We start from the raw sequence: 144,179 nt of genomic DNA on the forward strand, positions 1-144,179 counted from the left end.
TAGAAATAAAACTGCTAAACCTGGTGTTTTCATGAATAACAGTGATGTTTAGAGGTGAATAAGCTGTCCCAGGATCCTGGGTCTGACATGTGTGATTCTCCCACAGCTCCTGAGCATCCACCAGCTGAGATGTCCTGCCAGCAGAGCCAGCAGCAGTGCCAGCCCCCTCCCAAGTGTGCCCCCAAGTGCCCTCCCAAGTGTCAGACACCAAAGTGCCCTCCAAAATGCCCCCCAAAGTGTCCTCCTAAGTGTCCTCCTGTCTCTTCCTGCTGTGGTTCCAGCTCTGGGGGCTGCTGTGGTTCCAGTTCCGGGGGCTGCTGTGGTTCAAGCTCCGGGGGCTGCTGCAGCTCTGGCGGTGGTGGCTGCTGCCTGAGCCACCACAGGCCCCGCAGATCTCTCCGTCGTCATCGTCACAGCTCTGGATGCGGTAGCAGTGGTGGCAGCAGTGGCTGCTGTGGCAGCAGCGGTGGCAGCAGTGGCTGCTGTGGCAGCAGTGGTGGCAGCAGTGGCTGCTGTGGCAGCAGCGGTGGCAGCAGTGGCTGCTGTGGCAGCAGCGGTGGCAGCAGTGGCTGCTGTGGCAGCAGTGGTGGCAGTAGCCAGCAGTCTGGAGGCTGCTGCTGACCTGAGTCTTTAATACTTTAGTCAAGCCGTGCAGAAAGAAGCCGTGTTCAGAGATCTGCCCTGACATTTTGTTCTTCTTGCCTCTTGCTCCCCTCCGTGTCCTGAGCTCTGAGAAGCTGCAATCTTGTCAGAAGTTCTGAATGTCCTCCTCTGTTAAAGGGCCTGTCTTCTCTGTTACAAAATAATAAAGGTTTCTCTAACAATCTTCTCTTGTTTCCTGATCATTTGACCACAAGCATCTTTCAGATTAGCTTTGCCAATCAAGGTTCGGTGTTGCAGCATGGGTGTGGGTTCATGTGGGTCCGTGGAAAAATGATTCAGTGGTACCTTAGAATGAGTTTAGCTTTCCTCAGCTGCAGGGCGGATGCTTATTCTATAAGGAATAAACCAATTCCCCTTTGCCCAAGGCTTCTTTTATTGTTCTCCAATTTACATATTAGCAATTAATTTCCATATTTCAAAACATCCCAGATGTTCCTAAGGGACAACACCAAGTGCAAATTCTCAGTTAAGGAGGTACTGTGATTTTCTGGGGTTTTCCCACAACCAACTTTTTCAAAGGCTTTGTATCCTTGGGAAACTATCAGGCAAGATTCACATATAGGGCAACAAAGAGAAATAATGGGTAACCAAGAATCAAAAGATGGATGAGGGCTAGGAGCTAGCTCTGGAGCCAGCCCGGGTGTAGCCAGGAATGTTCGCAGCTCAGTTGTTCCGAGGACGGCTTCAGCCGGGAGAGTAGCAGGTTAGCTCACAGGGTGTACACAGTGACTCTTCAGCCATGCTTATTGCGTACTGTGATGATCACTTTATCCGCATGTTGTCCTTTGGTGTCATTGTACTTTTGCGGGTACACATCTGTTTTTCCTGGCTTTTTATTTTTTATTCTGTTGTTTTAACAATCACTGTGCAGCATTTCTAACAGCTGGTCTGGTGTGAGAACTCAGCAATGTGTAGAACATTCCACTGTGTGAAAACTACTAACATGCCATGTGTCCATTAAATGGGAGACACTTGGCTACTTATTTAGTCAATAAGCTTTGATTCCAACCTCTCCTCCTGGTGAGAATTACCTAGATAACTCACAGGACATGTAGTTTAAAAGAACAACCGTAAACCTCAGTAAAGAATTCACGGAGTTTAAAGAAGTCACAAAGATAAAGGTCAATGAAGTTCAAGAAAATAAATGCCAGCGTGATGCCCAAAGAAACAGAAACAACACTGATGCAAACTACAAAGACAATCTGAGATTTGAAAACTAATTCAAAACCGAAATTGAAACATTGACGAGAACTCAGGCTGAAATGAAGGCGGAATGGAGAAACCCTTTAGCCCCACTGGGAAACTCAAAGGAAAGTATGGCAAACAAAATGAATCAAACAGTAGGCAGAATCTCAGGATTCAAACACAAAGTAGACAGTCTAGATCAGTGATTACTGATATGTGTGTCACAACTCCATGGGCAAACCTCTAGCTCTACAAATTTTACATTATGGTTCATAACAGTAGAAAAATTACATTTATGAAGTAGCAACAAAAATAATTTTATGGTTGGGGTCACCACAACTGTATTAAAGAGCTGCAATCCTAGGAAGGTTAAGAATCACTGATTTAGATGAAATAAACAAAGAATAGTGTAAAATAATGCAAATTGTGTTGTATTTATAGACTTAGAAATATATATGTATATATATAACTACATTACAGTGATTAAAACAGATGCCATGGACTTGAGAGGGATCAAGATGGAGGTGTAAGGGAAGGGTTTGAGAGAGAAAAAGAAAGAAGTGATAGAATCATATTTTCATTTCAGAAAGTAAAGAATGGGTTATGAGGCACTTTTGAAATTAATGAACAGAATCAGCATGAAACAGGCATTTCTCTTTGACATTCGTTTGTTTCTATTTCTTACATGAAAATTTTCACTTGGGAATGGATAATACTAATCATATTTTTCATAATCTCATTGTTTTGACAGCCACTAGAGAAAAAATATTAAAATACACTTTATATCCTGAGTATTATTTAAAATGTTGACTATGAAAACAAGACTCAGTGAGTAAAAAATACTAATTTATCATGTTCTTGGTGATTATTTGTAGGAGAAGGGCCCATTTGTCCTGGCCACCCAACTAGTTTACACCTGAAAAAAAAAACACATAGAAACTGTGTTAATTAAATCACTGTTTGGCCCATTAGCCCTAGCATCTTATTGTCTAACTCTTACATCTTAATCTAACCCATTTCTATTAATCAGTGTATTGCCATGTGGCAGTGGCTTACTGGGTAAAATTCCCAGCATCTGTCTCTGGCTTCATGGTGTCCCTCTGCCTCTGCCCTTCTTTCTCCCGGCATTTAGTTCCATCTTGCCCACCTACCTAAGTTCTGTCCTATCAACAGGCCAAGGCAGTTTCTTTATTCATTAATGGTAATCAAAGCATACAGAGGGGACTCTCACATCAACGGTTCTGTGAAAAAAAGTCCCGAAGGCTAATGTTCAGGATGATTATTAACAATTGCACATTCTACTATGACCCCTAAGCCTTGGGTGCAAAATCTAGGCATCACATGGTCACCTATTATCTGCGTTTTAATCAGTTGTGATTCTCTCTATAACAGTCTGTCTGTTGAAGAATCAACCTTAAGTTTCATTTTTATAAACTTATATAACTCTCAGATCTCCTATGGCTTAGTCAAAGGAATTGTTGTGCCGGTTTGGCATGGAACAGTGATTTTATATTCCAGACCACATTCTTTTGCCGCTCTAGTTCTTGTTGGTTAAATTTTAGCGAGTAGAGCCTTCCTGATATCTAGTATTGCTCCTCCCCAAATTCCCTATCCTTTGGGTTTAATATGCAAACCCTTATACAACAATTGCTTAAAAGGCTTATAAAAATGAAGGTATTGATACATTAAGTACTATTCTGGCATAAAAGAGATACACATACTTAAACAGATTCCTCTTATATTTGATGAGGAAGAGATATGTCTCCAAAAGAAAGAACCATGACATAGGGAGCCCCAGAAAACCAAAGGCTGGCTAAGTATGATGACTACATCCACCAGACCCAGCTGAGCTCACAGTCGAAAATGAACTTCCAGTCTTGCCAAAGCAACTAGGATGCTCACACATCACCTATGCAGGTCATCTGAAGAAATGGGTGTTGTCTTGCACACAGGCTGAGGTGTAGACCACATGGCATCTTAGTCTTCTCATCCTTGAAGTTGGAAGTTGAGTTGAGTAGACCTGCCATTGGATCCAGGAATCAATTCCTGGCCTCTCCCTGCTACTAAGACTTTTGGAGCAAGCTAACCAGGAGAACAGATGTCACACACAGTTGGTGTGACAGTGGCAGATCTCCAGGTGATGTCACCACAATGCTTCTGGCAGTCTCAGAGTGTGGGTTCTTATTGGGTGACTTGAGTTATTAAGAGTAGCTATTAATATGATGAAATATCACTGATAATTTAGTTAGAGGATTTAAAAGTCTTAAAATAGCAAATGTATGCATCATCCCATGTTTTATTAACGAACATAAATACAAAACACATGAAAGGTTGTCAAATAACTTATTGTAGTCTTATATAAATAACATGGTACATGAAAAGAAAAATTCAGAGGGACAGTGATGAACAGACATGGCGGGAAAAGTGCTCAGTTTGTGTTGCCTGGGAAAACTTTTAGTACCAAGTATAGAAAACATGTAATTCCGCTAAAAGATTCCTTAGGGAACATGGAAACTGCTTAACATGCAGTCCAAGTAAAAGACTGCATCCGATAGGACTTTGGGCTTTCCCCTTAAACTGTAGGGAGTCCCAAACAAGACTCAAACAATTAATTAACATAAATAATATAGGGAAAGAGGAAAGTAATTTCTTGCATCTAATATTAGAAAAGAATCCAAGAAAATCACATAATCTAGTGCCCACATTTTTACATAGAGAGTTAGCACCTGTAAATGTTAAAGGCTCTGGGAAAAAATTAGATAGAAAATAAGTAGGCAACTAACTAGTTAGATGATAGTGAAAAAGTAAATAAATGGCAGACACATGCACATTAGATAGATGATCAGTGACTGACAAGTGATAGACAAATAAAAAGTAATAGATTATAGATGGATGATAGATTAGATAGATGGATAGATTACAGAGAGATGGCAGATATATGCATAGTAGATGAATAGATAGGTTATAGATAAAAGATAGTGGATAAATAGATGGTGTCAAGAAAAATTGCAGCCAAGTATCTATCTAAATATATAAATAGTGAGATACCATCTCTCTCACATTTCCTTGGGCTCACCGTACCCACATGACTTGAGCATTATTTCCAAAGTCTTAACTCCTCCTCATCTAACTCATTCAGATTTTATTTGCCATCTCTCTGAGTGTGATCAGTTTCTAGAGAACCTCATAGTGTGATTTTTCTCTTCAACTGTTCTAAATTAAACATCAACTATTTCCACTGAAGTCCCCCAAATGGGAACATTCAATGTCCCCATCATTATGCAAACTATAGAATAATAGACATTTGTGAAAACCAGGTTTATGAAAAGAACAAACACATGGGCCTATAAAAACACAGCTCAAACACATACTGTGAATTAGTAAGGATTAATTGAAATTCCCTGCCCCATCTCGTACCCATTGTCCCTCACATGGAAGAATATGCATACAGTATTCCTCAGACTTTTCTCTTTTTCACCTATGTAGACCTATGTTGACATCATTCCCTCTCTTCTATGTTACCCTCAGAAAAGCCAACCAATCAATCAATGAACAATGAAATCAATTTTCTCTAGAAGATATTAGAATTTTTAAATTATTGCTACAATCATTAACCTTATAAAATAAGGGGTTTCCATAAGAAAATTTCATGTATGCATATGACATATTTTGAACATATCAACCCACATGCAGCTGCTTTCTTAAAAGAGCTTACTCATCCCCTTTACTCAGCAGGTTAAACATGTTGTTCACTAAGAATTTTCCACCATCTACTGTCTTTAGAATGTTGATTTATTCCCTCCTACCTTTTCGAAGTACAGTGACTTTCACCACACACACAAGTAATTCTTTTCTATGTTTAAAAGTTACACTTAAAAGGGAAAATTTTTACAGGCCAAATAGGTTTCAAAACCTCCCATTGTCCCTTTGCTGACTCAAATCCCCCAGCCAGGATCTTGCCTGTGGAGATGTCTAACTGTGTGATGCAGCCACACAGGCTGAGAGAGGGTAGATACAGATGGAAGTATCCATGCTTGAACAGTGTAGTTTTACACGTTCTACTCAGATTGAACTTGATTTAAAGACTATCTGAAGGTTATGCTAGGAACAGGGAGCAAGTGAGAGAGGCTGAGAAGTGGACAGTTCCTGAGGCACATGCCCTTCAGGTATGTGAAGTTAAGGCTGCGAGGCATCCACTTCCTCCTCACCTCATGCCTAAACCATAGTCCATGCTTGAGTATCCTTGAGTCCCAAGAAGGAAGACTGGTGAGGAACACAGCTAGTCATCATGGGTCACAGGATCACATGGGTGTTAGAAGGCAGAGCCATCCATGCCAAGTCACTGTCTCACAGGCTAGGGCCGAGCCCAGGATCAGAATAAAAGGGCTGAGGGCCAGACAGCTCCATCTACTCCTTCTGAGGTGCCCATAGATCCTGAGATACCTTGGTAAGTGTGTGTTGGGAGACAGCACAGGGACTGTGTCAGAGGGAAGCTGAGAGGAGAACTGGAGGGAAGGTGGCTCAGAACCGCAGAGCCTGGGGGCCATTCTTACAGGATGTGCCAGAATGGTGGGTAGAGAAAAGGGCATGCTGACCCCCATAGGAGGCACAAGCAGTCAGGGTCCAGTTGACTTTGTGCTCTGCAGAGAACAAGCATCATTTTAGTTGAATAGGTCTCTGAGAAGCACAGAAGATAGTAAAACTTCAATTTTAGAGAATTGATGGACTCTGGAAACACAGCTCTGGCCCAGCATTCAAAGGAAGAGATGACTACAGAATTGAGTATCAGGTTCTCTTTGTAATGAAGTCCATTTTCCCTGAATTGATGCTTTAAAATGGCAATTTCAGAGACTTTGATTCAGACCCCTCTCATATGCTTAGCTTGTCATTCACGACTTGACACCAGATGTCAGTTTTTACCTGACTTGTGTGGGTTTCTGAAGCTTCGAAGAAACAGTGGTGAGCATGTAACCTCTCAAGTGAACATACTACAATAGAAACTACTAGAAATAGTGTTTCTATGGGTATCATGGATGCTAAGGGTGCAGGGTAGCCCCAGGGTCTTGGGTCTGACGTGTGTAATTCTCCCACAGCTCCTGAGCATCCACCAGCTGAGATGTCCTGCCAGCAGAGCCAGCAACAGTGCCAGCCTCCTCCCAAGTGTGCCCCCAAGTGTCCTCCCAAGTGCCAGACACCAAAGTGTCCCCCAAAATGCCCCCCAAAGTGCCCTCCTAAGTGCCCTCCTGTCTCTTCCTGCTGCAGTCTGGGTTCTGGGGGCTGCTGTGGCTCCAGTTCTGGGGGCTGCTGTGGTTCAAGCTCCGGGGGCTGCTGCAGCTCTGGGGGTGGTGGCTGCTGCCTGAGCCACCACAGGCCCCGCAGATCTCTCCGTCGTCATCGTCACAGCTCTGGATGCGGTAGCAGCGGTGGCAGCAGTGGCTGCTGTGGCAGCAGCGGTGGCAGCGGTGGCTGCTGTGGCAGCAGCAGTGGCAGCAGCGGCTGCTGTGGCAGCAGCGGTAGCAGCGGTGGCAGCGGTGGCTGCTGTGGTGGCAGTAGCCAGCAGTCCGGCGGCTGTTGCTGACCTGAACTGTAGGATGTCAGACAAGTTGTGGAGAAGGAGGACAAGCACAGCAGAAGCGTCCTTGCCTGCCACTCTTGCTCTCCGTTGTGCTCTATAGTCTGGGGTCTCAGACATCTGTGCCAAGTCCTGCCTTACCCCTAAAGGGACGAACGCAATAATAAAGTCTCTCCTTTCAAATCTGGATAAACTTGTGTTTATTTTTGGCAACATCATCCTTCCAAGTCGGTGCTAGCCATTCAGTACAATTACAACCTATGTCAGTAATACAGGTCTGCCAATTCCCAGGCAGCAGGAGAACAATGAGAAACATCAAAGAGCTCAGGCCGAGGTGTTTGTCTTTGTTTGCACCTGAAAGCCTGCAGCTAGAGCTGTGTAGACTGAGTCTAAGAAGAAAGGGAGAGGCAGGCACAGCTAAAGAGATGATGTGCCAGATAACGGGACGAATTTTTTTAAGAACACTTTCCAATTGGCAGGTTTGAAGCAGTGTGGGTAGCCACCCTCTGGGGAGACTCCAGCCGCAATTTTAGCCAGGGCAGGTTTGTATGTTCCAGTGTAGGGGTGTGCAGATTAGGAAAGTTAGGTAGGAGTAATAGAGATAAGAAAGAAACACAGAAACATAGGGTAGTACCAGAAAGGCAACTCAGTGTCTCTTGCACTGTGCACTTTTATACCCCAATTAAAAAGAGGGGAAGAAGGAAAAAAAAACTGTGTTAACATAATACAAAGAATAACCAGAACAGTCATTTGCACCAATACTTGAGACATCAAGCCATTAATTCTTGTGAAAAGTATTGATGCTTGGGGCAGTGAAAACACCCTAGACCAAGTATCCTGCAGGCAGCCACTCCCTAGGTCAAACCTTCTATTTCAAAAGAAGAAGCAGAAATATACTTGAATTCTCTGAGCTTTGGTCAGGGTGGAGAGGATTCTCTTCTATTGGCCATCTTAATATTCAAAACACCATGTAACCACACCCTAGGTCAAGGTAAGTCGTCACACTTGTATCAACAACTTTGAGGGAGCAAAATAAACTCATAACTCTCTGACCTTTAGACCCATAGACAAGGTGGAATAAGCTTGCATTTTTGGGTCTCCACAAAGTAGCCTTTTTGTACACCTAGAGCTGCTCCTCAGGGTCCTCCATGGTCTCTGAAGGTCGTATTTGCCTTTTGCTGTTTAGTACAGGGCCTGCCAGGCTCCAGAAGATCCTGTGGGCTAAGAAATCTGTGGGAAGACGAGCCTACTTTGACCTGAGCAGCTAGGCTCTTGATTACGGTGATTCTGTCCACTGTCTGGAGATCTTCAGTTTAGATGAAAGGCAGTTTTGTCCAGAGGTCGGCACTTGGCAGTTGAAGCAAATTACGGATGGACATTGTTTTGTGTCCATTTGTCTTCTGTCTTCTTTGGATGAAGTAGAGTTCTGCTGCTAGGAGTCAACCTTTCTCCTTTTGTTATGAAAAGTTTTTTTAATAATTAAAAATACAATATTCCCCAGATCTCTGAGCAGTTGAGGGTTATTTACTGGATATAGGTAAGTTACAGAATCTGCCTGGAGAGCTGGGTCCAAGCTTGACTGTACTGGTTCTCAACTTAACTGGTAAAGGTAAAACAGGGTTGGATTAAATATAAAGTATTTTTGTAAGAGACTTAAAAGTACATACCAGTTTAAAACATGAGACTTATTGCTTTGTAGTCTGGAATGAGTTACAATGAATAGACAATTATAACATCTAACAGTAAACATAGGTACGTTTAAGTTACATGTATGTACACATACACACAGTGAACAGGAATTGGGCAAAATGGATGCTCTTGGTGGGTCCTATCAAAGGCATGCCACTGCACAAAACACATAGGTAACAGTGTCAACACCAGGGAATCAGGCAAGGAATACCTCAGGAAAGATGGTCGGACTTGGTCACCTGACCTGGCTCTCATTTAAGATGGTGGCGGAGTCACCTGACCTCAGTTAAGATGGTGGTAAGGCCACCTGACCTCAGTCAAAGTGGCAGTGGTCACATGTTGCATGGAAGAGAGACCTAGAGGCGCGATCTGCCCTGTTACCAAGTCACCATGCCACAAACCAGTGTGGGGAGCAAAAGGCGGAATTGAAAACAGCTGCCTCATGAATCCGACCAATCTTGTTGGCAGCAGTAGCGGTGGCAGGGACAGTTTGAGGATAAGTGGAGCCGGCGGGACACTGGCAGAGTGAGGGTTTAGACCACAGCTGAAAACGTGAAAACCCGCGAACACCATAGGGTCTATAGAAGAACGTCCCCTTTCTGCAGGCGTCTGGGTGACTTGGAAGCCAGAGAGGCTGGAGGCCACTCTGAGTGGTCTCTCATGGTGGGGACCACTGATGAGCGATCTAAAAGAAAAGAAAAAGAAAGGAGAAAGAAAACTTTGAGGGAACCTGGGCCCCCGGGCCACCAGTCAAATGCACCACACAGCATGTGCAGTACTGTAATGGGAGGACCAACCCTGGATCATCCAGTCGTGTTTTTACCTATGGAAAGCAGCGAAGGGCTCAACTGTAGCTGTGAACACTGTGGTTGGGGGCTGAAAGGAAAAAACTCACCACCGACTCTGATGGTGTGCAGAGAGGTCAGTGTTTAGGCAAATGGAACAACTCGTGGTTGTTGTGGAAAAAATTCCCGGTTCTGGATCCTGACCCCGGGAGAGGGGTGGGAGAGTCTCCTGAATCCCAGGCACCAATATTATGGTTTAAGTAAAATACTGCAGGTTCCCCAAGGGGTGCAGCAGCAGATATGTTGCAGGTCCCCAAGTGGCAACAGTGGGCAGCAGGCCAGAGACCACAGTGGGCCATGAAGGCAGCTGGGTCCCAGTCAGGGAGCTATGTGGTGAGTGGGGACTAACACAAGTAGGCACACCATGCAAAGTGAGGTTGGATATTTATTTAATGGGTTATGAAAGGGAGAGGGAGAGTGAGGGAGAAGGGGGATGAAGAAAGAAACACACACACACACACAGAGAGAGAGAGAGAGAGAGAGAGAGAGAGAGAGAGAGATTGATGGAGAAGAGGGGGGAAGAGGAGAGGAGACACAGCAGCAGCTACCCACTTTGGAGAGAGAGGGACAGGGAAAATCTCAGGCTGCAAGCAGGAAGGAAGATCTGCCTTCCTCAGTGGACAGTGGAGGGAGTGGGAGGGGCTTGTCTTTTAAAGGGACAAGACAGACCATTACAAGTAGTATTTTAGAATGACACTGATCGTGTTTCCAGCACACAGCCCTAACACATGTTACTCCATCATATTCGTGGGCCTCTGATACTGCACATAAAATGAGTTTCATCTGCTTTTCTTGCAGGAAGGCTGTATTGTGATTACTTAGTCCCCAGAGAAGGATCACAAGCACATTTGGGGCTGACAATCATGGAGGCCTGTGACTCTCACCCTTCTTGGTGTCCCTCAGGTAGACAGGAGTGATGCCTGGGCATCTCCACCAAAACCACTAACGATGAGTTATGATAGAAAGGGAAATCAGTGGTGCTGGGGAAAGAGACAGAAAAGACTGGTGATTTCAGAAAAAAACAGCACCAGGCCTGGGATCACTAGGCCAGAGCAACCAGGGTCATTTCTCTCTGGTGACCAATCAGCTTAGAGCCTAACATTGTGCAATGACTATAATCAGGGATAAACAGTTTGTGTGAAATCCATTTGCATTCCTTACCCTCATGTGTATATGTGTGTCATGTCATGTCTCATGCATACATTCATATGAAAAAGTGCCTCCCCGAAGAAGCCTGCTTTTAAAGTGTGTATTGACTCCTAGACAGGGCACTTACTCTCATTGGCTTCCCCTGTTGGAAAAGATCATCTGTTTTATAGAGGCACAGTGAGGAGTCAATGAGATAATGTGAAATGCTTGACAAACTATTTCAGGGAAGATTTCCTCTATGGCTTATCCCGAGAAGCTTGTGACATGTGCAGAAATGACTGTATAAAGGGAGGTGGGGGAGTGGGAGAAGGGGAATGAGGGGGAACTGTGGCTGGTATGTAAAATGAATAAGAATAAATAAAAGAAAGAGAAAATAAAAAATCAAAAAATAAATAAAGACAGCACAGAAAAGAAAAAAGTCAAGAAATAAATAAACGAAGAGAGCAGAACGGGACTGAGTCGTGGCTTGTACCGTGTCTAGCAAGATCGCCCACCAAGATGTACTTACTGCAGAGCCTGCAGCTTCTGGCCTCTACCTTGGGAACACCACCTTATTCAATCTACTCTTTACTGTGTCTGGGTCTCAGTCACCCTAATCTCTCCCCACAAGGAGAGTCAGCCCTGGGGGCAGATTGCAGGTGACCGCAGCTCTGTCTGAGCCACTGCAGGCTAAGAGCAGACTCTGGGTGCTGAGCCAGGCCTAGCTGCCTCCAGCTGCTGTGACTGGAGAGCCAGAAGTCTGGAGGCTTTTGTCAAATGACTTTACTGCCTTATCCATCTGCGTTTGCCATATGGAGTGTCTGACTCATACTTAAGAGCCTAATGTCTGGGTGGGGCATCACACATTTTGGGGATTAAGAAAATAAATGTCTTTCAAAACCATCAACAACCACGTTCCCATTGCCACAGTTCTCCCTGGGAGTCCTGAAATACAGCTGTGCTAACTGTCCTGCTTTACTGCACTCACTGAAGTGATGTGGGACCAGCTGCCCACGTACCTACTGGGCAGCTCAGTTTTCCTGCTTATGTTGCCATTGTCTAGTCTCTGCAGCTCATGCTGTTGGCTACCGAAGCTTCAGTGGACAGAAGTTCAAGTCAAATACTGGGAGTGCAAATTTGGGTCTCAGTGTGTGTCTGTCTTTCCCCACTAATTCCGTGGGGAAATTTATTTTCTTTAAATCAAGGCACTGCCTCTACGAGTCTGAAGTCAGCCTGATCTACAGAGTGAGTTTGAGGATATCCAGGGCTACAAAGAGAAATTCTATCTCAAGCAAAAGCAATAAATAAAAGAAATCAAGGCACTGCTGTAGTAAAATGTGCAGCAGGCCACTTCCCGCCACCCAGCTCCTGGATAACTTTACCTGAAATAATTACACGGAAACTGTATTCTTTTAAACACTGCCTGGCCCATTATCTCCAGCCCCTTATTGGCTAATTCTCACATATTGATTCAATCCATTTCTAATAATCTGTATTGTCACTTGACTGTGGCTTACCGGCATGACTCTAACCAGTGTCTGTCTCAGAAAGGAGAGCCATAGTGTCTGCCTGACTCTGCTTTCTTTCTCCCAGCATTCTGTTTGGTCTACTCTGCCTATCTAAGCTGCTATCCTATCAAAAGTTCAAGGCAGTCTCTTTATTTAACCAATGAAAGTAACATATAGAAATAAGACCCTCCTACACCACATTGCAGTAACACTGAGACATTTTTATTTAATTCGTGATTCTCTTCACATCTGTCACTTGATCCTCAGACAATGGGCAGGAAATAGACTCCACCATCCTTTCCCCACCCTCTCATACCGTTAGACCTTACACTCTGTTCCTTACCTAGTAAATCTCTTACTAATCAATGTTCTTACTGAGTTTATAAATACACACACATATTAAAACATAAACAAAAAATTTCCACAAAAAGACAAAATTACTAACTTTAATATAACAATCTTTTATTTGTGCTTGTTTGTGGTTCTATGTGTGTATGTGGTATATGTATGTGGTGTTTGTGTGTGTACTTACTGATGAGCATACATGTTGTATGCACAAGTGTGGAGGCCTGAGGTCAAGATAATTAAAGATACCACTAAAATTTATTTTTAAAAATGTGCTAATTTATTCATTCAAATCATTGCTGAATTTGATGAATTTCATACTGATTTTGTAAGAATTTATTCTAATATCAGACAAATGATATAAAAATACAATAATGAAGAGAAGTTTAGGATTATTCACTATAGAAAAGACATCCACAAAGCGATAGACTAGAATCCATCAAATAAAAGCAACAATATCCGAAAAGGTGAAAATTCCAGGTACTTTTGCCCATTACTTATAAAACATCAGTGTGTGTGTGTGTGTGTGTGTGTGTGTGTGCGTGTGTGTGTGTGTGTATATGTGTGTGTGTGTGTGTGTGTGTGTGTGTGTGTGTGTGTCCTCGTAACAACAAAAACGAAAAAGGGTGACTGTGAATTTGAAAGAGAGCCAGGAAGGGTATTTTGGAAGCTTGGGAAGGTGGAAATGATATAATTATAGTATGAACTCAAAAACAGAAAAGAAATAAAAAATCCCTTTTAAACAATGCCAAGAGAACTGAAAGAAATACAAAGCAAAACACATGTACAATACATCCAGGGGCCATACAACATCAGAGAATGTTTAATAACTAAGGAAGAAACCATGCCAAACCAACAAAGCAGAGAATATCAACTGTCAATTGGTTTGTAGTTTCAGTAAAACAAAAACATAGCTTTAGGAGCAATCAAATAATATAATTTTAAACAATGTTATGTTAGTAGAAACTGAACCTTCTATCAGACTGAGAGATCATTGCATCATTGTTTGTGGCTATTCAAAGGGGTTGGAATGAGAATAGAAATGAGAAAAACAAATGGAAATGATTAATTTACTTGGTACTGACTCTGGAGCACAGAAATAAAATGCCCATTATTTTGTGAATTGCTTCTGCTTAGAACTCAGTTGTGTTCTTGCATTCCATAAGAAGGAGAAAATTAGTCATTATAATAGAGAGACAACATACTAATAGAAATCCCCAGAAAGTCAGCCTTTGACTAGTCAAGATGGTTACCCTGCTTGACACTGACCTGCAGAACTCACAGTCAGAGATTGAATTTCAGTCTTCCCAATCAAGGTTGCATGGGTTAGCTGATGACATGGGTGTGCTCCTGCAGAGGCAGAGACATGGAGCAGATGGCATCTAATCTCATGATTCTGGAAGTCAGAAGTCGAGTTGAGCAGAGCTGTCATTGTGGACACCCAGGAATCACTTCCTGACCTCTCCCAGTTACTAAGACCTTTGGAGCAGACTAAGGAAGATCACAACATTCTTGCCAGGTGAGACAGTGGCAGATCTCTCAAGTCATGTGACCTCACATACCTACTTGTGCATATTTCAGAGGGCAACTCCCTGGAGGGTGATCTGTAGCATAAGGAATGGCTGTTTATAAATGGAAATATCATTAATAGCATTGGTGAAAAGATTGAAGATCATACAGTATCCAATGTGCTAGACAAATACAGGTAAAGAAATACAAAACCCCAGCCAAGTTTACAAGGAAATTATTATAGCTTCATGACAGCAACATGAGACATTTAAAAAGTTAATGTGATGATCCATGTACAAAAGGCATGTAGGACATTAAGCAGAAAAGATCAGGTAAGAGATTCACCACCTCATGTTAGAAGTAAAACACTAACTACACAAATCAAAGAAAGTATATAGAAAAACACTGTCTAACCAGGGAGCTAAGAGCATTTAGTATATACAGTTCCCTCTTGCTCCCCCTCAATCTCTCTCCCTCTAAATATCTATCTATCTATCTATATCTACATTCATATGTAGATATAAATATTATTGGTATATATGTATATACACACATATATACCAATAATATATATATATATACCAATAAATTTAGTATGTCATATAAATAGACTCGAGGGGAAAAATCACATGATTACCTTAATAGGCACAGAAAATGGTTTTGAGAATCCAACATTAATTCACTATAGAAGGCCTGATGAGCCGAGGAATAGAGGAAATTCATCTCAACACGATAAAGGGCATATACAACAAACCTGTATCCAACATTATACTAAATGGAGAAAACTGCAAAACATTTAAACTAAACACAACACACAGCAACATCCCTTAGTCTTCTCTTACTCAATATAGCACTTGAACTCTTACTATGACAGCAAGATAAGAGAAAGAAAGAAAGAAAGAGGATACTATTAAAAAATATATCAATGTCTTTAATTGCAGATGGCAAGACTCTATACATAAGAGACCCTAAAATCCACCAAAAACCTTTTAGAATTGATAAATACTTTATAAAATGTAGTCAGTTACAAAGTTAACATTAACAAACCAGCTGCTTTCATATATAGCAATAACAAAAATAAATATTGAGAAGGAAACCAAATCCCATTTATAGTTCCTTAAAACATATCTTGGAATACATGTAATCAAGGAAGAGAAATAGCTCCATATTGAAAACTCTTAAAAGATTGAGTAAAGAAACTAAAGAATACACTGGAAGATGAAACAGCTCTTCATTTCATGGACTGAAGAACTAATATTATAAAAACTATTTACTGAAAGCAATCAGTAGATTCAATAGAATCTCCATCAAAATTTCAATGCCATTCTTCACAGAAACTGATAAAAGCATCTTAAATTAATCTTCAAATACGGAAGACCACAGGTTGTCCAAAATAATTATGTTACAAAGAATAATAATAAAATTACTAAGTATGGTGATATTTCAAGTGACACTACAGGGTCATAGTATAAACTATGACCATCATGCTATTGACACAAATGAAGACATGTAGATTAGTGGGATAGAACAGGGGCAGACACAACAGATAGAACAGGGTTAGACAGATAGAGCAGCAGACATGCATACTGGAGTTAAACCTTTCTCTTCTGAGAAAATTGTATCATCACACAAAAATTTAACTAGACACCTATCTCTCATGCTGCATAAAAATCAACCACAGGTAGATTAAAGTCCTTAAAATAAGACCTGAAAAGGTAGGGGAAATACTTCAAAATAAAGGCATAGCCAAGGACTATCTGAATAAGATTCAGTTGCTCAAGAAATAAAGCTAACATTGGACAAATTAGACCTTAAGAAATGAAAAAAGATTCTACGTGAAAAAGGAAACAGCTGAATGAAAAGACAGTCTACAAAATGGCTCAAAATCTTTTCCAGCTATATATCTAACAAAGGATTAATGTTTATGATGTACAAAGAGATCAAAAAGCTAAACTAAAACTACTCAAACAATAAATGAGATAATGAAATTCATAGACATTTCTCGGAAAATTAAATACAAATGACTACTGTGAAAAAATTCAAGTATGATAGCCATAGGAAAAATGCAAATCCAAATAGAAACTACACTGAGATTCCATCTTACCCCAGTGATAATGCAAATAGTTATGAAAAGCTATATACTTTTTGACCATTATGACCAGCTATATACTTCTGAACATTTATTTACTCAGAAGATCTCCAAGTCAATACAGCACTTATGCTGTTCATCAATGTCATGGGGTCTTCTCCACAGATAAATCACAGAACCAATAGCTAACAATAGAGGGGTGGGTTAACAAAATGCGGTATACATTGGAATTTCTTCCACAATGAAGAAGAAAGTCGTGTTATTTTCAAAGAAATAACTTAAGATGATTCTAGGTGAATTAAGCCAGTGGTGGAAAGACAAATATGTATATTCTCTCACTGTTTCCTTCATAAATTTTATAAAAACACATAAAGTTGTATATGTGCAGATTACATGAAATTCAAAGTGAGACTCTATAGTCACAAATGGGACTAACGGCAGTGGTAAGGGTGAGACAAATATAGGACAGACTATGCTCAATATAAAATATATCTACTGGGTAGGTATGAGGAAGATCGATACTGAATTACAGAGTCCTGTAGCATAACTCCAGAACGTGGAGTGCCAATCATTTCAGAAAGAGTACCAAAGTGATCAGCTGAGCAATGAGATAGTCTTATGGATCCTTCAGGTATGTAAGGCTAAGGCTGGCAGGAATCCATTTCCTCATCTCATTTCTAAATCGTAGTTCAAGCTGGATGCAGCATCCATGAGTACCACTGCAGAAAGCTGAAGAGAAGCATCTATGTTGTCATCGCCGGTCACAGGATCACATGGTGTCGGGGGCAGGGCCATTCATGACCAGCTACTGTCTCACAGGGTAGGGTAGAGCCTAGGATCAGAATAAAAGGACTGAGGAACAGAGCACCTCCATCCACTCACCTTCTGAGGTGCCCACACATCTTGTGCTGCCTGCCATCTTGGTAAGTGTCCGCTGGGGGACCCAGAGCATGCCTGATGCTGGGAAGCCAAGAGGAGAGCTGGGGAGTATGGGTGGGCTGGGAAGGGCATATCGCCGGAGTCATGCTGGCAGAGCAGAGAATATAGGAGAAAAATGAAGGTTGGGTAGAAGTGGTGGAGTAAAGGGGCTCTAAAACTCATGGGAGGTATTAGAAGTAACTGGGTACCTCTGACTTCTGAATCTGGAGAGGATAATATGCCCTCCTATGGAGTGGGCCATCAGGATGAGAACCTGGAATACAGAGAGCTGTAGACTTTGATAAGTTTCGGGCTGGGGAAGTGTCCCTCTGCTAACAGGACCCTGAGATGGCCTGCAAAGGAAGACTAATAGTGAGGACAGGGCAGCAGGGGATCTTTGGGCTTGGGAAACATCCACAGCCTTGGATCTGGAAATTGATCACAGGCTGCCCAGAATTTTTAAGATACAACAGCACAGAACTTGTTATGCCAAGTCAGCAAGCGGTGTTGAGATGAGTTCAGACTTACTACCAGACCTGATTCTTATCTGCGGAAATAAATAAGTTAGGTCTTTTATTAAAAGGAGAAAGATCACAAATTAATAATCACCATTTTCCTCTATGACATCATTAACATCATCAGTTTGGGAAGCTTAGGGAATCAATGGAAATCCTGTAAGAATCTCCATATGAACACAATAGCAGTAGATCAAGCCCAAAGGTATTGTAAAAAATGTCCATGAATGAAATGCTAAGTAGAGGAGGAAATTATTCTGAAAATGCTTGCAAACTGGAAAAATGAGTCATTATAGGAAAATGAGTTTTACTAAGAATAAGCACCTCTTTTCTCCTATTGAAACTTATCAGATAATTTTTCTGTGCAGGCCAGTGCTGCAAGGGCCTTGGGGTTTGTTAGAAATAAAACTGTTAAACCTGGTGTTTCCATGAATAACAGTGATGTTTAGAGGTGAATAAGCTGTCCCAGGTTCCTGGGTCTGATATGTTTGATTCTCCCACAGCTCCTGAGCATCCACCAGCTGAGATGTCCTGCCAGCAGAGCCAGCAACAGTGCCAGCCCCCTCCCAAGTGTGCCCCCAAGTGCCCTCCCAAGTGCCAGACACCAAAATGCCCCCCAAAGTGTCCTCCTAAGTGTCCCCCTGTCTCTTCCTGCTGTGGTTCCAGTTCCGGGGGCTGCTGTGGTTCAAGCTCCGGGGGCTGCTGCAGCTCTGGCGGTGGTGGCTGCTGTCTGAGTCACCACAAGCCCCGCAGATCTTTCCGTCGCCATCGTCACAGCTCTGGATGCGGTAGCAGCGGTGGCAGCAGTGGCTGCTGTAGCAGCGGTGGCAGCAGTGGTTGCTGTGGCAGCAGTGGTGGCTGTGGCAGCAGTGGTGGCAGCAGTGGTTGCTGTGGCAGCAGCGGGGGCAGCGGTGGCTGCTGTGGCAGCAGCGGGGGCAGCAGCTGTGGTGGAAGCCAGCAGTCTGGGGGCTGCTGTTGACCTTTGACACAAGGACCTCAGACAAGCAATGGAGAAGGAATCCTTGTGTTGAAGATGATCTGCTCCCTTCTCCTGTCCTGAGCCCAGAGATTCTACGATCACATGGAAAGTTCTGAATGTCCTTCCCCTCCAGCAGGGTCATTCCTCTTCTGTATTACAAAATAATAAAATCTTCCCTGGCAATCTTCTTCAGACTCATAATCATTTTGACAATCATCATCCTTACCTGTCATACCCTGGCAGTCAGAAGTCTGGACCGGGAATGTGAGTTAGGCAGCCAGTAATCCAGTAGGGGTGTGCAGTGACGCCTCATTCACACTTTCTCACACACAACGAGGACTCGGCTACTCCACATGTTGCCGGCTGGTATTATTATTCTCATCTGTGTACAAATGTGTGTTCTCTGCCACTGTATGTTTGGCTCTACTGTGTTCATAATTGCTGTGGTGAAATTTCTAACTACTGACATAGTATGTGTTTTTGGCATTGGCTGTAATGCTTCACTAAATGACAATTCACACTCTCCAGTAGACTGTGATTCTCAGGATTTTATATAAAAAGATCAGAAAAGGTATAGCTTTGCTCATTGTTTTGCTATATTAAATTAAATTTGGATCTTTTGCATTGTTGAACCAAGACAAGAGCAATGTTTATCTGATTCCAATGTGCAGACAGTTTAAAATCCAGATTTACAATTCAAGGTGATGGAAAGACCTCTGTTGGACACCATGTCTAGCAACAACCTCGACCATGTGAGTACAGTCTGTGAGCTCAGCTGCTGAGTGGACTCACTCCACTGAAGGAGGACACCAGTATGCTCTCTGTTCCCTTGTTTTGCTTCTGTAACAGCCTAAGGAGAAAAAGAGGGACAGCTGGACAGCACTGGGACAGATCCCTAAGGGGTAATGTGTACAGTTACACATTTCTGCCAGCTGGGGCATTATGCTAGTAGCCTGAGCAAGTTAGAAAAGAAATTGTAAGTCCACAGTGCTGTTGGAGAGTAGACCATACACATCAGCCAAGTCTGCATGCTCCTACAGACTGATGGAGTGTAAAGGTTACAGTGGTGATACCTTCCAGTAAGGATATGTACATGAAACAGTTGTTAGCTAATTAAACTGTCTTATTTAATACTCTTTGAAAATTCATGAAAGAAGATCAATCAAATCCATATTTTGTATTTAAAGAACCCAAGTGAGAAAAGTTAAGGAATAGGTGCCATCTTAGATATGTGCTACTAAAACAAGAATGGTGTTTGAGGATGTTTGGCTTGAGAGCTACAAACCTAACATCTAGGCAAATTTTCTCAAGCTATCTTAAAAGTAAGGCTTTGGAAATGCATGCTCCCCATGATTTATATCTAATGAATATGCCACCATTGAAATACACACACACACACACACACACACACACACACACACACACACACAAGATAACTCCCTCTGAGAACAAGAGGGAACACACATAAAACCCCAACAGACATGTGTGTTACTTTGTTCAAACCTAGATGCCTGCTGCTAATGAAGCAACGTTGCAGGGGGGAGATGAGATACTATGGAAACCAAGCTCAAGAAACAGAGTAAGGGGCAGGCACCACTGAGGAGATGATGTAATAGCTGATGGAAACAGCAGAAAGAGAGTAAAGGAAAAAGGCCAAGTAATGTATAAAGACAGACATATGAGAATTATACCCAATTTCTCAATGGAAACCATGAAAGCTGGAAGGTCCTGGATATATGAGCTGCAGACACTAAGAGACCACGAATGAAAGCCCAGATTACTATACTCAGCAAATCTTTCAATCACCATTGATGAGGAAAACAACATACTCCATGACAAAAACAGATTTAAACAATACCTATCCACAAAACTAGCCCTACAGAAAGTACTAGAAGAAAAATCCAACCCTCCAAAAACCTAACTGCATCCACAAAACCATAGGCAACAGATAACCCCACAGCAGCAAACTACAAAGAAGGGAAACATACAAACATTACCACTGAAAAATAACAGGAATTAACAATCATTGGTCATTAATATCTCTTAATATCAATGGATTCATTTCACCTATAAAAAGACACAGGCTAAGAGAATGGATAAGGAAGCAGGATCTATCTTCCTGTTGTATACAAGAAACACACCTCAACCACAAAGATAGACGTTACCTCAGAGAAAATGGTTGTGAAAAGATTTTCCAATCAAAAGGACTTAAGAAACAAGATAATAGCTATCCAATTAGGTAACAAAATAGACTTCAAACTAAAATAAATCAGAAGAGATGGAGAAGGACATTTTATATTCATCACAGGAACAACCCATCATAATGAAATCTCAATCATCAACATCTATGCCCCAAATAGAAGATCATCCACATATGTAAAAAAAATTACTTAAACTTAAATCTCACATCAAACCCCACACACTCAAAGTAGGAGACTTCAACAACCCACCCTCCACAATGGACAGGTCAACCAGACAGAAACTTAACAGAGAAATAAGAGAACTAAAAGGTGTCATAACTTAAATGGACAAAACAGACATCTACAGAACATTTCACTCAAACATAAAAAAATTTACCTTTCCTCAGCACCTCATGGAGCCTTCTCTAAAATTGGCCATATACTCAGTAACAAAGCAAACATCAACAGATACAAAAATAGGAATAACACCTTGTATCTTATTGAATTATCACTATTTAAAGTTAACAAAAACATTAATTGCAGAAAGCCTACAGACTCATGGAAATAGAACAATGTTCAATTCAACCACCACTGGGTCAAGGAAGAAATGAAGAAAGAAATTAAAGATTTCCTAGAAGTCAACATAAATAAAGGCACAATGTACCCAAACCTATGGGACACTATGAAAGCAGTGCTAAGAGGAAAGTTCATAATACTAAGTAAAGTATTACTTACTTATTTACTTTAAGCACACATAAAGAAAGTAGAGAAATCTTACAATAGCAACCTATCAATACACTTGAAAGCTCTTGAACAAAAAGAGGCAGACTCACCCAGGAGGAATAGATGACAGGAAATAATCAAATTGAGAGCTGAAATCAATAAAATAGAAGCAAAAAATAATACAAAAGTCAATGAAACAAAGAGCTGGTTCTTTGGTAAAATCAACAATATAGAAAAAACATTTATCCAAATAATCAAAAAGCAGAGAGAGAACGTCCAAATTAACAAAATCAGAAATGAAAAGGGATAGAACAACAGACACTGAGGAAATCCAGAGAATCATCAGATCATACTACAAAAACCTGTACTCCACAAAATTGGAAAATGTAAAAGAAATGGACAATTTTATGGATAGGTACCATATATCAAAATTAAATCAAGGCCAGGTAAACAATTTAAACAGATCTATAACTTGTAAGGAAATAGAAGAAGTCATCAAAGAAAAGTCAATAAAAGCCTGCCAACAAAAAATAAATAAATAAAATAAAGCCCAGGGCTGGATGGTTTCAGTGCAGGATTTTACCAGAACTTCAAATAAGAGTTAATACCTATAGTCCTCATAGTGTTCCACATAATAGACAGAAGGAACATTGCCAAACTCTTTATGAGGCTGCAGTTACCCTGATACTGATACCAAATAAAGACTCAAGCAAGAAAGAGAATTATATACCATTCTTCCTCATGAACATTGATGCAAAAATACTCAATAAAGCACTGGCAAACTGAATCCAATCACATGTCAAAAATATCATCCACCATGATCGAGTCAGATTCATCCCAGAGATGCAGGAGTATTTCAACATACAAAAATCTGTCAATGTAATCCATCATATAAATAAACTGAGAGATAAAAAAACATATGATCATCTCAATAAATTCTGAAAAAGCATTTGGCAAAATCCAACACACCTTCATGATAAAGGTCTTGGAGGGATCAGGGATACAAGAAACATATCTAAACATAATAAAAGCAATATACAGCAAGCCGACAGCCAATATTAAAATAAAAGGAGAGAAACTCAAAGCTATTCCATGAAAATCAGGAATAAGACAAGGCTGTCTGCTCTCTCCATATCTGTTCAACATAGTTCTTGAAGTTCTGGTTAGAGCAATGAGACAATAAAAGGAGATGAAGGGGATTCAAATTGGGAAGGAAGAAGTCAAACTTTCACTATTTGCAGGTGATATGATAGTATACATGTGACTCCAAAACTCTACCAGGGAACTCCTATATCTGATAAATACCTTCAATATTGTGACAGGATACAACATCAACTAAAAAAAAAACAATCAGTAGCCCTCCTATATACAAATGATAAAGAAGCTGAGAAAGAAATCAGAGAAATATCCTTCACAATAGCCACAAATAACATAAAATACCTTCGGGTAATGCTAACCAAAGAAGTGAAAGACATGTTCAACAAGAACTTTAAGTCTTTGAAGAAAGAAATTGAAGAAGATACCAGAAAATGGAAAGATCTCCCTTGCTCTTGGATAGGTAGGAACAACAGAGTAAAAATGGCAATTCTACCAAAAGCAATCTATAGATTCAGTGCAATTCCCATCAAAATCCCAACACAATTCTTCACAGACCTTGACAGAACAATACTCAACTTCATATGGAAAAACAAAAAACCCAGAATAGCCAAAACAATCCTGTATAATAAAGGAACTTCCAGGGGCATCACCATTCCTGACATCAAGCTCTATTATAGAGTTATAGTAATGAAAACAGCTTGGTATTGACATTTAAACTGACAGGTGGACCAATGTAATTGATTTGAAGACCTGAATTTTAATCCACACACTTATGAATACCTGATCTTTGACAAAGAAGCTAAAATTATACAATGGTAAAAAGAAAGCATTGTCAACAAATGGTGCTGGCATAATTTCATGTCAACCTGTAGAAGAGTGTAAATAAATCCATATCCATCCCCAAACACAAAACTCAAGTCCAGATAGATTAAAGACCTCACTATAAATCCAACCACACTGAACCTGATAGAAGAGAAAGTGAGAAGTATTCTTCAATGCATGGGCACAGGAGACCACTTCCTAAAAATAGCACTAGCAGCACAGACACTGAGAACAATAAATAAATGGGACCTCCTGAAACTGAGAAGCTTCTGTAAAGTAAAGAACACAGTCAGTAATACAAAAAGGCAGCCTACTGAATGGGAAAAGATCTTCACCAACCCCACATCAGACAGAGGACTGATCTCTCTTTTTTTTTAACCTGCTTAGGCGTTTATTAGAGGGTGTGCATACAAGCCTGGGGATCGGTGTGGGGAGAGAGATGACAGTGGGAGAGAGGGAGAGAAAGAGAGACGGAGAGAGGAAGGGAGGGAAAGAAGGAGGGGGAAGAGGAAGGGAGGGAGGGAGGGAGAGAGAGAGAGAGAGAGAGAGAGAGAGAGAGAGAGAGAGAGAGCAAGGACTGATCTCCAAAATATACAAAAAACTCAAGAAATTAGACATCAAATTCCAAATAATCCAATTAAAAAATGGGGTACAGATCTAAATGGAGAATTCTTAACAGAAGAATCTCAAATGGCTGAAAGACACTTAAGGAAATGTTCAACATCCTTAGCTGTCAGTGGAATGCAAATCAAGAGGACTCTTAGATACCATCTTACACCTGTCAGAATGGCTAAGATAAAAAATACCAATGATAGCTTATGTTGAAGAGGATGCAGAGTAAGGGGAACACTCCTCCATTGCAGGTGGGAGTGCAAACTTGTACAACCACTCTGGAAATCAGTATAGCAGTACCTCAGAAAATTGGGAATCAACCTACCTCAGGACACAGCAATACCACTCTTGGGCATATACCCAAAGGATGCTCAATCATACTACATGAACATTTGTGCCGCTATGTTCATAGCAGCATTATTTGTAATAGCCAGAACCTGGAATCAACCTAGATGCCACATAACCGTATAATGGATAAAGAAAATGTGGTGCATTTACACAATGGAATACTACCTAGGGGTAAAAAAACAATAATATCTTGAAATTTGTATGCAAATGGGTGGAACTAGAAAAAAAAAACATCCTGAGTGAGGCAACCCAGACCCAGAAAGATAAACATGGTATGTACTCACTCATAATTGGATACTAGCTGAAAAGTCAAGGAGATTGAACCTGAAGGCCATGACCCCAGAGAAGCTAAGTAAAAAGGTGAATCCAAAGAGAAAGATATATAGATCCCCACCGGGAATGGGGAAATAGACAAGATTTTCTGACAAAATTGGGAGCATGGGTGATGTGGGATTCCCCTCTGTATACTACAATTGGCTAATAAAGAAACTGTCTTGAGCCCTGATAGGGTATAGTAGAGCTAGGTGGGGAAAACTAAACTGAATGCAGGAAGGAAGAAGGTGGAGTCAGAGAGAAACCATGGAGCCACCACTGGAGAAAGACACACTGGAACCAGGAGCTTTGTGGTAAAATATAAAATAATGGAAATGGGTTAAATTAAGACGTAAAAGCTAGTCAATAAGAAGTTAGAGCTAATAGGCCAAGCAGTGATTTGATTAATAAAATTTCTGTGTGGTTATTTTTGGAGTCTGGGTGGCTGGGAAATGAACAAGTGGCCTCCTACTACACGTGGGGGTGGAGGAAGAAGGGAGGGCAGAAGGGGAGGAGGTAGGATGAAGGGGGAGAAGAACTTGAGGGAACGGGATTGTCAAAATAGGGGGATGACAGAGATGGAGAACAAGGAAAGAGATATCTTGACTGAGGGAGCCGTTATGGGGCTAGCAAGAAAGCTGGCATTAAAGAAATTCCCAGGAATCCACAAGGATGACCCTAACTAAGACCCTAAGCAGTAGGGGAGAGAGTGCCTGAACTAGTCTTTCCCTATAGTCAGATTGATGACTATCTTAAATGCGCCATAGAACCTTCATTCAGAAATTGCTGGAAGCAGAGGCAGAGACCCACAGCAGAGCTCTGGGCTGCGCTCCCAAAGTCCAGTAGAAGAATGGGAGGACTAGGAATGTGAGCAAAGAGATCAAGACCATGATGGGGACACCCACTGAAACAGTCTACCTGAGATAATTGGAGCTCACCAACTCTGGCCTGACAGGAAAGGCACCAGCATAGGTTCAAACTAGACCCTCTGAATGGGGATGGCAGTTGTATGGTTGGGGCAGATTGTGGGGCTACTGGCAGTAACACCAGGATTTATCCCTACTGTGTTCGTACTGACTTTTTGGAACCCATTCTATTTTGAGTGATACCTTGCTCAGCCTAGATATAGTAGAGAGGGACTTAGTCCTTCCTCCAAGCAATGTGTCTTACCCTCTCTGAGGAGTGGATGAAGGTCAGGTCGGACAGGGGGGCGGGGGGGAAGGTAGAAGGAATGGGAGAAGGAGAGGGTGTGGGGTGTGGGAACTGGGGTTGGTATGCAAAATGAAAAATAATAGTTTGTTTTCTTTTTTTAAAAAAAAAGAAAAGGAAAAAAGGAAGGAAGGGGCAGGCCCCACTGAGGGGATGATGTAATAGACGACAGAAGAAATCTACCATCCTGCTTCACGGTCCACGTTTGGAGCACCTGCTTTGTCCCCTCCACCACCCCCACACCCTTTACCATGCAGTGAGGCAGGAATTGCAGGTATCATGTGTCCCAGAAGCCACACTGAATAAGAAGCAGATTTTCTAAGGCCCAGCCCTGTCTCACTTGCTAAGGGTAAAGCCCAAGGGCAAGATAAAGAGTGTTAGTCTAAACAGATTCCATCTATTCAGCTAAGGAGCCCAGAAACCCTTCTGGGCCTGTGGTCCTCGTCACAAGAACTGCTAAGGAGAAGCCCTGTATCAGCTCCTTTTACAGCTTTAACCAAACACTTGAGAGAAAACAACTTAAGGGAAGATGTCTCTAAGACATCTCTAAGAACCCTCTAAATCAGGGTTCTCTAGGGGAACAGAACTGATAGAATAGAATTAATGCATATTACAAAAGAGGATTTATCTGATTTTCTTACAGGATAGATATCAGGTAGTCTAATAATGTTTATCTGCAGCCTACAGAGTCTCAGAACTTGGTAACCACTCTGACTGTGTGTCTGGATACCTTAGTAGTCTTAGTAGAACACTGAAGGCCTAAGGGATACTTGAGAGTCTCTGGTTTTCAGTCTGCATTAGAAGGCTGAACAAGCTGGGTTCTGATGGTAGCAAACAAAGGCAACAGCAACAGCAACAAGAATGGGCAGATGTGGTCATCACCAGGAAGCAGGCAAGAAGTTGGAGAGATGGCTTAGTGAAGAACACGTGTTACTCTTACAAAGGGCTTGAGATCTGTCTTCAGAACCTATGTTGAGCAGGTTACAACTGTTTGTAATGCTAGCTCCCCATGATCTGATGCCTCTGGCTTTCTGAAGTGTCTGCAGTCCTTAACTCACAACTTACTTGTGTGAACACACATGCACACACACATGCACACGCACACATACACACATTTAAAAACATTTTTAACTTTTAGAAAGGAATTGGAGCAAGTAGCAATGCTGTTCCTTTGGGCCTCTTTTGTATCTGCACCATCACTGGAAGGGCCTGCTCAGATCCCTTGGTTACTAGTTCCTGGAAATACCCTACCAGTCCATCCAGTGGCATGCCTCTCAGTTGATTGCAGACCTAGCCCAGGTGGTCATGCATGGAAATCATCATGAAGGGTTTGCTTGCGCTTACACTCTGAAGTGCAACTTATCATGAAGAGAAGGAAAAGAGCAGGGAGTAGGCAGGTCACATTGTGGACTGGTCATACTGCGTTCACAGTTTTTCCTGGTACAGAACCCTAGCCCACAGGATGACACTGCCCATATTCAGGCATCATCCCTCCTCAGATAAACCTTTAGAGAAACACCCTCATACACACACCCAGAGGTGTGTCTCATCTCGTAATACAGAAACAAAGACATAGAATAATGTGGAGAAGAGATTTCTAGCGAGGAAGAAGAGGCTGGCAGAAGTAAGAGAATAAGAGAGACTGGAAAGTAATCTGAATTCAAGTGTGCGTGTGTGTGTGTGTGTGTGCTTGAGAGAGGGAGAGAAAATGTGGGTGTGGGCATGGGCATGTGTATGTGAGTGTGTGCAAGGTTGTGTGTGTGTGTGTGTGTGTGTTTAGTGTGTGTGTGTGTTTAGTGTGTGTGTGTTTATGTGATGACTCTCAGGTTTCTTCGCTGAGTAGAAACAGTTAATACAAAGGGTTAAACTCAGTTTACTTAAATACTTACCTCTTATCATTACTGAGTCAAAATTTCTTGCCATCACTTGATGGTTCTTTTATCAAGTAAGTTTTTCTAGGGCATTGCTGATGTCATTGAGAACAATGTGTATGTTACATGTTGATCCTTTTAAAAACACTCATTTATGTTGGATGTACATATGTGAAGGAGAGTACATGCCACTACATGCATGTGGAGGTCTGAGAACTTTTAGGAGTTTGTTCTTTCCTTCTAGCCTGGGTCGCAGGGAGCAACATAAGTTTTCAGGCTTACATGACAAGTGCTTTAACTCACTGAGCCGTCTTCTAGGCCCTATATGTTTATATTCATTTTATGATCTAGCTGAACTCCCATTTTGTCCAAGAATATTCTATAAAAATATTCTTATAGATTTAATCTCTATATCAAAACTTTGTCTTATTTAAATGCCTAGAAGCTTATCACATGAAAGGAAATGTACATGTTTTGTATGTGCTTACTACACATCACTTATCACAAATTGCGTTCTAGAACAATTACATCATTTTTATTGCCACCCCCAAATACCAGTATCTATACTTCTATAACTCTCACACATCCGAAGTGAGCAGGGTATTATTATAAATCATTGTGATTTTGAAATAACATAAAGGAATCTGACAATAGGCTTCCAAATACAGGATACTTTGCTGCTTTCCTTGTGTTTATTTGACTATTAGTGAAGCTGAACATCTGCATTTTGGGGAGCATGCATGCTGCTGAACATGTGTGTGAGAGGGAGCAGTGTGTGTCTTTTTCAAACCACGTGATACTTTTTCCTACTGGGGAAAAATTATTTAACTTTTGGTATGTCTTTATATATTAAGACTGTTAATTCTTTAAGTTTAGTTTCAGAATACTGACTATAGATTAGACTTCTAAGAAAGACTTGGAATTGGGGGTCTAAATTCATGTCTTTCTTAGGTAGTGGCTCAGAAAGAAGGTAATTGAGAGGTTTATGTGAAACAGTTCTGAGTGGGTTTGCTCCTTACAGTTTGAGAATAAGAAAGAATAACAATGCTGAAGACAGACAGTTAGGATGAGTACATGGCCTAGGACAGCCTTGACAACACAATATATTTGTGAAATGCTCTCAGCTCCATTAATAGCTAATGCTCAGAATATGGAGTAAGGCATTTTTCTGACCCATCCCATCACGTGGGCCAGGTATTTCCCTTTCTCAAGAGCAAGGCCTGAGCCAGATGACTTCTCCTCACATCATTCCCGGAACCAGGAACTGGTCCCTTCTGAGTCAAGACAATGATATTCAGGCTACTTCCCTACAACTAAACCCCATTGTAAAAACCCAACCAAAGGTTATCCTCACAGGAGTTTGAGGCCAACATATGTCCACATGCTCATCTCAGAGTGTGTGTTCTGTGAGGATGAGCTAAGAAATTTGAATTAACCATTTGCAACATGTAATGTCATGGTAATGTTACAAATAGTATGACTATATACTGGTTGCTTGTGGAAATAGGAGACAAAAGGTTCAATTGTGTTGTGAGATGTTTGATTAAAATCTCATTTATAAAATATATCACTGTGTTTAATACAGAGACTCACAGCTGTCAAAGTGCACAGACTGTCAGTGGCAAACACAGTCACAAATGGGACATATATATCATACCCCTTCCCATGGCTCGGGCTTTGTGCTAGGATCCTATAATACTGAGAACCCCATTGTCACTCTTGTGATATAGTAAGTTATGAAGGATAGGATATTCCATTCCTCCACATCCCATTCCAGTTACAGGACTTAGCTAACCATGAGTGGGAAACAGTTCCAATCCAAGGATTTGATTGTGCGGCTGTGTCCACCTGTCCTCTGAGCTACCTATTCACAGATACTGGTTCTGACCTTAGTCCACACAGTAGCTGGTCTCCTGAAGCACGTCCTTCGCCGTCAGTGCTGTCTGACGTCTCCTTACTATGTCTCCTTACTATGAGTACAACATGGTACCTTACTTACACACTTCATAGCTCCACTAAAGAGTTCTTTCCCTGTCTACTGTGCAGCCCAGCTTTTGTGCTAATCTGGGTTTTATCTAATATTCCTTAGATACTCAGTGTATTGCTTCTGTATCATTGTGCCCAAAACTCCGGACACCCAATTTAAAGAAGAAAATATTTATTTGGGCTTATAATTTCATAGTTTTACTCCACTGTAGCTGGAAATGCCTAGTGGAGAATCTGGTTAGAGGTGGTGGGGACATGAAGCAGGAACTGTTGACATGGTAGCGGCCTGGGGAGCAGAGAGCACAGCAAGGGGTAAGAAAACATTCAAAGTCCAGCCCCTAGTGAGTGTTACCGCTCCATTTGGAGGCCTTAACCTGGAGGAGTAGAGTCTAAACACTAGGTGGGCTAAAGTCTCACGTAACAGCCAACTTTATTCAGGGCACCGAACAATTTATATTCGGAGGGTTAGCAAGGTCATGTGAGGGTAGTTCACTTGGTTCATATTATATATAGTCACAAGGGCAAGGCCATATGAGTTTAGGCTTATACAATCACAAGGGTAAGGCCACATTAGTTCAAGCCAGATAAAGTCACAAGGACAGCCTGGGCTTGGAAACATCACCTAATTAATAATAGCAGATGATGGGTAATCTAAAGCAAAACCCACACCTATTTGCTACTGTGGGAGGGACATGAAATCACATTCCAAGAACAAATCTGTGTTATGAAGAAAGAGTTTACTCGGAGTTTTCTTACAAGCTCTCAGAAGTCTCCTCGCACACCTTCATTCATGGACCATCAAACTTTATCCAGCAACCACTCCCCACCTCACAATGGCTCCATAAACTGAAAACATTGCCTGCAGCTGAGAGGGACAAGTCACCAGTGTGGATCTGTGGGCAGTTCTGTGAGTCTGAATCTCAATCAATGAAAACCATAATAATACGTACCTTTCCCTGTTATTACCATGCGCCAGAATGAACCACAAGATATGAAACAAAACCCACTGTAAGAGTTTTTATTAACAGAGAGAAAGGAAAGAGGGAGTGCACAGGCCTGTCTGAAAGAAACGTGAAAAGAGAATGTGGGACATGCATTTCCGTTTTTTAAAGGTAGTTCAATGCATGTGTAAAGGGGCTTACGTAGCTACGCCACACATACGTATAGATTATGCTGTGCATGGGCATAGATGATGTAGGGCCTAAGGCCCTAGGGTGACTAGGCAGTTTGCCTGAATACTGATGGCACATGTGTGGCCGTGGGACCCCAGACATGCTAACATGCTAGCACCTAAGGTAACTAAGCATTTGCCTGAATGCTGACGGCCGTAAGACGCTGGATGTGATAGAAATGACAACATTCTCTATTTTGCATCTTCATTCTTTCTTTATAAAGAAAATACTCTCTAGAGATTTTTTTGGTTTTGTTTCCATTTTTCTAGACAGGGTTTCTCTGTGGAGCTTTGGTGCCTATCCTGGGACTTGCTCTTGTAGACCAGGCTGGCCTCGAACTGACAGAGATCACCTGCCTCTGCCTCCCGAGTTCTGGGATTAAAGGCATGGGCCACCATCGCCCCAGTCCCCTAGAGATTTTTAATTTAAAATTATAAGGCCTTGGTAATTTTACATTTCTGCATAATATTATTAAAAATGAAAGTTTCTAGGGGCGAATTACACCTTCCACTGAGCAAGACCAACTAACTGATCAGGTCAGTGACTATGGAGAGGTTGGAATGTTGCAAGTCCTGGGCTTGATTACAGTTTACGCTAGGCCACCTTTAATTTTCTTACCAGCCATTCCTTTCCCACTTCTGTGCCAGGCCTGCTGTCCTGGAATGCATCAACAGACCACTAGCTTCAGCCAACCGACGTTTCCCGACAACATCTGGGGCCACAGCACAGTTCTTCCTGCTTTGCTCTTACCTACCGACCTGATATTTCCACGTGCCTTCATTAATGCTGCTCCTTGTTCTGTTACTATACAAACTTCCTGAAACTGTTTCCTCATGGGGACATGGATTTGAGGTGACCTGAATCTGCATTCCCAGGCCATGGCCACTATTATTTGACTCCAGAATAAATTGCATCTTACCCTCTTTGGAGTGAGGATTGTGTCTTTGAATTGAAAGGTTCATAGCTTTCTAGATTTTTCTACAATCATTGTGACTATACATGTGCTCTTATTATTTGTCAGTGTCGGTGTGTGCCTCATGTTCTAAGGACTAGGGCAGGGTCTGTTCAATTTGTGTGTACATTGTTCATTCCCATACCATAAATACATGGTATGTGTAAGATACACCTAGGTACTACATGATTACAAACATCACTTGCTTGAAGCACTATTCTCTCTCTTTCCTCCCTCTTCTTTGGCCTCTCCCCTCCTCCCTTGCTTCCCTTCCTCTCAGCTTCTTACCACTTGATAGTGAACACCAGCTGGTGTGCTCCCTCCGAAGGAAGACTACCTACTGCCACTCTTCGCACTCCTTGGCTGTCTGTAATTCTTTGTGTAGGACTAAGGCCTCCATCCATGTTATCATGTCCATTGTTGTTGTCCTTGTTCAATTTGTAAAAAAAGTTTTATGTGTGTGAATGTTTTGTCTATGTACACATGTATACCAAGTGCATGGCTGGTACCTGTCAAAACCAGAATATGGCATTGCATCTGCTGGAACTGTAGTTACAGGTGGCTGTGAGCCACCACGTGGGTGCTGGGAAATGTGCTCCTCTGCAAAAGCAGGAAGAGGCCACATTAGGTCCTCTTGACAAAATTAAAAATCATAGGAGACTGACAAGAATAAGGAGTAAAGCTGTTGCCTGCTGGTCAGGCATGTCCAGTCACATCATACCTATGGCCTTGAAGAATAAGGACAAAGTAATGAAAGCTTATTTAATTTAGGAGACTTAAAATTAAAAAGTGGAATCCATACCTGATAAGACAGACCTTCTAATGACTTGAGTTGAAGACCATATCCAGAGGAACATCCCTCTTGGCACCATGGCATCAGAGTCAAAGCTGCATGTTCCTGGTGTTAATAACAAACAGATGCTGGGACCTGACTAGAATCTTGAATTAATTACTGTGTCTCGGATGTTTAAATGCTTCAAGAAAGCATTCATCACATGACGTGTGAAGGGAAAATGAGAATAAAGTATATTGACCATTCAAATGAAGATATTATGATGAAACATATTATCTTTAATATTAAAAATATGTTTTAAATCACAAAACATTGGTGATTATGGATAGATAATACACCTTACACATATAGAAATGAATGGATATATGAAGAAAAAGAAGTATCTTCATTTATAGTTAAGCAATTTAAAGGCATTTAGCAGTTCTAACAATGACCTTATAATTTTGTTTACTTTGGCTTCTCTAAAAATTTTTATGAGGTGTTTATCATATACATGTATTTTAAAAAATTTCAAAAGCTAATAATTACTAAATGTTTTCTAGATCAACTCATTAATTTGGTAAAATAAATGAAAATGTAAATTTTGTCGAAATGGTGAAAGAAGTCTGCAAACGGTGATGTTAAGGCAGGTAAGAAATCTGGCTTCCTGTCAGCACAGCTCCTTAGCATAAATGAAACTGATCCAATTCTCTAATCAATGTCTGAAATGACTTTCACCTATAAACAGGGCAAGTTAATGCCAGACTTCTAGGCTTGTAAAAGGAGAGGACCACAGTCCATCTTCAGGGAGGTGCTGTAGGCTACAGGAAGTACTTTGTGGCCTAGCGCAGTGAGCCACAGCCCCTTCAAACACTAAGTACATACTCGGTACCATTCAGAAAGGAAACATCAGGAATGGCCCAGTCCCTCTCCCAAGGTACACTATGGAGTAACTAGCCAATGGGATGGCAGAGTATCAACAGGAAAAGAGGAAAGCTTCTTACATTTTCCTTATTATTGGTAATGTTCTCATACAAGCTCCTCTCAAAGGCGGTCTTCATCATAATATTAAAGTGGTAATTCTCCCTCCAAACACAAGTTCTCAACTTGATTGATAGATGAAGGAGCTATACTAGGCTGTAACATTTACACCCTATGAGGACACTGGCGTACAGTTTCTTCAATGCAGAAGACACTGCGTAGTTATGGAAGGATTACACCATCATATCTGCATATCGGAGCTTGTTAGGGTTGAGGTGATGTCAGCAAGGAGTGTATGAGTGGCATCTGGAAGAAGAGGCTCACCCATGTCTTCAAAGGATTTGCCAAGAATAAGGAGGTTGCAAAAATCAACAAAGCTGTGATTGAGACAGAAACCAAGTTTGTGCTGGGTGTGAATGGAGATGGCATGGAAGAGTGTTGAAAGCTGGACTGGTGAGGGGTTGCTGCAACCAGACCAGGAGCATGTCGCTGAGGAAGGCAAAAGAAGAAAGGCTGTGGGAGAAGAAGAGTAACTCCAAAGAAATATACAAACTGACAGTTTGAAGGTCTAAACAAGTTCCTTAAGACATCTGAAAATGTTCACGCAAAAGCAAAAAGGTTTTCATCAGTAGAGAGAAATACTCTTGGGGGTATTTTATGCTGACAAAAGAATCGATGATGAAAACAGAAATAAACCGTTCTGAAAAGGTTATTTCAGGATGAACCTCAGCAGGTTCTCAGGGGGATCCAGAAGAGGGTGCTGTAGTCATAGGGTTGACAGTACCACACATGCTGATGTCTCTAAAGACTCCCTCCCAGTGGGACGGGGTGGTGGCAGATCACAATGGCATTGGTGATCTTGGGTCTGTGTGTTTGTGTCTTGGTTTTTTTTGTAGCTTTTTGTTTGTTTGCATGTATGGTTGATTTTCTGAGAGAGTTATATAGCATAGCCCAGGGTAGACTGAAACTCATTATGTAATGCAGGTTGCCCCCAAACTCCCAATCTTCCCACCAAGTACTGGGGTTAGCATGTCCAACCATGCTGGACTTATGTCATAATTTATTGTGGCTTTATTCACACAGGTTTTCTCTGTGTAGCCTTGTGTCATAATTTTTAACAAAAGAATTACAAAACCAAAATAATTTTTAACTACATGGAAAAATGCTGACAGAGTAAGAGTATGAAGAAAGAAAACAGCCTAACTATATTTGCTCCATTTTCAGCTAAATGTCACTATGAACCAAAAAGTTAAGCAATTTAAATGTTTATAATTTAATGAAGTTATAATAAGCTAAAGTTAATTTATTTCTAAAGGGAGTTTTTGCTTTGTTTTTCAGATGAGAACGGTCTAAGTGACTGTTACTTAAGTCTGCAGTGCCGTCAGAGCAGCCCGTCTTCACATTCACTCCTGATTCACGGCCTCACCAGAGCTCCTTCCAGTCCTGCGTGCTTCACTCATTCTTGATATGCTTATATTTAGGCACATAAATATTCAACATGTTACAAGTGTCTGCGGTATTCAAAGCAGTAATGTGTCACACTGGCTCACAGTCTAGACGCGAAAGGTTACACCATTTATGCTATGTGTGAAGCGTGTAAAACTGCTCTCTGATATTGGCACAGTGACCGACACAACCTGGTGACAGGACCAGAACGTATTCCTGCCACTGATCAATGCATGGCTACTAACAATCTAAAATTATATTTTTTGACTGTTCTATGATTTGTACTCTAGATAAGACAGCCTCATAAATATATAAAAACATCATTCAAAATTGTCTTTCATTCATATTGAACCATAGAATATTTTTCTGTTACAATGTGATGTGGTGATCTAGGCTGTAGAGATGGACATCGTCAAAACCGTGTGTAATGGAAATGATGAGTGTCCCTAAAACGCCACAGCATGGGCACACGCATCACTTCTCATTTGGCTAATGATTCCCTTTCTAGATCTCATTCACGTTAGTGCCCAGTTTTGGATGATAAGACACCCAGAAAGTCAATATTTAAGGGGATAAAAATTGCACTCTGAATTGAAGTCATTGACATTATACAAACAAAGCAAGCATTTGAGATTCCAAACATGCTGATAATTTATTATCTATATTCAGTCAGTCTAATGGATCAACTTATCTTGGGCATCACGTCAATAACGTGTACACATACATACTCCTGATGGTGAAGTGACAGGACATATGTGAAAAACCCTGAAGGCCTCTGTAATTCTTTCTTCAGACCTAGAGCCCTTGAACTAATGAACCAGCACTTCAGAGTGAGGATGGGGAGGGATGGAGCCAAGCTCCAAGGAAAAGACCCAGAAGCAGGCACAACTAAGGAGTTATTATGAATGATAGGAGGATTAACCTCTGCCATGAGGATGTGATTTCAGAAATATGGGCAGATATATTCATGTCTTTCCACAATGTTAGAACTTGCTGAAAAACAATAAATTCACAGTTTATCTTGTTTATTTGGCTGAAGCTTACTAAGTAAAGGCTAATTTCATTTGATGGCTAGCCATGGGAATTACAGTTCTTTTATTCTAGTCTTCATCACTACTGCTAACTGATATTACCTCTCATATCAGACACTACCCTTCACACCTTGTGTGTGCGTGAGTGTGCGCACACATGTGCATATGGATATATCCATTACAGAGTAGTTAAGAACTGATTAAAGAGGCCTCAGAGTGGGGAGGGACAATCCTGAAGTCTGAGGTAGAGAGCTGACACCAGCAGCATGGAGAAAAGCCTACAGAGGATCAGATGAGAAGATTGAGGACAAGCACCACATGTTTCTCCTATTTGAGGAATCTAGCCCCAAATCTTCAGATGTGAGCACATAGCCTGTAATAACTAAAGAAACCAGGAAAGTTAAACAGAACCATTTCCAAGACAGAGGGACTGGGAAGAAACAGAGAGGGCAGAGAAAGGAACAGCAGGATACAAATGCTCTGATGGGAAAAATGGGGAAAGGGGAAAGGGAAGGGGAGGTAAAGACAGGAGGGAGGTGTGTAAAAGAGCAATAAGGATGTCTGAAAAAGTCACAGGAGCCATAACACTAGCTGTTTACTCAAAATCACTCTGTAGAAATAGACATACATAGTTTTAATGAACTTTGTTAATCTGGGCTTACAGTACTCCTTCTAAGAACCAAAGGTCACCTAACACAAACCCCAATACCAGAGAGAAGTACTCTTTTCAGTTGTCAGGGATTGTGCAAGAGACTCCCAAATCATCCAGCCTATTGCTGTTGACCTTGGTTATACCCCAGAGGTATAATGTAAGTCCCTATTGCTGAAAACCCCATGCACTTTTGAACACAGGGCCCAAACACCCCAGAGCTAGGGTTAACCTGAATACTTTCTTCCCCAAAGACTAGCTTTCATGATCCCAGAAAGCATCTTGTAAGCTTCCAAGGGAGAGAGGCAACCAAAAGTCCCAACTGGGTATGATACCGATGACCACATCAACGACCAGCATGGTAAAATAACGCTGAGTTCAGTAGTGCATGCATGCTTTGGTGCTGACCAACAGTTTTCTAATTGCACGTGAGATCTGTTCAACAAGAGGGAGACCATATCTGGTCCTGGAAACCTAGCTAACTGCTCAGGGCTAGTGACGTCATGGTTATTAGAGGAGAACCTACAATCACTAATTTACTAAACCGGCATAATCCCTAATATCAATCTATAAATATTTGTCCTCTGCCCACAGGTAAGAGTAGTCGAGTAGTCTTCACCCTTCATCAAGAAAACTTGTCTTTGCAACAGAGATGGCTATAGAAAACCACCAATCAAAATGCAAAATTGTGGAACCCAGTACCAATAGATACATCCACAAAACACCTAGGACTCAGGGGACGTTGTGTAAAGGGGAAAAATTGCAAGAGCCAAAGGATGAGGAAGTTTGCCATGAAATTGTGTCTCCTAAGAATACCAGAGGCTACACTCATAAGTGCTCACCAACACGATTGCCCAAACATGTGCTGAACAAGGATGACACCAGTGAGCATGCCAGAACAAACAGAGAAAACCCATGAGACCTCAGTCTCACACAAAGAACTATAGAAAATGGAGCAAAGCTAGGATCAGAAGGGGTTTCTAGGGGAGAGCATTCCAACTGGGTGTCCGGTGCCAAATGGTCAGTCCAGAAAACATATATGCGAGTAGCATTGGAACACACACACGTACACAGTTTAGTGGGGAAAGGTCATGAATTTGAAACTGGGAGGCCTACAGGGGAGGGCATTAAGGAGGAAAGAAAAGGGAGAAATGTTATAATTAAACTAAATAATTATATTTACTATTAATTAATAAATAAATTAATTAAATTAATTAAATATATTATTATATTTATATATTATAATTATAATTATAATTATTATATTAATAATAAATATATAAATATTTTTATTTATTAAAAATATAAATAATAATTATAAATGTTATAATTAAAATCAAAAAAGGGGAGGAAGTCTTTAAAAACTGCGGGTACTGAGCTACACAGGCAGAGATGTTGAAGGTATGACCCAGAGACAAGTCATTTTCAGGGTCCATTTAAAGTGAGCTGGATGTCATGGGCAGAAGCCATATGGTGAATGCCCACAGGTGACTTATTAGTGTGCCTGCCATACTTTGGGGTGCTGCCTTCTTTTGCAGTCCTGGATGAAGGGGTTACATCTGGTGTGACTGACATGTCCATTTTTTCATATTTCTGACAGAATTTTGCATGTTTCACAAGTAAATTATCAGTCAGCTCATGCCTCCCATATTCCAGCAGATAGTGATTTTCTTTTACTCATGTAAAAACGCAGTTGTTCATTTTTAACACTTGACTCAAGATGGAGTAACCCAGGTCAAGAATGCTGGTTTATAAGTAGACAGAATCCAAGCTAGGCACCTGAGAGCTGCCATTGCATGTATCAGAGAATTGCCAGGGCCTTACCAGCCTGCTCCCTTCGCCCATCATCCATTTTCATATTCTGTATTTGGAGATGCTGCCTGAACTTTATGGCATAAGGAAGTTGAGAAGCACCCAGTCATCACCTGTCCCAGGTGATGATATGACAGCAGGACATTGTCTCACGTGCTGACAGCAGAGCCCACACCAGAGTAAAGGGGCCTTGGTCTGGGACAGTGCAGGCATGTTCAGCCTTTTGACATTTCAATAACCTTTTACTGTGGAGGGTACCCAAGATCAATGGCAACTTCATGTCATTTGTGGGGAAGGGCTGGTCTGTGGGCTACACTGACCAACAACTTAAAAAGAGATAACACATTTCTGGCACTGGATTTTTTGATTTGACAGCTTGTGGTGTCTGGAGGAGGCAATGCTCCCTGTTATAGGTTATTTATTTAAACTCCTTTTATCTATCTATATGAGTATAGTTCAGGAAGGCTTTTCTATTAGTTTATGTCTATAGTTTTTTCCAATGACTTTAACGTTAGTTTTAATCACCCCATCTCTCATGTTTCCTTCTCTACCTTGTCCTCTCACCCCACCCCATTTAACCCTTTAATGATCCATTATTCTCCCTTTATATCACCTACTTTCTACCCTCTTTCCCTTGACATCACTTCCTACTTCAATTACTAGTTTCCTACCTTCTACAGATTTTTCAGTCTAGGCACACATATATAAATATTCAAAGTTAGCACCTACACATAAGTAGAAACATGCCTGTTTTTTTTTTCCATTCTGAGAGGTATAAGATGAAATCTCAGAGTTTTTATTGGCATTTCCCTGAACATTTCTTTAAGTGTCTTTTGGTCATTAGAGATTTTTCTGTTGAGATTTCTCTGTTTAGGTCTGCACCCTATTTTTAAATTGGATTATTTGGGTTTTTTTTTTGATGTCTAGTTTCTTGAGCTCTTTGTGTATTTTTGAGATCAGCCCCGTGTCAGATGTGAAATTGGTGGAGATCTTTTCCCAGTGTTTGGCTGTTATTTTGTCCTATTGACACTGTCCTTTGCCTCACAGAAGCTTTTCAGTTTCATGGGGTCCTGTTTATTAACTGTCAATCTTAGTGTCTGTGCTACTGGAGTTCTATTCAGGAAGTTGTTTGTTGTGCCGATGTTTCCAAGGTTATTCCCCACTTTCTTTTCCATCAGGTTCTGTGTAACTGGATTTGGTCTTTGATTCACTTGGACTTGAGTTTTGTGCATGGGGATAGATATGGATCTATTTCCATTCTTTTACATGTGGATACGCAGTTATGCCAGCACCATTTGTTGAAGATGCTTTTTTCCTCCTCCTGTATAATTTTGGCTTTTTTGTCAAAAATCAAGGGTTCTTATGTATGTGGTTTTATGCCTGGGTCTTGGATTTGATTCCATTAAACAGTGTGTCTTCTTATGCCAATGCTATGCTGTTTTTATTACTATAGCTCAGTAGTAGAGCTCGAGCTCAAAGATGGTGACACCTCCAGAAGTTCTTTTATTTACAAGATTATTTTAGATTTCTTGGGGTTTTTGTTTTTTTCTATATGAAGTTCGATGTTGTTCTTTCAAGGTCTGTGAGAATTGTGTTAGAATTTTGATGAGGATTGTGTTGAATATGTTGATTGCTTTTGGTAAGATGGTCATCTTTACTATATTGTTTATGAGGCATAGCGTAATGTGGGGGGTCTCACTCATCTCTGAGGAGGTCTGTCTCTGTAGCAGAGTAACCTCAGGTTGTAAACATCTGGGAGAAGTTACAGTAGCTGGTGCCTGCACACACATCGATCAGTCCTCCAGGAACGCTCATACTTGGTCTTTGCCACTCCTCTGAAACCTGGTTCATATGGATAATGGCTTTGCCCATTTACCAATGGCCAGTTGACCTTGGGTTCCTAGTAGACCATGCTCATGTCAAACTACCCATTCACTCAGGACTTCACTCACGTAGGGCTACCTTGGCCCCTAGACACCACATGCTCATTGTCCATTCACTCATCAGTTGACGGGCATCTAAGGTGTTTCTAGTTCCTGGTTATTGTTAATAGAGCAGCGATGAATATGGATTAGCAAGTGTCTCTGTAATCAGATGTAAGTCTCCTTTAGATATATGCTCAAGAGTGATGTAGCTAGATTGTATGCTTTTATTTCTATATCTAGCTTTGTGAGGCCCCTCCATATTGATTCTCATAGAGACTGTTTCAGTTTGTACTCTTACCAGCAGTGGGTGACTGTTTAGCTTTATTCAATTCCTGCATTTGTTTCCTTCTTAATATATGTATATATTAAATAATACATTTATTTATATTTAATTTAAAATGTGAAAATTATTTTAAGTTAATTAAGAAAATTTATTTAATTAGTATATTTAATCTATTTTTAAAATTGTATATATATATATATATACACACACATATATGTATCTTAACCATTCTGACTGGATAAGATAAAATCTCAAGGTAGTTTTATTTTTCATTTCCTTGATTACTAAAGATGTTGACGTTAAAAAAAGAATTCTCAGTCATTTGTATTTCTTCTTTTGACAGCTATTTAGTTCCACACCCCAGTTTTAAGTAGGTTTTGTTTGTTTCCACGGTGTGCTGGTTAGAGTCATCTGGGAAGAGGATATCTCAATTGAGAAAACGTCTCCCACAGATTGGCCTGCATGCAAGTATGTAGGACATTTTCTCGAGTGATGATGGATGTGAAAGGACCCAACCTACTGTGGGCAGTGTCACCCCTGGGCAGGCAGTCTCGAATAGTGTAAGATAGCTAACCATGAACCTGGAGAGCAAGCCGGTAATCAATAATCCTCATTGACATCTGCCCCAGTTCCTGCATACAAGTTTCCATTTAGATTCCTGCTTTGGTTTCCCCCAAGAATGGACTTTAACTTGTAAAGCAAAATAAACCTTTTCCACTCCAAGTTGATTTTGGTCAGTGTTTTATCATACCAATAGAAAGCAAACTCAGACACTTGGAGTATAGTTTTTTTTAAGTTATTTGTATGTTCTAGATATTCATTAATGGTGATCACAGCACACAGAGGGGACTCCCACATCAACGGTTCTGTGAAAAAAATCCCGAAGGCTAATGTTCAGGATGATTATTAACAATTAAACATTCTACTATGACCCCTAAGCCTTGGGTGCAAAAGCTAGGCATCACATGGTCACCTGTTATCTGCGTTTTAATAGGTTGCAATTCTCTCTATAACAGTCTGTCTGTTGAAGAATCAACCTTAAGTCTCATTTTTATAAACTTAGATAACTCACTCAGACCTCCTATGGCTTAAAGAAACTGGCATGCCGATTTGGCATGGAACAGTGATTTTTATATTCCAGACCACATTCCTTTGCGATTTTAGTTTGCATTGGTTAAATTTTAGAGAGTAGAGCCTTCCTAATATCTAGTATTGCTCCTCCCCCAATCCCCTACCCTTTGGGTTTAAGATGCAAACAGACCCTCCCACTTGTCATGCCTTGAACCTCTCTTATGCCTCCCACAATCTTAGGTTGATAACCTCTTTTTCTTTGGTTATAAGTTATATTCATAAATATTTGTGCATACAAATACAAATAAATAAAGCCTGCTGAGTACATTTGCTGTTTATGTGTACGTGGTTTCATGGTTGACCACTCCCTAGGAGAGGCCAATTCTCTTTCTCTCCACAGTTTGTAGTTATCTGAAGTTGTTTGCCTATGGGTGAGACCCCACAAAAGTTTCTTTCATTCATGTTAACAAGTCAACTGATGTTGCTATTTGTTGCTAATGTTCCTGCCAAGTTAATTCAGTCATTTGTAGATGGAAGTTTCTGTCCCACTTGGTCCCACAGTCATTCAGTCCCAAATAAATACACAGAGGCTTACATTAATTACAAACTGCTTGGCCTATTGTTCTCTTACAACTTAAATTAACCCATAATTCTCATCTATGTTTAGCCATGTGACTTGTTATCTTTTGTCAGTAAGGCATTCTTATTTTGCTTCCTCTGCTTCTAGATGACAACAGTGTTTCTGCCTCTCTTCTTTCCAGAATTCTCCTAGTCTGGTTGCCGTGCCTGTACTTCCTGCCTGGCTACTGGCCAGTCAGCGTTTTATTAAACCAATATTAGTGACAAATCTTTTCAGTATACAAGAGCATTATCCCCCAGCAGCCATTTCTAAGAAAGATATTTCAGTGCAGACTTTCAGCACCATCTTCTGTGATGCTCCATGAGTCGGATGTGAAGGAGCTATGATGTGGAGCTATCTCTTGGGAGTTCCCCCCTCCTGCAGCACCACCTATGTTCCATTGACCTGTGATATTTCTCCAATTGTGAACAGATTAAATTTTATAATGAGAGTTGGGAATTTTTTCATCTTTTTTATTGCTTTTTTCTGTTTTTCAATCCCTTTTTAGTACACATACACATTTGTGGACTTACATCCTAGGTTTTTTTACTTTTATTTATTTATTAAAAATTTCTACCTCCTCCCCTCCTCCCCCTCCCTCTCTAGTCCTAAGAGCAGTCAGGGTTCCCTGCCCCTTGGGAAGTCCAAGGTCCTCCCCAATCCATCCAGGTCTATATAGGTGAGCATCCAAACAAACCAGGCTCCCACAGAGTCAGTCCATGCAGTAGAATCAAAATCTAGTGCCATTGCAAGGTCCAAATGAGGAGCAGAAGGAGGGAGAACATGAGCAAGGAAGTCAGGACCACAAGTGGTTCGTCCACCCACTGAGAAGGTGGGACTGATCTAATGTGAGCTCACAAAGGTCAGCTGGACTGAGAGTGATGGAGCATGTGATCAAACTGAACACTCTGAATGTGGCTGGCAATGAAGGCTGACTGAGAAGCCAAGTACATCCTAGTTTTTTGCCAAGACTTTATCCTCTGTTCTTCACACTTTCTTTTCTTTTCTTGAATTTTCAAACTCTGTTTATTTATCTCATTTGTAATTGTTTTAAATAGAAATTCAAACGTATGTTGAGCCCTTATAAAATTTCATTTCAGATATTTTACTTGTGAACATTAGAATATCTGGTTATTATTTGAAAAATATTTTTACATTTTGCAATTTTGATGAGATATTACTACATCCTTCTTTGCCTCTAAGAACTGTTTTCAGCATCAATTTAATTATAAGTTTGTTGGCCAGCCTACAGACCTTGTCTATTAAGCCTAATCTTTGAATCTTCTCAAAGGAAATTACTTTTGTCTGCTACTTCTGCATGCCACCCATCTCAAATATCTTTGTTAAATATGTCATTTTTTTCTCTTCTTAAAAGAAGAAACAAAATGACTATTAAGTGTTTTGTAAACTGCCCGACATCTCAGGTTGTCTTAGTTGTCAGTTTCTATTGTTGTGAAGAGACATCATGACCAAGGCAATTCTTACAAAAGAAATTAATGAGAACTTGCTTACAGTTTTAGAGGGTGCTCCATGATCATCATGAGAGAAAGTAGACAGGTATGACTGCTGGAGCAGTAGCTGAGAGCTTTATAACTGATTCATAGACATCAGGCCAAGACAGGGAAACTGAGTCTGGCATGGGCTTTTAAAATCTAAAAGTCCACCCCAGTGACACACCTTCTTCTACAAGGCCACATCTGCTCCAACAAAGTTGCACCTCTAATCCTTGTCAAATGGTTCCACTAAAAAGAGACAAAGTATTCAAATATACAAGCCTATGTGGGCATTCTCATTTAAACCAACAAATTCCACTTCCTGATCCCAATAGGTTTGCAGTCATATGATAAAGGAAAAATGCATTCAAAAGTCCCCACGGTCTTTCAGTCTTAAAAATGTTTCAAAGTCTAAAGATTCTTCTGAGACTCATGGAAATCTCTTAACCGTAATCCATATGAAAGGAAAGGCAAAAAGCAAAGCAGGCACTTCCAACATACAAAGTTACAAAACATACATTACCATTCCCAAAGGGAGGAAAAGGAGCATAGTGGGGAAATATTGGACTAAGTCAATAATGAAATCTAGCAGGGAAAACTCCAAATTCTGCATCTCCATGTCTGATGTCAGAGCATTCTTCAGGTCTCCCACTCCTTCCAGCTGTGTTGACCACAACATTCTTCCTTCTATTGTGCTGACTCCACACCTTGTTTGCAGCTGTCCTTGACAGGCATCTAATGGCTCTGGTATCTCCAGCATCTTGGAGTCTATAATGCAATCCAGGCTTCACTTTTACAACTTGAAAAAATGGCTTCTCTGAACTCTATGAAGGGACTCCCCTACAACATGCCTGGTCTTGATGATTTTCCTTAGTCATGGAGGACAATTTCACAACCCATTTCTCTAGTATCCTTAAATCTTGGACCACATGGCCAAAGCTGCCCAAATTCTACTGCCTGCTGGGTCTGGAAACAAGTACTTTCCTTGAGTTAAATCTACATAAGCCTTCTGGTTTTGATGGTTTTCTTTGTCACTTAAACTTTCCTTAATTCCTTTCATGAATTGAGAGCATAGTTGGGTGAGGTCTTGCCCTGAGAGCACCACTCCCTTTGTTCCATTTTGAATCAGACCTTTTATTAATTTTTTTTATCTCCCAGAACACAGAGCTTGGATCCAATCTTACATTTCCTGGTGCTCTTTTCTTCTCAACTATATATTTTATATTTCCCTTCATCTGATTGCTCCTTCTAAGTGGATCTGCATAACATTGATCACTAAGTTCACATGTCACAGTCAGTACTAGGCTGTCTTGAAATCTCTTTTGGCAATGTCATTAATCCAAAACTCTTCAATTTAGCTTCAGGCAGTTGCTTAGGACAAGTGTAAAAAGCAGCCACATTCTTTGCCAAAGTATCAAAAGAATGGTTTCTAGGCCACTTCCTAATATTCCTTCCTTCTGAAACCTCTTGAGCCAGGCTGCTATAATTCAAATGGCCCTCAGCATTACTTTCTGTCATCCTCCTATAATGTGGTCCATCAAGCATTACTTAAGACATTCAAATGCTTTCCTAGACTAGAATCCCAATGGTTTTCCTTTCCCTTTGAAAAACAGATAGTCAGGTCTGTCATGGCAAAACCCCATTCATGATACCAGTTTTTCTCTTAATTATTATCCTACTGCTGTGAAATGACATCATGACCAAGGAAACCTTTATAAAAGAAAATATCTAATTAAGAACTTGCTTATATTTTTACATCGTGACGGAAGACACACATGGGAGTTGGAACAATAGTTAAAATCTTTACATCCTGATTCCAGGCAGTAGACATAGAGAAGGAAATTGGGCTGACTGACATGGGCTTTTGTAACCTCAAAGTCCATTCCAAGTGACACACATTCTTTGTATGAGACCATGCCCACTATAAAAAGGTCACACCTCCTAATCCTTCCCAAACAGTTACACTAAGTGAGGACTAAGCATTGAAATATATGAGCGTATGGATCCATTTTCATTCAAACCATCACACTAGCTTTCAGGGAAATGTAAATTAAAATTATTTTGTGATTTTCTCTCATTCTAGTAAAAATAGATATCATTAAGAAAACAGATAACAAATGTTAGCAAGGATTCAGAGAAAGACTAATTCTTATTTGTTAGTGGTGGTATTGTAGACTGATGCAGCTTTTATGGAAACTAATATAAATGTTTCTCAAAAAATTAAAAATAAAATCTGTAAAAATTAGCTTGATTTGGGAAACAGCCAGGCTAGGTAAAGGATAAAACAATTTATTTTTACTCATTATAAAGGGAAAACTCACGAAACAGGAATGAGAAGTTTAAGCTCAGTTGTGTCCCATGAGAATCACACAGAGAGGGCACCTGGGTAATGCACCTATTTTCTTTGGATCCCAGAAAGCCACGCCTTAACTTGGACTCATCTCTTAAAGATAATTGGCTAACAAGACTTCTTCATCAAAAACTATTATAACACCCAGCTATACCATTCACCAGTGCCTACTCCAAAGGCCCCATATGCTGTCACAGAGAGGTTTTATGTGTCTGTTTACTGCCACTACATTCATAATACCAAGGAACTGGAACCAGTTTAGATGCCCATCAACAGGCAAATAGGAATCCAGAACATGCACACAGTGGAATTTTACTCATTGTAAGAAATGAAGTCATGAAACTTGTAGGCATACAGATGAATCTGGGAAGTATTATATTAAACAAGGTACCCCCAAAAAATCAAAAGTTAAAAACTGCATGTTATCTTTTCACATGTCAATCCTAGTCTGTAGTGTGTATATGTATAACTATAATGAGTATAAAAGCGACTGCAGCCCCAAATACCTAGTAGACCAAATGGGAGTAAAATAAGTTCTTGGTAGATGGAGCTGCAGGGCGCATGTGACGTGAAAGTACAAGGGAGGCTCTGGAGGTGACCAGGGAGGGAGAGAGCCTGGGAGTGATGAGACTGGAGGAGAAACGACAAAACAAGATGGCATATTGAAATAGTATCTTTCATGTGGTTTAATAATTAAAAGTAGGTGCTAGAGAGGTAGCACAATGGTTAAGAGCACTGGCTTCTCTCTCTGAATGAAGTGGGTTTGATTCTCACATGGTAGCTCAGATCTACCTATAACTCCAGGGCATCTGATGATTGCTTCTGATTTCTGCAGGAACAAGGCATGCAAGTGGTGTACAGACAGAGACATGCAAGCGAAGCACTTATGTACATAAAATAAAACACAAATTTTAAAATTAAAGTCAGAAAATATAAAATTGGCCTTTTAGTATTATATTATAGTCTCCGCTAATACTGGCTCTTTTGGTCCTTCAGACTTTGTTGATTGCTTTTTATAACTTAGCAGGTGATTAGAGAGGGGGATTATGAATTTGGGAGAGTAGGGAAGGTAGGTGTTGGGGATGAATCTGGGAGGATATAGAGGAAGGAGTGTGGAGTAATATTATCATAGTATATATGTATAAATTCTCAAAGAATTAATACAAATACTGTATTAAAAACAGTCCTCATGATGTTGTAGGCTTATTAAAAACTTGTTTTTTTTCATAAAAATGGAAACCAGGATAATTGGTGATGAGTATAATATCACCTGGTGGGAAAATAGGGGTCCAGAAGATCACTCGGCCCTTATTTCTAAGAAAACATGTGCAGGATTTATTCTGAAATAAGTTCATTGTGTGTACTGACTTAAATCCACTTACTCTGTCAATGGGAAATAATGAAATAAAGCACCAGAATCAGGTCTTGAAGTTACAGTATGAAGATCACAATTGCAGGGCCTTGAATGATGAACATCACTGTTATAGAAGGTTATTTATCAATTATGGGAACTATGGATGAAGTAATAAAGCAAGATAATAGAGACATTTAAAATACACTTGGGATGTTGCTTTTAGAATATCTAGGAGATTCAGGGAACCAGAAAGAAAAGAAAGAAAAGGAAAGAGAAAAATACAAAGAGGTAAGATTCAGAGGAACTTCATTTGAGGCTCAGTAGGTGCTTCTTCTTCAGGATAATTTGCTGGTCTCAGGGGATGAGCAGAAACAAAGAGATACTTCTTGGGGTGGGATCCTGTCACCAGCCTAGGCTCTGTGACAAGAGCTGCCTCTTCAGACACTGCCTTCCTAATCAGACGCACTTGTGATAACTAATCACTCTCTCAAATCCAAGCATCACTTGCCCGCTGCGTTGATTCCCCCAACCATTTCAGAGCCATGTGGTGTGACTAATGCATCCCGTCTCTTTCTAGAACTCTTTAAAGCATGAGATGGGGGTCTGTCCTTTCTTGCATCATTTTCATAGTAGGTACTTAATTACTATCAAATTAAGAAATTCTACTCTTCAATTCCTCAACTAGAGTGAGAGGCAGAATTGAAATTTAAGAACAATAAATTCCCGAGGTCCTGATTTACAATTAGATAGGTATGTAAGTCCATTTGAAGAGATAACAACCAGAAGGTTTCCCTAGTGACTAGGCAAACCTAGATCAATATCCTCTACTGCAAGTGAAAATCCTTCTAGAATCAATCCACTAGTACCCTACATGTTGATAAGACTCACTGTGATAAAAACTGATTGCACTTAGTGATTCTGTGAGTGGTTTGTATGATAATGCACAGGATGAAAAAATACATAAAATAGGCAGTTATATTTAATCCATCCTGGGAAGAGTCCTCATGGCAGAAACATCAGAAAGAACTAACAGCTTAATATAAAGACCATAGCAAACGACTGAGTATTGGTTAAGCTCAAATCAGTGCTTTTGTGGTGTGTGCGATCTCTGTAGTGGGAAATGACATGCTGCAGGTCTGGGGTGGGGAAAAGCGGAAGCAGCGCATTGGGATCAGACTCACGCTGCCTTTCCACCATGGTTCAGTGCACATGAATCATGCTGAGGAGCAGCCAGAGTTCTCTCTGGATCCTGAGAGGGTTGAGGGGGGAGAAAGGCACAGAAGTGAGGGAAGATGTTTAATCACTGAAGCCCATAAATCAGATGCACTCTTTCTCAGCCCTCTTTTTACGGGATGGCATAGACCAAACCATTCTCCTTCCTGCTGTGTTTTCATAAGTACTTTAGATTCCCTTTATCCAACCTACATCCCCAAACCTCAAAAGTAACAGACAAGCTTTAATAACCCTACCCTGCTGGGATTAGACCTCCAAAAGCATTTTGTTTTCTGATTTTGCTCTGGTTTCTACCCTGGTTATTACTCTTATTCCATATCTCATACCCCAATCATTTTTGCCTTTGTCCCCAACCTGATTTGGGATCTTTGGGGACTGCTCCTACAATCAAATTTCATCTTTTCTCACTTAGTTGTTTCTACACTATAGTATGCTTTCTAGGGATGGTTAGAGGCAGCGACCCAGAGCACAATGCCAAAAAAAAGCTCACCATCGCTTTTTAATGAGATGTGCACACCAACCGTGATTCTGAGACGGAAACGCCTGGAAGTGAGAAACAGCATTCTCACTCTAAGGAAGAAAACATGGGATAATATCAATTTTCATAAAAGATGAAGAAAAGCTTTTGCTTTGGAAAAGACTTTTCCACGATGTGTCTTGATCAACACACAGATCCTCATTTGTATTTAAAGAAGGCGTTTATGAATGTTTTCTCTCCTCCCTACTCTCAGTCTGTTGCATAAGGCAAGGTCCACCCACAGATTTGGAAAGGGTGTTCACAAAAGGGCAATAAAAATGAGCATCTAGCTATAAAGAGAATGAGCTGGATCTTATTTTCTGGCTTTTGTTCCTCTGGGATACAAGCTCTGTTCTAAAATTGGGCAGATTGAGCCCTTCATCAAACATTAATGAACATTTTTGGCATGTGTTGGAAACGGCATCAGGCTCTAGGAATGCAGAAGTGATAATGACAAGATCTGTCACTCCATTTACTAGAGGAGATAAGGTATGTATCTAGGTCACTGTGACCCGGGACAGCTGTAGATCTGAGCGTAAAAGACTTAGGGCACTGATGAGATGATAGAACCAGGAAAGCCCCACAGGGTACACGGTGCTGAGCTGAACGTTCAGTCATAGGTGCCAGCAGATAGACAAGCCGGGTCTTCCTCCGACTCTGGTCACAGACTGAAGGCTGTCTTCCCTCTCCCACCCTAAGTTAAATTCAGTAGTCCTTTCCTCGTCTCCCATCCTGTCTCATCTCACAGGATTTGTGTGGTATATTCATGTCTACGCAAGCCAGCCTAAGGCCTCAGCCTTTTCATCACTAGCTTACATGGAATTCCCTCTGAAATGCATCCCAGGTGTATGCAGATGAGAAATCCTGCCCTGGTAATTATGAAACACCTGGATAGATCATCCACTCCATGACTGCCCTCCAATAGCAAGTAGCCTGGAGGCTTCAACTGGAGGATGTATAAAAAGCACCTTCCGTCCTGGTTCCACAAAACCTCAGCCTTCTCCTGGGGTGACTTGCCTACTCATCTTCCTTGAAGGTAAGGCTGCTTTGGGGTGAAGGTACGCTTGAATGCCACGTGTTCACACTTTGCTAAAGAAGTCTTGGCATTCCCTAGTTTCCCTCCCAGCGAACTAATACACCAGGTAGGAAAGATTTGTAGCAGGGAGAAGGAAAGAGCTGAAAATCCATGCCAAGAACACTGAAATGATCTAACAGGGGACAGTCCCGTGGGGCCCAGAGGCAGAAGAAACAGCAGAGAGACATCACACAGCTTAGAAAACTGAGGCCTGGAACCAAGTAACCAAACAGCAGGCATGTCATTGCTCTTTACACTTGATCATGGCAGACATCAGCCTTGGAAAAAGCGTCCTGTTAGTTCGGCAAGTTAAACTTTATTTTTCTTTTATATGAGAGGGGATAAATCATTAATTTGATTATTGACAAATTCTTAGGCGTTCTCGCCAGAATTTACTCCCAGTAAGCCCAACCCTTCAGAAATACTGTTCTTCTTCCTGGGATAGTCTTCTCCAAGTTGTGAATGCTGGCTCCGTTGATGACAGCCTGGACTCCTGAGAAGTATGTCCTGCACTTCTCCATCTATGACATAATAGTATGTTCTTTTTTTTTTCCAGATCTGAAGCATTAGCTGAGTGATGTCACAACAGAAGCAACAACCTCAGGAGCTCCCAAATGCTCCCAAATGTCCACCTTCCCAGTGCCCAGACCCCTGTCTGAAGACCTTCTCATCTTCTTATGGGATTTCTTGTTCAACAAGTTCTTCTTCACACTCCCAAAGGCCAGGGCTTCCAAACACTGCTGGACGCAGGATAATTCATCACCCACAGCCCCGCTGCCTCAGGGGTGGAACCACCTACCACTGCAAAGAGGAGGAGTGCTAAGAGTCTGGGCACAAAGGAGGGTACACAGCTGGGAGATCTTCTCCCCATCCAAACTCATGAATTCCACCAGGAGGCCGAGCCTTCTATCTCTCTTGGCCTTAAAAACACTTCCTGTTTCTCCAATCCACCCCTTCAGTTCAGCAACAATAAAGTTGGTCATGATGCATAGTTGTGACTTCTGTGTGCCCTCCAGTGGATTCTTTTCCTCTTAGGGAAGATTTGTGGGAGTCCGTATTTCAGTTCTCCGTAACTTCATAATGCATTCACATTGAACACAATTGAGTTTTGGCCTCTGTTTAAGGATGGAAGTGGGAGATTTGACCTTCTGCTAGCAAATGTTATGATCCAGCAGAAGTAAGGTATATTACAGATTAAATTACATGGACTAACAAAATTAATTTTTATTAATTTACTCATTTGTATGTCTTAAACATGTTCAAAAGAATTTAAAGACAACAGGTATTTTTTACTATTTATTTATTTAAGATAACATGTGTGTGTTTCTTTACAAATATACATACAAATATGCAATAATAATTAATGAAAAAAATGAAGCCATGAATTTGGAGGAGAGAGGGGAATGGTCTATGAGAGGGTTTAGACTAAACTTTAGAGGAGAAAAATGAGTGCATTGTAATTAAATTGTTATCTCAAGAATAAAAAAAAAGAACTTAAAGAAAGAAGATGATGTAGAAAAAGGGAAGGGCCACAGTAAGTACCAATGAGCACCATGTTCTCAGGCTCTGATGGTATGAATCAATGTAGATCTTAGAACTCCTAGAGAGAAAGACAAGACAAGGGATGAGCCTTTAGGGGCTTGCGGAAAACAGGCTTCCTGGGCAGGATTTTTAAATGTAGGCAGACCTAGGTCCTGGGGTGTGGGAGGAAACACCTTCCATGGGAGGATCCAGCAGAAGCCAACACAAGGCAAAGGGGGCTCTGATCAAGAGTGTGAGCTTCAATGTGGCTGGAACTCAGTAAAGATGACAGATAGGAGTTTATATCCTCAATACCTATGCTAAACCCTCCAGCTGAGTTTACTGAATTTAAGGAATAAAATTCCAACTGTTAAAGTGTCATTCTTCTGGAGAAAGTCTGGGCCCAAGCCTAGGACCTATTAGCCTGGATTTTAGGGGAGTGTGATATACATTATAAGATCTTAAGGGAGCCTCAACTTTAGCTCTGTCTCATTTCAATATAAACTCCATGTGAAGAGTTTTCACTCATGTGCATTTCTTGAGCATCTAGTCCAATAAATTTTACTATTTTCAAAAAAATTTCATATCATTTCCAATCCATAGAGTGTTCATTTCTACAGCCATCTAGTACCTAATTTTACCTTTGTTGTGACCTATATCCAAATGCACATATGTGTCATAATTACACATCATTATGCATGTGTAATTGTTACTATTCAGGAGATGATGCAAATCTTTTTGTTAAAAAAAGATTTATTAGTGTGGGAGAATGGAAAAAATGGTAGAGCATTTGATAGGTATGGGTGAAGGTCTCTGTTAAATCCATAATAATGAAAAAAGTAGAAGAAAGAAGAAAAATAAATTTTTAATGCTGATAAGCATAAAGAAGATGATTAAAATAAACTTTTTTATCTTAATAAATTAAGAATTGTTAGAATTATTATCAAAATAATCATGACTAGAAACTTCTTAGTTATATGTAAAAATAACACAACAGGATCATTTTATGATATTCTATAGTATATATGGTAAAACTGAGTAGGAGCTGAAGAGGTTCCTCAGAGACCAGGAACTCTTGCTGCTCTTTCAAAGGTCTAAGTTCTGTTCCTGGAACCCACATCAGGTGAATCACAGCTATCATTAACTCCAGCCCCAGGGGATGGGATATTTTCAGGTTTCTTCCAACAACTGCACATGTCTGGAAAACACATACAACACACCTGTATACACATACATATGAATAAAAATGAATCTTTAAAGTTAAGGAAATATGGGCTGGAGAAATGGTTCAGTGGTTCAGAGCACTGGCTACTCTTGTAGAAAACTGGATTTGATTCCAGGCACACACATGGTGGCTCACAATCTACTTTAACTGCAGCTCCAGTGACTCTTAACCCCTCTTTGGGCCTCTTCCAGAATCAGGTATGCATGTAATACACGTGTATATAGTCACACTAAACACCCACAAACACAAAATGAATCTTTAAAATAAATAAACAAAGCAATCTAAAACTCAGCAGTAAAAAAGTAGTTGTCAGCACCCTCCATAGGGACCAGTGTCAACCAGCACATGACGACACGTGGCCCTAGCACCGTAACTACCTTCCTGCGTCCACCCTTTTGATGTTGAGACAAAGTGTAGTGGACATTCTCATTGGTGACGATTCAGTTTTATTAGAATACATATTTAGAATTAAATTGTAGAATTATATAAATTCCTGACAAAGTTTTTTTTTTTGAGAGACTTTAAAATGATTCTATTTAGGAAAATCATGATTTAAGAAGAGGGATTTCTTCTGCTCAGCAGCGAAAGCAGGTCTTTTGTTAAGGGACTGCTGTAGCCACAGTAGGAAAATGTCATAGACAGAATCAATGCCTGGAAGAGTTGACAAGTGTCTAAATAATCTGATTGTCATAAACCTATATTTTAAAAAGCTGCATACTTCTTCATTTTGACTAAAGTCAGATATAACTTCTCCTGTGAACAGTAGTTTCCTGTGAGCAATAGTGTTTTGGTGCCTGAATGTCTATGTTCAGTCAATAGATCTCTAAACAGTGAGTTTTACACAGTCCATACAATTATAAAGAATTCTGAAAAGAATTCACCAAAGGAAAAGTATCAGTGCTTGGGTGATTGTGTTTATCAAATGTATGAAAATTTATTTTCCTAAAATTTATTTCTTATCTTCATGAAAGGCATTTACCAAATAACAAAGAACAAAGCATGGCAGAGCTAATTTTAAGGATGATTCCTAATAGTTCAGCCTACTCATGCTTCCTAGACAGCTCTGAGATTCCTTGTTCCGGTCACCTTCTTTACACACAATCATACAAACACTGTTTTGACTACATCAAATTTATTTCAAAACACTCATATGGAAGTGTTCCAGTGGCTGGATAATTATTTTTCTTCCTAAAGATTTAAACCAGCTTCATAGTTTTCAAGCATATGTGTGTTCGTAAAGAAATGCCTGTATTATGAGTATCTTTTCAGTATGGCCACAATATGGCTTTAGTTTAATGTTGGAAATACAGGATGCCTGCTGGGCGGCGGGGGCACAGCCTTTGATCCCAGCACTCGGGAGGCAGAGGTAAGTGGGTCTCCGTGAGCTCAGTCCAGTTTGGTGTACAAAGCAAGTTCCAAGACACCCAGAGTTATTATACAGAGCAACCCTGTTTCAAAAAACCAAACGAGAGAGAGAGAGAGAGAGAGAGAGAGAAGACAGATCAATGACTTGAAGTGCTCACACCATAACAAAATGTTAAGTATGTAAGGCAATGCATGTTATTTCATACCATTGTACATATGTTTTTAAACAGGTTTCACATGATAAATATATACAATGGGTATTTGATGATCAGAATAAATGAATATTAAAATGCCCCATATACAAAAGTTTAACAGTTGATAGAACAACATATGGTTCTAGCGTGGGAAACTCTTTATTTGCTCTTTTTGTGCATCTTTCATGTAGCATCAGTAGTTCATTTCTGAGTATATCCTAACTTTCTGACTCTGCCTTAGATTTTGATTCAGCCATTTCTTTAGAGAGCCCTAGGTTTGTATTTAATTGAAAAATACATGGGTATTTGTAAATCTTCAGAGAAATAAAAAGACTTGTCCTCATTATTAAGTGGCATTGAACTAACCAGCTGGTAGTAATAACAATGATAAAAAGTCAAGTGTGGTGGCATGTATCTGTAATCCCAATTCTCAGAGGGTTTACAAGTTCAAAACCAGCCTGTGATGATGACGGTGATGGCGCCAACAGCAACACAGCAGGAAAATTTCCAAGCACTGTGCACATGCCGCTGACAATTCTCACAGCGTCTCTACGGAGCAGAAATAACTGTCACCATGGCTTTGCACATCAGTAACCAAGATGGCATGGGCAAGCTTATGCCCCACAGTTTATAGGAAACGGAGTGGGGACTTGAGGAAAACGATCTGACTGCAGACATTAGAGAGCTAGTATGTTGTGAGCAGCGACTCTGTGCTCTCTCTGCCTCTTTATCTAGTCTCAATCATGAATGCTGGGTTGACCTGGGGTTAATATTGACCCTGCTTATATTAGAACTCTTTGCATTAAGATGAGACTTCATCTCTCATTTGTAAACATAACCAAACCAAGTGAGATATTTTTATTTATGACTAGCTCAGTTAATAACTGTTTGGTCATAATGAATTATATAAAAACTGAATTTGAAAGGTATTATCAGAATTCTTTAGTATCTGATCTATATATTTACTAGGAAAAAAACCCAAACAAAAATTCAAAAGGAATAAGCTTCCCTAAAGACATAATGAGTTCTTCAAGTGAAAGCACTTCCATTCAGGAAACAAATTTCATTGCTAGGTTTAAGATCTTGATGTTGGCTAATGCCTCTTCAAGGGTGAGTGGTTTGGGAAGAGGCCTGAGCTTTGTACGTAGTTTAACTACCCATGAAATTCTCCAAGGAGAATCAAAGGAAGGGAAAGGGTGGCAGCAGAAATGTCATCAGAGTGTTTTAAAGGCTGGCTACATCTCTGTTTTGTGGCTCACTTCTGAGACTTTTCAAAGCAGGCAGAATTACCCAGGAGGTATTTTAAGAAAGCATATGCTTTAGTCTGACTTCTTAGAGGTTGTAATCCAGTAGTTTTCAGTTGGAGACGAAGGCTCTGCATTTTGAAATGATTTCCTCCTACGGCTCATGAACAATCAGATGTGGAACTCCTGATCTGTTACTGAATCAGGATGGAGTCAGAAAGCACAGCTTCTCTACTCCATGCCTTTCCTTGCTGCGTTGGTCCTAATGCCCTGGAACCTAGAAGCTGATACATATCCAAGTTTAAACTGCAACATTCTGTTTTTCCATAGGCAGCAAACCCAACTCAGCACTGCTAAATAAAGAAAAGAAAGCATATGGAATACAAGTGTGCATACAGTTAGGTGAGGATGTGAGAGGCTCCCCTTTCATGAACCACCATATCCAAGAATATAAATACAAGTTTGGAATGTCAAGATAGAGAATATTAGTGCCACAGAGAGGGTAATGGTCCTGTCAAGACCCAAGTAACGTGCCGGTGCCTTTGAGGTGCCTTCCTTGCCCGCTTTAGAGTCTGGTTCTGTTTGCTCAAGAGTTTGTTCACTGCTTTTCTAACTGGAAATAACTTTTGTGGAGGGGGAGATGGGCAAATGAATCGTCTCCCTCACCTTCCTCTTAAGACATTCTCACTGTAGGATACCTTTTTGTGAGGCTGGACTTTTGGTCCAGTACAGAAGTCAACAAGGTGAGGTCAAGACTGAAGGGTTATGAGCCAGGGACTTTATTAGTACACAATCTTCAAAAAGAGGAGGCATAGAAGGATCTGCTCACCTGAATGGGTGAAGTTGCATGGCAATAAGAATGCTCTGATGTTCTAGGCTGTAGAACCTCCTTTCTTGAAAAATAGAAATTTTTTTTTTGTATTTTTTTGTGATCTTTGCCTGAAAGAAAAATAGAAGCAGAGTGATGTTTCCTCATCCCTTCCTGTCTTAGGGCTAGCAAGCACCATTTGGTAGTGACATCTATGAACACGTTTTTCTAATACTGCATTTCAGCTATTTCCTCCGCACTTAGGTCAACTCAAGGTCAGTGTAGAAGTCGGGGTCCAGAGAGTGGATCATCGCATTTGTCACAAAGAAGGAAGGACAGCACAGCTGTTCCAATAGAGGTGACAGACCAGAAGCCACATAGATCCATTTTGACCAAGGGCAACTCCAAGCACAGAACACTCATAATTATCTCAGAGATCAAGAGACAAACAGCAACAGTCATTTGGCACTGAGGACCCAAGAAGGCAAGAGGCATTCAGATAGCCAGCCTCCAGATTGGGCTCATGTTTGCATTCAGACAGTCGGTCTGTTCCAGAGATGGTCTACCACATCATCCTAGTGGTATTTGAGGGTGGGGGATATGATACTGGTGTGGAACCCCAAATCCTATAAAACACAGCATCTAGAGGCCATTTAAATCTGTAATAAACACAAATTTTATAACTACAGTCTGCCTTACAGATCATCCACAGAATGTTGTGCTCTGTATGGTTGTGGGTGTTTTGTTGTGTTGTGTTGTGTTTTTCTCACACTTTAAAAAAATTCTCCTCTCATAAATTGCATCCCAACTGTACTTCCCCCATCCCTCTGCTCCTCCCAGACTTTCCCATCTCCCCTTTCCCCCAAATTCACTGCTCCTCTGTTTCCCCTTTAAAAAAGCAGGCCTCACAGGGCTATCAACCTAACACAGCATAACAAGTTACAATAAGACTAGGCACATAGCCTTATGTCAAGGCTGAATGAGGCAGCCGATGAGGAGAAAAAGGGTTCCAAGAACAGACAAAAGTCAGAGACACTTCCACTGTTAGAGTCTCACAAGATCAACAAAATGCACAATCACAATGTACTTTCATAGTACCTAGCTCAGACCCATACAGGCACCATGATTGTCCCTTCAGTCTCTGTAAGCTCCTATGAGACCTGCTTAGTTGATACCATGGGCCACATTCTCATGGTGTTCTTGACCCCCTGGTTCCTACAGTCCTTCTTCCCTCTCTTCTGTGGATCCCCCTGGCTCTGCCTAGTGTTTGGCTGTCTCACACTATTTTTTTAAACTACCATTACATATAATTATGCATAATTACCATTATACACACACACACAATATATATATGGACCTATGCCTTTAACACATGTTATATGGGTAGAGTAATGTGACTGGATTTTTAAGACCATTTCATAAAAGTGGTGGGTCATGCCAAATAAATCTTGTCCCTTCTTCTACTCACTATGAGATGTATAGACCCTGGCCTTTGGATACAATCTATGGCTATTACTTGTGCCAAAGGGAAGCACAGTGAACCCCAGGTGTGATTCCTGTTCTTCTAGCCTGTAGGAGGCTAGAAATTTCAAAGACTGATCCGACCACTCAAGCTAAAGGATGATCCCTGGTTTCTTCTCTTTCATCACTTAGGGATTAGGCTGATAAGAATCTCATGCATGCAGATGCTGGCCTGGCTGGTACCTCACCCTTCCATTAGAGGGAACACCCAAGTCAGATAGGAATCCATAACATTCCTGGGTTCTTAGGCAGGCAAGGTGGTGAGGAAGTGCCCAGGCAGATAAGAGTGGAGTTGGGGAATGCACCAGCTATGGCTAGGCAGGCCCTAGACCAAGCAGAGACTCTCCATGCATCCTACAATTAATCCCTTTCCCCACACGCTTATTAGTAAAGAACTCTCCCCAAGCCTAGTTCTGCCTCACGTCAAATCTGCAGACTGTCTGTTTACTACATACTCCAGTTTCAAGCATCCAAATGGAGACCCTGGCAATCATTCTAAAATGTAAGTCTGGTCATATCCGCCCCTTGCTTGGAGTGAGAGATGGCCAGTTATCTCTGATCTTGTTTCTAAGCATCATGATCCTATTAAATTCCATGTGTAAATCAGGTAAAGGTATAATTAATTGCTCAGAAGGTGGGTGCAAGACCCAGATTGTTGCCTTCTATGACTCTTCCTGCCAGACAACCCAAATAGCTAGAGATTAAGAACTTGACGTGTCATGCTTTGTTGACTTCCAGGGGAGGAGTGGATGAGTGGGGGTAGAAAGGAAGTTAGGGGAGGGAATGCCAGGAAAGGAGGTGGGGGGAAACTGTGGTTGACATGTAAAATAAATAAAAATTGCAATAAAAAGAATGAATGACATTTTAGAGTAGAACTCATATTTCTGAGACCTCCCTCATCAAGTTTATTCATATCATCACAGTACAAAAGCTTTTAAGTTTTCTATTTTTAAGCTCATTTTACAAACTGACTATTTTTTTTAAGGTTCAAAGTTTGCGACATGACATATCAGTGGCTTGAATACCAGAATTCTGATTCCAAAGTGCATGCTTTTCCAGCTTGTCTTCCCTATAAAACCATGAAGCTGATGCAACAGGCAATGCAGAGGTGTGGTGGGAGACCCAAGTCTGCAGGACTGGCTGCCAGAGGAGATGGAGGTGAGAAAACTTTGGCTACTGACATTCAAGGGATATAAGGCAGAAACCAGGAATCTACATGGAAAAATCACACAGCCCAGCACATGGGCCACTTCTCCCTGGCTGCACAGCCACAGTCTCATGCTTCCTCCTTTTGTTCCCAATAATATTACAATCACTCTCTTTCCAAAGCAGACCAAGTTCATTCCCATCTGTTATAAGACATTTTTGGTTGGGCACACAAACTAACTAAATAAATAAATATAAAGAAATTTGTTTTCTTATTGTTGAATCATTAAATTCATTGATAGCTTAAATCAGTCTATTAGAATATTATTTTCCAATTGTTTAAAAAAATTGCAATTTTTAGAGGGATCATTGCAGAGAAGGAGCATGGTCTGTCTTTATGTGTAGATATGGGCTACAGTAACTCACTACTCCCCTCACTGGGAGGGGTACACTCCATCAAGGATCATGTAGACACACGGTACTGTTCTTTGACACAATGAAGCAAGGTGCTAGTAATTTTCTCTAATAAATGAGATGAACTAAATACCAATATGAAGTTTCTCCCTCATGCTGTGCCTGCCCTTCAAATATTCTCTATCTGTACATGCTTACATCTCTCCCTTAATAACAAATGCATAACCATTCTTGTTTCAGATCAATGTTTGGAAAGAAAATCAAATCATAAAAAATAATATGAGGCCAGAGTTCCCTGGAAATCTGATACTCATAAATAAAAACCCAGACATGAAGATTTGTCTAGTCACCTCTAAATCTCAGGGGCAGCAACATAGCCGAACCAAACTTCTTCAATGTTCTTACTACTGATCAAAGGCAGTGACTCTACCTTGGGACCAGCTTCTCACAACCTACCACAAATGCTTGCTGCTGATCTGGCCTCTGAGACACACTCTCTCTCTTTGAAAGAGCAAAAAAGGGAAACCCTTTGCTTTAGCTACAAAATACTTATCAGATTCTTGAACATCAGGCATTGTATAGATGCTGGGGATAAACAGTCGGTGCTGAGATTCCATTCTAGGCAGAAGGACAAACAATGGAAAATAAGTAGAAGCACGGGAAGACAGGATGGTGAATATGCTACGGGGCATCACACAGGAGGAAATACGTAAATCCACGTTCAAGATACAAAGAAAAGAGAGAGGCAGGTGTCACAAAAGACAGGGGGCTGCTTCTACTGTGTGGCACAGGAAGTTGCCAAGGAAGGTGATAGGTGTAAGTGAACTTGGAGGCTGAACTGGAAACTGAGTACTTTACATCTCATCTACAGAGAAGTCAACCTTGTGTGCCTCAGGGGAGAAAGGGTCTGCTAAGTGGACATTGCATTTTAAGTCAGCCAATTTTATGATAATGTCAACTTGACAAAATGCTTTTTTTAATTTTTGTTTTCATTTTGATAGCGATTAAACGCAGTAGGGTGAGGTTCTGTCAGCTGTGTACTGACAAGCTAGAAAGGCAAGAAAGTTAAAAAAGGATTTGAAGGAGTGGGATAGGAAGAGCAACCGGGGTTGGACGGCATATAGAAATAAGGAGGTTCCTGAGCAAGGAGGAAGTAGATTACAGCGGATGCAGACAAGCAAAAGGGAAAGAGGAGCCATGAACACAGAAAAGATGTCTGAGTCTGTGGTCAGGATTTGAAAACACTAACTTTGAGCTTCTCCTTCATTCAGTCTGGATGCCAGTGCTTGTGGCCTGTGTGGAGGGGCAGCAGTAACCAACACTGTTTCCAGAAGGAGATGACACTTCATTGTTCAATGTTCCAGGCATTTTTGTTATCTGAATCAAATCCACTGAGTCCTCCCTAGTAGTCACAAGTGCTTTTAATATTGGTTCCAAACTTGGTGAAACCTTCAAAATTCCGTCTTGGAGCTAGCCCAGCATCTCTGGCTTTAGATATGCCACCCCATTTGCTTTGGACTCTTCCAGAAAGGACAGCTTCAGCCGAGTCTCCAAGCTTCATTCTTGCACACATCCTTGTAAACGATGATCTTCTTGCCTTTATGGAAATATTACCAAGGCTTCTGGAGAGAAGAGATGCCCTGGGAAGATACCGTTGAGGAGCTGCTGGTGACCCAGAGTGACACAGTAACAAAATGACAGCCACTAGCATGTGGGTTGCTGTCATCACAGTCACCTGATCGGCACACAGCTTTCACATCATCCATGGCTAATTCTGAGTCTGGAGCAGTAGATGTATAAAAGACTTCTACTCATAGGGTCTCCTCAGTTCCACTGCCTGCCTGGTACTAAGAGAACAAGGTAAGTCCTCTTACTGCTCTGATGGTCATTTGAGGGATGGATGGAGTGGCCACAGCCAAGCTGAAGGGGGCACTCCAGTCCAGGATGAAGAATGAGCAAGAGCTAATGGGCAATTTCAGGCATATGAAATCATGAAGACAAATCAAACTGCCATCCCAGAAAGGCCAAATGTTAACTAGAGATTGGAATGATGGGAAGTCATGGAGGGGAGGAGGCTATTGTAGGGCAAGAGAGCCACAAAGGACAGAAGGTTAGAACTTAGCCAGAACCTATGACACAGGGAAGCAAAGCAAAGGGAGACTGTGGAGCAAGGCGATGTCACGATGCACTTGGGCGGAAAGTATGGTAAATGAATAACATAGATCATATGAGAAAAATCAACTTAAGGTTTGGAAAACCACCAAGTGCTTCAAGCATTTGAGGTTAGAGTCTTAAAAGAATCAGGGCAGGGAGGAGAAGGCTTACCTAATTAATTCTGGCTTACCCACTCTGGGCTTCTTCCATGTTGGGAAACCAGGGCTTCTCTCTTGCAATGACACAGCCTATGGACTCACAGATTCAGTTGCAATGTTTCAGTCTGTGCAGAATTATCAGGGCAAAACAGTTTGCGTTCACTAGTTTATCAAAATGTCTGCATTTGTTCCCGTTTAGGATAATCGGAGTTCAACCAAGATGTCCTCCCAGCAAACAAAGCAGAAGTGCCAGCTCTCTCCTAAGTGTCCACCCAAATGCCCCCTTCCAGGTCCCCGGGCTCCTGCTCCATGCCTCCCTCCCAGAGGCCCTCCAGCCTCCTCCTGCTGTGTTTCCACCTGCTGCATTTCCGGCTTCGGGGGCAGGTGCTCCTTAGTATCTCACCGGTTTCCTCGATTCTACCTTCGCCAGCCTCGGCGCTCTGACTGCCCTGAGAACGAATCCCCAGGATCTTCTAGCTGTTGTCACAGCTCTGGAAACTGCAGTTGACCAGCCTTGAACCGATGCTCCTCATCACTCAGTCTTCCTCCCTCCCCTCCTGAAGTAGTTGCATGGGTAATGGGACCCTTTGGGCCTCCTGGCATTGGCTCTGCTCCTAGGCCAAGAACTGACGGTGAAAGACAACCGGTTTCCAGCACTTTGCTTTGTCAGTATGCAGAAATAAAGCTTGTCTATGATGGTACCTTTAGCATCCTGGTGTTTATTGATTTTCCTAGCGCAACCTGTATTGATCTGCATTGATTCCCTAACCAGACTCTGTTATTCCATTGGGACACTTTAAGAACTAACCACGCCCATCCCAGCCACTTTTGACCCTCCCCCCGCCGCCATCTTCTCTCTCTCTCTCTCTCTCTCTCTCTCTCTCTCTCTCTCGTGTGTGTGTGTGTGTGTGTGTGTGTGTGTGTGTGTATGGGTGGGTGGGTGTGGGTGCATGTGTGTATGTATGTATGTCTTTGTTTTCTCTGTGTTTGTCTATGCTTTTTCTTTCTTTAAGTAATAAATGTCTAGCTTTATGTGTAGCCTTATGTCCATTTACTTTGCCGCTCACCGTATCCAGCCGCCGCTCGCCCAGGGACCCTGTAATGCTCCGGCGGCAGCTTCTGCCTGGCTTGCAGGCTGCCCAGGCCATCATATCATCATTATTTTTTAAAAAGAACAATATTTTGGTGCCGCGGACTCGAGAAATTCACCCGCCAAAGGCCAGAGTTCCAGCTTTACCTTTCATCTGGGACTCTGACCACCAACTTCCGGGATTGAATCGACCAAGGACTTCTCAACCCCGCCAACTGCCTGAACCACATTTCTACAAACAGCACCGGCTTCTAATTGTAAGTTTCCTCACTCCAATCAGCTTATCTGAGCCTTTTTAACACGGGATTGACCGGTCCTCCCGGTGTTTCTGGGCTCAGGGGGTACTTCTCCGCCCCGTCGCTGGCATCCATTATGGCTTGTGTCCTCTGTTAAGCCCGTGCATTCCCCAACCTGGGGATCTGGGGTTTCCAGGCTTCTTCCTCTTTATTTCAGTCTTTTCTTCCTTCCAACCTTTCTCACGGACGTAATTGGCTGATCCAGTTCGGCCTATACTCCCCACATGTGGATGGAGGACGCTCCCCCAACATGTCCTGGGTGGTTGATTTGCATCTCACCTAAACGGGGAGCCGTTCCCTATAGGCTCGAGATGCCACGGTTTTTTGCGGGTTTTTCACGGTCTTGACCTGGGAAAGCAAGTTGTACCAGCCTAAATATGCCTTAAATTGTCTGTTTATGCAGGTTTTTCATGATTCAGACTCTGGATAACAACCAGGCGGCCCCAGGCTTTTAAAATTCCCATGGTCTTTCCATTCAAGTCACAACACGTGGCCGCCGCCATGTTCATTGGGGTCAGGTGACTTTATCGCTAGATTCACTGAGAGCCAGATCACGAGACCAGGCCCTCCCACTGTTATGTATGTCCCACTTTCCCCTCCCCCTCCTCAGTGTTCACGAAATTTCTCCTTAGCTGTAATTACAGGTGTTTTGCATAGTGACGTGCTTTCTGATAGGGCCCATCAGAAACATACACTTTGCCTAATTCCTGTTCTCTATGTATAATGATTGTTCATTTCATCTCGTTTCAGACTACAAAATCATAAACTGGTATGTACTTTTAAGCTATTTTTTTCCCATTGTCAGTTCTGCCACTAATCTTAATGTTACAAACAGTTTTTTTTCTTTCTGTCTGTCCTTTTACAAATGTGGATCTTACCTATTAAGAGTCAATACAGTCAAACTCAAACCCAATCTTCCAGACAGATTCTATACTGCAGCTACACCTAATAATCAGCCCTCAACTGCTCAGAGATCTGGGGAATGCGATATTTAAATGTTTAATTATTTAAAAAGCTTTTCATAACCAAAAGAGACAGGTTGGCTCCTAGCAAGCACTCTATTTCCTCCAAGAAGACAAAAGACAGACGGTCACGTCACTGACCAATGTCCATCTGCAGTTTGCTTCGACTGCCTAGCGCTGACCATTGGGCAAAAACTGCCTATCACCTAAACTGGAGACCTCCAAACGTGGACAGGATCACTGGAATCGACAGTCTAGCTGCGCAGGTAAGGTAGACCTGTCTTCCTAAAGATTTCTTGGTCCACAGAGTCTTCAAAAGCCTGGCAGCTCTACATTAAACAACAAAGGTCAAATGCAACCTTCAGCAACCAGGGAGGACCAAAGAGTAGCTCTAGGTGCCAACCAAGTAAGTTCTCTGTCATTTTTTAATCAGTAACTCAAGTAAAATCTTATCCTTCTCAAAGATCTCTGACAGTCTGATAGCTGAGAGGTTTTTCCAGGTTGTCTCACCAAATAAAAATACTTTTCATTATAATTTCTGTTTTTACAAACCCAAGGAGTTCTTAATACAATAGAGTTCCAGGGAGCCAAATTTAAAAACCCATCATAAACAGGTCAGATACAAACCTCTCAATTCCCTGGTCCTAAAAATTTTTTCTCAATTTAACTTTGTCCTCTGTTCTGCCAACACCCTAACCAGGTACAAGAAACATTTCCATGCCACAGACACCTGTCCTGTCGGGAGCAGAGACCAGCTATGCCAAGAATGTGTCCAACACCCAGCTTCTCTCAGGTCTCCCTTACCCCCACACCCCCCCCCAAAGACGACGCCCACAAATCAGCCGGAAGCAGTCTTGAAAATTCGCCGTCCCAATTCCTTCAACCTGTAATGTCTAACTTTCTACTTTTTATTATAAAAAGGATCCGGGAATGTTATTCCATTGGGACACTTTAAGAACTAACCACGCCCATCCCAGCCACTTTTGACCTCCCCCCGCCGCCATCTTCTCTCTCTCTCTCATGTGTGTGTGTGGGGGTGCATGTGTGTATGTATGTATGTCTTTGTTTTCTCTATGTTTGTCTATGCTTTTTCTTTCTTTAAGTAATAAATGTCTAGCTTTATGTATAGCCTTATGTCCATTTACTTTGCCGCTCACCGTATCCAGCCCCCTGACTCTGCCGCTTGCCCAGGGACCCTGTACTGCTCCGGCGGCAGCTTCTGCCTGGCTTGCAGGCCGCCCGGGCCATCATATCATCATTAATTTTTAAAAAGAACAATAGACTCCACAATGAAGCCATCAGGCAGGAAATTTCCTTCCAGATAGATCCAGAGCCTGAGCTGTCGGGAGGGTTGTGTGAGGGACAGATCTTGAGGGAAGATGTTGAAGGATATTTCCAGAACACAAACAGCCCGATCCTTCAGCACTGCTGCTTCAGGTCCCAGCATGGCTGAGCAGTACTCCTGCACACGGGACATTCTGCTGCCCAGACTCTCGGTGGGAGAGTGTGATGCCCAAGAAGGTGTGGCCCAGGGGCATCCATAGTTCTCAGTAACTAAGCCCCCACGGCATGTCTCCACACAGGAACCAGAATCAGTGAGGAACTGTACAAAGCCAGGTAGAAAGACACCCGTGAGGCCCTGGTGTGGCTGCCCACACATTTTAGTTTCTTTTCCTTTTCCATTTAAGGGGACAGATGTCATGGTTTAGGAAAATGCTCTCAAAGCACTGTTCCTTCCAACCCAACAGTGATCCACAGGCCACAGCGGTGTCCCACCCACCCTCTGGGGTGGTTTCTGAGCCTCAGGCCTGAGGCAGGCTGGGGTTCATAAGGTTGGTGAGGGATATACGAGAGATTCTCCACACACCAACGATTTCCATACAAGTGATAATTTTAGTCACAAACCTAGTAGAAAATGCAAGTGTCATTGTGGCCAGTAAATTGTACATGTCATGTTTTTCATTAGCATATATAGTTGAGAAAATAAGATACATAATCAGAAAACTAGGAAGGCACTAACAGATTATCTGATCCCAGAGAACACAACTTTTAACTTGGGAAATCAAAATTTATAGATAATAGTCAGCTTGATGTATATTATCTAATAGATAGGAAATCTTCATTAGTATCATTTCTTTAATTTTTAATATTGCCGAAAGCTTGTAATATATTCAATATTTTAAGTATTCCATTGTTCCAAAACAAATTTATTCAATTCTGATGTGTCAAAGAAAAAATTCTTCATTAAATTAAAAAAACTTTAATGTCAAAATATTTTGTTCATATTTCTTTTAAAAACAAAAGCATTCTTCTATTAAGAATTAAAACTTAAAATGATATGCATAAAAGATTTTAGAAACCATTTTTCCAGAAAATAAAATCCAATTTCTCTCAGCAAGAAAGGACATGTACTTTTAGTTCTTAATAATTCTACACAGGTTTTATTCTAATTTTAAGTACAGTATAATAGAAAACAAAAGAATTGAAGGATGGAAAAACTAGAAATAATTCCTCTGGGTCATTTTGGTCTACCTTCAGTTTTATATAGAGTTTCTTTGGGGATGAAAGTGCCTGTAATGAGCTAGACCTTCAGTAGGCCCTAGGGGCCAGCAATGCTGTTTAGAAAACATTAAGTATAACAAGCACCAGACCACAAGAGGGCAGTAGTGAGATCACATGATAGGCAGGAGGATGTTCTCTCATTTCCAAGCTAAACAGGGAGGCATTCAGCATCTCACTTCGACTTTTGAGAACAGAAACAACATCCACAGCAAAAATGTATACTGCATTGATTTATCTTGAAGATCAAATGAGATAATGCAATAAAAGATTGCTTCTAAATTGTAAAATGCTGCATGATATAAAATATTTTCAATAAATTTAAATTTTACTAAAAGTTGTAAGTTAATGAGGTAACTTGAATTTAAATATAGAACCCACCAAACTCTTGACTGGAGTCTTAAGAGTTATGGGTATAGGTGTTTATGCAGTGCGTTCAACTGAGATGTAGAAATCACGTATGCAGTTTAACAGGAATTTTAATGAATGAATTCTGCTAAGAACAGGAAAAACAAGAATAACTGAAAGCTACGAGAAAAAGGCCAAGGGAGAATAATAGCCAAAAGATAGGCGTGGGAGGGCTCACGCATCCCTGAAAGATGTGTCTCATCCAGCACCAAGCACAGACACCATTGGTTTAGCAAGACCCCAGGAGGATCAAGAGTTTTAGGCAAACACAAAGTTGGCCTTCCAAGAGCATGGCAGAGAGAAGACATCCCAACAGTGATGTCTGAGTATAAAGTTCAGGTAACAGTGGAGACACAGGCCTTCAGAGCAAGGAGGCTTGTGGAGGTGCCACAGTCCCAGATGGACACTTCCTCCATAGAAGTGGCCAACAGGGTATATTTAGAACCTGTGCAGTACTTATGTACTGTGTAAAGGTCACCCTCACCTTGGGGATGAAAGGAAACACACCAATCTCATATTGACTCTATGGCTTGGAGATTGACCATCAGATGGCCTACTCACTTCTAGCTGCCTGCTTCCGATTTCTTTTTGTACAGTGTTCTTGCAGAACCCTCTATCCAGAACGCTTAACATCGCTCTTATGTAAAGAAGAAACATTTATCAGAATTCTGTTGTTTAGCATAGAGTACATATGGACAAATGTGTCTGGCACTGAGATAATATTCATTGAAAACACATTAGTATATGTACAATACAACGACACAGAGACTTTTGAAATTCATTTGTCAGATAACATCTATTAAAAGTGGACTGTTACCCTTCAGGACTTGCAAGAATCACATTTTCCACCAGGAGGCAGCACAGCTAAGCCTTAAGTTTTGCAACATCCTTAACCAGTCAATAATCACTCGAAAATTCTTTCTCAGAATCATTACCCTGAAGGGTTCCTGACTTGCTGCTACTGATGAGGTTTTCACCCAAGGAAAAATAGAGCAGCTGTGGCTACCCCTGGGAACTAATGTGCCTATAGACTCTTCAGAATGGAAGCCAGAGTTGAATCGGGGAATGTCTGGGAGGCTTGGCATTATGATGGAGAGGATACATACTAAAACCAGCAGAGGGACGCTGAGGATTTGAGTCAAAGCCCCAAGCTCTGGTAGTGGTTCTAATTCCCCTGGAGAGACACTGGGGATCTGCCATGCTGTAATGGGCCTCTCACGGAGCCCAGGCTGAGGCAAATTTAGACAATGTACACAGACTGTTCACAGTATGGAGAACTAGGCATGGCCTTAAACCTGTTCTGATGCTGGCGATAATAACCGAGAAGTAAGGACTTGTCTGACTCCAGAACAAACGAATAGCTGTACCCAAGGAAAAAGGAAGAATGACCAGGGCACTTGTGAAAAAGGTATTCTGCATAGCAAGCGCATTTGTGTTTCCTTTGATTGTTAAATGAAAGCCATATAAAAACACAGTTGCCTACCCAAGCCAGTCTTTCTACAATATCTATAAAGCAGCAGCACGTAGAATAGCCAGGCACTTTGGCCGAGATACAAATCGAGTTTAAATTCTCACCTGAAGTGTCTTCCCCAGGAAACCACACATCCCCCAAATGAAAGGCCTATGGGAAGGGTCCATGACAGACATGAGACCACCAGTGCTTCTGGACTTTCCAGATGAATAAAATCCATCTCTTTGGACAGTGAAAACCATTGAAGGAGAGGAAAGAGTCTCTGGGTCTGACAAGGAGCCAAATTCCCTCTTCACGGAGGTTCCCTAAGTAGGCCTGACACTTTCAGCCACCTTAGAGATTACACCCTTGCTGATGCATTCTGGGCTCATCAGAAGTCATCAGAAGTCATCTGAAGTCATATTCTATTTTGGCTGAGATGGCAGCCACGCAGATACGTTAGGTCATTGAGCTGTATTCTCAATGTTCATTTATTAGAATTCAATAAAACCACAAGAAGCACATAACTGAAAATTTAAAATATTAGGGCAAATTCTTAAATATTAGAACCATGAGAAGGAGTGAGCTCTACCAGACATGTCAATGTGTTATAAAGTTATTGTAGTTCAACAATGGAATACTGGACCATGAACATACAGACATGTGGAATAACACATGAGGAAGTTTAGGATCTGAATCTAGCTCTACATAGACCATACCACACATACACACACACACACACACACACACACACACACACACACACACACTTAAATCTGTGAAGAAAAGCTCTGTTATTCCATCAATAATGTTGTCACAGTAGGTAACAATAGTGAGTTTAGAAACATCGTGCTAAAAAGAAAGAGAGAAAACTCTCCTGAACTAAGGTAGGTTTATGGAAGATTAAAATATCAAAAATATTATTCCTTAAAAAATTCTTAGAATAATTTTCTAGTTTCAAAATAGGGATCCATTTGTGATTAAGACACAAATATTAAAATCTAACTCTTAAATGTGTTTTAATGAAAATTAATGTGTTCGATCTAAATGAAAACTAGCAGAATAAAGGTTTATAGCACATAGCAGAAGACATTTTATCTATGAACACCAAAAATCATAGTAATATTTAAAATTAGGTAAAATGTCTAACAAAATACTTACCTCAAAGGAAATAATGTGGCTTCTGTAAAGATAAAAAAACATAACAAAGAACCTTCTGGTGAACCCAGCCGTCCTCCTTCACCCCAATGCTGTCAATACCCAGAGACACTCTCTACCTGGGAACACTGGCCACTCTGGCCTGAGGATCAGGCAGGTAATCTTCACACTCCCTCCTGTCCTCCATTACAAATTTCCCAGTCTCATATTCAGCCCTGTAGCTGTTTCTTCTCTCTGATTCCACCACCTGGGGACTCTGCCATACCCCACAGCAGACACAGCTTTCCTCAACCTTGTGGACGCTTTCAACACCCCCCCCCCTTTTCTGGCCATTTCTAGCTATTCACTATTCATTCATGTAGACCTCTAAAACCTAAGAAACACATTCTACATATAACACCCATGGCCACACCTACAGGGACTCAGAAACACTCCCTAACAGACAACCCACAGCCACCACATGTTCTGAAGATCCAGAGAGGGAAACAGAAACTAAAGAATGCAAAACTCACCCAACAAAAACACACCCAGATATCAACACCTACAATCACAATCATCACAATCCCAGATACCTAGGGACAAGCACAAAAGCATAATCATTAACACCATGACAGTACATCTGCCCCAGAACCCAGCAACCCTGCCACAGTAGACCCTGAGGGACGCAACACAGCCAGAGAACTGTGTTGAACTGTGGAGTACACAAGAACTTCAAAATACTTGTGAGCATTCTGAACGACCTCAAAGAGAACATAAAAAAATTCATTAATGAATTCTGTGAGAACACAAGCACTGGAATTAATAGATGTTAATACTTCAAGATAGGAAAGTAGAAACAGAATCACTAAAGGAAACTCAAACTGAAATAAACTGGAAATGAAGAATTTAGGAAGTCAAACAGAAACCTCGGCAGTAAGCCTGACCAACAGAGGACAAGAGACGGAGAGACAGTGTTAACAGTAAAGACACAATAAAAGAAATGGAGATCTCAGTCAGAGAAAATGTCAGACCTTTAAAAATCCAGGTACAAAAGATCCAGGAAATCTTGGATACTACTAAAAGAGAAAAATCTACAAATAATACTAACAGAAGAATGAGAAGAAACCCAGGCACAAGGTACAGAAATTATTTTCCACAAAACCATAGAAGAAAATTTTACTAGCCAAAATAAGGAGGTAACTACTAGTGTTCAAGAACCACACAAAACACTAAATAGACTGCAATAGAAAACAAATTCTCCATGACACATAATAAATATTAAGTAAAATAATATTAAAAACTGCAAGAGAAAAAAACCAAGTGATATAAAAAGGCAAACCACTAAAATAACACCTGGATTCTCAATGGGAAGTCAAAAAGCCAGAAGGGCCTGGATGGATGTTCTACAAATCTAAGAGAGAAAACAATTGTTAGTCCAGACTGCTACACCCAGCAAAACTTTCAACCACAAGAGGTGGAGAAAGAAAAACATACCATGATGCAACCAAATGTAAGCAGTATCTAACTACAAAGCCAGCTCTACAGAAAGTAATAGAAGAAAAACTTCAACCTAAAGAGGTTAACAGTACCCAAGAAAACACAAGGAATAAATAATCCCAGACCAGCAAATCCAAAGAGGGGACGAAACCCATACCATAGCAACAAAATAAAAGGAATCAGCAAACACTGCTCATTGATATCTATCAACATCACTGGTTTCAAGTCCACAGTAAAGAGACACAGACTAACAGATTGTATTTGAAAACAGGATCCATCCTTCTGTTGAATCCAAGAAATATACCTTATCATCATAGGTAGATATCACACTAAAAAGGATGAAAAAGAATATTCCACGCAAATAGATGCAAAAAGCAAGCTGGTGTGGCCATTTTAATATCTAATAAAATAGACTTCCAATCCAAGATAATCAGGAAAGAGGAAAGGACATTGCATATTCATCAAAGGAAAAAAATCCCCACCGAAAGGATATTGCAATTCTAAATATTTATTCACCAAACACAATGGCACCCAACTTCATAAAAGAAACACCACTGCAGCTAAAATTCCGTGTTGACCCTCACACCATGATAGTGGGTGACTTAAATACCCAACTCTCACCAATAGACAGATCATCCAGACCAAAGTAAACAGAAAAATGCTGGAGCAATGTCATATCATAAATCAAATGGACCCAGCAGATATTCTCAGAGCATTTTACCCATACATAAAAATATACCACCTTTTCAGAAGCTCCAAAGTTGACCACACACTTGGACACAGAGCAAGTCTCAATAGATACATAAATTGAAATAATGCCCAGCATCCTATCTGATCACCATGGATTAAAACTGGATATCAACAACAGAAAGTTTACAACTCAGGGAAACTGAACAACTCACTACTGAATGAAAAATGGGTCATGAAAGAAATGAAAAAATGATTAGAATTGAATGAAAATCAGAACAAGATATCCAAACCTTCTGAACACAATAAATGTAATTCTAAGATGTAAGTTCATGTCACTAAATGCCCATAAAAACGAAGATATCAAGTTAATAACTTAGTGGCATACCGGAAAGTTCTAGAACAAAAAGAAGAAATAACACCTAAATGTAGTATAAAATAAACTCAGGACTAAAATCAATAAAATAGAAATATTAAAAAATACAAAGAATTTAATGAAATAAGAAGTTGGTTCTTGAGAAAATCAATAAGCTCAATAAATCCTTAGCCAAATTAATTTAATTAATTAACTAGCTAATTAATTAACAGAGAAATAATATCCAAATGAATAAAATTAGAAAGGAAAAAGGAGATGCAACAACAGAAACTGAGGGAATCCAGAGTAACCTAAGCACATACTTAAAAATCTGTACTCCACCAAATTGGAAAGGCTAAGAGAAATAGAAAAATTTCCTGATATATACCATCTACCAAATTAAATAAAAATCAGATAAACATTGTAAACATACCCGTAACCTAACCCTTAGTGAAATAGAAACAATAATTAAAAGTCTCCCATTGTGAACAAAAGTCCAGGGCCAGATAGTGTCAGCACAGAATTCTTCCAGATAGTCAAAGAAGAATTAACACCAATATTCCTCAAATTATTCCACACAATAGAAACAGAGGAAACATTGACCAATTCTTTTTACAAGGCCACAGTTTTCCTGATACCTAAATCACATAAACATCTAACAAAGAAAGAAAATTACAATTTCCCTCTTGAAAATAGATGCAAAATTCTCAACAAAATACTTACAAACCAAATACAAGAACACATAAAAAAATATTGCCTACCATGATTAAATAGGCTTCATCCCAGAGATGTGTGGATGGTTCAATATATTTAGATGAATTAATATAATATACCATATAAACCAACTAAAAGATAAAACCACATGATAATTTCATTAGATGTGCAAAAGGCCTTTAATGAAATCTAACACCTCTTCATGATAAAAATCCTGAAAAGACAGTTGGGCAATGGTGGCACACAGTTTTAATCCCAGCACTCAGGAGGTAGAGAGAGCTGGATCTCTGAATTCAAGACTAGAAGACTAGTCTGGTCTACAGAGTGAGTTACAGAACAGTCAAGATTACACAGAAGACCCCTGTACAAAACAAAACACCCCCAAAACAAACAAAAAACCAAAAACCTTGAAGAGGCTAGAAATACAAAGGACATAACTCAAATAATATATGCTATTTACAGTAAGCCCACAACCAACATCAACCTATATGGAGACAAACCAAAAATATATCCACTAAAATCAGGAATGAAACAAGGGTGTTCATTCTCTCCATACCTATTCAGTATAATACTTCCTTAGCTAGAACAATTAGACACCTCAGGGAGATCAAGGATACACACATACACACACACACACACATACACACACACACACACAGAGAGAGAGAGAGAGAGAGAGAGAGAGAGAGAGAGAGAGAGTATTTTTCTCTTCAGGCAACATGATTTTATGCATTAAAGACCCTAAACTCTACCAGGAAACTTCTACAGCAATAAACATGTTCATCAAAATGGTAGAGTACAGTTAATGTAGAAAACTCAACTAACCTTATACACAGAAAGGTAAATCAGGAAATGACACCTTTCTCAATGGCCTAAAAATACCTTGGGATAAATCTAACCAAGCAAGTGAAAGAATTACACGATGAAAACGTTAAGATGTTATAGAAAGACAATGAAGAAGACATCATAGGGTGGAAAGATATCTCTTGTTCATAGAGCACTAGGACTAATACAGTGAAAATGGTTATCCTACCAAAAGCAATATACAGATTCTATGTAATCTTGACCAAAATATCAACACAATTCTTCAAAGAAATTGAAGGACAACCCACAGTTTCATATGGAAACATAAACTAAAATAAACAAACAAATAAAAACAATACATAGCTAAAAAATACTGATTGGTGAAAAAGCTGCTGGAAGTACCACCATCTCCAATCTCTTGTTGTCCTACAGATCTATAGCAGTAACAACAGCATAATTTTGGCATTAAAAGCAGACATAAATAATCTTTCTGGGTCTGGATTACCTCAGTCAGAATGGTTTTTTTCCATCCATTTTCATGCAAATTTCAAGATATCATTGTTTTTTACCCCTGAGTAGTACTTCATTGTGTAAATTTACCACATTTTCTTTATCCATTCTTTGGTTGAGAAGTATCTAGGTTGTTTTCAGATTCTGGCTATTACAAATAATGCTGCTATGAACATAGTTGAACAGATGTCCTTGCAGTACAATTGAGCATCCTTTGGGTATTATTGGGTCCTGAGGTAGGTTGCTTCCAAATTTTCTGAGAAACTGCCATACTGATTTCCAGAGTGGCTGTACAAGTTTGAATTCCCACCAGCAGTGGAGGAGTGTTCCCCTTACTCCGCACCCTCTCCAGCATAGGCTGTTACTGGTGTTTTTGATCTTAGCCATTCTGACTGGAGTAAGATGTTATCTCAGAGTCATTTCGATTTGCATTTCCCTGTTGGCTAAGGATGTTGAACATTTCCTTAAGTGTCTTTCAGCCATCTGATTCTTCTGCTGAGAATTCTCTGTTTAGATCTGTATCCCATTTTTAATTGGATTATTTGGAATTTTGATGCCTAATTTCTTGAGTTCTTTATATATTTTGGAAATCAGTCTCCTATCTGATGTAGTGAAGATCTTTTCCCATTCAGCAGGCTGCTTTTTTGTCTTATTGACTGTGTCCTTAGCTTTATAGAAGCTACTCAGTTTCAGGAGGTTCCCTTTACTTATTGCTGCTCTCAGTGTCTGAGCTACTGATGTTACATTTCGGAAGAGGTCTCCTATGCCCATGCATTGAAAGCTACTTCTTCCTACTTTCTCTTCTATCAGGTTCAGTGTGGTCAGATTTATATTGAGGTCTTTAATCCATTTGGACTTGAATTTTCTGCATGGGGATAGATATGGATCTATAAGTGGATACTAGGTGTAAAGCAAAGAATAAAAAGCCTATAGTCCATGACCCTAGAGAAGCTAAGTAACAAGGTGAACCCTAAGAAAAACATATAGATCTACCTTAAAAGGGGAAATAGAAAAGATCTCTTGACAAAATTGGGAGCTTGGGGGTGGTGGGAGAAGGGAGGGAAGAAGGGGAAAAGGAAGAGAGAATGGGAGGGAGTAGGAGAACTTGACGGAATGGAATAGTCGAAATGGAGGAAGGACAGAGATAAGAGCAAGGAAAGAGATATTTTGATTGAGGGAGTCATTATGGAGCGAGCAAGAAACCTGACACTAAAGAAATTCCCAGGAATCCACAAGGATGACCCCAGCTAAGACCCTAAGCAATATAGAAGAGGGGGCCCAAACTGGCCTTGTCCTGTAGTCAGATTGATAAATATTGTAAATGTTGCCATAAAACCTTCTTCCCGCAACTGATGGAAACAGAGGCAGAGACCCATATCAGAACACAGGGCTGAGCTCCCAAAGTCCAGCTGAAGAATGGGAGGAGTCCAGTGAAGTGAGGGAGAATGTGAGCAAAGAAGTCAAGACCATGATGGGGACACCCACTGAAACAGTCTACCTGAGCTAATGGGAACTCACCAACTCCAGCCCAACAGGGAAGAAACCAGCATAGGACTAAACTAGTCCCTCTGAACGTGGCTGACAGAAGTTTGGCTGGAGCAGACTGAGGGGCCACTGGAATTGGCACCAGAATTTATCTGTACTGCTTGTACTGGCTTTTGGAAAACCTATTCTCTTTGGTTGGATACCTTGCTCAGCCTAGATATATTAGGGAAGGCCATGAACCTTCCCCAAAGCAATGTATTTTACCCTCTCTGAGTAGTGAATGGAGGATGGTATGGGGGGAGTGGAGGAAATGGGAATAGAGGAGGGAGTGGAAACTGGGATTAGTATGTAAAATAAAGAAGATAGTTTGTTTTCCTTTTTAAAAATAAAAGGAAAGCTATTTATAAACACTAGAGCAATGTGAGAAATCTGGAAAAAGTTTTTATGTTAAATTTTAGAGAAATTAAAATATTAAAGGTAAAAAACAGACATAAATTAATGGCAATGAGTTAAAAATCCAGATGTAAGTCCACACACATATGGACACATGGTTTGTTTTGTTTTTTGTTTTTTTAAAGAAGTCAAAAATCCATACTAGATAAAAGACAGCGCCTTACAAAATGGCGCTAGTCAACTGGGTGTCCTCTTGTAGAAGAGTGCAAATGGATCCATATATATCACCCTTCACAAAATCCAACTCAAAATGTATCAAGGACCTTAACAGAAGGTCAGACACACTGAATCTGATAGAAGAGTAAGTGGGGAAAGGTCTCAAACTCACTGACACAAAAAATTACTTTCTGAACAGGACACTGAGAGCAAAGGCACTTAGAACAGCAACTAATAAATGGGGCCTCATGAAACTAAAAAGCTTCTGTAAGACAAAAGACACCATCACTCTGACAAAGCAGCAGGCTATAGTACAAAGTGGAAAAAAATTTCAACAACTTCTCTTTCTCTCTCTCTCATATATATATATATATATATATATATATATATATATATATATGAACTAAAAGTGGGCATTAAGAAAATTAGTAACCCAATTTAAAATGGTATACAGATCTAAACAAAACGTTCTGAAAAGATGAAATATACATGAATGAGAAACATTTAATAAAATATTCAGTATCCTTAATCATCAGGGAAATGCAGTCAAAACCTACTTTGAGATTTCATCTTATATCCAAAAGAATTGCCATGATCAATAAAACAAGACAGGTCATGCTAGTGAGAATGTAGGGTAAGTACAGCTATTGCTGGACAGAGTAAAAATTTGTATAGCTACTATGAAAATTAGTGGGCTGGCTCCTCAGGAAGCTGAGAATAGATGCATCTCAGAATTCAACTATACTACTCTTGGGGCATATACCCAAAGGATTTATATTCTACTTCAACCTACTTCAAAGACATTTGCTCACATATGTTCTTTGCTGCTCTATTCACAATTCACAACAACAATAGTGAGAAATTGGCAAGGGTCTAGATGTCTAACAATGGATGAATGGGTAAAGAAAGTGTTAAAAGGAAAAATAATAGCTCAGGACCCCCAAGACCAAGTTTTCGGCACAAAGAGGATTTATTTGCCCCAGAGGGACAGAGGGTAGAGAATTAGAGATAAAGACAGAAGTAGAGGATGAGGGAGAGGTGGAAGGGAACAAGGGAGAGGGAGGAGAGGTGTTTGTTCAGGGGGAAGGACAAAGCCTGCCTGTGGATAGAATGAAGATAGGTGTGGTCCATAGGAAAATGGAAGTTTATAATGATAAAAGGAGAAACTCTGTGTTTGGGTGAAGCATTTAATTTTAATTAGATGAGCATGTTAATTAGATGAGCAAAAGACATGTTAGTTAGTTGAGAAAAAGAGGGCATTTGATTGCTTACTTCAATACTTGATAGTCAGCCTCAGGAGGAGGAAGTGGTCAAATAAGGAAATAGATTTTGGTTGCTAGTGAAAGGTTTCTGTACCCCATTATTAAGTCTCTCTACCAATACAATAAATCTGATCAGGCCAAATTACTAAGTCCAGGTTTAAACTGAGCAAAGCATTTTTGGGTAGTCCCAGTGGAAGAAGAGAAACCACACCACCACCTGAGACAGCCAAGAGGAGGGGCTTTAAATGTCCTCCAGAGGTAGACCCACAGATGGCAGGCTTTCTCAAGGGTGGAGTCTGGAATGGAAGGAGCAGAACTGGGTGGAGCTTCCCAACACCTAACTTTAGAAACTTTAGAAATATAGTCTAATGGTTTTTAGAAGGCAAAGGCAGCCAGAGTCATACTCACCACATTTGAGCTGTCCAGAGTTCCTTCAAATGTGGTACATTTGCACATGGAATATTACTGAGTTGCTAAACAAAACCATAAACTTACAGGTAAATGGATGGATATAGAAAAATCATCTCTAGTGAGGTAACACAGTCCCAAAAGACAAATATTTATTATTTTTATTTTATATGCATTGGTATTTTGCCAGTATGTGTGTGAGGGTATCAGAATCCCTGGAGGTAGAATTGCAGGCATTGTGAGCCACCATGTGGGTGTTGGGAATTGAACCCAGTTCCTCTGAAAGAAGAGTCAGTGCTCTTAACCACTGAGCCATTTCTCTGGCCCTGACAAATGTCATATGTACTTATTTATATGTGGATATTAACAGTCAAGTCTTTGATAAGCAGGCTACAATCCATATAACCACAAAGGTTAGAAAGAGAGTAAGAGATTCGGGCACAGAGGAGGGAAGGACATCCCGAGGACTGGGAAATAGAGTATATAGTAGTGGGTGGATGAGGGTAAGAAAGAGTGGAACAGGGGGATTAAACAGCTTTCTTTCATATATGTATGCATTTTAAGAAGCTTCAACTGTAGCACATTTCCATACAATCTGTATGTTTTTTTGGCTTTTTCTTCTGCTTGTTTGTTTTGACCTATTCTGTTTTTTATTTTATTCTATTTCATTTTTAGATGCCTGTCTTTTTCTAATGGGAGAAAGAAAGAAAAGGTGTGGATTTGGGTGGGTGGGGGGGTAGAGTGGGGCTGAGAGGGGAAACTGGGGTCAGAACATGATGGATGAAAACTCTAAATAAATAATCTTTAAAAATGATAATTAAAGATCAAATAAAAACAGAACAGAGCTTATTTACTAATGGGAACTCAAACTTCTTAAGAAGATTTTAACCTATCAGATTGGTAGAGAACAGTGAAATTAATAGTATTGATTCTGTGAAGCTAGTTTGGGAAAACATGGTTTAGATTGGTGCTAATTAAATAAGAGGTATTAAATATCTATATGAGACTAACAAGTAAGCAATCAGATAGTATTCTGGGGAGACATCTGAGCCAGAGTAAAGGAAGGTGCTCAGGATAAACCCATCAGGAGAACGATACAGACGGTGAGAGCCAATCCTTGTGATAGGATGCGGATTGAAGCATCCTTAGGGCCTGTGGCTTGGTGCCTTGCATATGCAAAGGACAGGCCTACTTCTGGACACCTGGCACTATCTTCAAAGAGACTGGGGTAGTGGAAGGGACAGTGGATGTAGCTCAACTGTCTCCTACATTAGGTAGTGAAACTGGACTTGGCTTCAAAATTTGCTACTGAGTTGAATTCTAAGAATATCAAAGTGAGTAAGAGGAGACTTGTGTCCTCGGTGTAAAGTCCTCGGCGACTCCCATTATCCTCGGGGAAACAACCTGAGTCCACTCTTTCACACTCAAATCAGCACCGCTTGTCTTCTTTAGGAGCTGTCGACCTCTCCCCCCTCCCCCTCGCTCTGACCCTGCCACATTGAGCTTTGCTGCTAAATGGTCCTCTTCCATTTCCTACTCCAAATGTTTTTACATTCACCAGATCTGAAATGCCTCTTTTTCCATGCACTCCCACGTCCCGTTTCCTATGACTATGTACCAAGTCTCAGCAAACATTGCTTTTTCTGAGAAGGGCTTCTGACCGTCAGCCTGCCATACTGTAACCTACCTTGCTTTTTAAGATACGTGTGTCAGACTAGACAACCTAATTTGTGCTTTTAACTTTTGTTTTGGGGGATGGGATGCTGTGAACCAGCTAAAGAACTTCCTGCTTTGACAAAAACAGCCAAGCAGAGGTAGATAACTTTAGCCAGCGGTGGGCAAAGGTGAGTCTGCCCACGAGTCATAGAGTCTTGGGGAGAGAATTATGATGTCATAGAGGAGCTTACAGATTTGAAGAGAGGCAAGAGGGGAACTTGGTTCAGAAGGCTTTGGCTTCTGACAGTCATGGACTCACTGGGCTGCTGAGGAAGATCCAGCCATCTGTTCACCTGCTGAACGCATCTAGGAAACAACAGTTAACAGCGGAAGTCAAGTATGGAAATGGTGAACTGAGAAGAGCCCGAGGAAGAAGTGTGTGACCAAATCAGGTAATACACACAAGCCTTGCCCTGTGGGTCTTCTCCCTGGCTTGCTCCTTCACTCGTCACTTAATTAATGAGGCCCACATAATGTCATGCAGAATTTTAGATATTAGAACAGTACCGAGAAAGATGAGGATATCTGTGCTAATGAAGCACACAGAGCGGTCAGCTCGGATACTGTTATCAAATGCTAACAGGTTAACATTTGCTGCAGGAAGCTCTAAGGAAACAGACGGAGCTGATGGTCGATGAAGTTCATTAAAGTGAGGGGTTCTTCAAAGAACCTCAAGCTTTAGTATTTAGTATTTAGTGAGACATTAGGAAAGAGACTAGAGAAAGATTCTTTAGACTGGGAAGCCATACGAAAATGCTAAAAAGAAGTGAGCAGACTCCAGCAGCCATTCACTTTGAGCCAGCCTAAGAAACTTGAGAAAACAGTTCCTGGAAATGAGAGGGGTTGGTGGGCAGAGGCCCGAGAGGGCAGCCCTACCAGGGTCCTAACAAACTTGAATTCGGTTCAATCCTCACTGAAACAGAAGAGCAGAAAGACTTGAGAAAGTGGCTCTGGGCCAGAGCCGTGGTTTTAAGACACTGGGCAGACTTCCAGGAGACCTAGGAAGAGGCATAGAGCAGGGAAGAAGCTTGTTCTGAGGGCAAGGCAGTGGGTAGTAACCAAGGTTTTAGAGGTAGAAGGCTTCAAGGATGTAATCTGCGCCTGGATAAAAGGAAGACCACTCCTCAGGAAGGGATGAAGGCAGTCAGAGACCCAATAAGAGGATAACAGACTCCTTGTACCAGTTGGCAAGAAGATGTTGGTAACAGAGCTGGCTTGGGATAGAATCTGTACCTAGTGTGTTAAGACTACTAAGAGACTTAGCGTTGTCTTCCCTATGCCATAGTGGACTAGACTGGCTCCTAGCTTGTTCCCCTCTGATACTGGGAACTCCCTCTCCATACCCAACACAGGAATCATGGTAGGGGTGGAGTTTATCTGAAAACCAGAGCTCAGGGCCCTGTATGGGGATGAGAAACCGACTGCCTGGATGGATCCTAAGAAGCTGAACTACCAAATTCACAAAGGCTCTGAACTGCCCTTTCAGTACACTGCTTCAGGTTAGAGGAAAGAGAGTGAAAGACAAAGGAGAGAGGTAGAGACAAGGAGGCAGAGCAGGAGGAGGTCACCCTCAGAGAAGAAAGCAGTAGAAAATAAAATGGTGCCAAATCCTCCTCTCTGAGCCTGGTCTCAGGTTGAGGACTTTAAAGGAGTAGATGCCTTCCCACAGATGCCCTCCTCAGAACTCACTGCCCAAGGCTCCATGGCCTCAAGAGCATGTAAGTTCCTATAAAATAGCTTTAAACCAAGGTGATAGAGACCCAGACACTCCTCCCCCCCGCCTGGCTGCCCTAGTGTCTATTGTTATGTAGCGTCTCTGTCATCTTCTGTTGTTTCCTCACTGCTGACCTCAATCCCTGGCAAGTCTGGGCACTGCTTGGTAGATCTGCCACCTCAGCCCCTTTGTGGCATCTCTTGAGGAGGAGGAGGGATTGAATGACTACCCCTTAGAAACGCTGCACTAGGATCTTCCTCTTGACACAGAAATAGGAGTTTCTTACAAAAGACAGGAAACCTAAGATAACCGGCAGGCATAGTTACAGAATTAAAGACCTGGTCCCCAAAGCCACTCCCTTCCCAGTGGGAACAGTTCAACTCCAGCATTGAGGACGTGCAAGACTGAAATCCGGCAGTGGGAGCTGGAGAGTTGAAGTTAGCACCTCCCTTCCACATCTTCCTCCCTGCTCCTGCTTCCTGGCCCTTTCCTGTGGGCCAGGAAGCCCACAGCACCCCAGAGACTCCATCCAGTAGTATATAGTAGATCCTCCTAGGCTTAAGCCAGGTGCCTTTCTCCCATAGTGAAAGCTGCAGAGTGAAGATCAGAAAGTTGAGAGGGGCCAGGTGGGGCTGGGCAACAGCTTGTCAGCCAGAGAGTCGCTGTCTCCACAGGGTGGAGGCAGCAGCCACACCTAGACTCACTGGGACCCAGTTTGTCAAGTATAAACAGGATTTAGGTCCAATCCCCAGAAGGAAAAGGAATGAGTCTAGAGACACCCACCCATCCCCCAGGACATCCAAAGCCCTGCCTCTGCTGTGACGTCATAAAGAATGGTTCTCATGGCAATATAGGTCATCTTATAGGTGTCCTTAGTAGCCACCTAACTCAGGAATTCTGTCCTCTTCTGGGGCTTTCTAACCAAGATAATCTCTGATGTGAGTAATTAGTAGCTTCTCTCCCCAGGAGCCCCTACACTTCAGTATAGTAGAACAAGAAGATAGTCTAAGGATGGGAAGGGTGGGATAGACCTAGGTGGAATGGTTCACTGCAGGAGACCAAGGCCTCAGCAGAACAGGCACCATTAGAGGTCCTCACCCAGGACCCAAATGCAAATCCTAATGAGAAATTTATTTAATCTCAACTTGATCCAGCTGGCAGGCACTGTCACAAGTCTCAAATAACTTCCTTCTTTGTTCACCATGACAAAAGAGCATACACGCATATGTACACACACACACACACACACACAGAGAGAGAGAGAGAGAGAGAGAGGGAGATATGCATGTATGTAAACACACATCAACATCTGGCTGCATTTACAAAGGTAGTTTTTGTCAGATGTGTTTTTAAATATCCCCATGGGTATCATGTGTTGGGAGGGTGGCTGAAACTTCACCTAGGCAGTCCCTGCTCCAACTCCCACATCCACTGTCCTCCCCCTGCGTGACAGGGTTCTGATAAGCCTGGCATCTACCCATCATCAATATATGATCTTGTGAACTGAGTATACATCAAGGGTGTATAAACCATCCTGCTTTCTTAGATAGTTCCTCCATGGTTACAGGATAGCCCTGGTCTCTGCTTGTGACTCTTAGTCACTTTCTCACCTGTCCTGTACTGGAGACATGTCTGGTTTTGATCAATATCCCATATAAAGCACAGGGAATGTACAGGACTCACATATAGGAAGTAGACTTACGAATCCTGCTGAGAAACTTGCTTGGTAGGAGGCCTGCCTGTTTACTAAAACAGAGCTGTTTGGGACTTCATGATTCACCAAGGAATAAGAACATTGCAGAAGTTTTGAATGATTGAGTTTGAGGGCCTCTCCAAAGTCTAGTTTCCTTCTGCTCACCCTGACCCTGTCCACTTAGGAAAGAAACAATAGCCCAGAAATGTGAGCAGAACCTGTGGTTCCAGAGCTAAGCCTTATACTGCAGCCCTGCAATGCCTGGGACAGTGCCTTATCTGTTTGCTTACTGCCACTAGCCCTTGGCAGTTGATGGCTTGTATGTCAAGGGGCATGGAATGATCCAGTACATTCAGAAAAAGGGAGTGATGGTTGGTGGCTCTGAAAATCCTAATGTATCCAAGATCCTGGAAACTTTTAGATTTGAATATATACATTTAGATCTGAATATACACAAGATCTGGGGTGAGATGGAACCCATTTTAAATTCATTTGCAAACTGCTAGGATAGAGGTTTGAATTTCAGTCGTCTTCCCGCCTAAGGTGGTATAAAGAAAGCTCACCCTTTACACTGGTACTCATCACTAGATGAGGTAAACCTGATGTCATGACTCAGTCATCCCAAGAGTCTCTCTGCTCTTCACTAAGAGGCTATAAGAAAATTTATTGCATATTTGAAACTTTACATTCTTTACCTGGAAAATGGCTACTTAGAGAGAAACAGACACATGGATACCCACAAAGGCAGGGCTGGGGACTAGCTGAGGCTTCTCAAAGGTCCAGTTCTACTTACCAAGGGCTTAGTTTTCACTCTGAGGATTCAGATGCGTTGGTGATCAAGCAAGGTGTTGATGAAAGCAGGTCTCCAGGCAGGCTTGTCATTCGAATATTCTTTTTTCTAGGAACTTCAACTACAAAGAAGATGAGTGACCCATCAAAAAACAACCCGTGCTGCCCGCCAAGTCCTCCCTGCTGCCCACCCAAACCATGTTGCCCACCCAAACCATGCTGTCCGCAGAAACCACCTTGCTGTCCCAAGTCCCCGTGCTGCCCACCCAAACCAAGCTGCCCACCCAAATCCCCAAGCTGTCCGCCAAAACCCCCATGCTGCCCGCAGAAATGCTCCTGCTGCCCGAAAAAGTGCACATGCTGCCCGCAGCCTCCGCCTTGCTGCAATCAACCCAACTGCTGCTGTGCAGAGAATAAGGCTGAATCAGACTCTGATTCCACAGCTGGCCAAACTCAGGACAAGGGCACGCCAACACAACAGAAGAAGACAAACAAGTAGACTGCCCCTGACACCATGCCCTTCTTCAAAGCGTGTGGGATTACTACAAGTCAGGCTAAGACTATGTTTTAAGGATGCTGTTTTCACACTAACATAGACTACCATTTCCACCCAACCATAGGCTACTATTCGCAACTGGAAATGGAAGGTAGAAAAGGCTGGAGACATTTTGCCTGGTGATCTTGACATTTAGATAGCACGAAAATAAAAGAGCAATAAAAAGAACATTGTTCTCTTTCTTTCATTTACATAAGAAGCCTAACAGAGTAAGCTGGGCACATTCTAAGGGCCACAGAGACAGGAAACATTTAGCCCAAGACATGAGGCCTCTGGTGAAAGCAGGGAGACTGCCTGGGTTTTGGTTGGTAGGTTAGTTTTTTGCTACTGTGGCTTTGAACCCAGGGTCTTAAGCCAGCTACGCATATTCTCCTGCTGAGCTGGAATTCCTGCCTGTCTTGCCTTTAAAGAGAAAGTGCTCCATCCCCGGGACCACTTTGGTCCAGTTCAGGTGAAGGGTGGTGTCTCACTTCCAGGTCTCTACAGTGCTTAGAGCATTTGGTTGTAAACCAAACAAACTCCCAAAATACCTTGAGATGGCCACAGTGCCCTATATACTTTGGCAGCATCAAAGAGGACTCTGCAAAGTGCTGGAGGCAGCAGGTGAGGCCTCTGGTGTCATGCTGGCTGTGGGCTGAGCAGTCTCTCCAGGACAAGCTACTGTGTATCTCCAGGCTCCAGGCTTCAGATGGGTTTATGGCATGAAAGGAACGATTCATTTCAAGTAAGAAACCACGGGTCTGACACAGACACGGCTCTTCTCGCTTTTCTGAGGCCGGGTCCCTACTTCACTCCAAAAGCCATGTGTGTTAAAGCAATTTGCTTTCAAACACATTCCCATTCATCTAGGCGAGCAAGTAAGATAAAAAGTCATCTGTTAACACACACATCAACTTGCATCTTCACTGCTTCCGGGGTCCACACAATTTAAATCCTTCCCTGTGTTCCCTTGTGTCTCTCCTTTCCCAGCAGAAAGTTTTGTTCCTTTAAGTTTGAAGTTCTCAAAAGGTTTCATAAAATCCCTTTAAACTGTATTTCGCCAATCCCCAGAAGTATCTTCTGTGAAGAAGCTCAGACCACAATATGTGTATATGTGTGTGTGTGTGTGTATGTATGTGTGTGTGTGTGTGTATATATATATATATATATACATATATATATATATATATGTATATATGATGTACACAAATGAAATTCCTTGGGCTTTCCAAAAGGAAGTGCATTTGTTGAGAACAATGCACTCACAAAGGACAAAATACTCCCCATATAGTTTGTCAGCTGCATACACCTTCAAAGCATTTTAGTAATTTCCAAGTGACTGACAATGCTTGGGTCAGGTGACTCTGGGTTAAAATCTGGACCGTGTATATAGAAATGCACATATACGCACTAAGCCTCACTTTGTTAGAAAGAGCAAGAGGATGGCACACAAATGAAAACGGATGGATGGAGGCTGTGCTGGTGAAACGAGCTGGGCTCAGGACCACGTTCTCACACACAACAGGAAGGCTGTGGGGCACTATTCAAGTTAAAGGTAGCAATAGGAGGGTGTGGAAGGGAAAAGAGAATGATGGGTTGAATATGAGTAAAAACAATTCTATTAACTTAAGAATATTACTATTTTCTATACTAACAAAATATTTTTGGTGCTCTACGTTTTCCCTATTGCAGAGGAAATTTAAAACATAAAAACCACATGTCCACCTAGTCCAGTTTAGCATACCAGTGTGAGAACTGCTGGCATTCACGGGCCTCTTGCAGGGAAGGAGACAGTGGGGTCCAGGGCTGGCCATGGATCTGGTCTCGTAGAGAAGCAGCAGAGGAGAGTCTTTCACTTTGTCCTGGGAGATCAGGCTGCTGAGCTGTGGGGATGAAGAGGCTGGTTACAGCTGGGGAAACTCAATCCCTCACTCCAATCTCAAGTGTTACTCCCTGACACACAGAACATCCCTCCTGGCCCAGCTCACACCCAACACAGCCTCCACTCCAGGCCGAAGCAATGGGCATTCCTCCTTGCTCAGTTTCTTCTACTTCCCCCAAGTGCTCCAAAAGCCAAACATGCTATTGCATATATCAAATGCTCATTTCTAAATCATTAGTCCTGATTAGAAAATTCGTCAGCACATATGTATACACTGGTTGATGGACATTTGGCTCTCCTCCAATGTTTGGCTGTTAATGAACCTGGACAATAGGTGTGTGGGCACAGGGCTCATCTCTGTAGTGGAAGTTGAAAGCCAAAATGCATATAGTGTTGTACCTTGGGAAAAACTATCCAACTGTTTCCTGTGTGGTTGGGTACTTTACATCTTATAGAATTACTCTGATTGTTACATATCTTGATAATATTTCATACCCTCAGATTTTCAAGTTTTTGACATTATGATCTAATATGGATGTTGGCTTTAATTTTCATGTTCTTCATGATAGATGACAAAAAAATCCTTTCTTTTTCTCATTTATTTTCATCTTTGGTGAATTATACCCAAATGTTCTATCCACTTTATGGCTTATTATTGAATTTGAATGTCCTTTATCAGTAAATAACTTGAATATATTTTACCCAGGCTGCAATTTACCTTTGCACCCTAATATTTTTTTCCCAAAGAGCAAGAATTCTTTATTTTGAAAAGAGTTTGAACATAATCGCCAAAGATGAGAGGCCAATGTCAGTCACAGAATACATGAGTGGTTAAATGAAAACGTCAGCACAGGGCACAGAATACCTCCAGAGGTCTTCACAACAGTACAGGCTATTGTGACTTGCCTTGCTTAGCACCATGACTACACTGTAAGACACTGGCGCAAAAGGTCGAAGGACAGAGGACCAATCTCAAACTGTTGAGGAAATGTGATCATCAGCCTAGTTTTCATAGTTCCAGAAGATGTAAGGAAGGGTGCCGAGGGAGGAAGGAAATCAATGATCTTATCCAGAATTGGACACTGAATATTGCAATACATCTCTGCCTGGCAAGATGTGCCCAAGGTGCAGTAGTGTGGCATCTGTTATGAGGTAACTAATTGATAGGATTTGAAGTTTGCTCCATAGGAGGAAAATTCATGCCTGCTACTCTAATCCTACTCAAAAGTCCATGGCTAAGAAGGCCACAAGTCCTAGGGTAGAACCTCCTATTGCTACTTTGATAAATTGTCAAGCTGTCAAATTACTTCCTAAATATTCATCTCTCTACTCACAGATCTGGGCTGTTCCCAACCTTGGTCAGAGAGCTTCTCTTCCTTTTCTCATTAAGTAACAGTACAAAGGCACATAATTGGTGAACACGCTGAAAATAGAGACTGAATGATCATACCTTAATGGATAAATTTCTGACTACCCTCCCCACCAGCCAGAGCTCATCTCCAAAAAGGAGGCAGAAAGATTGCAAAATCTGTAGGAAGCAGGAGACTGCACTGAAATGTTGTCTTTTGGGCATGCATGACATGACTATCACCTCAGGAACTCAGTAACTATGATTACCTATCCACATACTTAACCAGATCAAGTCAACTAAAGCTGCTGTCTGTAGAGACAGTATAACCAGAGGTTGCGTGTTCCTGCAGCTATGACTTCCCCACCACGATGAACTGGAACCTGTAACTGTCAGCAAAAATAAAATCTTTCCTTAATTTTTTCTTGATATTTTGTCACAACAATGAAAAAATAGTTCATATACAGCCTAATGCCCAGGGCTCTCTGTGAGGCTGATGGGAGGTAGGCTAAGTGACTCTCCAGCTAACTCAGTGCTGTCTGTGGGAGACTGTCCTTAACAAAACTGCTTTGACATCTTCAACCAAAACTCTGTCATGTTTATCAGAGTTTCTTAGTTGTATGATTTCTCTACTTTAATACTAATGTTTTATTTTCTGCAATGTTACAGTTTTTAAAATCATGGGAGGTAAATAAATGTGTCATTTCTCAGATTTGTTATGACTATCCTAAGTTCTTTGAATTTCTATATAAATATTAGAATAAACTTACCAATTGCTACCAAAACAAACAAACAAACCCTGCTGGCGTTAGTCTGCATATGGCTATAGTTAGTTAGTATGGCTATAGCATACTCTGGTTAGTCAGTGGTGGCTTCCTGGGTCAATATGGGCAGAGTTTAGAAGGACTAGAAGTAGGCAATAAGTGATAGTTAGCCATGTAGAATTTCTCCTTACAACGTTTTTGATTTGTGGCCTATCCTCACATGCCCACACTCTGCCTATACTGTCTCAAACCAGCTTTTCCCTCCCATCCACCTTAGGCTGTGTTTCAACTATTTTTTCATTGTTGTGACAAATTATCAGAAAAAAAATAAGGAAAGAAGGTTTTATTTTTGCTTACAGTTACAGGTTCCAGTTCATTGTGGTAGGGAAGTCATAGCTGCAGGAACACGCATCCTCTGGTTATACTGTCTCTATAGACAGGAAGTAGAGAGACACTTGAGAGTTAAGACTCAGTTCCCTGTTCTTTTTTTCATTGAGTCTGTGGAAAGATACCACCAATATTTAAGGTGGATCTTCCTCTCTCAATTATCAAAATCTAGATAAGTGTAGCAGTTTTTATCCTAGGTTATTGTAGATCCAGTCAAGTCGACAGTCATGATTACCCATCACAGTTTGCTTTTATGAAGAGTGCCAACAGGTTCCACGTTCCCTAACACAATAGACAGTCATAGTCTTATCTTTTAAAATATTTAGTAAGAGTATATATATTCAGTGGTACACAATGTGATCATTTAATATTACATGTACATTGTGAAATGATTGCCACATTCAAATTAACATCTCCATCACCACCCTTGCTGTACCTTGGATATTCAGCACTTACTCATAACTGGAATTTTGCACTACTTGACCAACATCTTGTTTCTCCTACCCACTAGTCATAGAAATCACTGCTTGGCCACAGTTTCTACAAATTTGACTTTCCCAAACTTCACATCTATCTACAGCAATTTTTCACATTCTGCCTCACCCCTTTCCAGCAAGAGTACAACTTCTTCTAGGACTCTCTATCTACCCATCGTCCTGCAGAGCCTGCTGTTTTAGTTTCTCCCCATTTCCTTGACTTCCTTGGCATCTGCCTGACCAGTGACTTGTGAGAATATCTTTCCAGCCTCTTCCTTCTTTTGTTAATATTCATTCCCTTGGTGATTTCACTTTAGATAACGACTTCAAATATCACACACACGCAAACGCTGTGGAATGTATGTGCAGATCATAAACCTCTTTCTGAACTCAAGGTTTATACCTCTGAGTGCAATGTAATGGATGCCTGAGTGTCTAATGGGACCCTCACACTTGGCCTGTTCCAGAGCTCACAAATGTTCGGATCATCGTTCCCACTTACATCTGATCTATTCCTCCTGTTGTCAAAAATCACCTGTAGTCTGACTCAATTTTCTTTCTATTAGTACCACGCTGTTTCTGAGATATTGATACATTTATACAATACCTCTTACAGTTCCAACTGCTTCTATTCTCGCCAGAAAGACACTTTGAAAATGAAGCCAATGCCACTGCTCCTTTTCTGATCTCAGCCCCCGGAAAGCCAAAGTTGTTGCATGGTTTCCTCTCACGGTCCCCTCTACTCACGCCCCCAACCTCGCCTTACTCACACACACCCGGTCACATCAACCTTCTTGCTTCTTCCAGGAGATTCTCGCCTAATGTGTTTGCTTCGCTGTCTCATCCTCCTCCCTTTAATCTGGTGCTGACTTTTATTTCTTCCAGTTCTTGCTCTAACTATGCCGCCAAAAGTCTGTCCCTCAGGTCTAGACTTCATTAGTTTTCTTTTCTTGCTACATTTTCCCACATAGGATGTTAACAGCATGTAAAATGCCTTAAGTGTTTGGTCTGTATTTGTTTTACCTAAGGTTGACCTGCCACAAAGAAATTCTTTTCATACAAGAGAGATGTTTCCCTGTTTGGTTTAAAGCTAGACCATGAGGACCTAGAACACAGGCACAAGAATGCCGTCAATCAACAACAGTTAATAAAATTCCGTCATAAGGCAGAAGTTGAAAAAGGTATTTCCAGGAGAGAGAGATTATACGTGTGCAGAAGTAAACAAAGGCAAAGCAGAGACCTAGGGCTTAGCCCAGGCTTTCCCTAATTTTAGTGCCCCTCTTGAGTCTGTGTTATCCTTTGTGAGCCAAGAGGTCATCCCCTTAGCATTCTCAGAGTGGTAGGCGATGGTTCAGTGGTGACTTGGCCTGAGGTTCCTGGCAGAAGTGCTGGGGTGGGGTGGGGGAAGCATAAGTGTGGAGAAGAGCAAGCAAAAACTTGTCTGAGAGAGGAAGCTTGATTCACTGCTCCCCATGTAACCCTGACCTCTACCCTCCTGCCTTCTTCACTCTGCACAGGCTTTCTAGTAAAACCTGAATGATAGGAAAACAACCTTTTACCTGCTCCAACACTTCCATTCTTGCCTGCCAGGTGGCCAGCAGTTCTGTCTTTTCTATGGCAGCGCTGAGTGCCTCTCCGGGAGGAATCCATCGCACTAAATGACATCTGGATCTGGGAGCAGAGATCCAAACTTGATCCACTTGCTAGTGGCAAGTTTGCTGGCAAGGAAGATGAGGTGCTGTGAAATCTGGGCTCCTCCTCTGTAACAAGAAAGGGATTAAAGAGATTGTGAATGACAGTGGTTAGGATGAACAGTCTTACAGGATTTATTTCCTGTGAATGTCCTCCAGGGACACTTTCTCAGCCCCGTGTCTGTTTCTTGTGGAGCCACGCAGGGTCCAGAGTACTCCTGTGGAGTGGCATTGAGTTACAACCCTCTCTGTTACTAAGCCTGTGTCTCTATCAGGCCAGAAACTACTGGAGAAGAGAAGCAAGGCCTATCCTAAACCAGACTTCTTGATGACAGGGATTGCATCTCTCCAGCAGTCTGGGAAAACAGGCAAGGGCCCTCAGCACCCTGATGTGCATGGGACCCAAGGGCCTGTGCTCAGCCTCTAGGCTGGGTGACCTGGTTGGGGAAGTGTGCAAATGAGCGGGGGAGGAAAGTTGATAGGCTTGATTTGTTGCTCTGCGTCAGAACGACTCATCTGGAAACCAAGGGCCTCGGATGGCTTCACGACAAATCATATCCAAAACCAGAGAACCAGCAGACGGGTCAGGAAGGGCCACGCGGGGGCATGTTCAGCAGAGGCTCACAAGGATGTCAGTCCTACTCCAGACAAGTGTGAATTCTACACCGCCTCCTCTCTGCACTGGTAATGGGTCTGTCCTACTGGCATGGGTATCTCTAGCCACTCAGCCATTAACCAGTCAGGAGGCAGCTGGGCAGGATCAGGTGCCCCCTGGAGTCCCCTAATGTCCCGCGCTACCGTCTCGCCAGCAAGAACAACGCAGGGCACGTAGGATCCTTCTGCAGAACAGCTTTTTAATGCATCTTGAGAGCGAGAGCATAAGCCAACATGGCGGAGACCCAGAGCGAGGCGAACCCAGCCCTTATATAGGAAACAGTCCCCGCCTCGGACGTGTCACTCTCAGATTGGTCAGCTACCCATCATCCCAGATGATGCCTCGGGAGAGGCAGGGACTACAGCGTTGGAAATTTACCAACACATGCGCGTTATCCTGTTCACCGGGCGGTGGAACCGGATGTCAGCGCCATCTTGCAATGGCGAATGTGGTTGCGGTCCTCTACACCTAATTAGCAAGAAAGAAGAGATGATCTAGAACTAGTTCTGTTTGTTTGTCTGACACTTGAGGACTCTTCTGGCTGAGGAGGCTAAGTGACTGGACTTCTACGACTGACTTTCTCCTTCCACTGCTGTGCCCGCACCCTTTCTCTATTCTCCAGGCCATACCTCTCCCTGTCTGTTCTCTGCTACACTGCACCCCTCCACTCCCTGTCTGTTCTCTGCTACACTGCACCCCTCCACTCCCTGTCTGTTCTCTGCTACACTGCACCCCTCCACTCCCTGTCTGTTCTCTGCTACACTGCACCCCTCCACTCCCTGTCTGTTCTCTGCTACACTGCACCCCTCCACTCCCTGTCTGTTCTCTGCTACACTGCACCCCTCCACTCCCTGTCTGTTCTCTGCTACACTGCACCCCTCCACTCCCTGTCTGTTCTCTGCTACACTGCACCCCTCCACTCCCTGTCTGTTCTCTGCTACACTGCACCCCTCCACTCCCTGTCTGTTCTCTGCTACATGGCACCCCTCCACTCCCTGTCTGTTCTCTGCTACACGGCACCCCTCCACTCCCTGTCTGTTCTCTGCTACACTGCACCCCTCCCACACTTGATGCCCTGTCCACAAACACACAGCTGGAAACCTTTATCCCATATATCCCCCATTCCCTCCTTCCCATTCTCTGATACAGCTCTTTCCCTTCTTCCCTGACTAGGTCTATGCATGCACTCCTCGTTCCATTATCTGGATTCTTTTTCTATATCAAATCTTAATCCCAAATCACTATTTCCCCTCTGCCTGCACAGATCCCAAGTCCCCTCCTTGTTTGATAGGAATACAAATGCATTTTAGTTTTTTATTACCTCACTGGGGGCACACAAGGCTTCACTGGAGGAAGAAAGATGACATGGTATTCTATGATACACTGATTGCCACTTGAGACCCAGTGATGGGCATATTAGATAGATCAGAAAATGAAAAGATAAGTAACTTGGTTGCTCTGACACAGTATTCCACTTTAAAGCCTCATGATGTTTTTATTGTTGCTGTTTGGCTTGGGTTTTCATTATTTACGAGGCTATCACGAGACTTATTATATAGCCTGAGCCTGTCCTCTTGTCCCTACCTATCAGTTGCTGGGATTATGAAAAGGGCATGTTAGACTACGCCTGGCCAAAGCATCATTGTTTTCAGGGCGGGGGGAATGAGAAAATCAACCCCGTTGATCTTTTAAAGTCCCATTTTCTTAAGATCCTCTCCTTAGACAAGTAACACACAACATGACTATTAGCCCACGTGTATGATGGCTCTCAACAGGCAGCAGCCAAGAATGTGCTCAGAATGAACATCTCACCAAATCCTCACAGGAACTTTAAGAGATGCTTGGATTTGCCTTTTACAAACACAAAGATTCCAGAGAGTGGGATACCAGTACAGGTTTTCTGCTGATTGGACTAGGTTAAGATACAGCTCCAGAGCCATAAAGAAATGCAGTTCTCTATCCTCCGGACCAAAGGTCATCGAGACTCAACACCCTATCAGGGTATTTTGACTGAATGAGAGCCAAACAAACTAGTGCTTTGTCCAGAAAATCCAGAAATGATCATGCTATTGATAAATGATTGCCGTATGGGACTTGGAGGATGTCTCTGAAGTAATGAAACTTGTGATGCTGCTCCAACCTTGTCAAGGAGCCTGCTGGGGAAGAGATGCCTCAGACCACAGCCAGGGTGTCTGGGTTCCAACTGTCTCAGAGACTCACTGTTGACCTAGGACAGCTCTTAATCCGCTTTTCAGACTTCAGTCCCTGTGTGTGCAGGAGGAGATGGACCCCAACCGAGGAGATGCTGCAGCACTCTGAGCTGTTCAAAGGCAAGCTTTTAAAAATTAGTCTATTCTTTGACAATTCCATATATCCTGGTTATATGCAGCCCTCCACCTTCTTTTATCCTCTTCTGACTTCATCCACATTCTCTAACCAAGTCTTCATCCCATTCCTTTTAGCTGGAAGGAAAAGGGCAGAGGATCTCCCTTCTACTTGAATTAGCAGTCTCTTACTCCAGCAAATCTCTTTTCTCCTACTACCGAAACACCAGCTATGCCTTTGTTCTTCTTGCTGCTATCAAGAGCAGCACCGGGAATGTCCTTCCAAAGCATCTGAATTCAGATTTGATTCAAAAGGAAGGGCCAGCACTATAGAGAGAATGAGCAATTCACCAGGCCAGTTTGGGGCAGCCAGATGAAGTGATACAGAAAAAAAGCAGGTCAGTTCATGCAGGTGCTCCGAAAAATCTAGAAGGAAAAAAATCATGCTTGTGTCAATTTTTGGTCTCATCTCTCCCTCAGACTCATTTCTCTGCTGAGGATGAGAAAGTCACAAATGAGCACAGGGTCAGATTCAGCAGGCAGCAGAGGTGGATGAGAAGACTCCATACATGTAAGAAGGCAGGTAGGTCAGGTTTCAGAAGGAGGGACGATGTAGGAAACAGTACCCTGAGGGCTAAAGGAAAGGAGGCCAACATCCAGAGCTTCTCTGCACTAGACAACAATGGACACATGCTGCAGGGCCATGCAAAATGGGAACATGAGATCTTCTGGCCCAAACTATCTTCCCAGGACCATCTGCTACCATCTTCCCAGGACTAGCGGCTCTTGAAGAACATCCTCACCATCTCTATTGTCCTCCAGGGCCATAGAGTTCCACGGTTGATCCTTTTGGCTCCCCTGTTACCTCCTCCCCCACAAATAATCAACAATTCAAACATGCTGTCCTGAAGCCTTACCCTTTCTGAGGAGTGGATGGGGGGATGGGGGGTCAGGGTGGAGTGGATGGGGGGATGGGGGGTCAGGGTGAAGTGGATGGGGGAATGGGGGTCAGGGTGGAGTGGATGGGGGGATGGGGGGTCAGGGTGGAGTGGATGGGGGGATGGGGGGATGGGGGGCCAGGGTGGAGTGGATGGGGGATGGGGGGTCAGGGTGGATTGGATGGGGGGATGGGGGGTCAGGGTGGAGTGGATGGGGGGATGGGGGGTCAGGGTGGAGTGGATGGGGGATGGGGGGTCAGGGTGGAGTGGATGGGGGATGGGGGGTCAGGGTGGAGTGGAAAGAGGGGGGGAGTGGGAACAGAAATAGCTGTGCAAAATGAGAAAAGTTGTGTTAAAAAAATTCTTAATAAAAATGACTTCAACAACAACAACAACAAAATTGAGGCTGCCCTAGAGGAGAGATAAAGAAGATATTGTCTGCCTCGAGAAATGGTCAGGCTTTAAAAGGGCTGAGGCAGATCTGGGTCAAAGCCTCTCTGTGGGTCAGAGGAAGCTCGCTTACATGAGGGCAAGAGCCAGACAGTTTCTTGGATTTATCACAAGGATCTGTGATTGATAAAGTCAGTCAGACTGCACTGAAAGGATTTGTTTTATACATATGCATTCCTAGTCCCTAAGTGGGGCAATTCGAGGGCAGAATATGAGGCCTCTGAGCATTAGAAGTCTGGGACACCCTCAGCCCCTCTCTCAGCCACACATGTGCTTCTAGGCTCTGTCCTCTACCCTCCTCACACCCTAGCCTTGCCCAGTGGTCAAACACTCACACACACATTCTGTCCTTTCAGAGTTACTATGCTCTGAATCAGAGGGTGGGAGGCAGATCTGGCAGATACCGAGCCTCTGGGAACCCATAAGACCGGTGTGACTTCCGCAACAGTTTGCTGCCCTGGCACTGTCATGGCCTGAGGAGAGACAGATTCCTCTCATGTGAGGTCAGAGGTGGGGCATGAGGGCATCCGTGCCCATGTGAGGGGGCTTTGTTAGTTCTAGTGGGGTGAGGAAGGAGAGAAGTGGGGAGACAGGCAGAAGTTGCCTCTCAGAGAGGAAAAAAGAGAGCAAGCTGAAGCAGGAAGCTGAAGATCAGCCTGCCTCAGCAGATGGGGTAGGGAGTGGGTGTGACTTGTCTCTTACAGAGACAGAACAATCATTACAGTGGGGGTGCTTTCTCTGCTGTAGAAAATAGTACGGTTCAGGCTGTACAGGGGAGCAGTGTGAGATCATGCATGGCTCCGGGAATAAAGGAGGCCTGGGCAAATGTGTTCTAGAGACAAACTGATCTTGTAAGTCTTTTTAAAGCCTGAGCCCCAGGAACGTGGGGAATTCAGCATTGTAAACCTATCTGCTTAAGACTAAGATTAGATGTTCATCAGGGCAACTATGGGGAAGTGGGATACTTCTCAAAATTAAACTGAAATGTAGTTTTATCTTTACGTTATTTTACTATTTATTTTTTTATTAAGTCATAATAAGAGAATGTTAATGAATAAACTCCATAAAATAAGCTGTTAGCCAGGTATTGAAGATAGAGAAGCCACAACTCAGCTTTTATTTTTCTGGCACACATATGGAGATGGGTTAACACTGAAATATTAGAAAGTACTTATATCTAGGTGTGAGTTTTGTGCCATTCTTTCCTTCAGTTACTATTGATAGTCTCTTAGTGCATGAGGTGACTTTGGTAGGCTCTTGGGACAGTGGAAAGCACACCAGCTGTGCTTCTGTTCTTATATAGCTTGTTTTTCAGAGGGAAAAAATATAATAATAAAAACTGAATAAGATCAAATAAAGTAGCTAAATTTTTTATTGAGTTGATTAAGGCAGAAAATGATCAAACAGCTAGGGTAGTCAGCAGAGGACCTTAGAGACCCAACATTTCCACCAAAGCCTGAATGTATGTCGAAGTCCAGGAAAGGAGACTCTTGGCAGAGGAAGAGCAGGTGGCCAGCCCTGAGGTAGAGCATTTTGGATGTGCCCTAGGGACTGAGGACCTGGAGTGAGACTGTAGCACACCTGTCAAAGAGAAGGTCACTTGTGTCAAGGTTCCAGAGAAAGACTGGTCAGATAAGCCAGGGCCTTTTGATTATAGCAGTGAATCTGAATCTTATCAGATATGGGTTGGGCCACCATGAGGACTGGAGCAGGGCAAGCTAAAATACCCGCTCTAAATGTTTTCTAATCTATGTTTAGAAAATGTTCTAAAGCCAGGTGTTGATGGCACACGCTTTTAATCCCAGCACCCAGGAGTCAGAGAAAGGTGGCTCTCTGAGTTCAAGGCTAGCCTGGTCTAGTGAGTTCCAGGACAGCTAGAGAAACCTTGTCTAGACCTCTTCCTCCAAAAAAGAAAATATTCTGAGATGGCAATAGGTGATTTGATTGTGAGCTTGTATGGTGTGCATTTCCAAAAAATAGTTACAGAAAGCATTGATTATCATCATGAAATGCAATCCATACACCATATCTAGTTTCTGCAAATTCCTTTCTCCTTACACGGAGTGAGCCAGGAGCTTTTAGGAGTATGGCATCCTTGGGAACTTCTATAAATACAGCTTTGGGTGTGATGTGGAGGCAGGGAGTCCCTGGCATACAGAGGGAGGAGCAATGTAAGCCACCCACTTCCCTCTATTTGACCCTCCCCAAGGCATGGCTTATGTCCTCACAGAGGGAATTCTGATATGTGCGGAGTACACATGGGCTCCTAGCCCAGGAGAATGCCCACCACATGCCCCTTTGAAAGTGATTCCTCACTGTCCGGCCATAGATTTCCCAAACACAAAGACTGTCATTCTGTGCCCTGGGAAATGAGTCCCCCAATCTAAAAATTAGGTCAAACCCATTGAGATTGAAAGGTACGTTTGTCTGAGGTTACAAAGTAGGGTACCTTTCTCACCCCCTGCTCCTCTGCTGTGCCCAGGTCAGATGATCTCAACCAGAAGTGGATGAGCCCTCACACCCTCCACGGTCAGACAGAATCTGGAAAAGGAGCCCTGGGGCGGGGGTTGCTGCCTAAGATATCTGGTGAGTCAGAGAGGAGCTGGAGTTGACCAACTGGAGCGGTGAAACCAGTCCACCTCCTCTACCCTGGGAATTAGGCGAGGCGGGAATATAAAGGCCCTGGTCCCTGCTCAGCTCAGAACTCCACTGGAAGCCTCTGCCTCTCCCCTCTGTGAGTCTGGTGAGTGTTGGCTGCTGGGACATTAGTTGTGGCTGCAGTCTTCCAACAGGTCAGAACATGGCTAGGGGTGTCTACTCAAGCTGGGGGCGGATATTGCTGTGGGGTAGATTCAGTTGGGTTACTTGTCCTCCAAGGGGCGGGTGAGTGTGCAGAGGGAAACAAGCTATAATACTTTCTGTGTGGAGAAACCCAGGCAGAACAGGGGGCTAGAATCCTATTAGACACCCAAGACTTTGTGGTAACAAGCTCCATTTTCCCCTAACACTCCTGCAGCCCTCACTCCTCACCCCTCTGGCCCTGGGGCTACAAATCACTTTCAGAAGATCAAGGAGGAAAGAAGCTCTCAGGTTGAGCAGGCCAACCTGACAGTTTTTCAGAGAAAAAAAAATCTGAAACCCAGAGAGACTGAGTTGCCCAGAACTCCAGTGTTTCTGTGGGAGCCAGACCGGGGATGAGTTAGATGGCTCCAGCCTGGGGCTGCTGCAGTAGCCTCCCAGTCCCCTTCCCAGGGTCCTCTGTGACAGTACAGGCGCTCAACTTTCCAGGGTCTTCTGTGAGGTCTTTCTTTTTCAAAGGTTTCCTTCGCACTGTGATGAAATTTCAGAAATCATCTTCCCAGGACCCAAGGAAAGACTAGACAAAAGCAAGTTAATTAATAACCACTCCATTCTTGCAGAACCTCTTTGGAGAAAGACCCCTCCGTTGAGCTCCTAGAAGAGCTTTTCTGTGCGCTGACCATTCCCACCCTTCTTTTGCCTGCAGGAATCAAAGCTGTGGAAGTTGAAAAAGGCCCTATTCAAGAGTAAGGTTGCCAAAAACCTGGGCCACTATGTATATCTTGCGTATTCAGTGGTTCATCTGTTTCCTTTGCCTTCAGTCCAACCTCTGATCCTTCTGTTTTTCAGCTTGGTCTATAGAAGCTTCCGAGATGTCCCAGCAACACACATCACCAGTGACTGCCCCAGCTGTGGCTCAGGAATCCCTCAAGACTGTGTGCCCTCTAGCTCATACCCAGCAGGAACAAACAAAGCAGCCAACTTCACAACCTGCACAGTGCCAGAAGGTATTCTCTGAGCCCCAAGAGAAGGGCTCCACGCAACAGGAGGAGAAGGGCACAAGTCCTGTGATGGGGCTGCCTGAGCAAGAATGTGAGCCGCAGCAGCAGCAGCAGCAGCAGCAGGAACCACAAGGGCAACAGCTGTCTGCGAAAAAGCCACAGCAGGAGATACAGGGGCAGGAACTGCATCTGGAGAAGCAGCTGCCATCACAGGACCCACAGGAGCTGCAGCTGGGGCAGCACCAGCAAGAGCGAGAACTGCATCAGCATCAAGAGCTACAGGGACAGGAGCGGTGCCTGGGACAACAGCCACAGCCGCAGCAGCAGCAGCAGCAGCAGCAGCAGCAGCAGCAGCAGCAGCAGCAGCAAGACACCCTGAAACCACAGGAACTGAGTCTGAGACAGCACCAGAAGGAGAAGCAGCAGGATCCAGAGCTGTACCTGGGTCAGCAGCAGAAAGCTTCTGAGGAGCAGGAACTGATCCCAGGAGAGAAGCAGCAGGAGCCACAAGAGCAGGAGCTGCAGCTGGGGCACCCACAACAGCAACAGCCCTCACAGGAGCTGCATCTGAGACAGCATCAGAAGCAGAAGCTCTGTGAACCAGAACTGCACCTGGGAAAGCAGCAAGATCGGGAGTCGCAGGACCCAGACGCGCACCTGGGAGAGAAGCAGCGTCAGGAGTCACCGGAGCCTGAGCTGCACCTGGGAAAACAACAGCATCAGGCGTCACCGGAGCCTGAACTGCACCAGAAACAGAAGGAGAAGCTGCAGGAGCCTGAGCTGCACCTTGGAAAGCAACCGCAGCAAAATACAGAGCACGAAGATTCTCAAGGAACACAAAGCTTAGGCCAGTCCCTTAAGCAAGAGAAAGCCCCAGGGGAACAGCAGCTGGATGACTCACACTTAGAACAGGAGAAGGAACTCTTGGACCAGCGACGGGATCAAGACCTAGGAAAGAAAGATGAGCGACAGGAACGGAAGAATGAACAGACACCGGAGCACCTGACACAGCAGGAGAAGCAGATAGAGCAAGTCAGACCGAGCACTGGCCAAGTCCAAGAGACTCAGCCAATCCAAGCAGTGAAAGGAGACAGCTTGCTCACTACAGAGGAGCAGAGGCAGAACCAGGAAGTGCAGGGATGCGAAAACTAAAGCAACCTCCCCAGTGTCCCAGAGACTCTCCAACCATCCCACATAGGGGAAGAGAGCCATGCACCACACTTCCTCGGGTCCCTGGCTGATCCACTCATCTATGAATCTGTCTGGCCCTGAGCTTTTTCATGCCTATGGCAGACTGGAAAACAGGACATATATGGCCCAGCATCCACTGACAAAGAGTTCAGTCTTTACCTTAAATATCAGAGCCCCTTCCAGGGCATGGGGGTGGGGCGGGGCGACTGTCATTAGTGTAGCAGCTTTGCCTTCACTCCTAGTATTGTGACCAAATCTTTGAATATGTACAATATATAATAAACCCTGAAAACCCTGTGATCCTGTACTTACTTTAGCTTTTTCTTTTCTGTCTCGCATCATATTCAACAGCCTCTGAAAAAGCACAAAAACAAGCTCAGTCCTGAATAGAGGCTTCTATTCTGGCTGTTGGGGGTGGCTTACCCATCCTAATTCAATAGCATCTTGCAGTAGTCAAACAGCTTCCGCTCTTCGCCCACAGCAGAGCATCGCTCTAGGCGTCTCACCTCAGTCTAACTCCCCGTGAGAGGATAGGAACCAGAAATATGCCTAGTGTGTTTAGAGGCTCCACTGGGTCTGGTAAATACTGCCACACTCTCCCTCCTGGCTTTTCAACTAAAAATTGTCTTCTTGCTTTCTGAGAGTCTTACAGCACGCTTTAAGAAGACTTTAGTAAAACAATAGCACATTGCACATAGTAGGGCGAGTAGGCAGTCTCTGGATGAGTCTCAGGAAAGAAAATGAGAGTGTCATTAAAGCAAGTAAAGACTGAACCAGCGGTAAGTGCAGAGGAAAAGCGCCAAGTAGAGTAGACAAAGGCTGGTCATCAGTCACCACTGCTGCTACCCTCATGCTCTACCCTGCCTCCTTGACTCTTCTGTAGCCCTCACTGCCAACGTCCACATCAGAGCTCTAGGCGCTCTTCTCACTGGAGCCCTTAGCTTTCTTTCCATACCTTTTACACCTCAGTCGCTTGCCTTTAGCCCTTTAACCATATTGTGTTGGCATTGTGTCTCAAGTTATAGAAAGCTTTTTTACTACAGGCTTGAGGGGATGTCAGAGACATCCCCATTGAAGAGTCCATGGGCACTCAGGCTCAGTCAGCTGGACAGCATTCAGCAGCCTTTACATCCCTACTTCATCCCAATACTCACCTCTTTAGGAATCTTCTCTTCAGAGTAATAATAACAGGATTTAAATCCTTCCCATATATAACAATATCACCTAAGCTCAGGATGAGAATCCCTTTCATCTGAACTATTTCAATAGACTCCTAGGTGCTCTTGCCTATTCTCTGTCTCTGAGCACCTTGTTTTCTGTCCATCGCACAACTTTCCACTGAACCAGATCAGTGCTTGTGTTACCCTCATCAGTGGTTCCCATCAGTTAGGTCCTATCATGAGGCATGAGGCACAAACCCTGATAGCCATCCATTTGAGTAAAACAATCAGAAGTACCCATAGGAAACACAATGATTTTTGAAGTCTCAAGTCATCGTTGTTGGAATCGATTATTGTGGTTTGAACCATGCACATTTACCACAGGCCTGTGTTTTGAGTATGCTTCCTAGCTGGTGGTTCTGTTTGGGAAGTAGGAAATGGGCTGTGGAACCTTTAGAAGACTGGGGCCTAAATGGTAGAAGTAGGTAGTTAGGAGCAGACCTTTAAATATTATAGCCTTCCTCCTAGCTTTCTGCTCTCTGGACCACACCATGTGACCAGTCCCTCCACATCTCCCCCAACCCCTTTTCAAAGTCTCAGCTGTTTTACAACCCCTCACCTATTATGATGGACTGGAGCCAAGAGGGAAAGGGGGAAATAGTAAAATCTACGGAACACAAAGGTTCCAACAGATGTGCCAAAACAACAAAAGAACACAAAATCGCCAAGCAGCGCTCCACTGTGACTCACCTCAAACTGATAACCTTTCAACTAAAGAAAGCAAAGTCAATAAGATAATTGAACTGCCAGAAAATACTTCAGGTCCGAATCAAGAACTCAATGAGCAGATGAATACAGTAAGACGGTCAAACTGAGGACAAGAAAGTTACAAAGATAATTCAGTACCTAGACAGAAAGTTACTAAACAAAATAATCAATAACTTGGAGGAAACCTTTAAAAACATGGAGGGGAAATTTTAATAAGGACAGTGAGGTGCTTAAAAGGAACCAAACAAAATTTGGAAATGAAAGAATCAAGCTAATAAAAACCACAAAGGGAAGCATCATCTGTAGCCAAGACCGTGCAGAATAATGAATTTCAGGACATAATGAAGGTCAGGATAGTAATGCATATAGATACATGAGATGAGGCCAAAATTAAGAATCACTAGTGTAGAAGAAGGAGTTAAGATAAAGTCTCAGGGATCACACAGCTTGTCCATTGTGATTATATATACAAATTTGTCAAAACTAGAGAAAAATATGTTTATCTAAATGGAAGAAGCATATGGAAACCCAAATAGACATTATTAAAGAAAAACTGCTCTCTAGCACATCCAAGTCAAGACGTCAAAGATACAAAGAAACAATGATGAGAGCTGTAACCCAGTTCACACAAAAAGGCAGAAATGCCAGAACAATTTCAGGTCTTTTATCATCTGATCCAAAAAAGTCAGGAAAGCAAATAACTGTCAACCAAAATTGCTACCCTAAGAACCTTTATCTCAAAATTGAAAGTGAAATAAGAGTATTTTGACTCAATCACAAGCTAAGACAACTCAAGAAAACATAGCCAATATTGAAGGAAATTATTAATATGAGAGAAAAGGAAGAAAGAGTTTTATTCAAGAAAATGGAGGAAAGTATATAATTCATAAAAGGAACAGAAGAACAGATAAGTAATACATATAGATACATATGAAGAGATACATATATTGATACATATGTTTAGGAGAGAATCTGAGGAAACAACACAGAAAGCCACCAAACTCCTGATACTGCACAGGTGAAGAAAAGAATCAGCCAGAAGTACAACCAACAAAAACACAGGAAATAGCAAGTCCCTCCTAACAACAACCATAAAGGCAAAATCAAAAGATTCAGACTAGCCAACACAAAGCAAACAATAAGATTTAACTATCCATTGTCTTTAAGTGACCTACATAAATATAAAGATGGTATGGCAACATTCATAACTCATAAAGGATATTTCAAATCAAAATTCATCTGAAGAAACAAGTATGGCCATCACATATTAGTAAATAGAGCATTTATCAAAATGATGGAAATTTAACTACTGCAAATATTTATGCCCCAAATCTTGAGGCTCTAGATTCTATAAAATAAATCCTAAAGGGAATAAAAGGCCATTTAAGTTCTGATAAAATAATAATGGGGTCTTAAATATTCTTATTAATCTTTAGATGTATCTTTCAAATTAAAAAAAAACAAGAAATTTCAGAGGTAAACAATACCATAGATCAACTGGATCAACAGAAATATAAAGAATAATCAAACCAACAGACAAATAAAACATTTTTCCCAGCAGCACACATAACCTTTCTCCAAAATTAAGCATATTACAGGCTGAAAAACCAGGAACACAAAAATATTGTCATTTCATGTATCTTATTTCACAGCAAATTAAAACTATAAATTAATAGCAAAAGAAGCTTCAGAGACAGCACAAATATTTGGAAATGAACAATACAGTTTTGAACGAAGAGTGGGACACTGATGAAGTAAAGGTTCCAGGAAAAACATCCTAGAATGAATGCAAATGATAGCACTATCTGACAGAATCTCTGGGATACAGACAAGGCAATCTTAGGAGGAAATCTCAAATAAATAATCTAACAATGGGCCTCAAGATTCTAAAAAAAATGAAAGTCAAACCCAAATGCAGTAAAAAGAAATAAAATATAAAGCAGAAATTAATGAGAAATTAAAAGAACAAAATCTAAAAATCAGTCAAGAGCCAGTTCTTTGAAAAAGTTGATAAAACTGAAAAACAATAATAAAACCTATATTCAAACTAACAGAAAGATAAAAATGACACAACTCATTGAAATGGCCTGAAAAGGAGTTGTTACAACAAAACCCAATGACCTTCAGAATAAACAGAGATTACTCTGAAAGCATAGAGTCTCCGAACGACAAGAAATGGACAAGCTTCTAGTTTAAACACACCCACAACAAGCAATGAATTTAAATAATAACTGAACATCTCCCCTCAAAGAAAAGTCCAGAACTAGATGAACCCACTGTTGTCACTGGTGTTTGGATCTTGGGCATTCTCACTTTGGTGATATGAAATCTCAAAGGAGTTTTTATCTGCATATCATTAGTGGATGAAAATGTTGAACATTTACAAAAATGTTTCTAAGTCATGAGTATTCTGTCTTTTGAAAATTTACTGTTTAGATCTATGTCCCATTATTTAATTGAGTTGCTTTCTTGATTTTTGGTTTTTGTTTTGTTTTGTTGTTTTGGGTTTAGTTCTTTATATATTTTGGATACTAGTGCTATGTCAGATGCATGGCTGGTAAAGGTGTTTTCTGTTTTGCAGGTTACCTCTTCATTTAAATACTAGTGTTTATTTGTTGTACATTAGTCTTTCATTTTCCTAGGGTCCCATTTGTCGATTGTTTCTTTTACTACCTGGGCTACCAGAGTCCTAGTCTCCCTTACCAGAGTCCTTATTTTCTCCCTTATCAGATCCAGGGTATTAGGCCTTATGTCAACGCCCTTCTTCTTATGGAGTTGAGCTTTGTGTCCAGTGAGAGATACGGAACCAGCTTTATCCCTCTCTATATTGCTATCCAGTTTGGACAGCATCATTTGTTAAAGATGCTCCAGTATAGATCTGCATCTCTTAACCTGCACAAAAATCAACTCTAAATGAATCAAAACCCATTCCTGCACCGAGGGACTACAGCTTTCTTAGCTTGGATTCTTATACTCTGCGTGCAGTGTTGTGACACAGGAAACTCTGGCCAGTTTATCCAACTTGATCCACAAATTGAGCGAATCTCATGGTGCCTGATTTCAGGATAGTGACATGGAGGAGACATGGCAGACTACCCTGACTTCAGAGAGAAGATGGTAGGGACAGAAAGTGCTCTGTAGGTAATCTCCCTGTTCACAGTGAACAACATACTAACTGTAAATCTGTGATTATCTTGGACTTTCATCCCTATTTAATTCTGAACCGCCTGCATAAAGCCAGTTAACTTATAGCAAAACTGGAGCCAGGGTGCCACCTAAGGCTGAAATGCTGGCAACAACAGGGAACAACCAATGTGTTGCCAGCATTTCAGCACTAGGTGGCACCCTGCATATCAGATTTTACATTAGGGTTTATAACAATAGCAAAATTATAGTTATGAAGTAACTACAAAATTATTTTATGGTTTGAGTTTACCACACAAGGAATTGTCTTAAAAGGTCACAGCTTTAGGAAGGTTGGGGACAACTGCTCTAGGGTGTAAATGAATTCTGTTGCACCACACTGATTTTTCCCATGGGCAATCTGTACACTGGTGAAAGCACACTATTGAAGTTGTTTATCAGAGCCCCATTGCAGCTAGTCTCTCTCAGTGCATCCAGGAATTACCTCATTGTGTAGCTTCATGCTTTGGTCTGAGGTGTGTACTTGTGATTCCTGTTTCCTCTTGTTGAATTGCCCCTTTTATCCTTATATAATGACTGTGTCTCTTTTCCTGCTTTTGATTTAAAATCTTTTTATTTTTAATTTGACATTCACATAGATAGTCCTATGTGATTTTGGTTCCATTTGCTTGAAATATGTTATTCTAATCTCTTGAATTTCAGTCTATGTGTTCCTGGAGAGAAACGAGTTTCTTCTGTATGGCATATGGTTTATTTGTTTGTTTGTTTGGTTTGGGTACCAATTCACTCGTTCTATTCTTCTAAATTCACTCGTTCTGTTCTTCTAATTGGTACTCCTAACTTATTTGCGATCAGGGTGCTTATCGGTAGGTAAGATCATTTGAGAGACATTTTGCAGTTTGACTTTATCATTTTGCTGTGATTCTTTTCTCTCCTCTTCCTCTTTTTCATCTTCTCGTGAGGGTGCATGGCTTACTTTCTTGGATTCCTTGTCAGGGTTTTCAGTTTGTCAATCACAGAATTTGCTTTATGCATCCAATAATGCATAAAGAGACAACTTTCGATTACGACAAGCTATTTTGAATGATAACAGCGTACAATTAGAAATAAAACTTAAAAGCCAGATGGAGCTGTGAAGAAAGGGAGAATACGCAAGACCCTGTCCTTGCACGCCATTGCCAGGTGTGCTCAATTCCTGAGCCTGACGCCATGCTTGATCTTTGAATGCTGTCATGTTAATTTGTCCTTTGCTTCGGGTGTTTTCTACTTAGTCATACCAAGCCTTAAATAGTTTTACAATGCTGGGACCCTACAAATTTGTTTTTGTAGTTTTATTCTTACCAGTTAGTTTCAAACAAGTGCTTACTTCTAACTTGTCAACATCTCCTTCCGCTCAAAGAACTACTTTGAGCATCCAGAAACACTTTTATGTCCCCTTCATCTCTAAAGCATCATCTTCTAGATGAGGTATTTTCCTCAGCCGTGTTCCTTCCTCAGTCCAAGGCAGATGTCATGTCGACCTCTTCCAGCTTGGGAGGTCTGAGAACTCTGATGCTGTTTGCTTGTTGCCTTGAGAATCTTTGTCTTTGATGGAGGAAATTTTGAGTCAGGTTATGCACAACTGTGAATTGAAGCCTTCTTTTACTTGTATGTTTGTATCCTTGCTTATGTTAGGGGAGTTTCCTCTTCTGTCTTGAAGTAAGATTTGTACTCCTTTGGCTTCCTCAGATTCCCCCTGAACTTTGAGGGTATGAATGAATATTTGCTTTTTTTTTCTGGTGTTGTCCCCAAATCACATAATCTCTAGCCCTTCCTCTCCTATTAATAAAAATATTTTTCTAAACCTGTCCCTCAAATTCACCGATCAATCATTTTATGTACTATATTCTGCTCTTAATGTATTTTGTTTTTATGTTTCATTCCCTGTGTTATATTTTTCAGGTTAGGAGTTTTTGGTTGCTTTTTTTTTTAACTTTTGCATTTCTCTGCAAAGTTCCTGGAAGATTGCTGCATTGTTCCTCTGTGTTCTTTTAAATCACTTTTTGCTTTCTTTGAAAGAGTTGTTTTATATCCCCCTTTCAGAGTGTTTGTGTACACCGGTTAGTACCTGCTCCATTCTGGTGACTGACATTGACAGTTGATGTGAAGCCACAGTTCCCTGAGGGTTCTTGGTCCTTGATGGAACACAGCATGACACACAGTGAAGTGTTTTTTATCTCAGTATTTCACTCTGGCTTGGTTTGTTCCCTCTTTCCAGAAATTCTAAGCATGCTGTCTATTTTCTTTGAGACTGGGGTCCCGTTATCACTTCAGTGCAGATGCCATTGCTTCTTCTGCTGTTTAGCTGGAATGGTGTCAGATCTAGATAGAAATCCCAGTCCAGGGTACTCCCCAACTGCAGCTGATGTTTAGTTCATGGGGTCTCTGCACTCTGTGTCTTCAAACCTCTTCTCTGATGCCATCGCAGACCTTGGTACCTTGTCTATCATCACTGACCCGTGGCTAGGAACCATGGGATTCCACTCAGCTCTGGGTGTACTCACCATGTATCACCAGCTCCAGGTTCCTGTTCTATACTTGTAACCATAATGCCACGATACTCTGCCATATCTGTGCCAAAATCCTGTGGAGATCAACACACCGCTGAAAAGGACTAAGAACCTCACTGCTGCATTCTTATTATTTCTTAGGTGGATCTGTGGCCCAAGATGTCTGAATTTTGCCTTATTCAATTAATTTAATCCTAAGAATAGGCACCAATAAAAGGTACATACTATGCAGTAGGAAATCTTGGCTGGTTTTAACTATCATTCAGAGCAAACTGTGTAATTTTGAAAGTGAGGAGGATTGAAAATACATTCACAATGGCCAACTTTTCACTTACACGCTTTGGACAATTCACAAGCAAAAAAGAATGAAAGCATATTTTAAGCAATAGCCTGCCAATGGGTGAAGCACCACACTGGTGAGGATAGCAAAGCATGAACATGGTTAGTCGATATTCAGCAGTTTTCTTTGCGTTTTTCCCTACCCACTAGTATCAGGATGCAGAACTGCAAGACTGACAGGAATAACTTTGCTTGAACCCTCCCCCTAAGAGGAGGGGCACCTGAATAACTAGGTTTTCTGTGGCAACTCTCCAAACACACAGTGATACATATGTCTCTTAAGGGTTCAGAGTAGAAACATATGTTAAATGCACAGATGCTTCTGCAAACAATAATTGCCGCTGTTGTTGCGCGTTGGCCACAGGTTAGTCAGTGTCGACTGTGTGCTCATATCTCATCTTCCCAACGCAGCAACACCTGAGCTGTAGACAGGGTAAGCCGATTGCTCAAAGTCACTCTGTTACTCACAGTGATTTAAACTCAGCTGCCTGTGTTTCTGGACACTGTGCCCATAGTGAATGCTTTGCAGCCACAGAGAGGGTCTATGGGTTCCTACATGTTTTCCTCAGGGAGATGGCATAAGAGAGGGACTTGGAAGAACAGGAACCAGTGGACAGAGAAGGTGGATGAATAGAATAGGTGAGGTGTGGAAAACAGAGAGGAAGAGAGAGGAGAGAGAGAGAGAGAGAGAGAGAGAGAGAGAGAGAGAAAGAGAGAAAGAGAAACACACACACAGAGAGAGAGACAGAGAGACAGAGAGATGGGGGGAGGGGACAAAAAGCCTGAACGCCATTACGGACGCACTACCCACCATGCTTTCCTATAAGATCCAGTTACAGTGATGGAGGAGAAAATAATGAAATAAAAGGTACATTTTCATTTTCAGCTGGTATGGAAAGACAGACACCCCCAGCCCTGACTGACCTCTTACTAGATGACAGAAAAGCCCTGGAACATGCAGGAACTCTGAGGGGAACCTGAGGGGGAAGATGGGGTGAAATTGAGAAACTCAGTGGGGCAAGCCTGAGGCAGGGGATCTTCCATGGAGATGCATATTAGGATTGCATCCTGCAGCAAAGGGCCACCTGTCTGTTTGTCTACAGTAATCCCTTCCTCCACATCTCACATTGGGGTACACAGTCTGACAAGATTGAATGTGCTCATACAGAAAAAAATCAAAGACTAAAATTTAAGCCACTTTTAGAAGTAAGTAAACCTCTGCTATAATACTGAAAATTGAGTACTTTTTTCTTGGATGGTTTTCCCTTATTCACGTGAATATCCAAGAAGAAGGAGACTGGAGTCCCAGCTCTCACCTGTTCAACCCAATGTCTAAAGGCAGCCAGAACCACCTTTCACAAGCAAAGCCTAGATCACATCAGAAGTGACTCAGACTTCCCAGTCCCCCACACCCTGTTATGATAGTCTCTTCCTGGCTCTCTGATCGAGCCTGCTACTCACCAAGCACTCTGCAACCTACTATGCCAAAGGAACACATCAAGACAGCCTTTCACTCGTAGACCTATTCATACCTTCCCCTCACTCCCTCCCGGTTCCCACACCTCAGAGTGGCCTACCTCTACCCTGCTTAAATGCTGCTACAATGTGGTTTCTCCATAGCCAGCACTAACTGCCTGTAATTACTACTTACTGGTTTTCTAATTGTATCTGTGCACGCCATCTATCTCTCCACACCCAATCATAAGCTCGACAGACCTTGCGTGTGTCCTCCATGCCTTGAAAGCGTCAGTGCTCTGGGGTTCTGTTCGGCTATTTTATCCTTTGGATGTTTGTGGGTTTGGTGTCATATTCAAAAAAAGAAAGAAGGAAAGAAAGAAAGAAAGAAAGAAAGAAAGAAAGAAAGAAAGGAAGGAAGGAAGGAAGGAAGGAAGGAAGGAAGGAAGAAAAGAAAAGAAAAGAAAAGAAAAGAAAAGAAAAGAAAAGAAAAGAAAAGAAAAAAAAGAAAAAAAGAAATGTTGCCAAGTTGAATGTCACAAAACTTTCCCCTACATTTTCTTCTTGTGGTTTTGCACTCTCAGGTTTACACTTAAATCTCTCATCCATTTTCAGTTGATGTTTGTGTCGAATATAAGATAAGGATTCAGTTTTTGTTATTTTGCATGTGGATATCCAGTTTTCCCAAAATCATCCTTTTGCCAATACATGTTTTTGTGACCATTGCTGAGAATCAGTTGATCGCACATGTGAGCGTGTGTGTGTGTGTGTGTGTGTGTGTATGTGTGTGTGTGTGTACACATGCTCCAAAGGTCTACAAGGCTGTTTTATACCAATTCAACATTTTTATTGCTCTAGTTCATAATACATTTTGAATAGTGATGTAACCACATTTGCTCTTCATCAAGATGGTACCAACACAGGATATACATTCCCTTTCCAAACAGGGAAGGGAGCACAGTGAGGAAGCACTGGACAAAAGCAAGACTGAAAACCAGCTGGGCATACCCCAAACTCTGCAAATCCAGGTCTGATGTCAAAATGCTCTTCAGATTTCGAGCCCCTTTCAACTTGGCTGATTGCAACCCTTCTCTCTCGTGGGCTGGGTCCACTCCCTGTTAGCAGCTCTCCTCAGCAGTTATCTCATGGCCCTGGCATCTCCAACATCTGGGGGTTGCCAAGGCAATCCAGGCTTCAACTTCAGTTTCACACAAAGGCCTCTCTGGGCCTCCACTCAGGGACACCCCTGACACATGCCTGGCCTCAGAACTTTTCTTAGTCATGGAGGAAGGTTCAGTAACATCTTTCTTCTAGCCTCGACTCTAAAGCCAGAACTACATGGCTGAAGTTGCCAAGTTCTGCTGCTTGATATGGCTGGAACATGAACTCCTGTTGGGAGCTATGAAGCCTAGTTTTGGGTAATATGAATGCCTGCCAACGGGTCTCCACAAGGCAAAGACCGCCTCTGAACACCACATAATACCGCTGGGATGGCCTGCACGTTCTCTTCTCTCTCATAATATTGATGATTCTCTCGGCAGTTTTCAGTTTCACTTTGTCAGTCATGCGTGGGACAGATGTGCTCTTTCCCGGAAACCCCAATTTTTTTTTTCTCCAATATTTTTTTCCCTAAAATTCTTTGGTAACTGATACTTCTCAGGTTTCTTATCTGGAAATATCAGCTGTCACCCCAGATCACTGATTCAGTGATAACAGGATCGGAGGCAATAAAGTTAATGGGCACAGATAAGAAAGCAACACAAGCTGGGCAGTGGTGGCGCACACCTTTAATCCCAGCACTCAGGAGGCAGAGGCAGGCGATCTCTATAAGTTTGAGGCCAGCCTGGTTTAGAAGAGCTAGGTCCAGGACAGGCTTCAATGATACAGAGAAACCCTGTCAAAAAGAAAATAAAAAAGGAAAAAAAAACAAAGAAAGCAATTAAAGGTATATTAACTACAACTCCTAATTCTGGGATTAAAAACATTAGTGCCATATCAACGTTCACCTGTTATAGAGAGGCTTAGGTGTGCAGGCCTTCTTGTTGGACAAGGGAACAGTTAGAGAAATACAAGCTAACAATATGCAAGTAGCTTATGAAAACTCACCCCTATTTCTTTAAATATGTTTTGTTAAATTTTGAATGACATTGTTGAGACTGTATGCCTATGTTTGTCACCTTTTGCCTTTGTTAGGGCAGGAAGTGCCTGGTTCAATATTTAGCCAAGTCAACAAAATGCTGAGAGTTGTTTCTTGTTTAAAAGTTGTTTTGATGTGAAACTCAGGGGAAAAAATATTTGTTTTTACAGGATGTTAATACTGAACTGAGGGGAAAACATGCTTGCTTTTTAAATATAAACAAATATGACTCGATCTGTTTGGGGCCAGCCACTTGTGTGAAGCTCATCTGGTGGTTTGACACTTTTTTCTTTATGCTGATGTCCCTTCCCAATCTCAGCACCTGAACCTGGCTGTGGCAGGACTACAGCAGCAGCTCCCTTGTTCAGTTACATCTTTAATGGCTTTCTGTTTTCCACGATGTCCTTCACTGCCTAAGACTGGCTGTCCTGAAAACTTGCTCAGTAGACCAGCCTGGCCTCAAGCTCAGAGGTCCACCAGCCTCTGCCTTCCAAGTCCTGGGATTAAAGGCTTGTGTCACTACATCTGAATCTAAGTTTTTCTTTCATTTCTTTCCACAAATTGGAAACTTAATGGGGTGGAATCTTACCATGAGGTCACCACTCCCTTTATTTCATATTTTAATCTGTTTATCTCCTTGAACACAGGACTAGCTCCATTTCATTTCCTGATGCTATTTTTCTCCGCAAATTGTATATTTTGTATTTTCCTTGCTCAGCTTACCCATTTTCATTGTAAATCATTTTATAAGCATAAACCCTAGTAACCTCATGACAGAGTCTATACTAGGCTGTTTTTCAATTCCTTCTACCAATGAAATTAATACAAATCTCTTTATTTTAGCCTCAAACAGACTCTTGAGACAAGGGTAAAAAGCCCCAAATTTGTTACCAAAATATGACAAGAATGATTTCTAGGCCATGTATTAATATTCTTCTCCTCTTAAACCTCAAAGTTTACTTATTTTTTTAAAAAAATTTTATTTATTATGTACACTGTTCTGTCTCCATGTATGCCTGCATGCCAGAAGAGGGCACCAGATTTTATTGTAGATGACTGTGAGCCACCATGTGGTTGCTGGGATTTGAACTCAGGACCTCTGGAAGAACAGTCAGCGTTCTTAACCTCTGAGCCATCTCTCCAGCCCAACCTCATAGTTTATTAAATTAGACTCAGCGCCACTGTCTTCCATACTCCTACTAGGATGGCCCATTAAGCAGCACCTAAAGCATTCAACTGTTTTTCTAATTCATAGTCCCAAGGTTTCTACTCCTTCAAACAAAAGAAAGTCAGGTCTATCACAGCAATTCCTCACTCCCTGGTACCAACTTGTGTTAGTTAGGGATTCAATTGCTGTGAAGAGACACCATGACCATGGCAACTCTTATAAAGGAAAAACATTTAATTGGGTGATTTAGAGATTTAGTCCATTATCACCATGCTGTGGCATGCTGTGGCATGGTCGCATGCACGCAGACTTAGTGCTGGCAAAGAAGCTGAATCCTACATCTTGACTTACAGGCAACAGTAAGTGGTCTGCAATGCTGGGCATGGCTTGAGCATATATGAGACCCAAAACCCGCCTCCACAGTTACACACTTCCTTCAACAAGGCCATGCCTATTCCAGCAGAGCCACACCTCTCAATAGAGACATTACCTGGGAGCTATGACAGCCAATTACATTCAAACTACCATAACATACATTATTTTATTTAAAAATGAGCAAAGAATGTTAATAGACATTTCTTCAAAGAATCTATTCAAATGGCCAACAGGTGTATGTAAAGGTGCACCTTTACATTATTACGTCATTAGAGAAATCAAATCAAACCCACAATAGAGAACTGGCAATACGCCACAGCGAGTATAGGCATTTGCTGCCAAGCCTGAATCCCTACTTAAGCTTGATTCCCAAGAAACACGCAATGGAAGAAGAAAATTGACTCCTGCAACTTGCCATCTTATCTCACATGTGTGCTGTGAAATGTGAGCAACCACCACATAAATAAATAGATACATACCTATACATACATATACATAGATACATACATAGCTGGGCATTGTAGCAATGCCTTTAATTACACCACTAGGGAGGCAGAGGCAGGTTGATTTCTGAATTCCAGGTCAACCTGGTCTACAAAGAAAGTTCCAGGACAGCCAGAGATTCACAGAGAAACCCTATCTTAAAAACCCCCCAAACTGAAAAATAAACAAAGAAATAAAATTTTAAAATGCACATTGGATTTTTACCTTATATCTATTAGTATCTTAGGGATTTTTATTGCTGTGAAAAAGCACAATAACCTTGGCAACTCTTATAAAGAAAAAAAATTAATTGGGGCCAGCTTCCTCCAACACACCTCCTCCAGCAAGGCCACACCTACTGCAATAATGCCATTCCCTCTGAGTCTATTGCAGCCATATTCATTCAAGCCACCACAGTTAAGATTGTTATTAAAAAACACAAAAAAGTTTGAAGAACATGAATAAATTGGAATTCTTGTTAATCTTTAATGGGAATTTAAATGGTGCAGCCACAGTGTTAAACCAAATAATTCTGAAATCCAGATTCTGGCCATAGAGACAAACAAATAGGAATTTTGATCTCAAAGTGATATCTCCCATTATTGCAGAATCACTCACTTTAATAAAGATATTGAAACAACCTAAAAAGGTGTCTAGCAGATGAACACACAAAGCAAAAGCCCTGTGTGCATACTGTGGAATCGTATGGTGGGCCTTTTCAGAAAGAGTGAAAAAGCAGTCATGACATGGATGACCAGTATGCTACATGTGCTTAGTGACCTAAGCTGCTTACGAAATGATAAATGCCGCATGATTCCACTCCCTTGAGGCGTCTAACATAGTCAAGCTCATAAAAAGAATGGAAACATGGAGAAAATTATGACTGCTAGAAGCTTGGAGAAGTAGGAAGTTGATGATCAATAGCTTTAAAGTTTCAGATATGATATTGAGTAAAGTTTCAGTAAGATATTGAGAACTGTACAATACTGCACCCACAGTTAACAGTAAATAATATACTTAAAACTTTGGAGAAGGAATAGATCTTGTGTGCAGTGTTCTTACTGAAATACAGAAAAAGTTACCTGAAGGAGGATAGGCATTCAGTGTTTGTCATCGACAGAAACACATGTGCAAAATCCCTGAAAACCAAGAGCTCTGTGAATGGTGTATTCTCATAGCAGTCACCATTGTCTCTCTGGCTGACCCTAGTCTGTGACAGGAAGTTCTGCCTCCACTGCTGTTGTAAAATATTTATATAAAGATCGATTGGGATTGGTGTAATAACAAGCTGGATGACCAATAGCTAGGCAGGAGGTATGGGTGGAACTTCCAGGTGAGGAGGGGGTGGGTGGAGGGAGGGAGGGAGGGAGAGAGGAAGAGAGAGAGAGAAACGGGGAGGAGGAATACAGGTGCATGCTTTATTTCACCAGCACACTTGCAGCAAGTCCGATGTGCCATACTAAGAAGAGGTAATTGAGCCACGTGACAGAACAAAGATTTAAAAAAAAATGGGTTAATTAAGTTATAAGAGCTAGTTGGGGAAGCCTAAGCTAGGGCCAAGCTTTCATAATTAATAATAAGCCTCTGGGTCATAATTTGCCGACGGGCAGTCCAAAGATAGTCCAACAAGAAAGTTTGGTACGCATCATAATGCTTATCACCCTAGAAACTGGCCAGTGCCTTGCACCAATTTCTGGACCTTCCCTACGGGTACCAAGTTTTAAACCTCTGTGAACCCTTACCAGAAGGGTGATTGAATGATGGAATGGTCTCAAGGGAACTTTGGGGGAGTCCAAATATTGAGAAGGCAAAATTTTTCTAAGCCAGCATAAGTAATATAATGCTATCTCTAAATCAGAATTCAGGTAGGGAGAGGCAGGGAAGAACATGTTTACCTTCAACTCATTATGAAGGCTGGAGGAAACAGTGCTGAGTGGGTTTTATGTTTTCTGGGAAGCTATGGGCAACAGCATTGGGATGTTTACATTCCTGTCTATGTGTTACTGCAGCCTCTTTAGGACTCTGCCAAAGAACTCATTTTTATCTTCCTAAAATCATTCACTGAATCTTTCACCTGCTCTAGGTTCTGATTTGTAAGGAGCAAGTTCTGTTTTATTTATCTCCGAATTCCAAAGTAAAGCTCAATGCCGGAAACAGGAAGCGCTTGCTGAATGCTGAGTGATGTCTTTTGGGGCACAACTGAGTGAGTTCTGCTTCCATACTGTGCATTTCCCATGGTTCTTCAGTGGACATGCCATACTGTGTTATTATCTAAGATCATAGCCAGCGGAGACCCATTGGCTGCAAAATCAAGTGCCATGCAGCAGAAGGAGGAGCCCAGAGAGATAAATCTGAAACCTGAGTCACGAAAACACCATTCTGTTTATACCATTCCTCAAAGAGAAACACAGACACCAGTATGCACGAAACCAGAGTAAAATCTTCACACAAGTGTGCTTCTTAGTGTGTATGAAGGAAGTGTGTGTGTGTGTGTGTGTGTGTGTGTGCCCACATGCCTCTTTTGGAATGGAGTAAAGAAGCTGTTGCTCACACAACCATCTCTTAGGCAGCCTCCCACAGCCCTCTATTGACAGTATTCATTCAGCAAGTATTTATTGCATGGTATCACTTATCAGAACTTACTGGAAGACATCACTAGACAATTGATGGCTTGCTTTGGTATTTAAAACTCTATTCCTCTTCCCCAAAGATTCTCTAGTGTTTTCTCTTGCCCTTCAAGGCTTTATTTCTTGGAACAAGTACTGGGATCTTAGTCAATGGGGCTGGCTCTGTGCCTATCTTGGGAAAGACATATGTGTTTACATCCTCAGGGACTTAATACTATTTAGAATAATAAATCCTACACATCTGTTTCTTAAGAACCGAGAATTTTCTAGGATTCTAATAGAGTAGAGCTAGGGAAGACTATGGCAGTGAAAAAGTGTCTATAATTAGACACATTTCTTGTGGATGAGGAAAGTCTTGTGATGAAATTTATATTTAAAGTTTCTATTTTAATTGGTAATTATTTTTCTTTTCTAGTCTATAAGAAGCACAATATTGGAAACTAGTCATATATAATGAAGGTGGATGACTTCATTCAACCTCTGTCCTCTCCCTATGGAGCAGAGCTCCATTTCAAACAGAAAAGTCTGTTTCCTAGGTTACCTTTGACCTCCTGGCCGCATGGTCCTTCTGTCTTCTCTTCGTCATTACTGCTTTGCAGGTCTTCCATGTTCCATCCCCAGAAACTCCGGTAAAAGCCCACCCATGTGCCCATGCCATATTCCCAGGGACTTCTTCAACTTCCTTCCCAGCCTGGACGACAGTCACACTACTTCTCCCATGTGTTCTATTGGGAGGAGGAACTTCTTATTGACCTCAGGTCATCCATATAACCAATTTCACTGCTTCCTAGCCTGCCTGCAGTGGTGGTTTCAGAAGGTTGAATATCTATAGGTGTATTCTTGGCCACCACAGGACATACAGCTCATCTTATCACGTTTCTGCTTGGTTATAAGAAGTTCTTTAAGTTATTTCCCTCAGAAAGGTGTTTTTCTCTCCCCATAACCAGATTCTCACTGGACATGCAAGAGTCAGAGACTGAAGAGACGACTCGGTGGTTAAGAGTATCTGCTGCTCTTTCAAAGAACCTGATTCCAAAGAGCCTGAGCTTTGCTCCCAGCACCCGCTGGTAACTACAGCTGCAGCAGATCTGACTCCCTCTTTCAACATCCACGAACACCTGCACAGACATGGCATTCACTCACACAGATCTACGCACATGCACATAAGCAAAATAATAAAAATAAACCTTTAAAACAGATATTCACGTAAATTTTGGTATTCACATAAATGTTGAGCTTCTTTATTTGTCTTAATATTCTTCATGTAGACACCAACAACTTAAATAAGAAAATTCACATTGCTCCCATTTTCCATGGTACCCAGGCCTGTGCTTAGATAATGGTTGGTATCAACAAGCTTAAGTTACATTAAGTATATGCTTTCCTTTAGTTCTCACAGAAGAATACTGCAAAGAGAAGCCCCTTGCATAATAGTGAACACATTCTGTGTGTATGTGTGTACATGCACATGTGCATATGGGAGCATGTGATACAGGACATAGAGAGACCTATGTCTCATATTGCTTGACGTGACTCAGAATTCCAGACACAATGTCTGATCTCCCTACCTGGAAGCAAACATGATACTTGCTTCTCTGAGTTTCACACACCCACATGCCAGTATTGTCCCTGTTAAGGGTGTGTTTGGAAAGGGAGGTGGAGGCAGGAAGGAAGTCATCACTGCCTACTTCTATTTAGCCACAGCCTCACTACTGAAAATAAAAGGGATTTATCAGAGACCAGGAACCAGGTACAATAAGACTTAAAGCTCCCAAGACACAGTCTTTAGCTTCTTTTTGTTATGCTTTTTTGAATTGCTGTGCTTACTTTGTGGGACTGTGTGGTTCATGCCTATGGAAAAGCAAGACTGGGTTTCTACCACCTAAAGTGGAATTATATTTCAAAATGTGTATTTCGGTAATTTCTCTTTAGTTTTTTAAGAACCAAGACGTGAACTTACATTTTCACAATAAAAGGATCTTGCCATGAGCACCTATATATCTAATATATACAATTCATCAGAACAAATTTACAGTGCTCTGTATTTAATATATATTATAATGCTGAAGCCTGCACACTAGCCTCAAGAGTATTTGTAAAAATCTTTGCTAGAAGGCAGTGGATGAAAGCATCATTTCCTCAGTGTGGCCCACTGGGGTGTGAGCTAAAGCACGGCAAGTATCTCCTACTAAGTGAGGACAAGAAGGCTGTCCCTTATGAGCTATAAAAGGGCTGTTTAGGGTCCTGAGAAAACATTCTTTATTGTACAAACAATGGCCAATGGCCTAATGCCATTAACTTTTCATGGATTATACTCACCTAGACAGTTTGGTCAGCCTTGGGAAGCAGTCTCTTTGCTTTTTATTTTACCGTGCTTCATTTGTTTTAACTCCCCTTTTTCTAAATTTCTGTCTAGTTATAAAGCCTGAGGAATATGGAAGAATGGCCTCTGAGCATCTGCTATCCTTTAAGCAATTATATTCTTCCTTAAAATCTAGTATCAAGGGAGGGCCTGGATGGAAGGCTCATGGATCCTTACAGAGGATCCATGTTCAATTGCTAGCTCCCACTTAGTGTCTCACAAAATCTGTAATTTTAGTTCCAGGGAATCTGACACTTTCTCCTGACCTCTATAGGCACCAGGCACATGTTTGGTGTACAGACACACATAGGCAAGCACTCATAGGTATAAAAAAAATCTATAAAAACTAGGGATGTTTCAATTAATACTAATAGTACAGGTTTTTTAAATTTGCATTTCTTGTCAGATGTAGTGGCTCAGTCTGGAAGTTCAGGGCTTGGGAGATGGAGGCAGGAGGATTTATTCAACTTCAACTCTGCCTAGAGATAGACACAGAAGGAAGGAAAGAAAGATAAACAAAAATTAGTCCCTCAAAGAGAAGCCTTCCCATCCATTTTAGACCCAGATGCACATTCTGCTGAGAACCTGACACTTAAAGTCCAGAGCAGTCTCATCCTCCTTCCCTTTCCTCCCAGGCTCTACCCTTCAATAAGATACACCTCATCTATTTTCTTTAGTTTACTGTAGTTTTGTTGTTGTTGTTGTTGTTATTTTGGTTTTCTATTATCTCTTGACTGATTACAACAGCATAGAAAACCAAGTGAAGACAAGATTTCTACCCACTTATTACATATGCTATAATTTCTTTACTTTTTATTAGATCTAGATCCAGCAAAGAGATTCATAATTCTCCTGGGTGCTCTTTAGGAAATAGAGACTTCCAGCTCCAAATTCTCTCTCATATAAGGAGATACATAGCAACTATTCCTTTGAACTCCCAGACACTGTTGGATCTTACAGGTCCTTCTAGACCAGCAGATGTATTTTGTCAAACCCATTTAAATTTCATAGATTACCTCTTTGGAATATTTAAAAATAATTTTGAATAGTGTCTTATAAATATGTCATAAGATGAATGGCTGGCAAATCTGAAGCCGGGTGAAAGGTAGATCTAGAAGAGGACTTGTGTATGCCACCTGCCTGTTACCCACATTCCCCACCCTGTGCAAGCACTAGGCTTAAACATACAGATTCCCATACTCCAGTTTGGTTTATCAATGTAATAGGGTATTTATCTCTATGGAGGAGAGGTAGCCCTTCAAAGAGACATGGGAGCAAAACAACACAGCATGACAGCTGTTTTGACTTGATGGCACTTGGTCGGTGCCTTCAGTGACAAGAGCTGACAGTCAGTGATCGCTCTTGGAAGCTTTGAGTTCATCAAATGCATTCTTTGGGTTTTCTGCCCCTGTCTGTATCCATTTAGAACAAAAAGGTATCCCTTAGAAATTCTGTGTCCGCATTATAAGGAGAGAGAAACCAGCCATACAAAATGGGGTACCAAGCACAGCAGTCAGTTGGTAAACAGTTATATGGGGTATAGCTCCATTCACCACTCTGTCTAAACCTGGGGACCAGCGAGGGGAAATGGGTTTTCATAGATTCCACATGCAAAGACTATGAGACAAAGCCTCTAAATAGAGAAAAGAAAGCATCAAGCTGCCAACCAGGAACTGTATCTGCTCATTTAGATGGGACATAATACATAAACAAGAGCACGTGGGATGGCTGGAGAAGAAGTAGGGCTCCTGCATGTTGGAATTCCAACTTTGTCCTGTAGGTGATGGGAATGAGGGTCCTTTCAGAAATTCTGTAGAGGAAAGTAACATAGGTCCATTTTTATTTAAAAATGTTTATTTTGATCTAATTTCAGGTTTATAGGCAGTTTTAATAGTACAGATATTCTTATGTATATAAATATTACTAGATATACCCAGTTACACTCTTCTTAAATGTGTTCACTCACTCTCTTTCTACCAAATACTCCCTGTTTACAGTGTAGTCTCATGTAGATAAACCAATCATCAGCTGAAAACATTATAAATAGAAGTGATTTTAATGCATCTAAGCCACACACTTATAGCTTACCAAGTCTGTATTAAATGTACTCAGAATAGTTATATTAGCCTACAGTTGGGAAGAATTATCTAGCACAAAATTTATATTGTAATTTGTTGCTGAATATTTTCCATAATTTACTGAATACTTTATAGAAAGTGAAGAACAGAATGCCCATATGTAGACTCAAAATGTATGTTCTACTTAATATGTATGTTTTGTACTGTTGTGATGTAAAAAATCAGAAGCCAACTCATAAATCTATGATACTTCTTTCCAGAGAAAGAGAGAGAAAGAGAGAGAAAGAGAGAGAGAGAGAGAGAGAGAGAGAAGATGAGAGAAAGAGAGAGAGGGAAATGTTATATGTAGAAAGGAATATGGAGTAAAAGATTTGAAATAGCATCTCTCTCTCCATAGGCAAAGGCCAAAGCTCATAGCAGGTAAACCTTATCTCTGTAAGTGGCAGAGTCAGAGGTGATGTCTAGGGTCTGGCTAGGACTGCTGAGTAGGTAGTAGATAGAGATTTTATTCCTGCAAACAGAGTGTGAAAGAAAAAGGGAGGAACAGAAATTGAAGTTTTGAATGTATTGAAACCAAGGTGGTCATAGATACCCAGATGAGGAAGATTTTTAAACAACATATTAAATTTTAATAAACAAATAATAATTCTGAAATACGGGGTTCAAGGTATGCATACACAGAATAAAAACATAACATTGTGTACAAGATGTACCATGATGTCTGGAGGTCACAGATTCCAAACACAGGTGAAAGTCCAGGTCAGTACAAAGGCCGTGCGAATCATGGGAGTGGACGAAGTTTTTCAGAGAGAGCAGGGGCCTCAGGCACCTCCTGAGGGCCTCGGCCTTTCAGAGGCTTTATTCCATACCTAAGAACCTCAGAGCGTGATCAAGCTATCAATAATCCTGTGTACATCAATATTCCAGGATTCCTCTATTATAAGGAGAAAACCACAGAGTCTGCACATGGACCTTTATAGGCAAATTGCTCGTTTCCCTTGAGGAGAGACTTCTAAGTGTCAGAAAGAGGACAGATGTGCAGAGGAGTTAACCCCCTCTGATCTGAGCAGTGACTAGGACTGGGAGACCTAGTTCTGTCCCAGTGAGGTCATGGTGCAGGCCACAGCATGTCTCCCAGGAAAGAAGGTCAGGCCAGAGTTGCGCTTTGTATGCTAGAGTCAAGGACAGGTAAGACGCAGGAGTGGGTGTCATAACAGGCCTGCTCCTGCCACCTGGAAAAGGTCTGGCATCCAGGTGGGGAGGGCAGGAGGAGGAGACTTTCCGACTGAGATTGTGACATCAACCCAAGTCCTAATTTGTTTGTTTGTTTATTTTAGTCTGCTTTGGAATGGTTAGGTATCTAGAATGCAAGGCCTCTCTGATATTTTAATAAAATATTACTTCAAACAATCTTACTCATTTTTTCTGTATTTGGTCCTGGCAAGACATGTCCCACACAAGCATATATAGGTTTTTGAGTTTCACTGAATATAATTTTCAGTGTAATGAATAGCGACATTTTTTGCTGTCAATTAAAAGAAAGGTCTTTTACAATTATCACAGTTCACAAAATAAAGGTAATTCTTAAAAATAGTAAAGATAATAATATCAAAATATAAACAACCAACAAATTAAGACCTTCCAAAGACACAAAAATTACTATCATTAAATCAATGCCTCTAAAACATTCTCAACCTGTTGGTCGTGATCCCTTCTGGAAAATTTCTCTCCCCCAAAATATTTACATTACATTACATTCATAACAGTAACAAAAGTTCAGTTATGAAGTAGTAACGGAAATAATTTTATGGTTGGCGATCACCATATTAAAGGATCTGTATCAAAGGACCACAGCACTAGGAAGGTTGAGAACCAGTGCTCTAAAAGACACAAACATGACTCCTCTGTGGATTGTTAAGAATGGCCTCCATTGTCGGTAGGGAGCTGGGATATTCTATTTGACTGTCAGACTTCTTCCAGCTCTGGCAACATTTGCTCTCGGGCACTTTGGTGCTTACCTAGACAACTATCTGAGGGATGGATGCGGTGCCTGGCCCTGAGCTCCCTTGGTCAATCTCCCTCCTTCCACTCCCCACTCCCTCCTCTGTCATTGTTCTGCTTCTTAGGTGTCCTGACCCACCACCACACAATTGAATGGACAGAAGTTTGATCGCCATGTTCCCTCCTCCCAGATCTAACCTCCGTGTCCTCCAATTTTGTCACTTGGAATAATGAGTTCCCTTAATTTCTTGCCTTTCTTTCTAGCCTGTCAGTCCTCCAGCACAAATGTGTTCTTAGTTGGATCGTTCTTAGGCCTGCTTTCCTTCCCTCTTTTGTTGCTACTGCCCAGGGGAAGGGTCTTACCACCTCTCCTTCCCAATCACTCTGTGTGTCTCCCTTTCTCAGCCTCTCCTGTCCCGGTTCATAGTGTGCGTTCCTCACTAAAGCCTAGAGTGCTTACATCTTATCCCTTCTTTGGCTTCCTTTTCTGTATGGGAAAAAGCATTCCATACCCACACAATGACAATCCTCAGGTTAATCATCTTAGACAGTAGACAATATCCTGAGGTTGGAAAGAAGCCAATTATCCAACAGTAGCACACAGTAATTATTGGGCAATCTAAGAGCATACCTGGATCTTCCTAATACACACCTTGCCTTTATCCCTCCTTATGCCAATCAAACCTTCTTTAAAACTGTGGTATTTACTAGTCACCACTGCACTGTTCAGAGCCAAGGCCCAGGCTCCTGTCCTGAAACAAGTCTCCTGGCCAGTCTGGAGTTTCAGACTTCTCATGCAGTCTGGTCCACAAGCTTTTCCACTGGTCATCGCCACTGACTCCCACCACTCTACACCAGTTTCTTTCGTTCCAGAGATACAAAACACCTTTTCGCTTGTGGTTACTTTCTTTTTGCTGTAATGCCTTAACTCATTTCACAGAAACTGAATTACTTCCAGTTCTGAATGATAATGTTTTTCAGACACTAGGAGACTAGCAGGAAGTTTCCTGTAAGGAAATCTTTAGTCTAGGGGTTTCCCCATCTTCTCTGGTGCTTTGTTGTTGGCGCCAGCCATGTCCCAAGGCTTTTTCTCTGGGCTCTATGACACACTGGTTCTTCCCTGTCATTGTTCAGGTCCTGATTCACGGTGTCGGTTTCTGAGCTCCAGATCCTCCATTGCATTGGGTCAGACACATGTTCCTAAGACCAGAAACCCAGTTCCCAGCCCAACAGTCCTTGGCAGAGTCTGACCCTCTACACTTGCTGGCTGAATGGACCTTGTTAAGATCAGCCCTGGACCCTCCTGACCCAACTAGGTTAGAGTCCTTTTTGGAGCCAGATGTGCTATTGGTGCTTCAGATGAAAAACAAGCACATGGGTATCTATTTGCCAGTCATGGGTGCCCTTGGCCGTAGGGGCTTCTTTCCACATTCTCCCCCAGCACACACAGCTCTCACATCACCTCATACCACTCTGTTTACATTCATGAAACTGAAATCATGATAATAAGTGCTCCAAGGAAAACCTGTGCAGGGAATAGCACCATTAGCTGCCACATAGAGTCTTAGGAGTATGGGAAGGGTACTCCCATACTTGGGAGTTGGGATCCATGACCAGGTAGTACACAAGGATCTAAGGCAAAAAGGGTGTATATGCATGTGCTTTGGAAATTGGTAGAAGATACCACCTTTAACCCTATCAACTTTTAGAGTGCTGGCCTATGATCCCATGAGCACGTGGGCCACAGTATGTGTATGTGTGTATGTGTGTAAGGGAGATGGGAGATTGAAAAACATGACAGAAAATGAAACTGGTGAAGGTCAGTGGAAGGCATCATCCAGAGATTAAAATAACCAATGGCTTTATTAGTGACTTCTAGATTACCTTCTCCTTTCATCCTCTGGCAGCAGAAGCAATATTGCATCATACATTTTTGAGGTTGCCGACCTCACCACAAAACATCTGTTCTGGGTGCTTAGACGCATGTAAGAAAAGCTTTACCAGATTTAGCATGCCAAATACACCAGTTAGTGGCTGTTCACAATTTACTCAACAATGTAGACATGATACTAAAGACCCTTGAGTTTCATTTACTCAGCTACTCTAAGATGAACAATAGAAATAAATATGTAAAGGAGAAGCACTCACTACCCCAACCCTCTGGCACAACTCCGGTTCCCAGATGTAGAACTAACTAGCAAAGCTCTTTCCTGCTTTGTTATCTTAGAAATAGCAAGAGCCTGATAACTTTCTTCCCCTGTGCCCTAGGCCTAGGGGCAACTCATCCTGATGAGTAACTGTCTATGCCAGAAAGCCTACCCATATGGCCTTCCCATGCTGCTTTTGCGGTCCTGAGCTAAAACTCCTTCCTTATGCCCATTTAGGCACAGTTACTTCTAGGTGAATGATACCAGGCTGAAGGAATTTATCTCTTAAGAAGACCTAGATTCCTTGGGGTCTTTCTTAGCTCCTTGTCCACATGGCCCAAGTTGATCAGGACTATAGTTTAATGGACGTTTTGATATCTGTACTACACAACATCTTATTTGAGTGATTTGCTATGTACTTACAGTTGATGGGTTTGGACTTCGCTTCTTCACTAGATCCAGCACACCAGACTGGAATTTAGTCTCTCATGCTAAAGTTTTCCCTTGCAACAACGAGACACATTGTTGAATTATTTGTATTTTCTTCTAGAAAACAGGAAAGAGATATGGGAAGGGAAGAAAGAGGAGCTATAGGCAAAGAAAGAGAAAAAGAGAAGAAATGACAAAGAGAATGGAGAGAGAAGAAAGAAGAGGAGAGAGGAAGAAGAAGAAGGAGAGGAAGAGGAGAGGGAAACAGGAGGAACGGAGAGGAAAGGAGAAGAGAGAAGAGTTCCCAAGGCTGGTAAGTTTCAGCTCCTATGGTGAGCTCATCCTTTAATCCTCATAAGAAAGGGGATTTTGAAACAAGCTTTCTGCTGTTCTGTTTCTGCTTTCCTCAGTATTTGTCTGTCTGTAAGTGTCTGTGGCCCAACTCATTAGAATAGTCATGGTAGTCATTGTATTTTATAGAATGAGAGTGATGTGTTCAATTCTAACACTGCAAATAAATGCCGCTAAAATTTTTTTAATTTGTTAGAATTTTCTCCTTTGACACAGACCTTTTTCTCTTTTTATTTTAATGTGTGTGTGAGTGTGAGTGTGTGAGAGAGAGAGAGAGTGTGTGTGTGTGTGTGTGTGTGTGTGTGTTTCATTGTTATAGGGAATGCTCATTCAAGAACTCAGGATTTCCTGTGTGTAACAGCCATGCCATGTTCACAGCTTCCATCCTCACCCTGTAGCTCTTACCTCTTTGTAGCCCCGTGTAGACACACATGAACACAGATCAGCTACCCACACAAGACCCACACAGATGTTTCCCCCTTGTCAACCAGAACACTTAAAAATCTAGTCATGTTAGTTTGCTGTCCATTGTTGTCCAATGTTGCCACCATGAATGCAGTAATCTTGTTATTCCTCCTATGTCTTTAATTCAATATCTGGTGACACTGAGTGTCAAGTGCCACTAACTGCCTTCAGTTTCCTTCAGGTACCTATTTAGTATTTCAAGAGTCCATCTTACTCTGGTATTTAAAGCTCAATTCCATGAAGCAGTTAACAACTGAGCACACATCTGCCCAAGCAGATGCCTAGGCTCTTCATTTTCATCCTTGTTCCTGACGTGCAGGGTGGTGACATTATCCTCATTAGCAAACGAGGAAAAGGAAATGGAAGCTTAAAACATTAGATGCTCAGTTACTCAAGTGGCAAAAGGCAGTTCCCCAGTTGGAGCACCACTCCGTCCTTCCTCCGATAGGACAGTGTTGAAGTCTGTGTCCAGGATCCCCAACAGGAGCGTGGAGGAAACCAAACCAGGGCTGGTGCCGTCAGACTCCACCACCCAGCCACCTGGAGTCTTCCATGAGCTCATGCTAACTCAATGCTTCCTACTTCCCCCACCCCTCCACCAGTGTTCATGATAATCACTTCCTGGGAACCCTGCAGTCTGAGTAACTTATACATATGCAGAGGGGCAGAGAGATAAGCATCGTCTACTGTAACCACCCAGTTTATCTTGATAGGAACTAATGGTTTTCCCAATAGCAGGCAGGACAGAGGGCTGCAGCCCCAAGTTATTGCTTAGATGACAAGAAGAATAAAAATCATGTTGTCTTCTCACCTGTGCAGTTCTGGTAGCCTCTAAGCACGGACCAAATCAAAGACTTAATTTTCCTTAATTTAATGAAGCCCTAAGAGAACCAGTCACTTCCTCTGCCATTTCTCTGATAACAAAGCTGTCTGAATAGACTCCTAGAACTACCCCAACCCCTCTGCCAGCCAGAACATCCCAGAACACTCCCCTTACAGCCCTCACAGCCCCCACACCCAGCACTGTCCTGAATGCCTGCTTGGGACTATCCCAGATGCCAAGGTTCTAAGTCAAAAGTCACGAGTGGATTTGGAAATCCAAGGCCAACCCTTGTGAAGCGATGGGGAGGCGGGGCAAGGGCGATGGTGAGGTCATTGTCATCCCCAAGTCCCGCCATGCCAAGAGGGAGGCTGCCACCCCTAGGGGGTGAGTAAAACCTGAAATTTGAGGAAGGGCAGTTGGGTCCTATTGTGACTAGAGACTAATTAGTACACCCCAATGCTAGGCCACCTCATGGCCCCAGGCAGAGAGGTGACATGTATAAAAGGTGGGCCAGCTGAGCATCCCATACAGCTCGGCGTCTCTACACTCCAGTCTCTGGTGAACTCTGGTAAGTCCATTGAGGTAGGACGCTCAGAGCTGCCTGGCTCTGTGTGTATTCCAACAACTGGGAGTCGGTCTCTGGGTGGTCAGAACGGGAGGCTTTCTCTGGGCACCTGCCTCTTCCCTACCATTTTAAGCCAACCTACCTTGGGTCTTCAAGTCATCTGGCTGAAGATCTGGGGAGACTGACCTGAAGCAGAAGAGGGCTCTACAAGGGCTGGCAAGGCACAGGCGTTGTGTTTTGCTGGGTGTTAAGAAGGAACCAGGAGAGGAGAACCAGCTCTGGGCTCACCGGCAAAGTTGCCCTTCAGGGAGAAAATCGGGGTCCAGGGAAGAAGTAAAGCATGCTGGCTTGGCTTAGGACAGAGTAGGGGAGCCCAGAAATACAGAACAGCAGGGACAGGACAGTGAAGCCTTAAGAACGCCCCTGCTCTGGGAATCAAGAGACCCCCTCCTCCACCGGCCTGTGCTGAGTGGTTTGGAACTGTGCCTCCTTGTCTTTCTGAGTTGCTTTCTTCAAAAGCAGCCAAAAGACTGACTCTAGATGATTCCCTGCATCTACCTCTAGGCCTCTTGATTTGGAAAATTCTCTTAGAGAGAGGTTAAGATGCTTATTTTAAATTCTTATACATTTATTTGCTAAGTTGACACTGTGTTAAGTCAATTCTGGAGCCTCTGTGAATGGATGGACTCTAATACACATATCCACGCATGTTAGCAAGCTCGGATGTATTTTTACATGCTGATTTAGACAACAACCCCAGAAGAGGTTGGTAGAGAAAAGCCCATTGATGGAAACCAAAAGGTGCAGTGCTTTAGGCAGGATCCAGGTCCCAGGAAATTCTGTTTTCAGATCCACAGTTTTATTTATAACATACATAGCTGCTTATGTCTATGTCTTTCTTTCCCTTTCTTGGTGACTTATTCCTTCTTCCCTCTTTTGAATTTTTTTAACATTTTTTTCTCCCCATTCTCTTTTCCTTTTCCTTTACCCCATCCCTTCTACCCTCCCTCATTCATTCCTTGTTTTTTGTTTTGTTTTTTTATAAAGAGCTGAAACAGCATACAAACATTTAGTTAAACTTAACATGTATGCAGGCACACACACACACACACACGCACGTACACACACACACACCTTAAATACATAAAATAATCATATCAGGGTCAGAACAGCAGCATGTGGCATGTGACTAGCAAGGGGAATCATCTGACCCCAGGATCTTTGACTCAATTTGTCTCATTTCTTGTGTTTCTTTCTAGTTGGAAATCCAGAATGTCTCAGCAGAAGCAGAAGCAGTGCGCACCCCCACAGCAGTGCTGCCCCCCACCCCAGCAGTGCGCACCCCCACAGCAGTGTGCACCCCCACAGCAGTGCTGTCCCCCACCCCAGCAGTGCGCACCCCCACAGCAGTGCTGCCCCCAACCCCAGCAGACCAAGCAACCTTGCCAGCCTCCTCCCAAGTGCCAACAGAAGTGTCCTCCGCCTCAGCAGTGCCAGAAGTCAAAGCAGAAGTGAGCTCTCAGCTTGTGGCCAGAGGAGAATCATCAGGAAGACAGAACATGACCTCTGTTCTTCTTGCTCAACATCTGGTATTCCTTCCCGCATCAGCCATGTGTGGGGTCACCCCTGCTTCTGGATGCAGCCATAGTTCACACTTGGAAAAGAAGCTACTGGGTTGGAGCTTCCTCTATCTCAGCCCCTTTCTTAATTAGCAGTTGCAGTTTGCATCTCTGACAAAGATCTGCTTCTGAACTGCCTAATCATCTTCACTAACATGTGTCTACATCGCCCTGCTGGAAACCCAGGCGGCACGCCCAGACGCCCTTTCCCATCACCCTTCCCAAACAATTAAAGGAGAATTCCTCTGGCACCAAATGTCTCTGATGATTCTGTTGTTGAATACAAGTCCTGAGGATTTGTATTCCTCTCCCAACCCAAACTCCCTGTGTACTGAGGAGAAGGGGCACGGGCATGCGCAGTGCTAAAATATCAGACATTTTCAAGGGTCCTACTGGGGTAAGGAGTGAGAAGTAGGGGCTTCCTCATCGAGAGCATGTGAGCATGTGTGCTCACTCGTGTGCTTGGGTGACTGCGCGTGCATGACCCCCCCCCCCCACACAATCATACACACACCTGTAGAAGACAGGATCACCATAAAGAAGCTATGGAACATAGTTTGTACTACAGAGAATATGTGAGTTAAATGTGCCATCCCTGGTTAGAGAACTCAAGAGAAAAATAAAACTGCACAGTACTGGAAAAAGTATGGAAATAAATAAATTCTAACTCTGAGCACAGTCCAGGGCCTGATGGGTCTAAGAAAATTAAAACCAGAATCTCAAAGTTCTCGCATAAGTTCAAGAGCTCATTTTTTTCAAACTAACCAAGTGTGCAGTCAAGAGGTTGTCTAAGCAAACAGTGTGTGCCCACCACACATGTACCCAGCTGCCACAATGAGATTTTTATTAGAATCCCAGATTCTATCTTTTTTTCCAGGTCGGGAATTCTCTTAGGCTATTTCTCTGGTTGGTAAATGCTTCAGGCCCATACATAATGTTAACTTCTTATCTCTACTGTCTTAATTATCTGTCTCCATTTAGTTCTTTTAAAAAAGATTTATGTGAAGGGCAGGAGAGATGAATCAGCACATAAGAAAAATGGATGCTCTTCCGGAAGACCTGGGTTCAGTTTCCAGAAGCCATGTGGCTCTCACTATTGTCTGTATCTCCAATACCATGGCATTAAACACACTCTTCTGCCATTGTGGGCACTGTACCCATATGATGCACTGATACACATGCAAGCAAAAGACTCATAATCATAAAGTAAAAATAGATACTTGGGGAATTTTTACTTTACATTTTGTATTTAGGGTATTGTGTGCAAGAGTACAGGTGTAAGCCACCCAACCTGTATGACTTCTGGGAACAGAAGTCAGAGCAAGACCAGCAAGCCTTCTTAACAGCTGCCGAGTCATCTTTCCAGATCCAAGCCCCATTTCTTTCCATCATCAGGCTTGTTTTACAAAATCAATCTGCAAATTTGGGCGTTTAAACCTCCTGTTCTATACCCACATAATCTTGCAAATGGCTCTGTATTCCAAGAGACAGCCACTGAAAATCCACAGACATATCCAAAGGAGAAAATAATATAAATTTAAAAGCTTGGCTTATTCCCAACAAATAATATAAACCCCAGAGACTGCAAAGTTAGCTTAAGATCAAAGGTTTCACCCTCTCGGACGGATGAGCAATTTTTCTCCATTATGCATTTAGCCCACGTATGCATCATGTATCAACACCTTCCCATTTTCTCATCTCTCTACCTGTCTATCATCCATCACGTATCAATCTACCTTGAAGCACCTCCTCATTTTCTCAGAATGGGATGAGTATGATACAAATGCAGAAACGTGGTGCAGGGCTCCAGGCTTCTCGCTTTAACAGTTCCCGTAAAAGCTGGGACACCAGTATTGCCAGGCAAGCAGACGAAGCCGAATCTAATGAGGGGATGGCCAGAGCTGTACTTCGCCTCCTCCCTCATGGCCTTGGCCTGTTGGAGAAGACACAATGAGAACAACACAATCTTCTGAGGAAAGAAAGGAGAACCCAGCCTTGCTAGAGTTACAGCTCTTCTCATAGGAGCCTCTGTCTGTGATGTCTGTAGAGGGTCGAAGGTGCAACTGGGGAGGGAACAGGAGTAGGAGAGTTCGGGTCTCGAAGGGAGGAGGGATCTCTTGAACTGCATTTAGTTCAAGCTAACCATGCCAGTGCCCTGTATTCCCAGTAAAGCCAGTCTTCCCATCCCTGAATTTCAGAAGGAGGTGGTAAGAAGACATGGCCACTCATACTTGCTGAGGATTACAGAAATCTAAGTGGAAGGTACCGGTTTTGTGATCTGTAGCTCATAACCCTTACCCCAGAACATTGCATTCAATAGAAACTCACCCGACATATAAAAAAAATCACCGGTAAGGTATGTAAACCCTGACTGAGTTCCCAGGTGATGCAAATGGTTCCCACTCAGATGTCTGACTCAGGAGTCACCAGGTGTCTCCAAGTCTTGTCTCCTCTCCCTAACCCTTTGTTTGTTGGTTGGTTTGTTTTTCAAGACAGGGTTTTTCTGTAGTTTTGGAGCCTGTCCTAGAACTAGCTCTTGCAGACCAGGCTGGCCTGGAACTCATAGAGATCCACCTGCCTCTCCCTCCCGAGTGCTGGGATAAAGGTGTGTGCCATCACTGCCCGGTTCTAACCCATATATTATCTTTCCAGAATTTCTTTCAAGTTGGCTCTGATGTCTTGTTTTTACCCCCCCCCCCTTAACTTAACATTAAGACTTACTTTAGACTTTGTGTGCTGCACTTAATTTTCTCTTCCATTTTTATTCATATGCCTAACCAGTGCATGTGTGTCTCTGTGTGTAGTAGGTGTAGAACCTAATTTAGCAGTCATCATTCTCTTCTGAAATCTCCCTTTTAAAGAGCTGCTCAGGATGGATGCTGTTCTTGGAACGATCTAACCATCCAATTTGCCAAGTCAGTGAGGTCTAGGTGTTTTGCTTATGGAAGCTAGAGCCTCCAGAATAAGAACTGAGAGCAGTAAACCAAGGGAAGAGCTAAATAACTGAGGCTTGGCTGAGGCAGAGGCTCCAAGAAGACAGCCACACCAACCTACTGTATCACAGCTGTTGTTGCCAGTGTCATTATTCCCAAGACAGATGCAGAGATTGTCTATGTGCCATGGTAAAAACATCATGCAGGTGATACAGCTCAGATTCAAAATTCAGATTCAGGTCTGCTTTTTTTCTCACCTGTGTTCTTTGCAGCATAAATATTCTCACTCTACTAGGGGTTGTGCGACGCATAAATTCTAGACATCCTCTCAGGATTTACCACCCACAGAGCCATAAGGAAGGCAAACCCAGGCAAGCCTGAGCTCATACAGTAACACGCATGCCTCTGTAATGCAAACACACTTCCTGTGCACCACACAAATCCCACCAGTGATGCTGGTGCTCAAAATAATGTCTGTGGCTTTATAGACCAGCATGGGACACTGGGAGACAAATGTGGAATGGACATCTGAAGGCCTCTGATAAAGCGTCTTAATTTCCGCTCGGTGTGGCTGAGCGGGCAGCCAGGGTGGCGGCAGAGTATCAGTAGCCTGGGGAGTTGCTGTACTGGCTACTTGCCAATTGCGGCAGAACTATTTGAACATGTAACCACGGATTCAGCAATACTTATGAGGACTGGAATGCATATGTGGAGCATCAGCCCTGTGAATATTCACCTTTGACATACAAAATGTTGCATCCACATGTGCGTACCCTCACACCGATACATTCCTGAGTTTCCCATGAAGGTTCACCATACACTGATCCCAAACCACATGCTTGCTGTCCATCAGACTCAAATTTGTATTCTTCCATCACTAACATACTCTGAGATACCCAAATGCATGAACACGTGCGTGCTGTCATTTTTGTTCATCGCGTGGCTTCAGAATTTGAGTCCAATCCTGAACCCATGACTCATGTCTTTTCACTTTTCATCAGGTCTCTGACACAGCATAGCAGGCTATCTAGCCAGCTGCCCTCAATGAGTTTTTTAGACTGGAGACTTCAGGATAAAGAGTTTTGATGCTGAGAGTAGAAAGGTATTATGCACATTTCAGAAAAAGAAAACTATTAAACACACACACACAGAGAGAGAGAGAGAGAGAGAGAGGAAGACAGAGAGACAGAGAGAGAGAGACAGAGAGACAGGAGGGAGACAGAGAGTCAAAGAGAGAGAGAATCTCTCAAAGGATCCATGGGTGAACTATGTGGCGCATGAGAAAGAATATTCACTCCTCATCTTGCCTCATCTTTTTTTTTCAAAGTTTATTAAAATACAAACTTGCCTCATCTTGGAGTCTAACTGACCTGAGGTGACATCCAAACCCTTTTCCCTTTTTTTTTCACTCAAAAATTGACACTTCCTCACTTCCTCCCATTCCCCTACCCCTCCCTCACTCACCCTCCTCCTTCCCTCTCCCTGCTTGAGAGAGGGCAGAGAACCCTGCCCTGTAGGAAGTCCAAGGCCCTCCCCTCTACATCCAGGCCTAGAAAGCGGTGCATTCATATAGACTAGGGTCCCGAAAAGCCAGACTTTTTGCCTACTTCCCCTTTTCCGTGATGGAATTTTGTCTGTCTTGAATTTGTGCGGGTCCTGTGTATGCTGTCACGGTCTGTGGACACATGTCTGTTATCCCTCTTGTGTCTGGAAGATCATGTCTTAAAGTCATCAATCATCTCTGACTCTTACCATATTTCCATCCCCTCTTAAGTACGGATCCCGGAGCCTTAAGGGAAGTTTGATGAAGACATCCCTCTTATGATTGAGAGCTCCAAAGTTTCTTACTCACTGCCGATTGTCCTGTTGTGGTTCTCTGTGTTAATTCTCATCTACCGCAATAAAAAGCTTCTCTGGTGAGGGTTGAGCAATGAACAGATTTATAGGTATAGCAATATTCCATTAGGAATTTGTTTATTGCTATGTTCATTTAGCAGAGTGATTGTAGTAAGTTTTCTCATAGGGTCCATGGCCTATTTATTCTGTTTCTTGGCCTAATTAGTAGTGTCAGATGTGAGTTCTACCTCAAGGAATGTGTCTTAAATCCAGTCAAATGTGGTTGGTTACTCCCAAAATATTCACGCCACTATTGTATCACTGTTACAGGTCACAGGTCATAGTGGGGTAAAATTGGTGACTGCTTTTCTCCTCTGGCAGCATGCAAGTACCTTCCAGTGCCACAAATGGATGCTAGGCTGAAGCTTCTAGCTGGCACCAGTCGATTCTCTATATTTTATGGCATAGGTAAGTAATATATTTGGAAATAAGGCTGCAGAGGGTAACAAATACCATTGGCAAAACCCAGTTATTTTGGGGGGGGTGGTCTATGGGATCATTTCAGCCAAATACTCAATATAATATAACCCATTTGGGGTACAGGGACTTTTATTTGATAGCATAGAATGTGTAGTTAGACATTCTCTCCCTCATTATATGGTAACTCTATCTAAATTCTAATATGAATTTGTGTATGTGTATGTATGTGTATATATTTATGTATATGTGTGTATGTATGTGTACTGTATATAAATACACATATTTGTGAAGTAGTAATTAATAACTAGAGTCATTAATATGACTTTTCAAAAAGCCTTTAGTGTTAGTTATCCCTCCCCATATTTTGTTCTTTACCTTGACTTTCCAATCCTCTCCTTATTTAATCCTCCCACTTCTCCCTTTATTTGTTTATAACACTATATTCTATGGGGAAGAAAAAGTTATTTTTTAAAATTTTATTGACTTTTATATTTATTATACTTGTCAATGAACTTTACAGGTATCTCATTCAAATACATCATGTACTTTGACTATATTCACTCACACCCTATCCCATCCTCTTCCCTTTCTCCCTGTAACATGAGGGGCCTGCTAGTTGGGGTTTCTGTCCTGCCCAGTTCCTGCAGCTGTTTAGCCCCAAAGAAAATCACACAGAAGCCTCCAGAAGATTATAAACTGATTGGCCCATTAGCTCAAGCTTCTTATTAGCTCTTGTAGCTTATATTAATCCATTATTCTTATCTATGTTAGCCACATGGCTCAGTAACATTTTCAGCGGGGCAGATCACATCTTGCTTCTGGGCAGGAATGGGAGGAATGAGCTTCCTTCTTTCTAGAATTCTCCTGTTCTTATTGCCCTACCTCTACTTCTTGTTTGGTTTTCCTGCCTATACTTCCTGCCTGGCTGCTGGCCAATCAGCATTTATTTAAAACATAATTGACAGAATACAACTGTCCTGCACTATCTCCCCTTTTCAGTCACTTTCTTCCTCCATAGAATTGTACTTCTAATATATATATATATATATATATATATATATATATATATGATTATTTCATGCACATATATTATATGAAATCACATTTATATGTAATATAAATTTGGGTCCAAATTTGAAAGAAAATATGATATTTGATTATTAGAGTGTGGATTCTTTTATTAAATATGATTATCTACATTTTCAGTTGTTTTTTCCTACCAAAAAAATAAGTTTATTATTCTATATGGTTGAATAAAACTCTATTATGAATATATGGTATTTTCATTGTGTATTAACTTGTTGACATACATAGGCTAACTCCATAATGTAGCCTTTATGGATAATGCTGAAATAAACATCGATGTGCAGGTGCTTCTGTGGTGTGCTGACTTAGGTTCCTTTAGAATGTCTCTAAGAGTAATGTAGCCGGATCATAGGTATTTCTACTGTTGATATGGTGAGGAGCACCCATCCTGAATTGCACAATGGCTAGACTAATATCTACTCTTAAGAGCAGTAGATCCCTCATCACTTTGCTGGTGTCTTAGTTACTTTCTATTGCCCAATTTCCCTTATTTACTTTGAGATGTTAGTTGGTGTTTTTCATTGTATAGGTCTTTGTTTTGGCTACCAAATTGTTGAGATTTCATGGTGGAACTTTCTATCATTCATACACACACACACACACACACACACACACACACGAAAATATAGCTGACTCCCTGGTCCACTGACTCTTACAATCTTTCCATTCCTCTTTGATGGATAGAAGATTGACCCTCATGTGTAATAGTTGTACATAGCTGTAATGTATAGGAGTGAGCACTGGGCACTAGATCATTTGTTCTCTGCACTTGGATCAGTGGTGGACTTGTGCAGTGGTCTCCTACTAGAAAAAGAAGCTACATTGATGAGGGAATAGAGCTACACTTATCTGTGTGTATAAGGACAGATATTTAGAACACAGTTGGGAATTATGCCTACTTAGAAAAGTGGCAGTTGTATGTTTTTTTCTAGGGTCTATGACCTCACTAGCTGTGGGTAGTTGACTATATTTATACTACCAAACATGATTTCCCTCCTGTTGAAAGACTCAAGTACAACTGGATGGCTATTGGTTTCCACTAGGATCTATGCTATGGGAAGTCCTACCTCCAGTAGCCTTTAAGCTACCCACCTACTTGGGCATGGCCTCTTATACTATTTATGCCAATGTAAAGCATATGTCTGTCTATTTTCCAGCTACAGAATTCGGTTGCTGTTCTCTGTCCAGCAGAAGATTGTGACTTGTGAGTCTACTCCTAAATAAACAACCCTCTATTATTCTCAATTCTGAGCTAGTGTGGAATTTCTTTTAAGTGTCCTTCTTCATCTGGCACCCCACATGGATTCGGACTCCACACATACTGGGTGGATGGCCCAATGGCCTAACCAGTCCATGACCCAGAAAGTCTCCCAACCATGTCCACTTGGCTTGCTTTTGCCTAAGTGGTTCCCCCTGGCCCCCCGCAAAGGCTGTGTTTCCTAGCATGGTTCCCTGGCACAGTTCCTTGACATGTGGTAGCTCTTGTGCAGCTTCTGGTTTGTGCTCCCTACCCGTGACTTCTGGACTTCTTGCTCCATGTATGGAATTGATTTAATTTCTTTTAATTTGTCAAGCAAAACATATTTCTCAGTATTTAACCAGTACCAAGGAGAAACTAAATTGGCTTAGGACCATTCCTGTTGCCACCGGTTACATTGCTGTTAGTCGTGACTCTAAAATCACAACACCTGCTGGACAATAAAGATTATTATACCTAAAACAATTTATCAGATCTCAAAACAGGTAATTCACCAATATGGCAGACTATATTAACATTAAAACTTTCAGTATCTTTTTTGCTAATACTATGGATTGTATTTTGCAAGACTTGTATGGTTATGCTGATACATCCACTTATTGGATATTTGGACTCAGTTTTCTTCTTCATATTATATCCTTAAGAAAATATGTGGCACTTTTACAAATGATAAAGTCTTTACTAATAATGAATAGCTAGTTGACAGGCTTAATACCATCAAAAATCAAAAGTTACCTGGAAAAATTAATACTATTGAAAAGGGTAACATTAATTTGACAGACAAAATTGAATACATGCCTAAGGGTACTAAGAAATTATCTGAAAGAATTTGTACTGTTAAATTTGAAAATCAAAATTTGTCAAAATATTATGATAGGTTAATGACAGATAGAGTATCTCTCCAGGATGGCAATCTGCATGCTATCCAAATAATGCTCAAGGATGAGGTGTTTCATTTAAAGAAGAAACATCAGACCTTGGAATCACTGGTGCAGAATGAGGACCAGAGGCTAGGTACCTCAGTGAAATCATTAGAAATATATACAGGCCAGGAGATTCAGGATTTACAAAAGACAATAGTAAAAAAATTTGGAATGACTGAGGAAATTATTGGAGCTAATGAACAGGGAAAGAAGGCACAAGGACAGGATTCAGCCAGTAGCTGTCAGAGATGACTTACCCAGGGTTTTATCTTCCTACCCTGTAGTCTACTCTGACAAAGCATCAAGATCTAAGGCCCAAAAAGATCCAAAGAAGGTAGATGGATACATATAGGAATGAATGATCTAAAAGAAATTAAGCAAACTGTCATACTTATGGCTTGCATTCTGCATTTGTTAGGAGATAATAAAGACATGGGCTTCTAGCATTAAGGTGACATCACAAGACTGGCTTCAGTTAGTTTCAGCAGTCCTGGATGATGGCCCCTGTTGATGTTTAAATGTTATTTTAGAGAAGAAGCTAAAATTTTAGAACAACAGGAAAAATCAAAAGGACTTGACACTCCCTGATATCAAAATCTTGGTGAGGGCACTTATACTAACCCACAGGTTCAAGCTATTTATGATGAACAAATCTTGTCCTCTGCCATAAAGCAGCCTTAAATGCTTAGGACAGGATTCAAGAACCAGAAAACAAATTGAATCATATACCAGGGTCAAACAGGTCCAGAGAGAACTCTTTAGTGACTTTTTACAAAGATTAATTAAGGCTGTACAAGTAGGAGTAACAGACCCAAATGCTAGATGAGTACTTATTGAATCTCTGGCTTTTGAAAATGCCAACTTGGAATGCAAAGATACTTGGACCTTTAAAGGTTAGATCAGCACCTATAGATGAATGGATCCTGCATACAATGAACATTGAGACATTTGATTATAATACTGAACCTTGGGTAGGAGAAGCAATTTCCAAGGGAATGAGGAGATATAAAAATGCCAATGTTTTAATTGTGGTAAAAATAGAACATCTAAGATGAGATTGTAGACAAGGAATTCCTAGGAATAATATCTCCTCTGGGAATGGCAAGAATTGGAGGACTCAGCCTTCAGGTATATGTAGAAGATTGACATTAGACCAATGAATGCAGATCAACAAAAGACAGACAAGGCAACCTGATATCATCAGGAAACTCCTTGAGGGATCTCCCACAGGCCCCCAAGACAAAAGTGGCCCAGTCATTCCCAGTCACTATATAGGACATATTTCACCAGGAAAATTAAAAAATCCAGAGCCTTCTCTAAAAGACCATACTGTTCTAGATGATGGAATAAACATGGAGCATAAATCAAAAATTTAAACAGGAAATAGGAAACATATATTCTGGCAGACTTCTATAAATGATCAAAGACCAAAACTAAGAGTGTGTATAAATAGCATTGTAATTGTTGATTTGATACATACAGGTGCAGATATGAGTATCATTACTCCAGAATCCTGGCATCCAAATTGGCCTCTTCAAGAGGCAGATGTTCAATTAATAGAAATTGGAACTATATCTCAAGTTAGACAAAGCACAAGATGTATTGACTGCATAGGGCCAGAAGGTCAGAGAGGGAATCAGAGGCCATATGTGGATAATATTGTAGTAAATTTATGGGGCCATGACCTGCTGCAGCAATGGAATACCCAGATTAACATTCCTGCAGTCCCAGAAATTCATAAGTCTGGGAAGGATATTATAAGGTACACAAAGGTCACCAGCAATTCAGGCTATAGAAGAACATAAAACAACTAGCAAACCTTTAGAGGTACCAACCTTTAAAATGGCTACCTGAGAAACCAATATGAGTTAAACAATGGCCTCTGGCTGAAGAAAAGCTGCAGGTGTTAGAACAACTGATAAAAGAACAACTAGATGCTTGCTATATTGAAGAATCAACCAGCTCTAGAAATTCTCCTGTATTTGTTGTTAAAAAGAAATCTGGTAAGTGGAGAATGGTGACAGATCTAAGAGCAGTCAATAAGGTAATTCATAATCTTTATAATCTGGAATTCCTCTGCCTTCTCTATTACCAAAAGGATGGCCTCTTATAGTTAACAATTTGAAATATTGTTTCTTCACTAGACCTTTACAAGTAAAGGATAGAGAGAAATTTGCCTTCACAGTGCCTACTTATAATAATTCTCAGCCTATTAGGAGATATTAATGGACCATCCACCCACAGGAATGCTCAGTAGTTCCACTCTATGTCAATACTTTGTAAGTCAGCCTTTGGAAATAATTTGTAAGCAATTTCCTAAGTCTGTAATTTACCATTACATGAATGACATTTAGCTATCTGATTCAAACATAGATACTTTAGAAAGAATGTTTGAAGAAGTAAAGAAAGTTTTTCCTAAATGGAAATTACAAATTGCTTCTGAAAAAAAATGCAGGGAGGAGATTCTGTCAATTAGCTAGGTTATAAAATAGGTTTAAAGAAAATTAAAACAGAAAAGGCACAAATTAGGAGAGACTGGTTGCAGACTCTTACTGACTTTCAAAGATTGTTAGGAGACATTTCCAGTCTACAACCGGCTGTTGGGATAACACCTGATCTAATAATTCATTTAAATAAAATCTTGGATGGTGATAAAGACTTGAATAGTCCCATGGAATTAAGCTAAAGCAGAAAAGGAATTGACAGTTGTTGAGGAGAAATTACAGGAGGCACATTTGGATAGGGTGAATCCAAATCTTAATTGTTTAGGGTGAATCCAAATCTTAATTGTATTTAGTCATATTGCCTTCCAGAATTTCTCCTATAGAAATTTTAAGGCAGAGGGATGATATTATCTTAGAATGAATCCTTTGACCACATAAACCAAGTAAAAAATTAAAAACTTTTGTGAAAAAAGTCTCTGAATTAATTATAAAACATAAATTGAGACTTCATCAATTAGCAGGTATAGATCCAGCAGAGATTATAGTGCCCATTACTACTGATGAAATTAAAAAGTTATGGGAAGACAAAGAACCAAGGCAAAAAGCTTGTGCTAATGTTTTAGGAGAATTTAGTAGCAATTATCCCAAAAGTGATAGACTTAACCTTATAAAGAGAACTTCTTTGGTTCTTCCCCCTGAATTGTACATGATGCTCCAATAACTGGAGCCTATACATTTTATACTAATGAAAATAAATCAGGGAAGGCAGGTTACAAATTAGAAGAATTAAGTAAGGTGGAACTAAGCCCTTATAATACTGCCCTAGAGACAGAATTATATGCTATTCTCATGGTGCTAAGGGATTTTAAAGAACTTCTCAATATAGTTACTGATTCACAATATGCATAAATAGTTGTCTTGCATATTGAAACTGCTGAATTTATACTAGATGATAGAGAATTTACTTCATTATTTATCCAAGTGCAATACATAATCAGGAATAGGCTTTTTCCTCTATACATAAGACACATCCAATTCCATATGGGTCTGCCAGGTCCTCAAGCATAAGGTAGTGCAGAAATTGGTCAATTATTGATTGGAAACATGTTGCAGGCCTCAAATTTTCATAAAAAACATAATGTCAATAGTAAAGGTTTAAAGAAAAGGTTTTCTATTACATGGCGACAAGTTAAGGAAATTATAAAGAGATGGCCTACTTGCTCTTTCTATAACCAAACACTGCTACCTGCAGGGACTAACCCAAAGACTACTCAAAGGAGTAAAATCTGGCAGATGTATGTGTTCCACTTTGCAGAATTTGGAAAATTAAAATATGTAACCATACCATTGACATTAATGTAGATTTTCAGTGGGCAACTGCTTTAAGCCCAGAAAAGGCTGATTCAGTAATCACACATTTTTAGAAGTTATGGCCATCATGGGTATGCCTGCAAAAATAAAGACAGATAATGGTCCAGCATATGTCTCTAAGAAAATTAAACAGTTTTTTTGCTTATTATAATATTAAACATGTTACAGGTATACCACACAATCCTACATGTCAGGCAGTCATAGAAAGGTCAAATCAAACTATAAAGGATATGTTAAACAAACAGAAATGGGTGGAAAATACCCCCAGAAGTAGATTCCATAATGCTTTATTAACCTTGAATTTTTTTAACACTAATAAGAAAGGGACAACAGCAGTAGAGAGACATTGGATAATGGAAAAATTTTCTGAATTAAATCAGTTGGTGAATTTCTAAGATGTGTTGATCTCACAATGGAAGCCAGGAGATGTGCTACATTGGGGATGGGGTTTTGCTCTTGTTTCCACAGGAGAAGAAACACTATGGATATCATCAAAATTAATAAAGATTTGGTTTGAAAAGGAGAAACCTCTTGAAAAAGAAAAATGACAGCTCAGTTACTCACTGGGTTAGTTGGGGTTGGGTGATTTAGTTTCTTGAGTTTTTAATATATTCTAGGTAGTAACACTTGACAAATGTAAAATTAGCAAAAATTTTCCATCATTATGAAGACTGTGTCTTCATTTAATTGCTTTCTTTGTTGTAAAGTTTTTTTCTGAAAATATTGTGCCTCCCTTTTGCCAGTTGTTGGGATTACTTGAGTCATCCGAGACCTGTGCAGAAAGCCTGTACCCATGCCTATGTTTTAAGTGCTTCTCTTATGTTTCCCTGTGACAGTTTTAGGCCTTGCAATAACAATTTTGAATTGATTTTTGTACAGAATGAAGGATATAGACATATTTCATTCCTCTGCATGTGGTTATCTGATTCTCTCCAACACAATTTGTAGACGATGTTTTTCTATGGTGACTGTTTTTAACATCTTCATCCAAAGTCCTTTGTCTGTAGTTTTATGGGTTCTCTACTGACTGGGGTCTTTGTTCTATTCCATTTGGTCTTTGTGCCAGTATTATGGTGTTACTATGGCTATCACATTCTGATACTTCTAGCATTGTTCTTTTTTAAAAAATTTGTCTTAAGTTTCTGTACAATTATATGCTGTGTATTCCCTTTCCCATTAGTCTCTTTGTCGGATTAAACATTCTCACTTCTACTGTTACAACATATTCACATACATGATTTTGTGTGTCTATATTAAATCTAGGAACCACAAATTAAAGACATTAGCTATGTGTCTTTCTGAGACTGGATTAATTCCTTTAACATGTCCAACATTGTTATTTTTATTCAGAATTGGTTTAATCAGTTTTTCATTCTTTCACATGAACTTTAGAATTTTTTTCTTCTTTTGTGAAGAAGAATTTTGCTTGGACAGCAATGAATTTGCAGATACCAATTAGCATTATATCATTTTCACAATATTAATTCTGCTAATCCCTGAGTGACAGAGAGTGGTCTTTCCATCTTCTAGGATTTTCTTACATTTTTTCCTTCAGCATTTTCAAGTTTTTATTGCAGAAATCTTTCTCATTGTTGATTATGCTTATTTCTAGGTACTTTTTCTATG

The 144,179-nt window shown here is 41.6% G+C and overlaps 7 protein-coding genes and 2 long non-coding RNA genes across 10 annotated transcripts in view; 8 read left to right on the top strand and 1 right to left on the bottom strand.

Annotated features, from left to right (window-relative positions):
* Positions 1 to 826, top strand: part of LOC148119495 (late cornified envelope protein 1E-like) — a 2,076-nt gene extending 1,250 nt beyond the window's left edge. The window contains exon 2 of the mRNA XM_087897443.1: positions 107 to 826. Within this exon, the coding sequence (XP_087753569.1) occupies positions 130 to 621 (492 nt within the window). The 5' untranslated portion in view covers positions 107 to 129 and the 3' untranslated portion in view covers positions 622 to 826. The remainder of the gene's footprint in view (positions 1 to 106) is intronic.
* A 5,424-nt stretch (positions 827 to 6,250) lies between these two features.
* On the top strand, positions 6,251 to 7,603 carry LOC148119496 (late cornified envelope protein 1E-like). Its single transcript, XM_087897444.1, has 2 exons — positions 6,251 to 6,295; positions 6,942 to 7,603. The coding sequence occupies exon 2, from the start codon at positions 6,965 to 6,967 to the stop codon at positions 7,424 to 7,426; it is 462 nt and encodes a 153-aa protein (XP_087753570.1). The 5' UTR covers positions 6,251 to 6,295; positions 6,942 to 6,964; the 3' UTR covers positions 7,427 to 7,603.
* A 9,766-nt stretch (positions 7,604 to 17,369) lies between these two features.
* Positions 17,370 to 19,132, top strand: LOC125414687 (late cornified envelope protein 1E-like). Its single transcript, XM_048456821.3, has 2 exons — positions 17,370 to 17,456; positions 18,470 to 19,132. Exon 2 carries the CDS (start codon positions 18,493 to 18,495, stop codon positions 18,943 to 18,945), a length of 453 nt encoding a protein of 150 aa, XP_048312778.1. The 5' UTR covers positions 17,370 to 17,456; positions 18,470 to 18,492; the 3' UTR covers positions 18,946 to 19,132.
* A 31,354-nt stretch (positions 19,133 to 50,486) lies between these two features.
* On the top strand, positions 50,487 to 51,832 carry Lce6a (late cornified envelope 6A). Its single transcript, XM_048457164.3, has 2 exons — positions 50,487 to 50,802; positions 51,398 to 51,832. Exon 2 carries the CDS (start codon positions 51,419 to 51,421, stop codon positions 51,662 to 51,664), a length of 246 nt encoding a protein of 81 aa, XP_048313121.2. The 5' UTR covers positions 50,487 to 50,802; positions 51,398 to 51,418; the 3' UTR covers positions 51,665 to 51,832.
* A 110-nt stretch (positions 51,833 to 51,942) lies between these two features.
* LOC146891301 (uncharacterized) lies at positions 51,943 to 93,257 on the bottom strand. Its single transcript, XR_015735195.1, has 6 exons — positions 91,688 to 93,257; positions 87,016 to 87,154; positions 85,823 to 86,137; positions 84,741 to 84,858; positions 57,220 to 57,329; positions 51,943 to 55,035 (listed from the first exon to the last, which is right to left on the bottom strand). It is a non-coding gene; the product is annotated as an uncharacterized LOC146891301 (long non-coding RNA).
* Lce7a (late cornified envelope 7A) lies at positions 62,005 to 63,292 on the top strand. The gene is made up of 2 exons (XM_048457320.3): positions 62,005 to 62,139; positions 62,791 to 63,292. The coding sequence occupies exon 2, from the start codon at positions 62,812 to 62,814 to the stop codon at positions 63,097 to 63,099; it is 288 nt and encodes a 95-aa protein (XP_048313277.3). The 5' UTR covers positions 62,005 to 62,139; positions 62,791 to 62,811; the 3' UTR covers positions 63,100 to 63,292.
* On the top strand, positions 80,737 to 85,460 carry Smcp (sperm mitochondria associated cysteine rich protein). Its single transcript, XM_048457153.3, has 2 exons — positions 80,737 to 80,932; positions 84,850 to 85,460. Exon 2 carries the CDS (start codon positions 84,870 to 84,872, stop codon positions 85,233 to 85,235), a length of 366 nt encoding a protein of 121 aa, XP_048313110.3. The 5' UTR covers positions 80,737 to 80,932; positions 84,850 to 84,869; the 3' UTR covers positions 85,236 to 85,460.
* A 3,298-nt stretch (positions 93,258 to 96,555) lies between the features above and the next one.
* Ivl (involucrin) lies at positions 96,556 to 101,477 on the top strand. 2 transcript variants are annotated; one of them, XM_085677985.2, is made up of 3 exons: positions 96,556 to 96,689; positions 98,669 to 98,772; positions 99,835 to 101,477. In XM_085677985.2, the coding sequence occupies exons 2-3, from the start codon at positions 98,694 to 98,696 to the stop codon at positions 101,136 to 101,138; spliced, it is 1,383 nt and encodes a 460-aa protein (XP_085534111.2). In that variant the 5' UTR covers positions 96,556 to 96,689; positions 98,669 to 98,693; the 3' UTR covers positions 101,139 to 101,477. The 2 variants fall into 2 exon arrangements, with proteins under 2 accessions (XP_085534111.2, XP_048313103.3); XM_048457146.3 differs by having other exon boundaries at positions 96,631 to 96,689; positions 98,669 to 98,929.
* A 24,721-nt stretch (positions 101,478 to 126,198) lies between these two features.
* LOC146891300 (uncharacterized) lies at positions 126,199 to 130,478 on the top strand. The gene is made up of 2 exons (XR_014997690.2): positions 126,199 to 128,606; positions 129,863 to 130,478. It is a non-coding gene; the product is annotated as an uncharacterized LOC146891300 (long non-coding RNA).
* Positions 130,479 to 144,179: the final 13,701 nt, after the last annotated feature.

This window comes from Myodes glareolus, chromosome 17 (assembly GCF_982192425.1).
Source record: "Myodes glareolus chromosome 17, mMyoGla1.1, whole genome shotgun sequence".
NCBI lineage: Eukaryota > Metazoa > Chordata > Mammalia > Rodentia > Cricetidae > Myodes > Myodes glareolus.

Bases quoted from the DNA above. Each gene is read 5' to 3' on its own strand.
- LOC125414687 (XM_048456821.3), top strand. From the start codon at position 18,493: ATGTCCTGCCAGCAGAGCCAGCAACAGTGCCAGCCCCCTCCCAAGTGT.
- Smcp (XM_048457153.3), top strand. From the start codon at position 84,870: ATGAGTGACCCATCAAAAAACAACCCGTGCTGCCCGCCAAGTCCTCCC.
- Lce7a (XM_048457320.3), top strand. From the start codon at position 62,812: ATGTCCTCCCAGCAAACAAAGCAGAAGTGCCAGCTCTCTCCTAAGTGT.
- Ivl (XM_085677985.2), top strand. From the start codon at position 98,694: ATGAGCCCTCACACCCTCCACGGTCAGACAGAATCTGGAAAAGGAGCC. The intron at 98,773-99,834 runs GTGAGTCAGAGA...TCTGTTTTTCAG, and splicing joins GTTGCTGCCTAAGATATCTG to CTTGGTCTATAGAAGCTTCC.
- Lce6a (XM_048457164.3), top strand. From the start codon at position 51,419: ATGTCACAACAGAAGCAACAACCTCAGGAGCTCCCAAATGCTCCCAAA.
- LOC148119496 (XM_087897444.1), top strand. From the start codon at position 6,965: ATGTCCTGCCAGCAGAGCCAGCAACAGTGCCAGCCTCCTCCCAAGTGT.